The sequence below is a fragment of the Schistocerca cancellata genome, chromosome 4 (genome assembly GCF_023864275.1).
Source record: "Schistocerca cancellata isolate TAMUIC-IGC-003103 chromosome 4, iqSchCanc2.1, whole genome shotgun sequence".
Lineage (NCBI taxonomy): Eukaryota > Metazoa > Arthropoda > Insecta > Orthoptera > Acrididae > Schistocerca > Schistocerca cancellata.
The window spans coordinates 102,337,934-102,458,762 of NC_064629.1; the positions used below are offsets into that span (position 1 = coordinate 102,337,934).

Here is a 120,829-nt window from a genome sequence, read left to right on the forward strand (position 1 = left end):
ACAGGTTGAGGATTCTATAACTACTAATTGCTGCTGATATTAATTGCTGTAGCATATTAAAAAAATGGAACGCCTGAAAGAGAACAGAACAGCAGCCACAATGAATAAGTTTTCTGGAAAGTAGTCAGAGTACAAAGGAGACGCCACAGGAAGGGCGTCGGTTTGTGTGTTGGCCAGAAACATTACGCAGAGTCACGAGGTATCATGTGAGCTTACGTGGAGAGCCGTGAGGCGTGGCAGTGTGTTGGCGGTCGCCATATATGGTCACACGTGAGACCCCTCAAGGCAGTAGCCAGAAGCGCCGACGTGGAAGGGGCAAAGTGGCCTACAGAACAGTATAAAGGCAGAGGCGGATTCGTCTGTAGGAGAGGAAACACTAGAAATCATGAAAACGTCTGAACACGTTTTCGAAAGGTGTGATATTAGGTCCGTTAAACTAAATGGACAGAGGAAATAAATATATTATTACGTTTGAAGATGCGCTGACGAAGTTATGGCAGTTGAGCTCATTGACAGGCAAGATGCCGACACAGAAGCGCAAGTGGTAGTTCAGAAAATTATACTGAGGCATGGAATACTTTCAGTAATGTTAAGTGGTATGGGAACTAATTTCATGACTGAAATCATGAAAAGAGTGTGTAAACTGTTGCGTATTGAAAGAGATTCAGACTAACACGAGCTACCACCCTCAAACAAAGAGAGCTTTAGAAAGGGTGCCTCGAACAGAAATATTTGGACACTGTGTGAATAGAGCGTAAAGAAATTGGGACATTTGAGTCACATTCGCATTTTTTGTGTATAATACGACATCATATAGTACCACACGATGTACACCACATGAGTTGTTCTTCGGAAGAACATGTAACATTTCAGGGATACTGCAGAAAGGTCCAGTTGGTATGAGGTATAATTTTGGTGATTATGTGTCAGAGCAAAAGGAGTGCTTGCAAGTAATGTACCGGTGTGCGAGAGAGTATAATGCACAATGTAAAATAAAGAGTAAAGAATACTACGATGAAACACAGAATCCAAAGGAATTCCATTGTTGGGTTACGGTTCTGGGAGCGAACGTCGCGCCAGATCGTGTAAGTTAGATAACAGTGGTGAGGTGAATACACAGAAGTACGAACGAAGGGGCCTAATGTAGTAATCTGTCTGAAACGAAATAAGCATCTTACGGTTCATGCCTAGAGACTGAAGGAATTTTTCTAATCACATATATGGACGCCGAAATACATCGCCAGCTTTATCAAAAATGGTTCAAATGACTCTGAGCACTATGAGACTTAACTTCTGAGGTCATCAGTCCCCTAGAACTTAGAACTACTTAAACCTAACTAACCTAAGGACATCACACACATCCACGCCCGAGGCAGGATTCGAACCTGCGACCGTAGCGGTCGCGCGTTTCCAGACTGTAGCGCCTAGAACCGCTCGGCCACTTCGGCCGGCGCCAGCCTTATCCTTCTGCTCATTGAGACTGAGGACACAAGTCAAGAACCTTACACGCAAGTAACCAAGTTCTAGACATCATTTGGACTGTATTACGATAATATGGAACAAGTAAAAATTTACATGTAACATGGAAAATTGTGAGTTATTACAATTTGATGGAACTGAAATAGAAATTTGTGCACACTAAGCTTCTCTCAAGATAGATCGGCGTTACTGAATATGAGTGCAGAAGTGCGTAAAAGTGAGTAACTTGCGTTAAAATGGCGCATAGGAAAAAACGGAAAGGTCGAGGGTCTAATTGGCCAATTAGCAAGGCATGAATCCCTCATAAGGACATGAGGGATCTTAAACTTTGTGGGCGAGGTCAGAAAGGTTTTGTTCGGAACACTAGACAAAGACGACACCTTATACTTCAAGGTGAAGATAGACGTCATAGAAGAGGAACAGAAACCACTTTGCAAAGAGCAAGTATCATAGTTAAAGCGACCTTGACTAGTTTTTATCAACCTGTAAGCTCCATAGCGAAAAATGAAGTGATTATCGGGCATGGAACAAAACAATTAAGCTGGCACATAGGAGAATCTGAGAACAGTACTGACAAATGTTTGCATAGAGCAGTAATCTTGATCACTGTTAACGAACAGCCGATACAACCCAAGGCCATTTTCAGTGATCTGGATCGGGAATACGAAATGTTAATAGGAGTGATTTTCAACACTCAGAAAGGCATTCTGGAATCGCATCTGACCAATCCAGTTCAGGCCGTAAACTATCTAGAACTGATAAAAGACGACATCAAGGCTAGGCGGTTCCTTTCGTGTTAATAACCCCCTAGTAAAGCACAATGTGTACAACCTCTATAGAATATTGCCGTTACCATCAGAAGCGGACAGAATGGGGCATTTATTTATGTATATTGGCCCTGAGAAAGACCTATTGCTAACTGATGACGCGGAACGGCAATATACGAAGTTAAGTAACGAGTAGTTGCAGTGTAAAACAGTACGTCAGAGCCTCAGAATATGCGAGTAAGTGTTTACACTCTTGTTCTCGTATGACCATGAGAGACGTGTTCAAAGATGTTGCAACCAGTGCGACAACTTTCCAGGAATTGTGTGCAGAAGCTAATAGCACTGAAGAAAGTTGATAATAAATGACTGTTTGTTGCCCCTGTGGATAGGTACATTACCGTCATTTGTCGAAGGGAGACCCACAAATATTGTGCTTCGAGGCATAGGGAAGTTAAAATTTTTAGGCATATATCGTGGATATACGGCTCAAATGGTGATACAGTCCGAACATATAATACGAACAACTGTCCGTAGTAGTGACATAATACCAGGCTTGACCATGGGAATAGATTGCTGCATAGAAAATAATGAGAGGAAAAATTTAAGTGAATTGAAGCTAGAACTGCCAATACAGCGTGCAGTTAGGCAGCTAGATGAGATAACAGTTGCAGGACGTAAGCTGGGTGAGTTGCAAAGCGAAATTATCAGGAGAGAAGTACCTTCAGCAACTTCTAGTTAAGTCATTTCTCTTTTTAGAGTTTCATGGGCTTTGGTGTAGTGATACTAATAACTACATGCTGTCTATGTAAATACTGTAACTGTTTCCAGGACGGTTTTAAGTTTGTTTTCGTAACAATGAGTGATGTTTGTTGTAGGAAAATATGTGTGAAAACACTGTCGTAAATTTGTGCCCAGAAAGCGATGTAGTCAGGTACTGTCCTACCATAAGAACATCTCGAGACAGTGAAGAGGTCATTTTTGATAGATCTCTAGTGCCTGTTAGAAATACACAGAATAATGTTAGAGGTGGTGTTTATAAAAGAGATAAAGTAAATATGGACAAACGCTAAAGAACGATAACTCTGGAAGAAAGAGTGAAGACTAGTGTAAAGTGTTTACTCTTTCATGTATTAAAGTTGCAATTATATCATGAAGTGTACATCGATGTATGGAGCGCAGTTGATAGTAAGGTTGATTGTAAGACAAAAATGTACAACTCACCTACCAGAAGACAAAACTGCAATAATGATATGAAATGTTCCATGTTGTAAAGAGAAATGGAACTTTATTTCAGGTATCAAAATGTAACAATGATATAAAGTGACAAATATAAAAATTTAAATGTATTCTCTTACAGGAAAAGATTGATTTATATGCATTATTCTTGTGGAGGACTGTAAAACATTTATGTGTGTCTTTTGAGTATTATCGTAAAACAAATGTGACTGCTTCCCGTTAATTGAATAAAACATGTGAAAAACTTGTATAAAAGTTTGTAGTCGCTGGGGTAGCGCCTACAAATTTTAGCCTAAAGGAGTGAGGTGTCGCATATTTAAAGACGCAACGTCTGAAAGACAACAGAACAGTGGTAAAAGTGAACAAGTTTTCTAGAAAGTTCTCAGAGTACAAAGAAGAGGCCACAGGAAGGGCGCTGGTTTGGGCGTTGCCGGAAATGTTATGTAGACTCACGAGGTGTCACGTGAACTCACGTGGAGAGCCAGGAGACGCAGCAGTGTGCCGGTGGTGACCATATATGGTCACATACGAGAGGCCGCAGGGCAGGAACGGAAGCACCAACGTGGAAGGGGCTACGTGTCCTACCGCACAGTATAAAGGCGCCTGAAAGGAGACCAGACGGTACGGCCCAAACCTCCATCTTATTGCCAAAAGACTACAATAACACCGCCAAATGATACAGGATTGGGCAAACCTGTGGAAAACAATAATCCACAGTGCAAAGACACAAGCAATTACGTTCATTCGCCGGAGGATGAACCATAATGTCAAAACAACCTTCAACGACAAATCTTTGATGGGAAAGAGAACATCAAGTACGTAGGCATAGTATTCGACAAAAGACTCACATTCAGTGCCCGCATTACGCAGATTTGCAATAAAGGATCGCAGTTCATATATCAATTGTATCCATTTCTAAAAGGAAATGGCCTCACTACTAAATCAAAGAATAAAATGTACAGAAGTATAGAGCTATCAGCAATAATATGTGGGTCGGAACTCTGGTCACTACCTACTGATACTAATATTAAGAAAGTCCGATCAGTGCAAAGAAGATTTTGCACTCAGCAATAAATGCCCCCATTATCTGTCTAAGAGAGATACATGCATACCAATTTCCCCCAAATCACAGAACTCCTCAAAAGAAATGCCGAATCATCCTTTAGCAAAGCTTACAGTTTCCCTTACCCAATCATTCGCACAATAGGCGTTATACCAGAACGTGTCACCTCAAAATAACCAAAGATGACCATTACAAAACAATTCAGCTTCTAAAGTCACTCTAAAAAAATTATAATACAGTAACACAAGAAATAACGCTATTACATCATAAACTCATCAGATTCGTTCAAATGTTAAAATGTGTGTCAATTCCTAAGGGACCAAACTGCTTAGGTCATCGGTCCCTAGACTTGCACACTACTTATACTAACTTTACTAAGAACATGCACACACCCATGCCCGAGGGAGGACTCGAACCTCTGGCCGGAGGGACTGTGTAGTCCGTCACATGACGATTCAAACCGCGTGGCCACTCAGCGCGGTTCAGATTCGCTCCTCCCACTCCAGGCAGAAGGCACGAGCTACTGTCGTTGTATACTAACTTGGTCGATGGGCCATTATTAGAAATTATTCTGTTCAAGAGATGGTTAACTAAAAAATAGAGAATTTTTAAACATTTGTTAAAATAATAATTTGGGCCATTGCTATTTTCAGCCAGACCAAAACTGTTGCTTTCTTTCAATGAAAATTTGTGATTGTGTATTAATTTTAATTATTAGAATAACGTTTAAGATTTTTTTTTAATTTCCCCTTCTATTCTCTAGTCTTAAGGCTGTTCTGGTATGTTCTTTTTACGTTTAAGGGTCCTGCTTATTAATACATTTTTGGGGCTGTCTGCAATTAGTGAAGGTTTATAGCACTTAAACCACAGACTCTTTTGAAGTATACAAGCGACAGAAAATTAAGGCTATTCTGGCACCAACCTCTTATATACAGCTATTATAGTCATTCAGTGTAATTTTAAAAGAAATATACTTAATTGTGAATATTTATTAACCGAGTTTATTGAAGATATAAAGATCTTACATATCTCATTGAGTGAGGATTTAATTTATTAAAGGTTGTTTTTTGTTCTTTTTTAATTGTATGTTTGCTGGTTGTGTCTGAAAATTGTTAAAGAAATGTTATTTGATGAGATTTTATATAATTTTCATGAGGTTTCGCTCAAAACCTCTTCCCAATCCACTTGCTCCCGATTCAGTAGTAGCAGTGTGTGGTTGTATTAAGTTGGCCAAGTGTTCTGGTGCATTGTCGTAATACAGATGACTCGAAGGTTAGGAAGCCGTATAATGAGACAGAGGGATGTGCTTTGCATTTTGTGTTTAACGAAGCAACGATTACAATATGAGCTTTCGATACATGGGGTGGAAGGTGAACTATTTGCGACACTCATTGAACCGAGATATAACTATTATGACTGATAGCATGGGTGAAGCAAGCGATGCCGCGTGGGATTAGCCGAGCAGTCTAAGGCGCTGCAGTCATGGACTGTGAGGCTGCCCCCGGCGGAGGTTCCAGTCCTCCCTCAGGCATGGGTGTGTGTGTGTTTGTCCTTAGGATAATTTAGGTTAAGTAGTGTGTAAGCTTAGGGACTGATGACCTTAGCAGTCACGTCCCATAAGATTTCACACACATTTGAACATTTTTGAAGTAAGTTGTGCTTACTCAGTAGGGGCAGCCTCGTCATGAGTATATAAGCTAATCTAGAACCCCTGCAGGTTAGTGTTCCAATGCATATCCAGGTCTTTACAATTCAATCGTTATTAAACCATTTGCTTTATCATGCACAGGATGTAAGCTTAGTTTGCACCGATCATAAGTTGAAACGAGTAATTGAAGATTTGTCGTTGAACACGAACTGCTCCAGGTGTTATTACGTCTGGTGTTGCGGAATAGTGTCACATACATAACTTGAAGATATCACAGGAACTAAATGTATGACTGCACAAAGAAAGACATCCTTACAGTACACAAGAATATTTAAATAATTACACATTTTATTCTGAGGAATGCCACCACCGCCACACTTAAACATGGGCTCTAAAAAGATCGCAACACACTTGTGAAACTATCCATGAGACACTTGGTATGCTTTTGTGGGAAATGCCCTTGTCCTAAATCCAGTTGAAATGGTGTCTAAATGTTCTTTCAAAAAGATCACTGCACGGTAGCTTGCTTCAATTTTGCTATGCATACCACCCCACTTGAACACAGACTCTAAAAAAGGATCACGGCACACTTGTGAAATCATCCCTGAGACACTTCACATGCTTTTGTGGAAAGCAGGTCCCAAAACCGATATCAGCTGCAATATCTGATTTTACAGGCCGAAACGATGATATTTGAAAGTCGAAATAAATATCTCTGAGGCTCTAAACAGGACGCTCACCACTTTTCGAGTTTTATCTGCTTGTCTGAAGGCATTGCCAGAGATAGAAAAATTTCTGAGTCCTACAGCTGCTGTGTTGTTCATCACTTTTCTAAAACGATGAGTGTGCTTAGTTTTATAGTATTTGCTGCTGCTAGAGTGAGGGACTTTATTTTTTCCTCACTTCTCGAAGCACAGATGGGAAAATCAGAACAATTCGAAGCACTGTCCTACAGACGAGAAAAAAAAGGCTGGAATTTTCCATGCCCTACAGCTGCTGGTCTGGAGATGCTCTAAAGTCATAATGGCGGATGAGGGACAGCACCCCACCAGAAGTGGATGGTGTGCTTGGACGTGTTTCTGAACACTCAAACAAAGAAGACATCACATTACTCTCAGACATCACAGACCTTTCTGTAGATATCTTTCCCTGTCTTGTTTGAACCACTCTATGCCCCACACAAAAGATGTCTTGTGAATGGAGCAGTCTGATTGGCTCTTACCAAATTTAGCTGCCAAACTGTTGCTGCTGCTGGTGTGGGAGTACTGCCCTCCTTTTTCTGCAGACGAGAACTTCGGCGACAAAACTATTTTGTACATATCGAAAAAACATACAGCAATCACATTGCAGTGACAGTTAAACCCTGCAGAAGTGGTCTACAGATCAAGAAACAGGAAAACTATCGCCAAAGACACTTCCTCAATTACACTGCTCTGCTACTGTCGAGGAAAGATTGAGTTTTTCGGTGTGAAACCCGCCAAATTGCTGCTGCTGCCGGTGTGGGAGCACTACCTGCCTTTTTTTCTGCAGACGGACAAATAACGAGACTTTCAGTGGAAAAACTATTTTGTACAGATCGAAATAAAAACATACAGCACCCATATTGCACTGTCAGTTACGCCCTCCAAAAGTGGTCTACAGATCATGAAATACGAAAACTACCACCAAAGACACTTCCTCAATTACACTGCTCTGCTACTGTAGTGGAAAGCTTGAATTATTCAGAGTGAAACCGATCTCCAACTGGGTTGCATCACTGCATATAGGTACCATATCGATGTAGTAAACACAATTCATATCCTGCACCACACAAAATCGTCACTCTTGCTTTCTGTGTATAGCTATTGACCACCAGACACTTGTACATGTACCGGGAAGACAGACAGATCCCAAAACAAAACATAAGCACATGCACCGTGCATACAGTCACAGCACGAGGTCACTTGGTCATCCACTGTGGCCATCGTTCGTGAGTCAAGTGTTTCCGCACATGCACTGGCCCGACCCGCAATCTGGGCGCCCTTAGCGGATCGTGGTCAGTCTCCAGAGTGGTGTACAAAGACTGGGCTGGTTCCCATGGCGCAAATACTTTACTGTTTCTAGCTTTGACTTTCTTGCTTGCTTGCTTGCTGCCACGCTTTCGACATCCAACTCCAGCTCTGGGATTACTTGAAGATAAGTATTTTCATATGGTTTGCGAGAATATCATACCATTTAAGCGAGAGTTCTCGATATCAAGCACATAGCAGTATGCTACCAATCGCTTGCACAATATAATTCCGAAGATAAAGAGTGGAAACTACATCTCTAGAAACCCGAAACTTTAGCGAGATGCAGCGAGGTGGAACAGGCTGAAAACCACTGAGTAACTAGAAACTTATCTCATCTGCGAAGATCTTTACATGAAAATGTGAAAAAATAGAGGAAACTGGTAGTTCCACTCTTGAATACCGATGCCAGTGATATAACAGATTCCAAGTCATCCTTGTACTTTACATAGTCAACTAAGGTGTTTCTCGTGTCTAGCCAACCAGCAAATGTCTCTTCCACATGTCTTTTACCATCTAGATGCATACAACACACACCACAATAGATGTTCTCTAACCCAAATAAAGACGACAAATGTATAGAAGCAGTCAACCAGACAACTTACATGCAAGGGAATAACTGTCCAGTGCAAACACACGCCCATATTGAATCTTCTCAAATTTACATGGAGAACACATGCGATCACAAAGGCTGCCAACACATGATGAGTACTAGTTCCCTATTCACCTGCCTAGAGGGCGACAGGGTTATGTCAGTTACATTCCTGTACCCCAGCTGGCCTCTGCAGTCCAGGCAGCTCCAACCGTGCCGTTACGGCCACAGGCCACTCCCCCCATGCATCCTCCACTCCAGACTGAATCGTCCTGGGAAACAAGCCACAAGCCACATATATTTTATCACTGTACTTACAATCAAATATTACGATTGCTGCCTCAATCTGACAACATTCCAGAAAGAGTGAAGTATCAGAAATACCCTCTCCTGACGGCTGTGGCTCTGGAAATATTCTTATGACTGGACATAATTCTCCAAGTAAAAAAAATCTTTCATTACCCTTACGGTTATCACAGTTTTCCATGTCAGATCCATACCTTAATTACGACAGGACAAAGCCAATTTCTTTGCACATGTCGGAACACACACATACTTTACAAGCCCGCTGATAACAGTGAGTCTATCACGTATCGCCTACCACTAATAAGGGAACCTCCCCAACGCACCCCCCTCAGATTTAGTTATGAGTTGGCACAGTGGATAGGCCTTGAAAAACTGAACACAGATCAATCGAGAAAACAGGAAGAAGTTGTGTGGAACTATGAAAAAAAAAGCAAAATATACAAACTGAGTAGTTCATGTGCAACATAAGCAACATCAAGGAGAGTTCTAGCGCAGGAGCGCCGTGGTCCCGTGGTTAGTGTGAGCACCTGCGGAACGAGAGATTTGAAATCTTCCCTCGAGTGAAAATTTTAATTCTTTATTTTCGTAAAGTTATGATCTGTCCGTTCGTTCATTGACGTCTCTGTTCACTGTAATAAGTTTAGTGTCTGTTTTCGCGACTGCACCGCAAAACCGTGCGATTAGTTGACGAAAGGACGTGCCTCTCCAATGGGAACCGAAAACATTTGATCGCAAGGTCAGAGGTCAACCGATTCCTCCACAGAACAACACGTCTGATATATTCTATATGACACTGGTGACGGCATGTGCTTCACATGACAGGAATATGTTGTCGACCCACGTAACTTGTACACTTGGCGAATGGGTAAAAAGATTCTTCTACGTTGCCCGATTTAGGTTTTCTTGTGGATGTGATAATCACTCCCAGAAAGTGATGAAAACATAAGAGTTTGTCACATAAACTGCAACAAATGAATGCAACAGTTTCACAGTCGTAGTTTTCCCTGTGCTCTGTCAAAACATATGTTTTTAACGTTTTCAAATTTTTCCGTGTGTAGACTGTCAAATCCTGCATATGTGCAAGCAAATCTGAACATGTCCTGGAATTTTGGAGAGCGAAGTTGATTATGTGTGAGTGCCTGAACTTTGATAATTATCTGAAAACAAAAAATTAAACTTTTCACTCGAGGGTAGACTTGTACCAAGTACCTCTCGTTCCACAAGTGCTCACGCTAACCATGGGACCACGGCACTCCGAAGCTCACATTATCCTTTATGTTGCCTATCTTGCGCATGGACTACTCAGTTTGTATATTTTGCTTTTTTTTTTTTCAAAGTTCAACACAACTTCTTCCTGTTTTCTCGATTGATCTCTGTTCAGTTTTTCGAGGCCTATCCACTGTGCCAACTTATAACAAAATCTGAGGGGGGTGCGATGGGGAGGTTCCCTTGTAAGTACAGAATAATACTTCTCCAATACCTGAATGCTGGTGACCCAAAACAGTACTGAGCGAAAATCCGCAGTGGATGGATACGTCTCATTTGTTTTTCTTGCAAGTGGTACCAGTGTGTCTTAGGAACAGAGACGTAATCGTCTTACAAGCCCCCAGATGTTAAAAACACGATCGCAACGACTATGTTACTGTCACAAGCTGTCTTGGTTCCACCAGCACCCACAAATATCCAGATTAAAAACTATACAAGCTCTAGAACTCGGGATATGGTACTGCTTCTCAATGCAGTGGTTTCCTTCACAAATACCGAGGCATTGAATACAGATGGTGATCACTGGGGTGTGTATTAATAGGCCGAAAGCGTGGAAGTGCACGTCGCTAGCGGTGTAAGCTCGTAATAAAATCACCGAATTTAGAAAGTGATTCAGTTAAGGAACACGGTAAGAAGCCAGTTTTTGTAACTCCCTCATGCTACCGCTAGACAATTCTCCACTATTTGTAACACATTCTATACCAATGCCACGTCAGAGGTTCTGTGATATATCCACTGGGCTATAGGCGAGGAAGGATGATGGTTGATTGAGAATGATCACATACAGTACATGGTGTGCTATGCAATGACTCACTTTTTAAAAAAATTCAGTGCTATATTGAGGTCATAAGAAATGTACACTGGCTTTTCAGATCTATAATGTTACGCTTTCCAATAGAAATGCTGTCTACAACTTGGAATCGAGTCTTTCCGTTCAACTACTCACCTTAATTGGATCATATGGAGATGATTACACCCACTAGTGAATCATATGCCTGGCACTCTCATATCTCAAAGCGAGCCACCTTTGCTGAATCTATCTGCTATAGTAAAACTCCACTGTTGTTTTAGACAGTCCCTATGCATCTTGTGCACGTGATCATTCCAATTTAAATCGAAACTGAGCACAAGTCAGAGAGTGGTATACCTGTCACCTTCTGCAACCTGTGCAGAAACAGGGTGAGCTGAGTTAGTAAGATAGGGCAGTGTTTTGACCAAAAGCTGGAAAATGGGAGCATGTTGTCGTAGCTTCGCCAATCATGTACAACGTGTAAGACCAGCGCCAAAACGAAGAAACACGAGGTGGTAGAAAAGACAGTATGGGAACTGGAAGAAGGACAAGTATGGTGCATCTCCAAACTACGTACAGGTACTACAGTCCAAAGGAGATCTGCGTCACTCAGGGTGCATTCACGTCTGCCACCCAAACATTTTCTCAGTTAAGGAACACGGTAAGAAGCCAGTATTTGTAACTCCCTCATGCTACCGCTAGACAATTCTCCACTATTTGTAACACATTCTATACCGATGCCACGTCAGAGGTTCTGTGATATATCCACTGGGCTATAGGCGAGGAAGGAGAAAAAAACTACAGACTATGAAAACGCCACTAACGTAATCTGGTACAGAGCTCAATAAGATATTACCGTGACCCAATTTTCTGATATATAAATCAAAACAAATACTGTCTGTGTGCTGGAATCGAGCATATGCGCTGATCCCCATTATATATACAGGTATTGGTCCAGTCAGTGATTGAAGTTGCCAGCACAGGCCAATGTAATCATCGTCTGTACTGTAGGAGGAGGACCGTATCCCATAGACTATCAGTCACAAGAGAGGGTTCCTGTGTTGTTGTTTCATTCATTGCTTTTTTTCTGCTGTATACTTCCAAGCAGCGTATCACTACAGCTTTGTACACCACCGTTTTTTTTTTCCATCAGTCTTCTGACTGGTTTGATGCTGCCTACCACGAATTCCTCTCCTGTGCTAACCTCCTCATCTCAGAGTAGCACTTGCAATCTACATCCTCAATTATTTGCTGGATGTATTCCAATCTCTGTCTTCCTCTACAGTTTTTTCCCTCTACAGCTCCCTCTAGTATAATCGAAGTCATTCCCTCATGTCTTAACAGATGTCCTATCATCCTGTCCCTTTTCCTTATCAATGTTTCCCACATATTCCTTTCCTCTCTGATTCTGCACAGAACCTCATCATTCCCTACTTTATCAGTCCATTTAATTTTCAACATTCGCCTGTAGCACCACATCTCAGATGCTTCGATTCTCTTCTGTTCCAGTTTTCCCACAGTCCATGTTTCACTACCATACAATGCTGTACTCCAGACGTACATTCTCAGAAATTTCTTCTTCAAATTAAGGCCGACATTTGATATTAGTAGACTTCTCTTGGCCAGGAATGTCCTTTTTGCCATTGCTAGTCTGCTTTTGATGTCCTCCTTGCTTCATTCCTCATTGGTTATTTTACTGCCTAGGTAGCAGAATTCCTTAACTTCTTCTACTTCGTGACCATCAATCCTGATGTTAAAGGCTACATTCTTGTCTTACACCCTTTGGTCGTCCACTCTTATTATTCCCTCTTGGCTTTTGTACATATTGTATATGACCCATCTCTCCCTATAGCTTACCCCTACTTTTCTCAGAATTTCGAACATCTTGCACCATTTTACATTGTCGAACGCTTTTTCTAGGTCGACAAATCCTATGAACGTGTCTTGATTTTTCTTTGTTCGTGCTTCCATTACCAACCACAATGACGGAATTGCCTCTCTGGTGCCTTTACCTTTCCTAAAGCCAAACTGATCGTCATCTAATACACCCTCAATTTTCTTTTCCATTCTTCTGTATATAATTATGTGAACAACTCGAACGCATGAGCTGTTAAGCTGATTGTCTGATAATTCTCGCACTTGTCAGCTCTTGGCATCTTCAGAATTGTGTGGATGATGCTTTTCCAAAAGTCAGATGGTATGTCACCAGACTCATACATTCTATGCACCAACATGAATAGTCGTTTTGTTGCCACTTCCCCCAATGATTTTAGAAATTCCGATGGAATGTTATCTATTCCTTCTATCTTATTTGATCTTATGTCCTCCAAAGCTCTTTTAAATTCTGATTCTAAAACTGGATCCCCCATATCTTCTAAATCGACGCCTGTTTCTTCTTCTACCACATCAGACAAATCTTCCTCCTCATAGAGGCTTGCAATATATTCTTCCACCTATCCGCTCTCTCCTCTACATTTAACAGTGGAATTCCCGTTGCACTCTTAATGTTATGACCCTTGATTTTAATGACACCAAAGATTGTTTTGACTTTCCTGTATGCTGAGTGTGTCCTTCCGACAATCATTTCTTTTTCGATGTCTTCACATTTTTTCTGCAGCCATTTCGTCTTAGCTCCCCTGCACTTCCTATTTATTTCATTCCTCAGCAACTTTTATTTCTCTATTCCTGAATTTCCCAGAACATTTTTGTACTTCCTCCTTTCATCAATCAATTGAAGTATTTCTTCTGTTACCTATGGTTTCTTTGCAGTTACCTTCTTTGTACCTATGTTTTCCTTCCCAACTTCAGTGATGGCTCTTTTTAGAGAAGTCCATTCAACTGTACTGCCTACTGAGCTATTCCTTGTTGCTGTATCTATAGCTGTAGAGAACTTCAACCTATCTCGTCATTCCTTAGTACTTCCGTATCACACTTCTTTGCATATTGATTCTTCCTGACTAATGTCTTAAACTTCAGCCTACTATTCATCACAACTATATTGTGATCTGAATCTATGTCTGCTCCTGGGTACACCTTACAATCCAGAATCTGATTTTGGAGTCTCTGTCTCACTATGATATAATCTAACTGAAATCTTCCTGTGCCACCCATCCTTTTCCAAGTATACCTCCTCCTCTTGTGATTCTTGAACAGAGTATTCGCTATTACAAGCTGAAACTTGTTACAAAACTCAATTAGTCTTTCTCCTTTCTCATTCTTTGTTCCAAGCGCATATTCTCCTGTAACCTTTTCTTCTACTTTATCCCCTACAACTGCATTCCAGTCTCCCATGACTATTAGATTTTCATATCCCTTTACATACTATACTACCCTATCAACATCCTCATACACTTTCTCTATTTCTTCATTTTCAGCTTGCGACGTCGGCATATATACCATAACTATCGTTGTCGGTGTTGGTTTGCTGTCAATTATGATAAGAACAACCCTATCACTGAACTGTACACAGTAACATACTCTCTGCCCTACCGTCCTATTCATAATGAATCCTACTCCCGTTATACCATTTTGTACTGCTGTTGATGTTGCCCTATACTCATCTGACCAGAAATCACCGCCATAGATTTTGTTTTCTCCACCACGACTTTGAGGTCTGTGTCAAGTTCTAAACTGACATTAACACATTTCGATCCATTGGCTCTCACAGAAAACTGGACTATAACAGTATAAATTATGTTGCTGCCTGCTCCAACTACAACAACAGCAAAACACACACACACACACACACACACACACACACACACACACACACACACACACTGGATGACCTTAAATGAAGTGGGGGACTGATGACCTGCGATGTTAAGTTCCATAGTGCTCAGAGCCATTTTTAAATGAAATACAGTCTCAACACATGGAAACTGGAAGAGTTCTGCTGCAATGTCGAGCGTTTCCAAACAGCTGTCCGAAGGTGACTGCTGACCTCTGCATTTAAACTCATCTTTCACGGTGCCCAGGTAGCAAATGGCTTGATGTCCTATTGCGACTAATTCCTCATACTGCAGTCATGCACACGATCACTGTTTCGGTGCTAGCCATCCCTGGAAGATGTTCCCCGTCCACCAAGACTCTTTCTCCATCTCAAACAAGTGGTGTCAGTCAATCACTTTGTGGTAATCAACAGCATACCAGTGGACAGATGGTTTGGAAAAGACACCGTCGATGTGCTGTAACAAGCATCAAAGTTGATAGAACGATCAATTTTACCAATTTTACCTTAATATCAAGATCGACCAATGGCGCGGCAGCGTGCATACCATCACTAACACCTCCGCTCCTCTGCTTTGCGAGTACCATTGCGAATGTAGATAGATGATTGTGAAGTACGTTCATTCATTGTTAATTCTAGAACATATACACCAAAGTACACCAGACAGCGATCTGCATACTTCTAGCACTTCGATCATAGTGTATAATTTACTTTTGTTCCCTATGCGGATGGGAGTCACAGAGCATTCTCGAATTCTTAGGATAAAATCAGAACTTGAAAGTTCTCCTCGCATTGTCTTTGACGAACTCTCCCTGCAACACTGTCACTCATTTAATCTGCAGCTTACCAGAAGCAGACCACTACATTCCACGTCTCATGAAGGAACAGAGCGAGTCGAGTCCATAACTGCTGTTCCACACCAATCTTACTCACGGTACCCACCTAAGTGCACAAGGTTTCTCCAGATGTGCGCGTGTCGAGGAGGTTAGCACCCCTTATAGGTGTATAGTAGGTATGAAAGTGTTGTGATGATATAACAGATGGGTAAGAAGAATAAGCGGGCGGTTTTCAAACATGGTGGAGCTCTAGACGGACAGAGTTTGAAGCATTTTACTTAAATGAACTGCGCTATCAATTCTAAAGTATTGTTCTAGTGTCTGGGATCAGTACCAAGAAGGTATTGGTAAGAGAGAACATAAACACATGCACTCCTAAGGCTATACAGTTCTGCTCTTAAAACATGCTATAACGTTAAAGCCAGGTAGTTGTTGCTGATTCTCCACTCCAGTCCAGTACATTAATAAATACTAGTCCACCTCCAGGATTGTGAAATATAATTACAATAATATTTGTGCTATTGGTGAATTCACTCCGCTGAAAGGAATGTTACATAAAACATATAGCTACTCGTAATATACTGTATTTGGACATGAGCTTCTCGAGATAAGTATATAAACCTCCGCCACTTATAGGTCAAATTCAGCTCAAGAGTAATGAAGGATACCAGTATCTATGATGTTTGTGCATATATCAGCGATAAACAGGGGATTCAGGCCACTTTACCTGCGTTGTCCTCCACACTCAGAAATGTGTAGAATTAGTCAGTGAAGATAATGATAACTGGAACACTTTTCTCATGAAAAGTTAGTTGTTATTTGGGATAAATCTAGGCAACTACGTTTTTAGTTGTAGGGTATATTTTCGAAGACTTTTTTGTAAAGTAAATTGTAGGTTCTAAAATTGCATAACTGTTGCAGGTATTTCGACACAACATGAAAATTGTGGCAACTTACACGAGTTTAAAAATTTCAGTGACAAAGAATTTCAAATTTCGCGCGAAATGAATCAGTTTCTTGTCCTAAAGGCAAATTTAAGCTTTCGCTGTCTGCCACCAGGATGTGCTATGAACTTCAGGCCCGAGGACAGCCGAGTGCAACCGATCGGCTCACCCGATTGGCACGAAGATTTGCTGTCTATAGACGCAGCTGTGTTTGCACCATAGTGTGGGTTGGTGGTGCTGTATATGAATGTTTTGACTTCGGAAATGTTGTTTGTAACAAAATCTGTGGTGGAATTTGTTGTTACTTCCGCCCGAAAGAAGTTACTTATTTGCCGCACGACAAAGGTAATGTATTCACACGATTTTCCAGCTTAGTATCGGTAAATAATGTTATTGGTATTCGTACATAAATACCAGTGAACATACGTCAACTCAAGGAAACTATAAAGCCGGTTTAATTGAATATTGCTTAGTTTTACATTGCTGTGAAATTATTTGGGTCTATCGAAAACTGTCCCTTTATTTTGCAAGTAATACTAGGTACTGCTGAACAGGTTGTAGTGGTTATGTAACATTTGTTGTTGCTTACCACAGTGGTGGTGTGATTCTAGTTTTTTCTTTTTTTTTTTTAAATCCGTGTTTGTACATAAATAGCTGCATATATATGTAAAAGAAGAAAGCTAAAATTCATATAATGTTTTTTCACAACCATACTGAAGCTGAGACGCTTGGAAAATATGTGCGCGTAATTAATAATGTGTATGTGTTTTATCTTTATATTTAACTGCATTTTCAGTTTTGTTCGTGTATAAGCAGGCCTGTCTTGTTAGCGACAAATTACAGTAGATGATTATATGTATTTATCAGATGTAGAAATTGTTTTTCACACCACAGTCGGTCTGAGCGGAGTTTTACATTCTGGTCTTGTATTTCCGTTGGGAACTCATATGCATTAAATAGATAAATATAACCACAACAATAATGTAAACTGAAATCAGGCGTAAAGATCAACAACAGATAACTACAATACAATTTCAGGAACATAAGGTATCTACATAAATAAGTTTTCGATGTATACATATTTTTTATTCGTTACTTGGTACTTTAGGAATTATACTGCCCCACCTGGTAACAGCAGTTGTGCCACTTTAGACAGTAAACATGGAATCAAATAACAGAGCCTCTTGCTCTATTATTTTCGACCGCGCCAACCGGTTTTCACAACAAGCCAGCCTTTATCTGGACGATATTGAGAAATAAGGTACCGTGGAATAAGTCATACGAAAATGAACATAACAACGAACGTTATCACAACAACCATAGTAAAATGAATGGTGTTGTATAGTAACTCACCGCAGCTTAAGAAGTGATATATTTAGCATGAACTTTAGAGACCATCGTCGTGGTGTAGTCCCACGATCATAGCCTCGTCAGTTCATGTTACTTGCAGTGTCCAGACTGTAATAAAATCGTCAGTGAATTGGAAAAATTAGGTGCCATAAATTTAATCTTCAATATATTCTCTCTTCCTGACCATGTATATGATGGCTTTGTCATTAAGTCCATTCCTTACCTATAGCATTGTTTCAGTTGTTGGAAGTGTCTTCTGAGCATGATCATATTCTATATTTTATGACTCAGGATAGTGTTGCAGTTGTTACAGCAATGGACTTACAGTTGTGACAAGTGATGTTAGAATACCATGATTAGTAAACAGTATGATACTGTGGCCTCAGCCCAGTGTCATCAACACAGCGGAGAGACGAGCATCAACAAATGACCAGTGGACACAGTCACTAACAACCCCAAAGTGTAATCAAAACAAAGACTAACAAAGTAATTGTATCGGCATGGGAATAGATTTTTAATGATTTTTTTTCCGTTATCAGCACCTTGCATTATGTTAAAGACCTGAAAATATCAGACCATGCAGGAAGAAGAAGAGGTTACTTACGTGCGACATAATTATTGTCTTTCCTTCATTATTTTCCCTAACATTTATCCCACCTAGTTCAGGCAAATTTTATTATTTAACTTAATGGCTGGATGCCTTCCTGGTACCACAGTCGTCAAGGGAACCTAAGGGAGGGAAGTTATGTACACTGTCTGTCTGTATATAACACAATTGTTCTTTGAGTTATTGTGTTTTAACTGTTTTGAGGTGGAATTTGACGAATAGTCCAGGTATCAGTCCATTGTCTGTTCAAAACTAGACTATGGGTGTTTCCTTTATGCATCTGCACGTCCGCTCCTCTTATGGTGTCTCAATACTATCCACAATCATGGCATCCGTTTGGAAACTAGCGCATTTTACAGTATTCCGGTTGAGAGTCTGTATGCCAAAGCTGCCACTGTCATACCGCCATGTCTTTCTGCTTGGCATATACACATGCTGTTTGTCTGCCATGCTTGGCCACCCATCCTACACTTCCTCCTTTGATGACTCCTTTGACCACCAGTATGGGATGTGTCCCTCTTCTGTGTTACCTCCTGGAGCTCGTTTTCGCCTCTTTCTCCGGCGCTGTAACTTCACACTATGTGCCACTTTCCCGATTGGTGTTTACCCTTCACTACCTTGGCTTTGTGCAGCAGCCCATATTCACCTTGGCCTTCATTCACTTCCTAAATACACTACTCCAGCCTCGCTCCATAGCCGTAAATGTCACAGCCTCTGCACAGAACTTCACGATAGTACCTTTGTGTATACTGATGTCTCTCAAACTGACCATGGTGTCAGGTATGCCTTTGCCATTGACACCGCTGTTTTTCAGTATCGGCTTCTGGACTGCTGCTCACTATTTACAGCAGAGCTCTTCTTCCTGTATCAGGCCATGCAGTACATCCGGTGGCACAGGCTTTTCAGTTGCATCATCTACTCCGACACTCTGTGTCCTTAGGAGCCTCAGTGTGCTGTGCACGTCCAACCTTAGTGCAACGGGTCCAGGAGGGCTATCACTTGATCATTTTTGATGAAGCCACTGTGATGTTTATGTGGGTTCCTGGTCACGTCGATCTGATGGAAAACGAGGCTGCTGACTCTGCTCTCAAGGTTGCAGTTCTCGTACCTCAGCCCACTAGTTCTGATGTTCCCTCAAATGATCTCTGTGTTGACATGTCAGCAGCTGGTGTTACTTTGGCATCACTGCTGGTCCTCCCTTCATGGGTACAAGCTCCAGGTTATTAAGCCTCTTCCAGTGGCTTGAATGACCCTACCACTTTGTGCTCATTGCGCTGAACCTTTGACGGTCCACCATTTCCTGATGGAATGCCCTTTTTTAACCACTCACACTCTCATTTGTGTTTGCCATCTGCATTATCAGCTGTGTCAGCGAACGATGCATGTGCTGTTTACTGCTTTTTACTTTTTATCCATTTTGAGAATATGGCGAAGGCCATTTATTTTTTAGTCCAGGGCCTCCATTTCTCTATGGCATATTTTATAGACCTTTCTCCACATCTCTGTTTCTATCTGTCTTCTCATCTGTCAGTTGGGATTAATGTGTAGCCATTTTTAACTCCTCTCTTTGTCTTCATGTTCTACAGTTCTGACAGCGGCCATTATGATCCTAGTTGTTTTTGCGTCCTAAAACAAAACAAACAAACACTGTTTAGATTAACACAAGAAGAAAATTTGATATGTGTGTGAATTTACATGGAGTATATCAAAGGGCACGTTACTCTGTTAGCAATTAGTCCCCATCTGGTGATGCGGCATTTGTTGCAGTGGGCTATTCCACCTAATGTGCATCACTTCTCATACAGCTTTTGTTGTGCATAATTCATCCTGAACCTGCTAATTGTGTTTGTTTTCAATTTACACAGTTTCCCGAACAGTAATGGATGTGATGTTTCCACATTTCGATTGATGATGATAGTAATGCATGGAGATACTTACTAAACAGCATGCGCTTGTCAGACTCTATGTTGAAATCCATAATTAGTGGTTCCATGCTGATAACACATACAAATGATAACAGAGTTTGGAAATAGCTTGCAAAGCACATTGCTAGCCCTACTGGTGATGTAAGGCTCTAACAAAATTTAATGGACCTGAATGTGGCAAGAATATTAGTTGGTACTAATTAATTGGACCATGGGCCTCCCGGGGGGGTTCACAACTCCTTAGTAGATACATGTGTGGCGAGCACGGGACCCCTAGCTAGTGCAGCTCTTTCCTTTCTCGGCTGCATACCTTCCTTTTCAACATCCTTCCGCGTCCTACATCCTTCCTCCTCCCCCCACCTCTTCCCTTCCTCTTCTCCCTCTCTTTGGGAGTATGTTTCGTGCCTACATCTGGAGATGGACGCTTGGAACTGTAAGACATAGTTTCTCTTCTTTGCTCTCTATGCTGGAAAGCCTCTGTCCTCCCTTTGTCTTTCTCTTTTCCTTGGTTCTATGCTTTACCCTTTTCTCCACTGCTGCATTTGAGACCTCTCTTTTTTGTTCCTCCCTTTCTCTTTCTTTCCTCCCTGTGCATGCCTGAAGACCGACCCACGCGTTCCCGCGCGTAGCTGGTGATGGGGTAACGCGTAATTCCCTGCCCCGGGTAGACAGGGAGGACACATACGTAACCCCTGGTAAAGGCCAGGCCCAGGGAGGGGTGATTACCCGAGCTGGTACCTTCCGAACGTGCCCATTGGTCCCTCGGTCCGTTTCTCGGGAGGTGTGACCTGAGGTGTGGACAACCACTTCAGGCAGGAGTGCCCTCAGAGAGGGCCCCCACGAGGAAAGAGCGCGCCATCGGAGATGCCGGTAATCGTGGGGGATACTTTCGCAATGGTTTCCTCTAAGTCTACAACTTCTGCTCACAACCAAAAGCTAGGTGAGTCTCAGCCACGGACAATTCTTCCATCAGTGCCAAAGTTCCTAGTTGTTTCTCAGTCTGACGCAGGTAAAGACTTCTCCACAGTCAACCCTTTCATTATTCATAAAGGTGTCGATGCAGTTGCAGGTCCTGTAAAGTCTTGTTCCCGATTACGAAATGGCACCTTGTTGTTAGAAACAGTCAGTGCCCTCCAGGTGCAAAAATTGCTGTGAACTACACTGCTACACACATTCCCTGTCCATGTGGAAGCACACCGCACCTTAAATTCATCGCATGGAGTGGTTTATACATGCTCACTCGACGGATTGTCCGACGAGGAAATTCAAAACTACCTGTATGACCAGGGCGTAACGCCTGTACATCGAGCCATGAAAAGGGTTGACAAGGACTTGGTTCTAACCCGTACTGTCTTCTTGACATTTGACAGAGTTCATCTTCCATCAAACATTAAAGTGGGCTATGAGATAATTTCAGTTCGCCCTTTCATCCCCAACCCTACACGTTGCTATCAATGTCAGCGGTTTAATCATACCAGCCAGTCATGTTCCAATCCGCCCAAATGTGTTGTGTGTGGCAAGGATGCCCATGAGGGTGCTTGTCCACCTCCATCCCCTTGTTGCATCAACTGTATGGGTGACCACGCTGCTTTCTCTAGAGATTGCCCCATTTTCAAAGATGAACGGCTCATTCAGGAAATCAGAGTGAAGGAAAAGGTGTCTACATTTGCTGTTCGTAAGTTATTTGCCAGTCAAAAGCCCACTGTGCCTCCAGCAGGTAAATATAGCACTGTCCTTGCATCTCCTCGGCCTACTAAGGAGGCAGCCATGCAGACTTGTGATTTCACCTATAGTGCCACAGTTGTCAGATCGGCCAGCACAAAGATCGCCCGTTCAACCTCCCCACTATCACCTGCTCACTCTACAGCTCACCCTTCATCGGCTTCTGCTAAATCACGAGCCCCAAAATCAGACACTCAGACTTCCAAAAAAGAGCCTACTCGCAAAGATTTTTTATGTACCCCGACTTCACAACCATCGATTCCTCCCTCATCTCAACATCCTGTTTCCAAGAAGGCTCATAAGAAACCAAGTTCCTCCTCTTCTCTGTCACGGCATGTCTCATCTACAGCGCCACCTGGCGGTAACCACTGTCGGCCATCTTCCGTGTTGCCAAGGCGCACTGGTGGCAGCCGATCAACTGGCCAATCACTGGTGGCAGGAGCTGCTCCCAAACAACCTATGGATCAGGATCTTCTGCCATTGGCTGAATGCCGTTCCACGCTGTCGGCCGCTGGCTCTCAGCAGTCGTTGAGTTGAGAGCAACCGTGGTAAGATTCTCCCTTTTCTTTCCACCGTATTTCAATTATCCATTGGAATATCCGTGCTATTGGAGCCAGTCAGGATGAATTGTCGGTCCTCGTACTATCCTACTCTCCTGTCATTTTCTGTCTTCAGTAAACAAAGCTGCGTCCCCACAATCACTTTGTTTTCCCTCATTTTCAGTCAGTCCAGTTTGATCTCCCCTCTATTGATGGCACTCCAGCACATGGAGGACTTATGACTCTTCTCCATGATACTGTCCATTATCAGCCAATCCCCTTAAACAGTTCCTTCCAAGTTGTTGCTGTCCGTCTTTCCCTTTCTGGATACACCTTCTCTCTCTGTACTGTATACATTCCATCATCCACACCGATGGCAGGAGCTGATCTCCTTGGTCAGCTCCTGCCCCCCCTATTTGCGGGTTTGGGACTTCAGTGCCCACCACCCGCTTTGGGGATCTCTGCGTCCCTATCCGCGAGACTCCCTATTGATTAACATCTTCCACCAAGCGGACAAGCGGATATTGTTTGCCTCAACACTGGGGAACCTACATTTTTGTCTGCCTCCACGACAAATTTATCTCATTTGGACCTTTCGGTTGGTACTGTTCAGCTAGCTCGACACTCTGAATGGTTCGCTCTTGCTAATACACACTCGAGTGACCATTTTCCATGTGTCCTTCGATTGCAGCCACAACTGCCATCTATGTGCCTGAGATGCTGGAAGTTTGCCTAAGCCAATTAGACACTTTTTTCGTCTCTAGCAACATTCTATGACCGTCACTTTCCTAGCGTCGATGATCAGGTCACTCACGTTACAGAAGTTATTCTTACAGATGTAGAACATTCAATACCTCCTCGCCCCTCCGATTTCCCCCGGCGCCCCCCAGTTCCTTGGTGGAACGTGCCGTGACGCAATATGTGAGCGGCGACGTGCTCTTCGCATTTTCTGCCACCATCCTACTTTGACCGTCTGTATCCGCTATAAGCAGTTACTTGCGCGATGCTGTCGCGTCATCTGCGATAGCAAGAAGGCAAGCTGGGACTTCTTCACTAGCTCTTTTAACACCTTCACTCCCTCCTCAGAAGTTTGGAGTCGAATTCGACAGTTATCTGGCACTTCTAGTTTCTCCCCAATGTCTGGGCTCACTGTTGTGCATGATACCTTAGTGGACCCAGTCGCAATTCCCAACTCATTGGGTCAACACTTTGCTGAGATTTCGAGCTCTTCAAATTACCCGCCGGCCTTTCTCCCAAAGAAACATGCAGCAGAAGTGCAACCTCTTGCTTTCTCCTCTCAAAATAACAAAAGCTATAATACTGTTTTCTCCATGCGGGAACTCCAACACGCACCCTCTTCTTCTCACTCTGCTGCCCCAGGACTGGATGGTATCCACATCCATATGGTGCTGCATTTATCATACCATAGTCTGCGTTACCTCCTTCGCCTTTATAATCGAATTTGGACTGACAGTACTTTTCCAAGATGATGGCGGGAAGCTATTGTCGTTCCTGTTTCGAAACCTGGAAAGGACAAACATCTCCCCTCGAGCTATCGCCCCATTTCTCTCACGAGTAGTGTATGTAAGGTTTTGGAGCATATGGTGAATTGCCATTTAGCCTGGTGGCTTGAGTCCTGAAGCCTTTTTAACACCTGCCCAATGCAGTTTCCGAAAGCATCATTCTGCAGTTGACCATCTTGTTACTCTCTCCACTTTATATCATGAACAATTTTCTCAGGAAACGCCAAACGATAGCAATATTTTTTTGATCTAGAGAGAGCATACGATACCTGTTGGAGGACAGGCATCCTCTGCACAATGTTCTCTTGGGGCTTTCAATGACAGCTGCCCCTTTTTATTCGTGAATTTATGGCAGAGCTCATATTTAAAGTGCGGGTGAACACCACTCTCTCCCATACTCCCAAGAAAACTGGGTACCCCAGGGCTCCATGCTAAGTGTTGTACTGTTTGCCATCGCCATAAATCCAATTATGGATTGTCTCCTTCCCGATGTCTCGAGCTCAATCGTTGTGGACGATTATGCGATCTACTACAGCTCTCAACGGACCAGCCTCCTTGAACGAAGTCTTCTAGGATGTCTCGATCACCTCTACTCATGGAGCATCGAAACCGGCTTCTGCCTTTCTCCCAGTAAGACCGTCTGTGTAACTTTTTGGTGTCATGTGGAGTTCCCTCAGCCTTCCCTACATCTAGGCCCTGTCGACCTACCGATCGTGGACATCGCTAAATTCTTGGGACTTGGGTTTGACAGAAAACAGAGGTACAAACCATGTTCAGAAAGGATAAATTAAATAAAGTAGGTCGTGGTGTGTTTGTGTCTGTTGGTAGTAGTTCATCTTGTAGTGAAATTGAAACAGATAGTTCCTGCAAATTACTATGGATAGAAGTTATACTCAACAGCCGTACCAAAATAATAATTGGCTCCTTCTACTGACCCCCTGATTCAGATGATATAAGAGCTGAATGGTTCAAAGAAAACTTGTATCTCATTACAAGTAAGTATCCCACTCATACAGTTATAATTGGTGGAGACTTCAATCTACCCTTGATTTGTTGGTGAAAACACATGTTCAAAGCTGATGGTAGACAGAAAACATCGTTTGAAATTGTACTAAATGCTTTCTCTGAGAATTACTTTGAACAATTAGTACATGAGCCCACACGAATTGTAAATGGTTGTGAAAACACACTTGACCTCTTAGCCACAAATAATCATGATCTAATTGAGAGCGGCACGACGGATACAGGGATTAGTGAACACAAGGTCATTGTAGCGACGCTCAAAACCATATAAACCAAAACCACTAAAAATAAACGCAAAATATATATCTTTAAAACAGCAGATAAAAATTCGCCTGATGCCCTCCTAAGACAGAGACTCCATTCCTTCCAAGCTAATTATGTAAGTGTAGACCAGATATGGCTCAAATTCAGAGATACAGTATCGACAGCAATAGATAGGTTCATACTGCATAAGTTAATGAGAGACAGGACTGATCCACCATGGTACACAAAACACGTCAGAACACTGTTGCAGAAGCAATGAAGAAAGCATGCCAAATTCAGAAGAACACAAAATCCCCAAGACTGGCTAAGTTTCATGGAAGCTCGAAATGTAGTACGGACATCAATGAGAGATGGTTTTAATAGTTTCCACAATGAAACATTGTCTCAAAATATGGTAGAAAACCCAAAGAGATTGTGGTTGTATGTAAAGTACACCAGTGGTAAAAAACAGGCAATACCATCACTGCGCGATAGTGATGGAAATGTTACCGATGGTGGTGCCACTAAAGCGGAGTTACTAAGTACGGTTTTCCATAATTACGTCATGAAAGAAGATGAAGTAAATATTCCAGAATTTGAAACCAGAGCAGCTGTTAGCACGAGTGACATAAAAGTAGATATCTTAGGTGTTGCAGAACAACTCAAATCACTTATGAAAGGCAGGTCTTCCTGTCCAGATGGTATACCAGTCAGGTTCCTTTCAGAGTATGCAGACACAATAGCGCATTTCTTAGCAGTTGTATACAACCACTCACTTGACGAAAGATCTGTTCCCCCCCAAAGACTGGAAAGTAGCACAGGTCACACCAATATTGAAGAAAGGAAATAGGAGTAACCCATTGAATAACAGATCCATATCACTGATCTTAATTTGCAGTAGGATTTTGGAGCATATACTGTACTCGAACATTATGAATCACCTTAAAGAAAATTACTTATTGATACATAATCAACATGGATTCAGAAAATATTGTTCTTGTACAACACAGCTAGCTCTTTATTCTCACGAAGTAATGAGTGCTGTTGACAAGGGATCTCAGATCGATTCCATGTTCCTAGATTTCCAGAAGGCTTTTGATACCATTCCTCACAAGCAACTATTAATCAAATTGCGTGCATATGGAGTATCATCTCAGTTGTGTGACTGGATTCGTGATTTCCTCTCGGAGAGGTCACAGTTCGTAGTGATAGTAAATCATCAAATAGAACAGAAATGATATCTGGCGTTCTGCAAGGTAGGGTCATAGGCTCTCTGCTGTTCCTGATTTACATAAATGATCTAGGTGGTAATCTGAGCAGCCCCCCTTAGATTGTTTGCAGATGACACGAAACAAGCTGCTCTTCTTTGCACTTTTTCGATGTCCTCCGTCAGTCCTACCTGGTAAGGATCCCGCACTGCTCAGCAATATTCCAGCAGTGGACAGACAAGTGTAATGTAGGCTGTCTCTTTAGTGGGTTTGTCGCATCTTCTAAGTGTTCTGCCAACAAAGTGCAGTCTTTGCTTCACCTTCCCCGCAATATTATCTATGTGGTCTTTCCAATTTAAGTTGCTCGTAATTGTAATTCCTAGGTATTTAGTTGAATTGACAGCCCTTAGATTTGTGTGATTTATCGTATACCCGAACTTCATCAAATTTCTTTTAGTATCCATGTGGATGACCTCACACTTTTCTTTATTTAGTGCCAATTGCCACTTTTCACACCATACAGAAATTCTCTCCAGATCATTTTATAATTGGAATTGGTCATCTGATGATTTTACTACACAGTAGTTTACTCCTCTGCACAGCCATCTGTTCTTTGGTGTCTCGACTCTGTCCACCACAGTGGATTGCGTTTAGCATCTGGAGCTTTTTACACCAGCCCCGTGGGGAGCCTTTATGCTGAAACTGCTGAAATGATCATCATAATAAAATAAGAGAAACCAGAGACTGAATGGAAAGATTTAGGTGTTCCTTTTTCCCACACGCTATTAGAGAGTGGAAAGGTAGAGAAGTAGTATGAAAATGGTTCGATGAACCCTCTGCCAGGCACAGTGTGAATTGCAGATTAACCATGTAGATGTAGAAAACTGTGCTGGTCTTCCCACGCTCCATATCTTTCGGCTCGCTGTCTACGATCCCTCAACACCCTCTGTGTTCTGAGTGGTGTCTCCTGGGGAGCGGACAGAGTGGTCCTTCTCCACCTATATCGCGCTGTAGTGTGCTTGAATTTGGGCTATGGAAGCATAGTTTACTCCTCTGCACGCTCGCCTGTTCTTTGGTGTCTCGACTCTGTCCACCACCGTGGATTGCGTTTAGCATATGGAGCCTTTATGCTGAGACTGCTGAACCTCTGCTGTCCAATTGGTGAGCTGTCCTTCTGAGTCGTTAAGCTCGTCTTCTGTCTTCCATGCCTGCTCATCCAGACCATGCCCTTCTTTTTGACACCTCCTTGGATTTAGAGTATGCAGGCCGCCTTTCCTCTCTACCACCACTGGGGGTCCGCTTCCGTGAACTGCTACATTCTCTTTCCTTCCACTTTCCTAAAACTTTCTTGACAACTGGGGGTATGGTGCCACCTTGGCTTCACCCCCGGACCTGCCTGCTCCGTGACCTTGGTCAGCTTCCCAAGGATAGTATCCCCTCCCCCAGTTTATCGGCGATTTGCTGCTATATTCGCACAAATGGAGCATCCCACATTTATTTACACTGATGGCTCAGAAACATTTGGTGTTGGGAGTGCCTATACTGTTGATGACACCCCTAATAGATTCTGGCTTCCCGACCAGTGTTCTGTTTTCACTGCGGAGCTTTACGCTGTTCTCCAGGCTGTCCAATACAGGCGTCGCCATAAGCGGCTGCAGTATATTATATGCTCAGATTCTCTCAGCTCTCTCCTCAGCCTCCAAGCTCTTTATCCTGTCCACACTCTGGTCCACCAGATTCAGGACTGCCTCCACTTGCTCCACTTAGGGGACGTCTCGGTGGCATTCCTCTGGATCCCAGGCCATGTTGGTATCCGCAGAAATGAGTCAGCCAATATAGCGGCCAAGGCTGCAGTCTCTCTTCCTTGGCCTGCTGTTCGCATGGTTCCCTTAGCCGATCTACAGAGCATTTTATGTCATCATGTTGCTTTTATGGCACGCACATTGGTCTACATTTCCCAATAAAATAACGGGACGTAAAACCCCTTCCATTTGCTTGGACCTCTTCCTTCCGACCTCGTCGTCGGGAGGAGGTAATTTTAACTAGACGCCAGATAGGGCACTGTCTTTTTAGCCATTGTATCTTTTAAGTGGCAATCCTCCTCCACTTTGTCCCCACTGCTCTCAACCGTGGACGGTGAGACACCTTTTGCTTCGGTGCCCCTATTTTAATTCACTATGCACCCGTTTACAGCTGTCGCCTTATTTATCTTCCCTTTTAGCAGATGACACGTGCTCAGCTGATGATGTCCTAGAGTTTATAAGTGTCAGTGAGATGACATTGGTCATTTGACGCTCTTTTTTGGGGAAAACAACCCCCGCCTTCAATGGTAGTTTTTATAATTTCCTCCTATTTTTAGTTTACCTCATTTGTGAGTTTCGTTCCCATTGCTGCTGATTTCCCATTCGGTTTTTTACCCTTCGGTAAGCCACAGTATGGGCACTTATGACCATAGCAGTTTTGCGCCCAAAAACCATAACAAAAAAATATTGGACCATTGGGGGAGGGTATACAGAAAACAGTTTTGGAATCTAGTGGATGCAATGGTGTGAAACAATTTGCGTCCATGACACGCAAAAGGCTTCTTTAAAAGCTGACCAGTGAAAACGATTGTACTTCTATTTCTGCATTTGTAATGTACAAGTGCAGATGTTTTGTGGAAGACCTACTGCATTTGCTGTGAGAGAGTTAAAACGCCATGTACCATATGATGCAGACTACATTTGGCAAATAGAGAGACACACCTTGATCTAGAATCAAACCCTTGACCCAAAACGTGATCCACTGCACCAACTGCATGTTGCTATGCCCATATGCTGGCAGAGTTAGTTACCATACATGTGATCAGTGTTGCCAGATTGCCAGTGTTAAATGTCCATTTACTGCTGGAAGTATGTGTAGGACAAAACTTTATGAGAGACATTTTTGTATTGCTAGTACATGAGGAATCGAACTGCAAAGTCAAAGTGTGCAAATTTTTCTTCTCCCAGGGCAGATGATGTCTGCCTACACTACAATACTACATCAACGTATGCTGTTGAGCGCCATTTGCAGAGATCCATTCAGAATGCACAACACTGGGACCAGAAACATGGCTTCAAATTCTCTCAATTAAAAATACGAGTTATGCATTTCTGTAGGCTCACAATAGCCCATGCTCACACTGAGTGCTACCTACATAGTAAGTTACTAGAAACGCCTAAATAATACCACTTTGTGGGTCTTCTTCTAGATAGTAAACTAATGTGGTTTCCGCATGTATACCAAACTAAAATAAACTTTATGATGCTCAATGTAGTGCAGTTCCTGTGTAGCACCAAATGGAGAGCAGATTGCACTATTCTCGCATGATTTTACAAGTCGGTAGTTCTGTCGTGCTTGAACTACGGGTGTGTTGAATACAGATCTGCCACTCTGTTGGTATTACGCTTACTCGGCTGTGTCAACTGCAGTGGTGTGAGGCTAGAGACTGAGCTTATTGTATGAGCCCCCATCAACAATCTTCTAGCAGAGGCCGGACTCCCAGCACTAAGAGTCTGGTGACAACAATTACTTGCAAATTGTGCTGTATCAATTCTCTGTACACCCTATCATGCAGTTGTTTTCACCACTCTCAGTATAGGCTGTTTACAAATCAGCCCAGAGCAGGCAAACTGCCTTGGGCATGACTGTAAGCTCTGAGAAACGATCTCCAGATTCCTCTGCTGGTATTTGCAATATTATCTCTTCCTGCTGCACATTCATGGCAGTCTGTGGTGCATCTAGACCTGCCCCACAGGTCAAAGGAGAACACACATCCAACAATGTTCCGTGTGTTGTTGTTGTTCTGCAGCAAGGGGCCACATCTCTTTTGTGGGTATGTACTTGCACATCACTATTTCCCTTTCTATGCTCAAAGTCTGTCCTCCTGCTGTTCTCATTTTTCTTGTCTGGCTTTCCACTGTCTGGTCTTCTTGGAGCTAATCATGTTTGGATTTGCTTTGATTTTGGACATCCTTTTCTTTCCTCTCTTCAGACATTTTATACAACTTTTAACACTCACTATATGACCCCCAATGTTGGGTTTGACCTACCATTCTTGTTCCAGACTCCTCTTTGTTTCAACCCGCATCACACTGGATCCACCCCACCAGGAGGTCCACAGCTCTTTGTGGGTACTTGTGTGGTGGGCATGGGTCCCCAAGCTAGTGCAGCCTTTATTCTTTTCTGGACTGCTTTACCTTTCCCTTCCTTCTCGTTACCTGTCCTTCTTCCTTCTCCTTTGCCCCTTCTGTTTCCTTCTCTTGGTGTTCTTCTTTATGTCAACCCGTCTATCCTCGTGACTTTTCTTCATCTTCCATTTTTGATTGGTTGCTTTTCCTCCTCTTTTTTTCGTTTTTCTTTTTTGGTCCCCCTCAAGGGTTTGACCTCCACCTCTAAATTTGAAATCTGTAGTGTGATCCAGGTGGGAAAGAATTCCCTCCCTAGCGTCTTTGGCATAGGTTCCTTTCACCCCTCCTCCTCCTCCCCCTTTCGCCCGTCCCCTCCCTCTCACCTCCTTGCTATGTCACCAGGTTGGTAGCCCCAGTCTGTGTGGTGGGGCTGTTAGGTACCCATCTGACCGAGTGCACCCCCACCCCCGCCCTCACGACACCACAGGGATCACACTGCTGGTACCTGCACAGTGAACATCTTGTGCATGCCTAGGAGTGGGTGCCCATCCTTTTGGGGCATCTGAACTCCAGGCAGTGACCATCCTGCCAGGCGGCTGTTGCTGCGGCTGCGGCTGGGGCTGGGTGTCACCCACAAGGCAAGTCCGTTAGGAGTGGGTGGTACCAGGGCAGACATTTGGCACATGAAATGTGTTAAGCTCTCTGGCTACTCTTCTGTGGCCGCTTCTCTTCCTCGACATTGTTCTGTCTCAGTTTCTGTTTCTGCCTTCCTGGCCTTACCCTCCTTGGCTACCCCATGGGAGGAGAGCCAGACATTTCCTGGTCTGTACCAGGACCAATGGGGAAACTTTTGCTGCCACCAAACCCCTTTTCTTTGTGGAACATATTGAGGACAAGTTCGGTGAAGTTGAGCCGTTAAGCAAGATGAGACCTGGCTCTCTCCTTATAAAGACAACTTCAGCCAGCCAGCCAGCCAGCCAGCCAGCCTCCCTCTGTGCCTGCGACTGTTTAGGAGACATCCCCATGACTATTGCTCCTCACAAGTTACTCATTATGACACAAGGTGTAATTTTTCATAGGGACCTTCTTGTCCAGTCCGACAATTAACCTAGGTCTAATCTGGAACGACATGGCATTCATTTCATCCTGTGTGTCCAGATAGGCCCTAAGGACCATCGTGTAGACACTGGCACATTCATCCTGGCATTTGAGGGAGATACCCAACCTGAGAAGCTCAAGGTAATAATTTAAAGATGCGCTGTGAAACCATTGCGATGGGATGCCACCCCCATCTGTGGTGACTGTAGCCACCATCTTCATGTGGGAAGCCCCTGCACCCCATCACCCAACTATGTAAACTGCTCTGGTCTCCATTCTCTCCACTCACCAGTGTGTCCAGTATACATAAAGGAAAAAAAGAATTCACCGAGTAATGATCCTTGACCGTCTCAGCCACTTTGAGGCCTGGAAGAAGTTTGACAGACTTCACACTATAAATCTCTCCTCTACCTTTGCCTCAGTTAAGTCTTGCCCTCCTCACCCCTCCCACTTACCCCCTTCCTGGCCCCCTTCCCTTTCCTCACCCTCAGCAGCTCCTCCTCCTCCTCCTCCTCCTCCTCGACCAAGGAAGACATCCCCTTCCCTGGCTGTTGCTAAGGATAGGGTTCCCTCTTGGAACATCCCTCCCCAGTGTTCTTAGGACAGGAAGCTTGCACTCTCAGTTCAGACAAGATACCTGCGCTCAGACGGCCCCAAAGCCCCTCGCGCTCTGTCCAATCTCAACGTCATGGCCACCTATTCCCTTTCCGATAAAGCTTCCTCCCTCCCCCCAAGGGAGGAGGAGAAGAAGAAGAAGCAGCGCAAGTCAAAGGATGGCACTTCCCCGGGGGACTTCACCCCCTCCTTCTCATCCCGAATCGCCCCCTGTAGGTCTGGGGCATAGAATAGGACCGAGGTGTCCCTGCCTGTCGTAAGAGGTGACTAAAAGGAGTCTCTCACTTTTCGGCCCTGTAATTTCAAGTCCTATTTTATGGTTTGACCTGCCACTTTCCAAATTCTATGGAAGTGTGGGCCATATGGGGAAGGATGCCTTACATGGTGCACGAGTTATCCATAGTGCACTTAGATTCGACATCTTGAACCTCTTGTCATGGCTTTGCATCTCCACCTGCAATTCAATGATTTGGACGAGGACACTTTCTGGGGTATGTCATCTTCTGTTGCCTCCTGTCCCTTTTCTTCCCCATGACAATATTGGATTTCTCTGCACCTAATATCCAGCATGGTAGCTAGTCTGTTGTGGTGGGGCCATCATGTAACCATTTTGTGGTAGCCCCCCTGACAACACAGAGATAGCACTGCTGATGCCTGAGCTGTAAACTCCCCACGTATGCCAAGGAGTAGATGCCTGTCTTCCTGGGGCATCAGGACTCCCGGCAATGGCCATCATGCCTGGTGGTCTTTGCTGTGGCTGGGTGGCACCCACGGGGTGAGCCGCTGGGCGGACACCTTGTACATGAAACGACAAAGGCTTCAACATCCTGGCCATTCTGTGGCCATCTCTAAGAGTGATAGTAGTCATGACACTCTTTTCTGATCCTTCGGCCTTCCCCTCCCTGGCCACCCTCTTGGAAGAGGGTCAAGTTCTCCGGCTTGGGTTGAAACCTTTCCTTCTCCATCTACATATACATAAACATATATACTCCACTAGCCACCAAGCAGTGGCACAATTCATGCCAAAGTCATATTTCCCCCCCCCCCCCCCCCCCCCCCCCCCTGTTCCACTCTCACTCTCGGATCACGCAAGGGGAAAACGACTGCCTGAATGCCTCAGTACGAGCTCTTATTTCCCTTATCTTTGAATGGTGATCACTGCGTGATTTGAAAGTTGGTGGTAGTAATATATGCTCTACATCCTTGGTGAAGATTGTATTTTGGAATTTAGTGAGCAGCACCTTCTGTTTAGCCTGCCGTCTATCAGCAAGAGTGTCCCACTTCAAACTTTTTATGAGATTTGTAATGCTCTCGCAATGGCTAAATGTACCAGTCACGAATCTTTGATTGTTTGATGTTTTCTAATTCTGACTGGGGTATCCTGTTATTTTTTATTATTACACGGATCTGATCAGCTAGTCGTTCTGTTAAAAATTTTAATTCTGGGTATCTGGTAATAAATGTTGTGTATACTTGTGGTCTGTATCCAGTTGTGTTGGTTCCTAGGTTTGTTGCTTGGTAATAACAGAACATGAGGTGTCGATTAACTTCATCTGACCATCTCATCCTCTGTCTTTGTTTTCCTTCTAGGGTGGTTGCAGGAAGCATATCCTGCAAAACACCTCTATTTGGATTTAAATCATCACTAGCAGTGTCGTTACCATTGTGGGCGGGCATAGGGTTCAAGCGTCGTCCCCGACCATGACAGCGCTTGTCCGAGGCTTCATTAGTTCTGTCCTGAACAAACTAATCACACTAAAAGGGGGGTTAGCCCTATTAGTGGTTTGTTCTTCTCATCACCTTTTACGACTGGCAGAACATACCGAAGGCCTATTCTTTTCCCAGGCCTCCACGGGGTCTATTATTATTATTATTATTATTATTATTATTATTATTATTAATTCTTTCTTTCTTTCTTTCTTTCTTTTCTCAGACGTTATGTCTGGTCAAAAATGGAAAGTGACGCGGACCTTGATCAAGTGTGACTTCCTTTTAACTGTACGGTATATGTTATATTGCATTTAGGAACTTTTGGGTGATTGAACATGTATCAATAATTACGGATTTCTGTAGTTGTATATATAAGTTTGGATGTAGCTGTATTGCATTGATGTACTGGTGGATATCGTGTGGTATGACTCCTGTAGTTGATAGTATAATTGGTATAATGTCAACTTTATCCTGATGCCACATGTCCTTGACTTCCTCAGCCAGTTGGATGTATTTTTCAATTTTTTCTCCTGTTTTCTTTTGTATATTTGTTGTATTGGGTATGGATATTTCGATTAGTTGTGTTAATTTCTTCTTTTTATTGGTGAGTATGATGTCAGGTTTGTTATGTGGTGTTGTTTTATCTGTTATAATGATTCTGTTCCAGTATAATTTGTATTCATCATTCTCCAGTACATTTTGTGGTGCATACTTGTATGTGGGAACGTGTTGTTTTATAAGTTTATGTTGTATGGCAAGCTGTTGATGTATTATTTTTGCTACATTGTCATGTCTTCTGGGGTATTCTGTATTTGCTAGTATTGTACATCCACTTGTGATGTGATCTACTGTTTCTATTTGTTGTTTGCAAAGTCTGCATTTATCTGTTGTGGTATTGGGATCTTTAATAATATGCTTGCTGTAATATCTGGTGTTTATTGTTTGATCCTGTATTGCAATCATGAATCCTTCCGTCTCACTGTATATATTGCCTTTTCTTAGCCACGTGTTGGATGCGTCTTGATTGATGTGTGGCTGTGTTAGATGATACGGGTGCTTGCCGTGTAGTGTTTTCTTTTTCCAATTTACTTTCTTCGTATCTGTTGATGTTATGTGATCTAAAGGGTTGTAGAAGTGGTTATGAAATTGCAGTGGTGTAGCCGATGTATTTATATGAGTGATTGCTTTGTGTATTTTGCTAGTTTCTGCTCGTTCTAGAAAGAATTTTCTTAAATTGTCTACCTGTCCATAATGTAGGTTTTTTATGTCGATGAATCCCCTTCCTCCTTCCTTTCCGCTTAATGTGAATCTTTCTGTTGCTGAATGTATGTGATGTATTCTATATTTGTGGCATTGTGAACGTGTAAGTGTATTGAGTGCTTCTAGGTCTGTGTTACTCCATTTCACTACTCCAAATGAGTAGGTCAATATTGGTATAGCATAGGTATTTATAGCTTTTCTCTTGTTTCTTCCTGTCAATTCTGTTTTCAGTATTTTTGTTAGTCTTTGTCTATATTTTTCTTTAGGGTTCTTCTTTAATATTTGTATTATCTATTCCTATTTTTTGTCTGTATCCTAGATATTTATAGGCATCTGTTTTTTCCATCGCTTCTATGGAGTCACTGTGGTTATTCAATATGTAATCTTCTTGTTTAGTGTGTTTTCCCTTGACTATGCTATTTTTCTTACATTTGTCTGTTCCAAAAGCCATATTTATATCATTGCTGAATACTTCTGTTATCTTTAGTAATTGGTTGAGTTGTTGATTGGTTGCTGCCAGTAGTTTTAGATCATCCATGTATAGCAAATGTGTGATATTGTGTGGGTATGTTCCAGTAATATTATATCCATAATTTGTATTATTTAGCATGTTGGATAGTGGGTTCAGAGCAAGACAGAACCAGAATGGACTTAACGAGTCTCCTTGGTATATTCCACGCTTAATCTGTATTGGCTGTGATGTGATATTATTAGAGTTTGTTTGGATATTAAGTGTGGTTTTCCAGTTTTTCATAACTATGTTTAGGAAGTGTATCAATTTAGGATCTACTTTGTATATTTCCAATATCTGTAGTAACAATGAGTGGGGTACACTATCAAAAGCTTTTTGGTAATCAATGTATGCGTAGTGTAGTGACCTTTGTTTAGTTTTAGCTTGATATGTCACCTCTGTATCTATTATCAGTTGCTCTTTACATCCTCGTGCTCCTTTGCAGCAGCCTTTTTGTTCTTCATTTATAATTTTGTTCTGTGTTGTATGTGTCATTAATTTCTGTGTAATGACTGAAGTTAATATTTTGTAGATTGTTGGTAGGCATGTTATGGGGTAATATTTAGCTGGGTTTGCTGTGTCTGCTTGATCTTTAGGTTTCAGATAGGTTATTCCATGTGTAAGTGTATCAGGGAATGTGTATGGGTCTGCAATGTAACTGTTAAATAATTTAGTTAGATGTGAATGTGTTGAGGTGAACTTCTTTAGCCAGAAATTTGCTATTTTATCATTTCCAGGGGCTTTCCAGTTGTGTGTAGAATTAATTGCTCGGGTGACTTCATGTTGCAAAATTATCACTTCAGGCATTTGTGGTATCATCATCTTGTATGAGTCTGTTTCTGCTTGTATCCACCGTGCATGTCTGTTATGTTGTACTGGGTTTGACCATATGTTGCTCCAGAAGTGTTCCATGTCTGTTATGTTTGGTGGATTGTCTATTTTAATGTGTGTGTTATCTATTGTTTGGTAAAATCTCTTTTGGTTTGTGTTGAATGTTTGGTTTTGTTTCCTTCTATTTTCACTTTTTTTGTATCTTCTAAGTCGTTTGGCCAATGCTTGTAATTTCTGCTTCTTTTCATCTAATTGCTCTATCGCCTCTTGTTGTGAGATTTTACCTAACCTTTTTCGTTTTTTTTCTGACATTTCATTTCTTATAAATTGTGTTAGCTGTCTGATGTCTTTTCTCAGTTTTTCTATTCTGATCTTTAGCCTGTGTTGCCATGCTGGTTTTGTGGGTTTCTTCTGTGTGTTGGTTGGTTCTGATCTCTGCCTAGTGTGTATATTTAGTGTAGTGAGTGCTCCTACATAAACCAGTAGTTGTAACTCTTCCATAGTTGTATTTTCATTTATTTTGTTGTGTATGATTGTGTTGATAGTTGTTATTGTTGCTTCGACTTGTGGGTTATTTGGTGGTCTATGCAAGAATGGTCTAAAGTCTGTATTTGTGTCTTTGTATTCCATATATGTTAGCTGAAATTTTTCTTCTATATCTAACATGTGTGTCACTTCGTGTTCTATTTGTGCTTGTTCTGTTGGCTGTCTTAAGATGTCGTTTTCCTCTGATTGTTTAATTGATGCGTGTTGTTCTTTGTTTGTTTGCTCTGGGATGTTTGAGTCCATTACTGTATTTTCTTCTTCTTCTGATTGCACATTATTTTGTTCTAGTATTTGTTGTACTTGTTGTTTGATGTTTTCTAATTCTGACTGGGGTATCCTGTTATTTTTTATTATTACACGGATCTGATCAGCTAGTCGTTCTGTTAAAAATTTTAATTCCGGGTATCTGGTAATAAATGTTGTGTATACTTGTGATCTGTATCCAGTTGTGTTGGTTCCTAGGTTTGTTGCTTGGTAATAACAGATCATGAGGTGTCGATTAACTTCATCTGACCATCTCATTCTCTGTCTTTGTTTTCCTTCTAGGGTGGTTGCAGGAAGCATATCCTGCAAAACACCTCTATTTGGATTTAAATCATTTTCCAGTTGGCTAGCAGTGTCGTTACCATTGTGGGCGGGCATAGGGTTCAAGCTTCGTCCCCGACCATGACGGCGCTTGTCCGAGGCTTCTTTAGTTCTGTCCTGAACCAAGTAATCACACTAAAAGGGGGGTTAGCCCTATTAGTGGTTTGTTCTTTTCGTCGCCTTTTACGACTGGCAGAACTTACCGGAGGCCTATTCTTTTCCCGGGCCTCCACGGGATTTATTATTATTATTATTATTATTATTATTATTATTACTGTTGGTATTATTATTGGCAGTGGCTGTAGTTGTGTTGTTAAGCATGACTGTCATAGCAGAGGCTATTAATTTCACACTCTCAGATTTAACTGAATCTAAAAATTTGTGAACACCTGGAATGTATACTCAAGAGCTGCCGCTGCTTGTCAGTATTTCCTGACTGTTAGATATGTGGTTAATCCACTATCATTAGGCACTATGTGGGATATTGGTCATCACATGTCATCGTCATATTCAAGGGCCAACCAAGTTGTATGAAATGATGCAAATTTGCACATGAGAGGTCCTCTGCTCATCATAAGTGAATATTTCTTTTAGAATTGTGCTGCTTGTTATTGTAACTGCCCAATATTTTCTGAAGAGAAGAAAATCCAGGAAGTAGAGATAAAAAATTGACTAGCATATTCTGAAGTAAAAAAAAGGAAAAAAGGCTTAAAAACTACTTGTTTTTGTTTTCATGCTCGCATTTGTAATCAAAAGTCTGCTACAGAAAAGGGAATTCCTCATCATGAATTCATTCAGCTTACACTCTCTCTTCAGCCTACAAACAGAACCAGAGGAAAAAGCAGCGATAGAACCTCACAGTCCACAGAACCATTGCATCAGACAGAAAGAAAATAAGGAATAAGTACAAAGATACTGCCATTTGAAAGAAAGACAAACTATAAAAAAATGGTCAAAGCCACAAAATTAAGGATTATTTACAGAATTCTTCAGGAGTTTACTCACTCACAAAAGATATGAAGATTTGTGAACAGGCCGAGGGAACTGATAAGTACCTGAGTCAATCCTCAGCAGAAAGACAAAGTAAAAGAAAGAAAACTATCTTACTGTTAAGACACCCGTGTAGAACACAAGTGGGTTCAGGACCCACATAGTCTCAAGACTTTTTCACAGTAAATTCCTTGTGGCTCTGCCTTCAGGTGACACAGTTTGAAGACTCTTGAAAGCCCCTGTGTTAGACAACTTTGTCATCCACAGAAAGAGAGAAAAGAGAAAAAGATGGAATGCTTATTTTGTAAATGATATTACCCATTCCACACTTCTGCCCATAACTACAATCATGCAAGTGGTTGCAGTCAAAGACCATGTGCCAAGTAGAGTTGATTGGTGGGTTTGTTGTTTGGTTACCTAATTGCATGTTCCAAGGGTCACATAGAGTGATAAGGTGTAATGATGATGAACTAGTCAGTTTACATAGTCTAAAGTTAAATGGTATTCAAATACTGTCATTTTTGGCACATCAAGCATCAGATGAAAATTCGTCCTATTGATGTACATAACATGCAGATGAGGCTCTGCAACCTCCAGCTGCAGGGGTCAGGCTGGGAATAGAACAGAAAGCTGCTCAGAAGGGTACTGAGCAAAAAGTGAACTAGACACAGTACACTGAACTGGCAATATTTGTATATAGGAACAGATTCCAGGAATGAATGGATTAACCTGTTGATTGTCAGTGCTGCTCTTACAACTGTTAATGAAATAATGAAGGTATGACAAATTCATCTCGTGGTACAAACACGTCTGGTAACACTCTTATTCTTGTGCTGCCTTTACACTTGGGACTCTAAAGATGGAAATAATTCCAAAATGTGTCTGTAAAATCAATAAAGACATTGTTCACCTGCTGTATGACTCTTTATGTGACTTAACAAGCTTAATGACAGATCTACGCATAACTGTTAATGAAGCTGTGTTCTAAAGCATTCAGAGCAGCACACTTAAGTGAGGTGCTAAAGGTATTTAGAGATAGCCAAAGATTGCTTTCAGAATCTGCTCTGAAGACAATGTGCATTATGTGAAATACTCACTGACAGTTGTAATGTATTTACTTTATTGTTGCTGATTACTCACTGTATACAACTTTTAGATTTTCAGTTGTTTGAGTGTTAAATCTTGTTTTTGTGTGTGTGCTAACTTAATCGCACACTTTAGAGAGAATTGCTTGTGCAATGTGCACTAGAACATCATTTGTACTCTCCAATTTATGTATGAAAAATAGTGAAGTGTGGTTGAAAAATCTAAATATTTTGAAGAAATTGTCTATTTGTGATTCACAATCAGTGAATAGAATTTGTTAAGGAAATTAAATGACAAAACATTATGATGTTTTAATATATCAATTTCCAAGAGAGAACTAGAGGTAACTACATGAAGTGTATAATTTATTCTGTTGCAGCTATTATCTCGTTCACTGTCTGCTAAAGCATCTGGGTCAAATAAAATATATGCTAGTGCTGGAGAAGCTGTGAAGGACATTCCAGATGGAGCTAAAATTTTAGTTGGAGGTAATGTATTAATATGTATGTACTCTCTCTCTCTCTCTCTCTCTCTCTCTCTCTCTCTCTCTCTCTCTCTTTCTTTCTTTCTCTCTTTCTTTCTTTCAATCTGAGCACTGGCTCACCCAGCCAGTTTTAAGGGGACTTGCAGCATAGCAAAGTGAACCGTATTGCAGATTGACTTTTCATGTTTACAAAACACTGTCATATGTAACTTAATTGATGTGATAGTTAAAATCCTACCTATAGATTTTTAGTCTGACACTTATTTGCTGAGTCACGAAGTTACCGCGTAACATTGAAGATATTTATTGTGCAAGATTTGTTTTAATGTGTCAGTCGCGTTGACCATATTGGTATGCAAAGGTCGACTCCATGGCATTACTTAAAATAATTTGATTAAGTAGGATTACTCCTGGTCTCCTGGTGCATAAATGACTTGAGCATTGGGATTACTCCTATGGAATCAAATAACTGTAAGTAGTAATGCCACCAATTTGACTTTGTGATTTTATGATGTAAAAGAACTCTTAGATAGCTCGCCACATTCAGTGCTTACTTGTTTTGATAATTTTTTGTGTCTTGCCACAGCTACATGACAACTCCCACATTGCTATGAATGAATACTAAAAACTGTACCATGTGGTGGTGAGTTACCAGGTGCACTGAAGCAGATAATGGGAACATAAAAATTCTGTTGCCATGAAAGGTGAATTGCTGCAGTCATTACTGAAAACTTTTATTTATCACAATTACAGTGTTCCACATCTGTAACGGAGAGATGATTTAACTCACATTCAATGGTTCACTCGCTTCCCTCTTGACTGTGTAAAGTCACATATTCATTATTCATTCAGGAACTCTCACACTGTTGTGTGTGACTGAAGGTCTCAAATAGAATTTCCCTCAAGGCAGTGAAAATTCTATTCTTGCTTCTGTAATTCTGTAGCCAGCATGAAACACAGTGTGTGATTCACTTGGTTGAGTTATACCATCTGCAATATGAAACGTATTAATCAAAAAGTGGAAAATCTGGACTGGAGTAATGACAGTTTTATGAAAAGGATAGGTTACTACTCACCATGTAGCGGAGATCTTGGGTCACAGATAGGCAAATCGAAAAGACTGTTAAACAAGTAAGCTTTCAGTGAAAATGCCTCGTTCCAAATTAGACAACATGTACATACACACTCACAAAAACGCATCTCACACACACATGACCTCTGTGTCTGGCTGCCAAGGTCAGACTGGTCTATCCTTTACATGCATGCATTAATGTTTTTAGTGAAACTGGTAGCAGTGTGATATTGTGAAAAACTTCTAAACAAGAGGGTCAGAGAGCAAAAAAACCGTTTTTAGAGTTTAAAAAATCATTAAAAACTATGACAACATAAATAAGTGAAAAGCTATTATGTATATCGATAACGAACACATCAGTCTGTGAGATAGGTGGAAACTGAACTGAAGGAAGGTTGTCCACACACTGCGAATAATTTGTATTTTCCACCATACAGATATCTTCAGGTCAAGGTACTATCTTCGGTTACCCTATACTACTCTCTACTGTCTCAACCTTGGTACATTGCCAACATCTGATCTGTATAGCACATCATTACAGCATATGGACACCTTGCAGTGCAGTTTCACCTTAGTGTCTTGTTGTATTGAAAATATTGAGAGTTGAAACTGGTTTATAAAATGTTCCTCTTTTTGCCTCTGCACATGCAACAGTAAAAGATGTCATCCTTTAATGGTGTAAATTGTACAGTTTGCAGAACCAAAAATTATGGAAAGGATTTCATTGAGGACATTGTAAATATAGGAAACATAAGATATCTTACCGCTAATTGGACAAGTTTCCATGTGTCTTAAGCAGGAATGGCAAGGTGTGACAAACATTTAAGAATAGATGGAAAGGGTGTTTGCTCATGGTTTTGAGGTTCACTGGGCATAAGGATTCTCTTCTGTACACTGTATATTGCTGATAACAAATTTTGAGCCAGCAAATTGGTGCTTCCTTTTCCAGTGTATTGGGCCTCAACCATTTAAAGTGAATAACATTACGTTAACAGTCTATTGCTATTGTATTTGTTGACACCTCCAAGAATTTCATACAAGAGAAGAAATTAAAATATAGGGGTGCTATATAATATTTAAATATAATTATTCCAAAGAATGTAGGTAGTTTACATTATGTATTTAACCTGATCTGGTTGAGGCCATCAGGCCTCTTACATCAGATCAGGGTTTCACAGTAGATGTGTTGTTTTAGTGCAGACCGGCTTGGTGTATGGTCATGAAACCTGCACAGTTATTTTGAGAAATTGGTTTCTTGGAAACATTTTTGTTCACTGCTTCTGAGCAGCTCGTAGGATAAGTGTTTGGAACAATGGTGATAATGTACACACATGTGTATGGGAATAATGGCATCAGAGACGAGTGTGCATCTGGAATACAATTAGTCTGTAAAGCTTGCGCACTGATAAAGAGGCCACCAACCTGAAATAATTGCTAAAGTAATCAGAATAGCTAAGCAAAAAATGGATACAAATCTAAGTGCTTGTGTGAAACTGCAGAGAAAAAGTTTCTGCAGTTGGCATTCTTCTGGTGTGGACTTTCTAAGGGAAAAGTGTGCATTTCTCCAGTTTTAATGTCGGCAATACTTTGTTGGTTGCATATCAGAGAATTTAATGTAGTTCATGTGCCTCTAAGCACAATCAAAAGTAATTAGAGCAGAGATGCATGGACCACAGGCTGCATCCAGCCCACCATTGATCTGATTGTGGCCAGCACAACACATTCATTCTTGTATTATTATTATTATTATTATTATTATTATTATTATTATTATTATTATTATTATTTTCATTTTCTGCGCATCTTTCATTCCCTCCCAAAATGGAGAGAGCAATATCTTGTAGAACTTCGTTCTTATTTGCCCAGTTTACCTAGCATTGGGGCAGAGATGTCCTAATTGGAATAATAACTTGTCTTGTGGCTAGATATTTCTGATCTTGCAGTTCTTACGTAGTAACAATAAGGAGTTTGCAGCCTGTGATACTGGCAAGTCTTTACACCCCTGCATTATGATCTGTTTTGTTGCCATGAATTTGTGACAGATTTCATTGTGATTTTCAATATCACACAAAAATTATTTTCACATTTTTCACAAGTAAGTTAATGTGTCATAATCGTGAGGTAAACGTAATATACATGCAAACAAAATTGACACTCGGCATGGTGTCTGATGAGAGTGGCTGTATATGGGAAATGCCTTAGCGGTCGCTCCCAACAACCAGGTAGTTATCATGGGGCAAAACAAACCTTGCTCACCACCTACATGACTGAGGACAGTATGTGGGCGGGGGTGAGAGGGGGGGGGGGGGAGATAAGCAACAATGTAGAGTGGGATATTCATGAGGAAAGGAAAATAGCAAGAGGAAAAACTATGATGGAAAGGAATTGGGAATGAGGTGACCAAGGATGGGCAGAAGATGTGCTGAGGAGATGGTTACCATCTGTGCAAGTCAGTGAAACTGGTACTGTGGGATAGAGTCCAAATGGCAAGCATGTTTAAGCAGCCATTGAAGCCGGTGTTTTGATGTGTAACAGGTTCAGCAATTGGGCTGTAGAGCTTGCAATTAGCTACAGTAGGCAGTGGCCTGTCGTGCAGGTAGACAGCTGGTCAATTGTCATACCTATGTAAAATTGTAGATAGTAGTAACAACATAGCTGGCAGGTGATGTAACTGCTTTCACATTTTGTCATACCTTCAGATATTGCACATAGAAAGTGATATGCTTCTTGGAAATAGGAAGGGTTGCACTATAATGGAGTAACCAGCAGAGGTACCAGTGGAGCTATATTTGCAGAGTTCTTTAGACAAATAAGATGTGGCTGTTATAAAGTTGTCATTGTGAGTAGGAAAATGAATTTAGGGGACAGATTTTGGTTGAACCTAATTTTTTTATGAGTTGTTGTATACTGAACTATACTCTACTATACTTCTGAAATGGAATCATGATGACAAGGTTAGTAAATTAAATATGTCAGAAAGCTGCAGAAACTCTCAGCCATATAATTGCTATAGCTAAAGAACACATTTGTGAACTCCTTGCCAGCAGGAAGGTTATTAAGCCAGAAATTATTTTCAAGTTATTAATTACTGTTCACCCTCTGACTGTGATGTTGAAATCACTGGGAAGGAATTTGCTGAGACAAAATGAAGACAGTTTGGAGGGGCAAATTTCTGGAGAGTTAGACGGAGGCTGCAAGAAAAGAGGGTAGGAGGTAACAGTTAGAGGGATATTTATTGTGGATAAAACAAGGTTTTAAAGTTTCTTTTGGACAGTCTTTGGGCAATAAGATGAGTGGCAAAGAAAAGTTTCTGTTGAAGAGAGCAAATAAAGGAAATCAGTTCCTTGACCAGGTCCACATGGTTAAACCTGGATTTGGGGGCTAAAGGTGAGTCTTTTTTAGATTTACACAGGGCTCTGATTTTTAGGCAGTAAGTTGATGACAATCTGTCTGGAAAAGGTATTTGGAAGTTGTGCTTTTGTGAGAAGTATCTACAGCTAGAGCCATACACTACAAACCACCATGAAGTGCATTGCAGATTGCAGAGGGTATGTTCCATTGTGCCAGTAATTATGGTCTCTTTCTGTTCCATTTACTTATGGAGTGCAGGAAGAATGATATAAGGAAAGCTTCTGAGGCAGAGTGGATCAGCAAGGCAGGGTATGGTGTTACAATGGGTTGAAGGGAGGGGTGCATGGGAGAAACGAGTTCTTATGGTGGGTAGTGGTTTTACCTGATGGGAGCAGAATATAATGGTAGCACAGGAAATTAGTTGTTCTGCTGTCCAGAACATAAACACCCACTAGTAAATCTGCTACCTGTTTCATCTCAAGAAGTTCCTACACTATGGATACCACACTGTTGGGAAGCTGGAGCTATGTGCATATGCTGATAATCTCACATGAGGTTTTACAGACAATATCTAGTACAGGTAGTTCATAAAGATACCTACTACAAAGTTTCTTCTCATCCCCAGAATTAGATTATAGTTTTCGTTCCATAGACCCAAAAATGAGATTAGTTTCGTGGGTGTGGAACAAGTCGGGAAGTATAACATAAAAAACATAAAACATTTGAATATAATACTCACTTTCCTGATCACTTGTCAGGAGATTTTCAGAATATGTGAATACATTACAGTAAACTGGAACTGCTAATATTTACAGAATTAATACACTGTCAGAATGAAACACTGTTGTGCACTTTCAATAAATTTATCATCATCATCTCAGCCTTTTCTCACATCATGTGGGGTCAGCGTTGCTTTGCTGTATCCTTCTCTTCCATAAATACCTATCCATTGTCTCTTCTCTGAGCCATCCTTTCTCCTGTAGGTCCCCTGCTACCTTGTCTTTCCCGATAAACTATAACAAATTCTTAAATTGTTTCTTAGAGGTATTTAATGAATCGTTTCCTCATAGATATAAGTGAAAGAAAGTTAATGGTAAACTCAAGTGGATTACAACAGGAATAAAAATTTCTAGTGCCAGAGAGAGAGAGCTCCACAATGAGTTAAAATCAAACAGAAATCCGGATTTTGCTACTTATGTCAAACAGTATAAAGCTGTATTTAGGAAATTTGTAGTGGCAGCTAAAAAAAACGACAAATAATAAATTCATATGAGAACACAGAAATAAGACAAAAGCAGTGTGGTCAGTTGTTCAGTCTGAATTAGGAGCCAAAGTAAAAATTCATGAGATTTTGAAAATTAGATATGAAAATGAAATTATAGTAAACCCTGTTCAGATGTCAAGTTGTTTCAATGAATTCTTCCTAAATATAGTAATAATCGGATGTGGATATGACATTCTATCAGGGCATCACAAATTTGGAAAACAGCCAGAAGACATCTTTTAAACAATTTGAAAAAATCACCCAAGGGGATGTGGAAAAGGAAATATTGTCTCTAAAAAACAAAACCTCACATGGGTGGGATGAAATAACATCATCTGTAATCAAATATGTGTACGATATTATTTCTCAACCACTGTCAACTATTATAAATCAGTCTTTTGAACAGGGATGCTTTCCAGATGTATTGAAATGTGGTGAGATCAAACCTCTATTCAAGAAAGGATCGACAGAAGATATGGGGAATTACCGCCCTATCTCTCTCTTGCCGGTCTTCTCTAAACTGTTTGAAAAGATTGCAGCAAAACAAATTAATAACTTTCTTACTGTAAATGATATAATTTTTAAAAACCAGTTTGGATTCCAACAGGGTAAAAGTACTGTGAATGCTATAAATGAGTTTATCTAACGTGGGCATATTTTTTGGATAAAGGTAGAAAGGTCACAGGTATATTCTGTGATCTGACTAAAGCTTTCCATTCAGTGAACCATGCATTACTCCTCCACAAATTACAGATGTATGGAATCAGGGACACTGCTTCAAAATTGTTTAACTCTTACCTGTCAGGTAGGAAACAGAGTAATCTTAACTTCAAATAGAACCAATTATTCATTAGACTAGAAAAAAATTTCCCCAAGGAGTCCCCACAAGGTTCGATATTGGGTCCCTGTGTGTTTCTTTTTTACGTAAATGACCTACCACTTGCTATTGATGTTCATTCAGTCTTATTTGCTGATACAACATCAGTTCTAATTGAAAATGAGGTATCTGAAAATATCCAGAAAAAGCCAAAAATACTTTAGAAAAAATTGAATCTTGGTTCTATCAAAATGGACTAAAACTAAATGTAACTAAAACCAAAATGATGCAATTTGAAGCTAAATCAGTAGAAAGAAGTGAAATAAAGATAACTTGCAATGATCAGGATATCACAGAAGCAAACCACGTGAAGTTCTTAGGCCTAAATCTTGACAAAAATTTAAATTGGAAGGTATACATAGATTACTTAGCAAATAAACTGAACAACTTAGCATTTGCAATGTGTATTTTGTCAGGTGCCACAAACATGGATACCAGAAAGATAGTTTATCACTGCTACTTTGAGTCAGTTATTCGTTATGGCATAATCTTCGGGGGAAATTCAGCAAATGTCACTAGGCTCTTAGTATTACAAAAGAAAGTAATTAGAAATGTGTGTTGCAAAAAAACGGGAATCCTGTCGACCACTGTTAAAAAATTTAAAAATACTATCTATCCCCTCACTTTACATACATAAGATGGTGGTGTTCCTATATAAAAATCAACATACACTAGACACTTTCCGTTTTGACCACAACTACAGCACTCGCCACAGAGATAACTTCAAACTTCCAGCACATCATTTAAAACTTTATGCCCAAATGCCAGAGTATATGGGGTTAAAAATATTCAATAAAATAAAAGGCAGTAATATATTTAAAATGGAGATGGGTTCACTGAAAAGATTGCTCTTTACTCTTCTGGTGGAAAAGTGTTGGTATTCTGTCGATGAATTAATTGAAGACAGCTTCACAGTCTGAACACGGGGATTGTATTACATGTATTATTTTATGTACATGTGTAGCTGTAACTTAGAAATGTAAAATATAATGTAAACTTTTGTATTTCCCTTAAAAAAGTGAAAAAGTTTCTTTTGTAAACCTTGACATGTCTCCTGTACATCAAATCAAATGATTTGAAAATTGTTCGTAATGAGATGAATAAACCATATATCACATCTCTGTATTGGTCTTCCTCTTCTCCTTGATCCTTTGATTTCTAGGTCTTCAACTCTTCTCCTCACATAGTACTCCCGTCTTCTCTGCACAAGTCCATACCACCTTAGCCTACTTTCTTGGATCTCCTTCCCTGTGGGCCCTACTTTCACTGTTCCCCTGATGTACTCATTCCTTACTCCCTGTGGGTCCGGGGGTTTGAATAGGCCTGAGGTATTCCTGCCTGTCGTATGAGGCGACTAAAAGGAGTTTCACGCATTTCGGCGTTAATGTGATGGGCCCCTGTAGGGTTTGACCTCCATTCTTCAAAATTTTCCTGAAGAGCAAGCCAATTGGGGAAAGGCGCATTACAAGGTGCATTGTGTCCATCGTGCATTGAGATCTTTAGCCCACTTTCTCGTTGTCGCATTGCAGTACTGCCCATTCTCCATCTCTTGGGTGAGGACACCTTCCTGGGTGTGTTTCCCACCATGCACTATGCAGTGTCGATTTCCGCGTCAACGATGACCGTGGACTTCCTTGCACCTGATATCCAGCACGGCAGCCAGTACCTTTTCCAGCCTTTTGTCACTCATTTTCCATCCATTTACTCTCCTGATCTTGCACCTCATAGTTCATTCCCTTGCAAGATCTGTACCATACACCCACCCACACAGCCCACTTCAGTCCTGTCACAGGCATTTCCTATGCAGTAAAAGTGTAATTAAATATGGCAGCAGCCACATCTTCTGTAAAGTGCATTATAGTGAAAGTTCTCCTGGTTTTGAACTGTTGTGCACGTCAATATCAGTCACCACTGGTAGTGAATCAAATTTAGTCTCCTTCTGGGCATCTTGCCCTGAGTAACAAAAACCAGTGTTAAATGCTCTTCTCTGTAGATCACTGTGGCTTACTTCAGTGGTGATATAATTTCATTCATTGTTTACTACAGCAACACACAATTGACTCTTATGTAAACTGAAGGTGAGAAAGGAAAGGGAAGGAACTAATGATATCAGCTGCATGGAGACCTTGTGTGGCTGTATGAATGAACATTGCCAGATTATATCTAATCACAGACTAGACCACCTAGTTGGTGCACATTATAATTTCATTGACTTTTAACAGTTGCTTAAACATCCTTACTATTTGGATCCTGCCTTCCTCCCCATTCCTTCTCTGAACTGCACAGAGTGAAACTGTCCTTCCAACAAAAACTCCGTTCTCACAATCCCCCTTGCTTAAACCTATGTTAGTTCCCATCTGCTATATTCCAATCCCTGTCTGTTACTCTGTCAGTTCTTGCTATATCCCATGCCAATTCTCTCCTGCCCAAAATGTTTTACTCCTCTTTCTTCCTCTTCCCATCTCCTTCCTCACATCTCCCTTCCTCCTGAGCCTTTTTAAATTGCTACTCATATTAATCTGTGCTATCCTACTGTTCAGCATTGCCACTGGTGGTCCTGTCCCCTCTCCTGCCTTCCAGTGCTACTGTACCCGTTCCTTTACTTTGTGGCTTCTCCCCTACCCTGGTGGTTCTTACCTTTGTCCCCTCCACCTGCTACCAGCTGTCTGTGTTCCGAAACAACATACCAACCGTCATTGTTACTTAGACTTCAGACCAAATGCAAATAATACAAAATTATGCATAAACCTAATGTTTTGATAGTTTGCTAGTATTTGAATTTTCGTGCAAGTGTCTTATTGACCCATATGTAATATTGAGACATAGTGAACAGAACTACTTTTTAATTTAAGTAAAACATTTTTCCCATCATATGACACTGGGTTTTCCATTGTTCAAGGTTTTGGACTCTGTGGAATACCGGAAAATTTAATATCGGCATTACTGGAGACAGGTGTGAAAGATCTGACCGTTATAAGCAATAATGCTGGAGTAGATAATTTTGGCTTGGGACTGCTGTTAAAAGAACATAGAATTCGCCGTATTATAGCGTCCTATGTTGGTGAAAATGCAGAATTTGAAAGGCAGTATCTTGCTGGTGAATTGGAAGTTGAACTTACACCTCAGGTGAGCAAGAATGTTAAGAGTGTATGCTGCCTACTGATGAGTAACTATTCTATTACAATTACTAGTATATTTAAAGTCTTCGATTACATTTTGTACCATAATCATATTTTTTTCATGTATGATACACTGTATTAATATATACCAGCCAAGAATGTGTGTGTTTCTCAAAGTTACTCCTCACATTAAATAACTAAATCTATTATTTGAATGTTTTGTGAAATACACAAAAATGTCATTCGTATTTCTGTCAGCTCACCATGAAAATTGTGGACAATTCATTGGGTTCAATATGTAGGCTTGGCATTCTCTCTTGTTTTCAGCTGGTGAAAGAAAAAATATTTTCATCCACAAAATGTTGCATCTTTATAACTTGAATTATCATAAGAGAAAAAGTGCTACTGAACTGAACTACAATGCTTATTGTCGCTAATGGTAAAGTCTTCTATTAATATTAGCTGTTGATGCTACATCAAGGAATCCAGTTTTGCTGAAAGTCTGTCACACAGATGTGTGCTATTTTGTAAAAATTTGTTAAATTTCGATATTGAACTGCCTAGTCATCAAATTTCCTCTTCCTCCTCATCTTGAAAATGCTGGGATGCTTCCTTCAAAAGGGTGCAGCTGCTTTCGTTCTCCACGCTTCCCTGATCTGAGCTTGTACTCAGTCTTTAATGACCATGTTGTTGACCCATACCCGTTCATTGGCTTTTATTACAATGGGATCACCACTCTCAAAGGCATGTTAAAGCTACTGCCAGTTTCCCTCTAGGAAGGAATCTGTGTACCCCTTCTGTCTGTTTCTAGTGTAATCATTTTTTGAAGTGTTATCTTAGATGGATTGTGGGAAAAAGCCTGGCATTTACCAAGATGAATGTGGAAACCCGCATAAAACCCATATCTAGACTGGGTGGCACACCAGCCCCTGTCGTTAGTCAGCAGTGGGGATTCAGTCTTGGAGCAGTGTGCCTCCCTGTGTCCCAGAAGCTGGTGCTTTAATGCATGTGACTATCTGGATGGGTTAATTAAATTTGTATTACTGCTGAAAAAGTTGCAAGCACAAGATAAACTTCTTAATTTTAAAAAAATTTTGTCAAGTATTAAATATCCTCACTAGTAGATGGAAGTGATTTTTATATGGAAGTGATGTATTTCAAATATTGTGATGAATGAGAAGCGGTAAAAGAACTATTAACAGTTGTTTGTATAAATATATAGAGGGTTATAAGTAACTAAGTAATTCTGTCTTTGATATTCAGTGGCTGTAGATTACCTGTTCTTGAAAACATGTACATAAACATTAAAGCAAATTTCATTGAACTGGAAAAATATTTAAGAAGTTAGGAAAACTGTCTTTCTCATTTAAATATAAACAGCATATGTTTTAATGTATTTAGATATCAACTATGTTATTCAGATTTATTTTCATTAATTGATGGAATGGTTACACACATGGTTACACATATTTGGATTTTGCTGACTACATGTCTGATGTTTGGTGTAGTTTAGTCACTTAACATCAGTTGTGTATGTAGATAGACAATTCATATTCCATGGCAGGATCTATCCGTTCCTTGTTGTCCTGAAAACTGTTGACTCGAGACAAATGTACAAAGCAAGGAGACATCTTGATTGAAAAACTGGTCTCATTTGGGAGGCATTTGTTTCAAATTCATGTATGGTCACCCTAATTTATGTTTTCTGCGGTTTTCCCAAATCACTTCAAGTGAATACAGGAGCAATTCCTCAGAACAAGTTATGATGAATTTTGTATAAGGTAACTGCCCCAGCTGAGCTCATGCACCATCTCTGATGACTAGAGATCTTAAGAATTCACATTTGTGATAAATGAGAATTTGCTTCAAAATGTGAATTTACTTAAAAATGCTATTTCATAATTAATTGTATCCAGATGAACTATTTTATCAGAGACAGCTTGAAATAGCTTTATTTTCTGTGTAGACATATTAAAAACGTAACATACTTTCATTTACTGATATTGCACATTTGTTTAAACACAATTTGGAAAGATAATGTGCATAACAGTGCATTTGCAAAGTAAAAATGGCATGAACACAATGATGTATCAGTGTGCTCCGTGCTCTCATGACACATTGGTTGTTGGCAGTTGAATGGTCTGTGTAAGACACATGCCGCGTAATACAACATAGGGTTTCAGCTGTGGGACCTAGCTTTGTAGAACAAAGAAATGTATATGTTTGTCTGCTAGCTCAAATTCAAAAGTTGATGTAACAGTTTTAGGCAGCAGGTGCTTTGAACTGTAGATGCTTCGTATACCAGTAGATGTCAGGCCTGAACTACCTTGTTTATGACACTGCCAATATCAGTAAGCAATTGCACACCAGCCGTTACCAAACACTGTGTGTTGTGCATTGCTCATTGTTTTCCTTTCTTACTTCATTAATTATAGTTTGTTTATGCTTGTGTCTGACTGCCAGATTCTTGTGTTCATACTCTGCACTACAGTAACTGGAAAACAGAACCTGCCAACGTATTTCTACTGTGCCGAAAATGTTTCCCTAACATGCAAATAAAGTCATAATTGTTCTCTGTGTACTCTAAGTACCTTGTCAGTTCAATCTGTAGCATTGTCAAGTATGCATTGCATGACTGAATGCCCATGACATGTCGAAATCGATGTTGTGCAGATTTTTTTAATTAACAAATTGGATGGGAAAAGAAAAATAATGTTGAGAAACACTTTAAATCAGAAAAGCACTCTGTTCGCTGGTGGGAACATGCTGCTGCTTGACAACAGAAACAATCAGTTGTTGAAATCTCACATAGAGCCAACAGAAGAAAACAAGCAATGACCATTTTGGAAGAAAACTCTTGAAGTTTTTGCAAAAGCAAATGTTCCAGTAAAACAGCTCCTCAGTCACCACTTCTTCTTCGACAGTCGATTTCAAAGCACTAAGACTTCATCTTCCAGCATATAGTGTGACAACCTTTTAAGTTTGTATATCTCTTCAGTTACAAACAAACTAAAAATAAGAATAATAATAATTATTATTATTATTAGATAAGAAGGTCTCCAAAAATTGAAGCTACATTGTCTGGTCGCTACTGATCATACTGTCAGTTCTCCCCCCTGCGGGTCCGGTGATTAGAATAGGCCCGAGGTATTCCTGCCTGTCGTAAGAGGCGACTAAAAGGAGTCCATCCCCCTCACGGGGGTAGTTAGCGCCTGCGTCCGGAGACGGACGGTTCCACGACCTATAATTGTGGTCTTTTTGGTTTTTCACTTCTCGTTTCTTCCTTCCTTTGGTTGGTTCCTTTCTTTGTTCTTCTCCACCTGACTGTCTTTCTTACTCTTTCCCTTGACTTCTTCTCCTTGTCTTCTCATTGCCTTCTTCTCCTTGCCTTCTCTGGTCTCCGCCTTGGCGTTTGAGACAGTCTGTCCTCTTTCTCCCTCTCTCTCTTCTTTTTCCTCTTCTTCCTTCCTCCCTGTGCGTGCCTGAAGGCCGACCCACGCGTTCGCACGCGTAGCCGGTGACGGGGTAACGCGTAATTCCCCGCCCTGGGTAGACATGTAAGGCACGCGCGTACCCCCTGGTAAAGGCCAGGCCCGGGGAGGGGTAATTGCCTGAGCTGATACCTTCTGACCATGCCGATTGGTCCCTCCGTCTGTTTCTCGGGAGGTGTGACCTGAGGTGTAAACATTCACCTAAGGCGGGAGTGCCCTCTGAGAGGGTCCCCACAAGGAAGGAGCGCGTCATCGCAGACGCTGGCAATCATGGGGGATTCCTCCGCAATGGATTCTACTCCATCTCTCTCGACTTCGACCCAAAAACGGAAACGTGACCAGCCAACAGTGACAAAAGTACTACCGCCTGCCCCACAGTTCCTCGTCGTTTCTCGATCTGAGGACGGAAAGGATTTTTCCTCTGTCAACCCTTTCGTTATCCAGAAGGGCGTAGATGCCATAGCCGGATCTGTCAAATCTTGCACCAGGTTGCGTAACGGTACCTTATTACTAGAAACTGAGAGCGCCTTTCAGGCACAAAAACTGCTTCGGGCCACACTCCTGTACACGTTCCCTGTCCGGGTGGAGGCCCACCGAACTTTGAATTCATCTCATGGTGTCGTCTATACTAGCTCCCTCGACGGATTGACTGACGAGGAGATTCAATCTTTCCTCGCTGAGCAGGGCGTGACAGCTGTCCATAGGGTCATGAAGAAGGTCAACAATGACCTTGTACCGACCCGGACACTTTTCTTGACCTACGATAGTGTTAAGCTGCCATCGCGCATCAAGGCGGGCTACGAGGTTTTCTGTTCGCCCCTATGTCCCGACACCTACGCGCTGCTACCAGTGTCAGCGTTTCAATCACACTCGACAGTCTTGTTCCAATGCGGCTAAATGTGTCACTTGTGGCAGGGATGCCCATGAGGGTGACTGTCCACCTCCGTCTCCTCGTTGTGTGAACTGTCAGGGTGACCATGCCGCATCCTCCCGTGACTGTCCTGTCTATAAGGAAGAACGCTGTATCCAAGAAATTCGGGTCAGAGAGAAAGTGTCCACCTTGGCTGCTCACAAGCTATTGGCTAGTAGGAAGCCCACACTGCTCCCAGTGGGGAAATACAGTACTGTCCTCGCCTCTCCTCGGACTACCCGGGAGGTGGCAACCCAGACATGCGATCTGACCTTCAGCACCACGGTCGTCCGTTCGGCCAGTGCTAAGATCGCGCGGTCGACGTCTCCTCTTCCTCCCATCACCCCACAGACACCAGCCCCTTCATCAGCTTCTGCTAAGACTAAGACCCAAAAGTCCGATGTGCGGGCCTTCAAGAAGGAACCATCCCGTGCAGACTTTCTACGTACCTCGACCTCCCAGCCTTCGACCGGTACTTCCACCAAACGTCCTTCCAAGAAGGCTCATAGGAAGCACAGTTCTCCTTCTCCGCCACGGCGCATTTCTTCTCCTGCACCACCCAGCGGTTGCCGCCCCACGCCGTCATCCGTTTCGCCTGGCCGCACCGCTGGTAGCCGAACATCTGGCCATTCACCGGCGGAGGAAGCTCCCCCTCCCGGCCATCCTCCCAAGATGGCCGATGAACCTATAGACCCAATGGACGAGGACTGTCCGCCTACTGATAGCGGCGGCAGTGCTCGCTCGAAGCCAGGCCCTCAGCGGCCTTCGAGGTGACCCCCTTCTTTCTTCTTCCTTTTCTTACGATGGCACTTATTCACTGGAATATTCGCAGCATTCGCTCCAACCGAGAGGACTTGAAGTTGCTGCTCCGCTTGCACCGTCCGCTCGTCGTAGCCCTCCAGGAAACGAAGCTACGCCCATGCGATCAAATTGCCTTGGCACACTTCACCTGTGTGCGTTTTGACCTACCCCCTGTGGTAGGTATCCCAGCTCATGGAGGGGTTATGTTGCTGGTCCGGGATGATATTTACTACGATCCCATCACGTTGCACACCGGCCTGCAGGCAGTTGCCATCCGCATTACTCTCCCCACTTTTACGTTTTCCTTTTGTACCATTTACACTCCATCGTCATCTGCCGTTACCAGGGCAGACATGATGCAACTTATTGCTCAGCTACCTGCACCATTTTTGTTAACTGGAGACTTCAATGCCCACCATCCCCTTTGGGGCTCTCCAGCATCCTGCCCGAGGGGCTCCTTGTTAGCAGACCTTTTCAACCAGCTCAATCTTGTCAGCCTCAATACTGGCGCCCCTACTTTTCTTTCGGACAAATCTCACACCTATTCCCATTTAGACCTCTCTATGTGTACTCCCCAACTTGCACGCCGGTTTGAGTGGTATGCACTTGCTGATACATATTCGAGCGACCACTTCCCGTGTGTTATCCATCTCCTGCAGCATACCCCCTCTCCGTGCTCCTCTAGTTGGACCATCTCCAAGGCAGACTGGGGGCTCTTCTCTTCCAGGGTGACCTTTCAGGATCAAACCTTCACAAGCTGCGATCGTCAGGTCACACACCTCACGGAAGTCATTCTCGCTGCTGCTGAATATTCCATCCCTCACCCTACTTTTTCTCCACGTCGCGTACCAGTCCCCTGGTGGACAGCAGCATGTAGAGACGCTTTACGTGCTCGTCGACGTGCTTTACGCACCTTTAAACGCCACCCTACAGTGGCGAATTGTATCAATTATAAACGATTACGTGCTCAGTGTCGTCGTATTATTAAAGAAAGCAAGAAAGCCAGCTGGGCTGCTTTCACAAGCACCTTCAACAGTTTTACTCCTCCTTCTGTTGTCTGGGGTAGCCTGCGCCGGCTATCTGGCACTAAGGTCCACTCACCAGTTTATGGCTTGACGGTCGCGAATGACGTCCTTGTGGCCCCTGAGGATGTCTCCAATGCCTTCGGCCGCTTTTTCGCAGAGGTTTCGAGCTCCGCTCATTACCACCCTGCCTTCCTCCCCCGCAAACAGGCAGAGGAGGCTAGGCCACCTAACTTCCGCTCCTCGAATCGTGAAAGTTATAATGCCCCATTCACCATGCGGGAGCTCGAAAACGCACTTGGCCGATCACAGTCCTCCGCTCCAGGGCCTGATTCTATTCATATTCAGATGCTGAAGAACCTTTCTCCTGCGGGTAAAGGTTTTCTTCTTCGTACATACAATCGCATCTGGATTGAGGGACATGTTCCCGCATGCTGGCGCGAGTCTATTGTTGTCCCGATTCCTAAGCCGGGGAAGGACAAGCACTTGCCTTCCAGTTATCGACCTGTCTCGCTTACCAGCTGTGTCTGTAAAGTGATGGAGCGAATGGTTAACTCTCGATTGGTTTGGCTGCTCGAGTCTCGACACCTACTTACCACTGTACAATGTGGATTTCGTAGGCGCCGTTCTGCTCTTGACCATCTGGTTACCTTGTCAACCTTCATTATGAATAACTTCTTGCGGAAGCGCCCGACCGCGGCTGTGTTCTTTGATTTGGAAAAGGCTTACGACACCTGTTGGAGGGCGGGCTTTCTCCGCACCATGTATACATGGGGCCTTCGCGGTCGCCTCCCTCTTTTTATTCGTTCCTTTTTAATGGATCGACAGTTCAGGGTACGTGTGGGTTCTGTCCTGTCAGACACCTTTCGCCAGGAGAATGGGGTGCCACAGGGCTCAGTTTTGAGTGTCGCTCTCTTCGCCATCGCGATCAATCAAATAATGGATTGCCTCCCAGCTGATGTATCAGGCTCCCTTTTCGTGGACGATTTTACCATCTATTGCAGCGCGCAGCGTACGTGTTTCCTGGAGCGCTGTCTTCAGCGTTCTCTTGACCGTCTTTACTCCTGGAGTGTCGCCAATGGCTTCCGTTTTTCTGCTGAGAAGACGGTCTGTATTAACTTCTGGCACTACAAAGAGTTTCTCCCACCGTCCTTACGACTCGGTCCCGTTGCTCTCCCAATCGTGGAGACAACCAAATTTTTAGGCCTTACATTTGACAGGAAACTTAGCTGGTCTCCACATGTCATATTTTGCCGCCCGTTGTACCCGTTCTTTAAATGTCCTCCGTGTTCTCAGTGGTATGTCGTGGGGAGCGGATCGAACCGTCCTACTTCGTCTATATCGATCGATCGTCCGCTCCAAGCTGGATTATGGGAGCTTCGTATACTCCTCTGCACGGCCATCCATCTTACGCCGCCTCAACTCCATACAACATCGGGGTTTACGACTTGCGATCGGAGCATTTTATACTAGTCCCGTAGAGAGTCTTCATGCTGACGCTGGCGAATTGCCACTCACCTACCGGCGCGATATACTGCTTTGTCGGTATGCCTGTCGGCTACTGTCAATGCCCGACCATCCGTCTTATCGTTCCTTTTTTGACGACTCTCTCGACCGTCAATACGGGTTGTATGTCTCTGCCCTGCTACCCCCTGGAGTTCGCTTTCGTCGCCTCCTTCAACACCTTAATTTTTCACTCCCTGCAACCTTTCGAGTGGGCGAGAGCCACACGCCACCTTGGCTCCAGGCTCAGGTCCGCGTTCACCTTGACCTCAGCTCGCTCCCAAAAGAGGTTACCCCCGGTTCGGTCTACCACTCCCGTTTTGTGGAACTTCGTTCGAAGTTCATCAATATGACCTTCATTTATACAGATGGCTCTGAGACCAATGACGGGGTCGGGTGTTCTTTTATTGTCGGGGCACAAAGTTTCAAATACCGGCTCCATGGCCATTGTTCGGTCTTCACAGCTGAGCTCTTTGCCCTCTACCAGGCTGTTCTTTACATCTGCCGCCACCGACATTCTGCTTATGTCATCTGCTCCGATTCCCTGAGCGCCATCCAGAGCCTCAGTGATCCGTATCCGGTTCACCCTTTCGTGCACCGGATCCAACGCTCTCTTCGGCAGCTGGTGGACGTTGGTTCTCCGGTTAGCTTTATGTGGGTCCCTGGCCATGTCGGTATCCCTGGGAACGAAGCTGCAGATGCCGCGGCCAAGGCTGCGGTCCTCCAGCCTCGGACAGCTTCTTGTTGTGTCCCTTCATCAGATTTTAGCAGGGTTATTTGTCGGCGCATTTTATCGCTGTGGCATGCCGATTGGGCTGCCCTTACAGCCAACAAGCTTCGGGCCTTGAAACCTCTTCCCGTGGCTTGGACGTCCTCCTCACGCCCTTCTCGGCGGGAGGAGGTAGTTTTGGCCCGGTTAAGAATTGGACACTGCCGGTTCAGCCATCGCCATCTGCTGACGGCTGCGCCGGCGCCGTTCTGCCCATGTGGGCAATTGCTGACGGTCCACCACATTTTACTGTCCTGTCCGGATTTTAACGCACTGCGTCTCGATCTTAACCTGGCATGTACTTTAGATGCCGTTTTAGCGGATGACCCACGAGCAGCTGCTCGTGTTCTTCGTTTTATCAATTTGACAAACCTCACTAAGGACATTTGATGATGCTGTTTTTTAATCCTATGCCTGTCAGTCTGTCTTTTATCGTGTTTTCCCTTTTAGTTGTTGTTTTAAACATGTGCCTCGCGGTGCATTCTTAATGTCGTCAGGGCGCTAATGACCATTGAAGTTGTGCGCCCTAAAACCACAAAAAAAAAAAAAAAACTGTCAATTCTGAAAAATATGCACACACACACACACACACACACACACACACACACACACACACACACACACACACACACACACACACACTTGCTGATTAGAGAGCATGTAAATTATATGTTTTTCTTTAAAACAGTGTTCATTAATGATATTAATGATATTGATATCGTAAACACAAAGTACTACGAGTACTTCTACCACTTAAGTGAAAACAGTGAGAATATATCGTTGCTGATGATGTAACTAAGAGTACCAACAAAAGAATAGCATCCATAAGACTTGAGAAAATACATCATGTGTACTGAATAGCATGTATGAGGGTAAGTCAATAATTATCTGCAAAGTAGTTATAAAATCTTATTGTAATCAAATAGGAAACTCACAAGAACATCATTTTTCAGCATAATCTCCTTGCGTTCAATTCACTTATCCATCATTGTACAAGCTTTCTGATGCCCTCATACAAGAAGGTTCTCAGTGGAGCTGTGAGCCAGGAATGCACCACTTCTCTCACTGCTTCATCTGAGGCAAATCAACGGCCCCTTAATACCTGTTTGAGTGGACTAAACAAGTGATAGAAGGGGCAAGATCAGAACTATATGGAGAATGATCCAGTACTTCAAATTTGAGTTTCTGGAGCATTTCAGCAGTATGCAGACGGGCGTTGTCATGCAACAACACAACACCTTTTGACAGCAATGCTCGGCATTTGCTTAGAATTGCAGGCTTTAGCCTGGCAGTAAGCATCTCAGTGTAATGTACACTGTTTATTTTTGTGCCCCTTTCCCCATAATGTTCCAGTATTGGACCTTGTGCATCCCAAAAAACTGTAAGCATCAGTTTTCGTGCAGACTGTAGGGTCTTGAACTTTTTCTTGCACGGCGAATTTGGATGTTTCCATTCCATACTCTGCCGTTTACTCTCCAGCTCCTAATGATGGATCCATGTTTCATCACCAGCAATGACCCTAAGAAGTTGTTCCCTTCATTACCATAGCAATACAAATGTTTTTTGCAGATGTCCAAGTGCATTTGTTTGTGCAACTGTGTGAGTTGTTTTGGGACCCATCTTGCGCAAACTTAATGAAACCCAAGTCTGTTGTGGATGATTTCGTAGGCAGAACTGTGACTAATTTGCAGACAATATGCCACTTCGTCAATAGTTAATAGTCTTTCTAAGAGAATCATTTCATACGAACACTCAATGGTTTCTTCATTTGTCGTGGTAAACGGTTGTCCGGCTCCTTCATCGTGCATAACACTTGTGCAATCATTTCAGAATTTTTCAACCCATTTGTAGACACTCCGTTGTGGCAAAACTCTGTTCCCATACTGCACCGAAAGTCTTCAGTGAATTTGGGCCCCTGATACACCTTCTGGTCACAAAAAGCAGATCACTGAATGTTGCTCTTCTTTGGTGCAAATAGACAACGGAGCAGCCGTGGTTAACAGTGTGGCAGTGATAATGGAACTAACCTGGCAGCTTGAAACTTGCAAAGATATAAAAACAAATAAATAAAGCATGCATTATCAATGTAAAACAACAGTACTACCAAAATAAACAAAAATGTAACTAAATTGCGGATAGTAATTGACTTACCCTCGTAACTGAAAGAAGTGTTGTGGATGTTGTTCAGCTAAGAAATGAAAAGCACAGCACACAGTTATTTGGGCTTTGTGTATTTCATTGTTGTTCTCTGTTTAGGCAGCTTATTTAAGACTTATCTGCAGTATTCAGAAATATATACTCCTAGAAGGAACAAACAAATTTCAGCTCTTTATCCTTTGCTCCTACTAATGTCATCATAGTGGAACTGCCAGGTGTAAACATAAAATAATGTTATCTGTTGTATTTTCAGGGAACTCTCGCAGAACGTATCAGAGCTGGAGGAGCTGGCATACCAGCCTTTTACACACCCACTGCTTATGGGACATTAGTCCATGAAGGAGGTGCTCCTATTAAATACTCATCTTCTGGGAAAGTGGAAATAGCAAGCAAAAAGAGAGCATCTGCATCTTTTGATGGGAAAAATTATATTTTGGAAGAGGCAATAACTGGTGACTATGCAATTGTAAAGGCCTGGAAAGCTGACCCTGTTGGAAATCTAATATTTAGGTATACTTATGTTTTATAACCATTACACATTCGTAATACATGTTCATTTTTGCATCTTGATCATCATGGGGCCCCTTAAAAATGACAGGACATGCATTATTTAAAAGTTCAATTCAGTTAATATGATTGCACATCTATCATTTGTTTAACAAAGAGTTTAGCAACAGATGGAAAATGTTTCCATGCATTTAGATAAGTTAACTGAGATTTTGCAACCAGATGTTTCCAGACAGTTTTGAGAGACGCCAAAATATCCTACTCGTATGATTGATGACAGCTGATATATATGTTTAAAAGTTTAATGATTCTAAGGTGTCAAACTCTGTGATCCCATCTTAGATGTGAAATAGTAAACATGGGAAATCCAATAAAAGTGCATTTTATTAACAGATTGCAATATGAATTTTTGTGTAATAAGACTTAAGGTTTCATAAAATCTCAGAGGTAATACTTACATAAAAAAAACAGATGGTCTATTTTAGCTGCAATTATTTAGTGCTAGATAGAATAGTGTTAAAGTTTAGATTTTGCATAAAAATACCATTGAAACAATTAATCTATGGTATACTTGTACAGGAAGTCAATAGTAATGTTCTTGCATTTTAAGTTTTCCTGGTTTTTACATTCATTTTTGTCGGTCCCAACAGAAGTCCTATTCACTGAATAGAATGCTTTTCCATCATTAACAATTCCATATTTAAAAAATTTATGCATTTTAAGCTATCCTTTACATTATCACAACCTTTAACATTGATTTTCATACAAATTTCTGCCAAAAGTACGTCATATTCCTGCTCAGAGTCAGCCTTGGAACAAAGCATAAAATGCTGACTATGCAAAAGGTTATTGATCATGTAACATATCGTTCATGCAGTAAGCAAGATTTACATTATCTGTGTGTTGGGTCACAGCGGCCTTTATTATAGGGTCTGTGTCTAGAAGTTTGGGCAAGTATGCTGAGTTGCTTTGTAATGATCACGAAGGCAGCGGCCGAGAGCTAACACAGACAAATGTGCATTTCCTTCATTGTTCTGATCGTGTCCAATGGTGTAAAAAAAACACAGAAGCTAAAGTCTTTAATGAAACCACATTAAAAAGATATTCATGTTCTAATGTGAGACTTATTATTGATAATCTTTATAAAATTACAGTAAATAAAACTTATAACACAATATTGATTAAAACACTAAAATTGGCGGTCTCCATAAACACAGAAGAATAGGCACAAAATCCGCAGCTTGTTGCCGACAAGGAGGTCATTAATCTCGGGGATGTCCTGGGTGAGAAAGAGGGCGGAAATTTTCGTCATGTTAAAGAGCATCATGAGTAGGAACGTTTATGTCTGACATCGGGTTGAACCAACCTAAGACTGCGTGCCTAGTACGGATTAGCGTATTTCACATGGAAGCAACAACAATTTGTGAAAGCCCATTGTAGAGACAGCCATCTTCAAAAGTGGTGTTTATTTTTGTAGATGACTGTGAAGTTAAATTAAAGCTGTTGTAACAAAACACAGTGACCAGAATGAAGGTTGCTGCTAGAGTCATTACCATCAGATCATTTAAGTTGTCACAGCTGAAAACAGAATACAGTAGACAGGAGATGTTCCGAATTGTGCCAGCCTGTCACGAAAAGAACTAGGCAAAAAAGTTTTCTTGCATTAAAAGATAAAAATGGTTATTGCATATTTATTTAAGAAATCTAAAACAAAATCCTCCGTTAGATTGAACTTCATTAACAGTAGTCAGTAAAATTTGTATTCTGCCTTTTTCATATAGTGAGTACCTCTCTGAATGCAACAAGAGCTGCAATTCTAACAGTGATCCCCCCCCCCCCAAAAAAAAAATATTAACCATACTGGTAATAATAAGCGCACACGCACTTGTGTAAAAGTCACGTTCTGTATTAACTTGAATCAGTGTCTGCGAGTAAACTGGTTAGAAAAGATGAACAGTATTTCTTTGGAAGAAAAAATGATGCTTCTACAATGTGTAGATTTGTATGTTGGGTCACTAGTTCAATTAGCGGAGAACCTAAGACTTTTCACTTCCGGCCTGAACATGATTTTAAAAAATCGGCCCAGCAGTCTGGTTCCATGGCAAAAAAGCATACATACATTCAGCCATCAGTTTATGATTATTTGGATAAACTCATAGCACAGTGGTGTATTAGCATGAGAGCATTCCGACTTCCACTTGACGCCAACATACTGAGGGAAAAGGCACTTCTGTTTTCTGAAAAAATGGGGATCACCAACTTTACAGCCTCAAATGGTTGGGTCAGTTGATTTAAAACTTGTCATAACATTGTTTACAACCAGCTTTGTGGTGAAAGTGTAAATATTGATTGTGGATCTGTGGACCAATGGAAAAAAGAACTGAAAAATATCTTTAAAGGTTGTGATCCAAAATATATTTTTAATGTTGACAAAACTAGTCTTTCTTATAATGCATCACCAAGTAAGACCTTATGTTTTAGAGGTGAGAAATACCATGGTGGGAAACTGAGTAAGCACAGGATAACGGTTTTACTTATGGTCAGTGCTGATGGATCTGAAAAATTACCCCCCTTGGTAATTGGTAAATTCAAAAAGCCAAGGTTTTTCAAAAATGTGAAAACTCTGCCCACTAATTTCAATTCCAACAGCACTGCATGGATGATAGTTCCATCTTCACACCCATCATGTGTTCACTGGTTGCTAAAAAGGGGGCAAAAATAGGAAACTAATGATGTCCAGCATACCCTGACAATGTACAGCTCAGAAATATAAAGAGCAATTTATTCGATTTTGCTTATTGTATTTCCTATGCTTTCCTGTATTTTATACTTTCCTGCATTTTACACTTTTTTGGGTCAGTCTGCTGAAAAGTGTAAAAAATGGGGTTTTACTGTATTTGTTAATACATAAGCTATCTAGATTCTTATATATGCTCACTGACTCTCAGCATTCTAATTTTAGCATCTTTTGCACACGAATACTGTTTTTATCTGTTCATGAAGTTTGGTTGAAATGTTTTAAGACAGTCAGGTATTTCTTTACCATCCTCTAAGAGTATAAATTTGGCTTATAAAATACTAGCTTGTGAAACTGAAGGATTTTATAATCAAAATATCCTACATATTTGTTGGCCAAATACCTGACGGGAATATTAAGTCCTTATGTGGGTAAATGCCCTCATCACATCCATAATTCTGTGGATTTTGTTAAACACCTTGATAGCTTCAGGTTGGATGAGTCAGATATCATGGTGAGTTTTGACGTCGTTCCCTTGTTTATGAGGGTACCCCTGTGAGAGTCACTAGAATTGATTAGTCAGAAGTTTGACGAGAAGACCACTGAACTTTTTAGGCATGTCTTGACTTCCACGTATTTTCTTTTTAATGGAGAACACTACGAACAAATGGAGGGAGTCGCCATGGGTAGCCCACTCTCACCAGTGGTAGCGAATTTGTACATGGAGAACTTCGAGGAGGAAGCCCTGTCGTCATCCAAATGGAAACCTACTTGCTTTTTCCGTTACGTGGACGACACGTTCGTCATCTGGCCACATGGTATGGATAAACTCCTTGACTTCCTTACACATCTAAACTCCATACACCCCAACATCAAATTCGCTGTGGAGACAGAAACAGAGGGTAAATTACCTTTCCTTGACATCTTGGTCAAGATAAGGGCTGACGGCACCCTAGGTCATGGGGTGTATTGTAAGACAATGCACACTGATCTGTATTTGCACGCAGACAGCTGCCACCACCCTTCACAGAGGAATGGGGTACTTAAAACTCTAGTACATAGGGCACACACTATCTCTGATGCATAGAGTCTACCCCATGAATTGGAACATCTGAGAACTGTATTTCGAAAAAATGGGTACTCAGAGTGGCAGATTCAACGTGCTCTCCGCCCAACCACTACAGCACAACGTGTGGAGATGGATGAAATCACGAGGGAGGAGGTAGGCACTGTGTTTATTCCATATACAGGCGCACTCTCGGGGAAAATTGCCCGCATTTTGAAGCAACACCAGGTCGGAACTGTGTTTTGTCCTCCGAATAAAACTAGTGTACTGGTGGGGAGCGCCAAAGATGACCTCGGTTTGAGGAAGGCCGGCGTGTACCAGATTCCATGTCAATGTGGCAAGTCGTATATTGGTCAGACGATGCGTACCGTCGAGGATCGATGCCTTGAACACCAGAGGCACACTCGACTGATGTATCCGAGCAAGTCGGCTGTCGCTGAACATTGTTTGTCGGAAAATCACGCTATGGAGTATGAATGCATGAGGATTCTGGTACTGACGTCGAGATACTGGGACAGCGTTGTTAGAGAGGCCATCGAAATTCGCAACAATGACGACCTCATAAACCGTGACTGTGGCTATAATCTTAGCAAATCTTGGGAACCAGTGATTGGGTTAATCAAGAGTAAATCGAGCAAACGTATAGTTGTGACGACCATGGCGGACAGAGCCATCACATCGACGTCATCTCAGACGCCACCGCAATCTGTTCCACCACGCGACCGTGTCGCGGACGGAGGAGGGAGTGCGCCGTGGGCAGAGGGTATTTAAATCAGTCGCCGCCGTGACCGAACCCAGTTCCCCCTGAGCAGCCATAGCGTAGGGATCTCCGTACCGGCACATTCACAAGAGCTCAGTCCGTCAGTTCACCTGATGATGGCGACATGTATGATCGCTGAAATATTGTGCCCGTTGGACACTGTAGACCGGCAGTACACCCGTGGATATTTTGATTATCAAATACGCCGGGAGAAACTCAAGAATCACATGAAGGATTTTAGTTTCCCTGTACACATATGTGTGAATAATGATCTGCTTCCCCATTTATGCCTCAGAAATCAAGCATATAGATGGTTAAAACACAAAAATATGTAGAACAAAGCTTGATGAATAATATAATTAATTTCACTATATGACCACTAGTGAAATTATGTAAGTAAAATTCCTGACATGCTTGCACAAGTTTGGAAACACATTGGTATGAAAGCTAAATATCTACTAACTTATTCATATTATTGAGGAAAAAGACCTTGTTTCACAGAGCGCCTAGCATCCAGCACACGTTGATCTATCAATTATTCATATGATTTTGAAATGCATCACTGTTTCGTTTTTGAACAAATTCTAAGTTGATTTCTGAATTGATCATAAGTTGATTTTTGAATGCGTGCATAGTGTATGTGATGTCTCTGACAGGGGAATCCCCGTCACATCTAGAAATAAACTTTCCTGCAGACAAAAGGGATGGGGCTATACGAGCTGAGCGGTATAAAGCTGAATGCGTGAATGCCAATCACTGTTTATGTAGTTGACTGCATTTGCAAATGATCAGCATTGTTATAATTACTAGCGAAAACCATAGATTGACTACCATAGTGAAAATAAATGACTAACAGTAATAATAGGTAACAAAGATTACATATTATCTTCCCTGTGTATCCAAGAAAATGAAATTGACAGAAATTTTCTGGCCAGTCTGCTACACTGTTATATGGCAGTCAATGATGCAGTCACAGAATTTCTGAATGAGTGTAACTCCACATGGGAGCATATGTAGCTGTGTATTTATTATTGTTCTTGTTGGAAGAGGTATCACACCATAGCTGATGAGAGTAGATCTTTTGGCAGAAATCAGTATAAGTAGGATGTTGGATTGATATTCATTTGCCCCAGTCACTAGCAACCTTTGCTTTCAATACTGTGCACAAAGAGTATCATTATTGTAGATATCAACAAATCGAAACTATTTCAGCTTCAAATACATACAACATTTTTGTGATCTTCGTGTGTTATGTCACCTTTTGTTTAAGTGTGTGTAGAAGCACTGTTGTCTACTAACTGTGGTTGACTGTATTGGCTGTTCTTAAAAAAAATTGTCAGCAGTGGCCACAGCTATTTGCCTTTTAATGAAACAGCTACTTCCCTCAGCCACCAAGATGCAAGTCTTCTTGGAGTAAACAACTAATATTTTATCAAAGGTATATCACCCTTAACAACCACAACTGCACCTAACTACTTCTCAATTTCAGTGGTTTTGGGTGGGTGAAATGTATTTTTGGTTTCCTCAAGGGAGTTGCTTACTGAGAATCATTATGTGAAGGATATACATCTCTGAACATAAGTTACTATCCCCTTAGTAGGTTTTGCCCAAAGGGGCAGCCCTCCACACTCTCCCAAATGTTCTCAACCTGCTGATTTGTGAAGACTATTTCATACTACATAGATCTGAATCATTTGTCTCTAACATTATTTGACCTTCAGTGAGAGCTACCCAGTGATAACAGGGAAGACTGTGGATTTGCCCAACCTGAGGTAGGTATTATTGAGTTGTACAGTGTTGGCATTGATGTGGATTGTGGGAGTTAGCTCTCCCCACAGGTTTGGCTTGGAGGGGCAGTTCGTCATGCCCTCCTAAATGTTAACATTGTTACACATTCCCAGCAAAGATTCTCATAAATTTCAGTAGAACATAACATTGTTTTAAAGAAAAATAAATCAGCAACATGACTTGGGGGCAATTATACTGCCACAATGCTCCACTGGACCTACATCCAGGAAGTGAAGGCTGCAAATCCCTGTCAAACTACCCATGTTTTTTTTGCGGTTTTCACAAATCATTTAAGGTGAAAGTTACACTGTTTTATTTGAAAAGTTCATTGCTGATTTACCTCTCCATCTTTGTCCAATCTGAACTAGCACTTGGTGTATAATAGCATGATTGTGAGTAGGATGTTACTCTCTCCTTCTCCTTCTCCTTCTCCTTCTCCTCCTCCTCCTCCTTCTTCTTCTTATTCATCATCATCATCATCTTCATCTTAGTTTTCTCCTTTTCCCCTTTACCCTCTCATTCTCTTTCATGTGCTTCTTCCATTAAATACTTGGATGGATGGATGGATGGATGGATGGATGTATGTAGTTGGTGAACAGTTATAAAAGTTGCCTTTTACCACAATCTGCCAGGTGTTGTTAAGAGTTTCTTTAACAGGTTACACCTGATAAAAGGACAACCTGTTTTATTACTTTGCATTGTTGGCGTGATTGCTAGAACTGTTAATAACCAAAAATTATTCTGTTAAAAATCTGTAAAGAATGTGTATCACGTTTAAAGGTCAGACCTCTGAATATGCTTGATGATCATTTGAAATGAAACACATGAAGAGATGAGTTGACCTTCCTTCCTGTAAAAAAGAAAAATCAGTACAGACTTCTTCAGTTTGCATATTGTAAAATTTCAGTTAGTTGTAAAACTATTTTCATTGTATTTTGAAGAAATCACCTCAAACTGTGTGTTGCATAAAAATTAATCTTTCTTTTTCTTTTAGGAAGAGTGCTCGAAACTTTAATCCAGCGATGTGTAAAGCTGCTCGCTTGGCCATTGCTGAAGTTGAAGAGCTAGTACCACTTGGTGCGATTCCCCCAGATGAAGTTCATCTTCCTGGTATTTACGTGGATCGAGTAATTGCTGGACAGAATTATGAAAAGAGGATAGAGGTAAAAAAATGCAAAATCATTGGCAGAAGTAACACAATAAAAATATATTGTTTGCTTTTTATTGTTTGAAAACTCTTTAAATCATTAGTCTAATACCATAGACACCAGTTTACTTAAAATAATGCTTTGTATTTATGATTTCAAAGAATCTGTTGAATATATTGGGGAACAGTGGTAGAGCTTTAGTATCTTATATGATATGCTCTCTTTAACTTTAAACATATCTATATTAATTTTCTTGCTGGTACTCACTGTTCTCTGTTGCTTGTCCAGTAGTTTAAAAGTGTTGATGTGTTATTTTATTTTCTTGTTCAGTATAGTTTTGTTATACTGTGGTGGTCAATATATTACTGGACAATGGTGTGCTTATTAACATACCTGGAAGACAGTTGTTTGAAATTACGCCAGTTGTTAGGAACGTCTGTATCTGTACTCGACTGTTGTTATGTACATTTTTGACCACACATTCCACTGAGCTTATAATTTTCTTATCTCTTGAACTGAATTGAAATGATTTGTATTCTACGCATATACTCAATGTTTAGCTGCAGTCTTTTAGAGACCAGTTAGGGCATTTCATGGAAATTGACAGACAACATGTGTAGCACAGTTATTTATTTGTCTATGATTGGCAGCATTTTTTTTAGCAGTGTCTGAGATTTTCAGTTATTTACTGCATAATTACCATGCTAAAATATTGTTGTCCATATGTAGAGCTTCTATTAAATGATCATTTGACAAAAATGAGTTCAGAAATAAGGTAGTCCTAACACAGCCTGTAGCCATTTCTGCAGGAAGGTGCCACCCGGTAATCTATTTATTTCCCTCCTCTGACTGCTCAAATGAACAGAAATGGTATAGAACTCAGTTTCTTCATCCACTTAGATTCATAAGAAACTTCTGGAGCATGTAAAGAATAAATTCAGACAATTATATTTAGATGCCTTGGATTTTGCATGGTTGATTCCATAAAACAGTGCACAGTGTCTTCACAAGATCTTCTTCCCAAGTGTCAATAGCTACATCTAAAATTATTTTGCTGTAGGTAAAGGAGAATTTGGAAAACATAACAGATAATTTTGACACTTATTTGCTTCATTAATAAAATAAAGATAGCACATCTGTTATGCTGCTGACTCATACACTAAGAAATACATTATATGGTGCAGCCATAAAGCTAACAACTTCAAATCAATAACCCTTGTAGATTTTGGGATAGTTGGATTAATGATGTTAGAAATTAAATAAAGTAATGCTATAATTGTGGGTGTCGTACAGAAGTGAAGTTGACCTTTAAAATTATTGTAAGAATATTTGCAATGTAGAAAAAAGACAGAGTGCTACTTATTGTAAAGAAGACGTGTCAAGTTGCAGATAGGCATAATTAAGACACTCACATATAGCTTTCGGCCACAGCCTTTGTCATTAAGAGACACACATGTACGTCCCCCTCACCCCTCCGCTCCCCCCCCCCCCCCCCCCCCCCCCACACACACACACAACTGCCAAATCCGGTGTCTTAGGCTGGAATGCAAGATCATGTGGGATGCAAGCAGCAATCTGGAGGGGTGGGGAAGTGGAAGGGGAAGGGATAGTAGTGTACGGGTGGGGGGAGAGATGAGTGCTGTCTGTTGGAGTGTGCAGGGACTAGGGGACTAGACTGCCGACAGGTGCAGCGTCAGGAGTTTGTGAGACAGGGAGGTGGGGAGAAAAGGAGCATAAAGGAGAGTAGTGGGGAAAGATGGGCCGATGGGTTGGCAGTAATTCACAGCAAATTGAGTGTAATAGAAACAAAGTTTCTCATTGTTGACAGTAAGTAATAATTTTGATTCTTACTGTGGTTTTGTGTTCTACAGCAATTAACCTTACTGAAAAAATCAAAGAGCTCTTCTGCAGCAAGTTCAAGCCCAGCAGCCGCGATGCGTGAAAGAATTATTAGGCGTGCTGCCCTTGAATTCAAGGATGGCATGTATGGTATCCTTTTGAAAGTGGTCTGCTAACTATTCCCTTTTTCTAGGTCAGAATAGAAAGCAATTTGTAATCTTTGTATGCCAGTCTTCCTTGTTTAATAATTAATTTCTGTATAGCTGTATTTAACATTACTTGGGAGTGTGTCCTTAATAATATTTGCAGTTAATCTTGGTATTGGTATACCAATGCTTGCCAGCAACTACATTCCTGAAGGTATGTCTGTTTGTATGCAGAGTGAGAATGGTATATTAGGGCTAGGACCATTCCCAGCTTCTCAGGAAGAGGTTGATCCAGATCTGATTAATGCTGGCAAACAAACTGTGACAGTTCAACCTGGAGCATCATTTTTTAGCAGTGATGAGAGCTTTGCAATGATAAGAGGGTTTGTATTTTTTTCAATGTACAATAATAATGGAGAGATGCCGTCTTATATGAATAATGGCCTTGCAATTAAAGCCCACATTTTCTTTTTATTTTATTTTTTCTTGTCATGATAGCAGTCTCATTATTATTATTATTATTATTATCATCATCATCATCATCATCATTATCGTGTTCTCTCTTTTTATGTTAATTTAGTGGACACGTTGACCTGACTATCCTTGGAGCCATGCAGGTCTCACAGTATGGTGATCTTGCTAATTGGATGATACCAGTAAGTATTCAGCAACTAACTGATGTTACATACTGGAGTAAATTGTATGTGTTTCGATGTGGTGGTGGTGGTGGTGGTGGTGGTGGTGGTGGTGGTTATGGTTATGGTTATGGTAATCATTTAAATTTTCTAAATTATTTTGTCTTTGGTCGTCTAGCTTGGTTGTGGTTATCACCACTGGGTGTTCAAGACTGTGTTCTGTAATTTCATTACTAGTCAATGTTACCACTATTTCCCTTATTAGTAAATTATGTTGTGTCCAAAATTTAAGAATTTATCAAACTATCGTTTTCCCCCTTGTAATTGCTTGATTAAAGATAATCTGTATTACTAAAATGCTTACCTGGAACCCGGTACCAGCTTCAGCATAGGGGCAATTTAGATTAGATTATTTTGCATAATTATAGGCTGAATTTAAAAAAATTAAAATGCTGTCATAATCTACTCATTGAGAGATGTAATCTGATGTTAAAATTTTAACACAGTAAGACAAATATTACAGTTACAAATTGTGTGTTTGTCTTGAGGCAGCGTAACTAATGGTGCATAAATACTCATACTTCATCTGGTATTTAAAATTCAGAGCACTTAGTAGCTTCAAACAAAGGTTACACACCATTTCAAACCTTTTCTAAACTTTTTCTCACTGTTTTATACATTGGAGTTTGATTCTTTAAAGAGCCAGGGGTTTTGCTGGAATGTAACTAAACCAATAAACTACATGGTAAATACCATCAATTATCAGTGTGACAGTGTTATTGTGTGTGATCACTGAAGGATAAATTATGATAAAAATTCAGAATATATATCTGTCTGTGGCATAGTGTATGCCATAAACCTTATTAAAATGAGTTAGACCAGGTCTCAATCCTGGTCCTCAAGTTTCACATGAAGTGCACTACCAAACTGAGCTCTTGAATCGTACTTCTCATACCAGTTTGAAGCTTCAATCGGCCAGTATCTTTATGCTTTCTTATATACTTTGCAGGAATGTAAGCATAGTTATGGTGTAGAATAGTTTAGCTTCGGCTGTATCTTATTACAAAAATTCACATAAAAGTTCTGGAAATGTACAAGCTTTCAGAGCCAGTGGCTCCTCCTGGCAGAAGGTTTGAAAGGGATGGAAGAGGAGTGAAGGAAAAGGACTGGTGACTTTCCTTCTCATCCTTTCTGGTAAGTCTCCTCCAACTCCGGTTTCTGGGTGACTTTTCCCTAACTGTCCCTTCTTCTTAAACCTCACCAGTCCTTTTCCTTTATTCTTCTTTTCCCCTTCAACCATTATGCCAGAAGGCACCACCCCTGGCTCCAAAAGCTTAATATTTCCTGAACTTGTGTGTGTGTGTGTGTGTGTGTTTCTCCTACCACCACTTGGTGAGTAGATTCTTCGTCTATTATATTTTTAAAGAGTGAGTATTTTTGTTGATATACCATTTATTTGGATGTCTATATAGCTTGAAGATAAGTTGTCCTCAAGCAGAAATGGAATGGATCATTTGAAGTAGCAGGAAAAAATACACAGTTTGGTCATCAAAATTTGATAATGACATAATACAGATAAATCAAATTTGCATTATGTCTTGTTTCAGGGGAAGCTGGTGAAAGGAATGGGGGGTGCAATGGACTTGGTAGCTGCCCCTGGAACAAAAGTGGTTGTGACTATGGAGCATACTGCAAAAGGAGGTGCACACAAGATTCTGTCACAGTGTACATTACCACTGACAGGGAAAAACTGTGTAGACATGATAATAACGGAAAAGGTAAGGTGTAATAATGACCATGTTTTTCATTTTTCATTTTTTTTAGTAGAACGTTAAATACAAAATACAAAAAATAGTTGTACTACTCCATATGCACACCTTACATTGTCTTAAGGGAAGTTTATTTTAATGGTAAGTGTAAGGGAGACAATTATTCTGTACAGATTTTTGCATTGTTTTGTTTTATATTTTATTATTATTTCTTTCTTTTCTCAGACGTTATGTCTGGTCAAAAATGGAAAGTGACGCGGACCTTGATCAAGCGTGACTTCCTTTTAACTGTACGGTATATGTTATATTGCATTTAGGGACTTTCGGGTGATTGAACATGTATCAATAATTACGGATTTCTGTAGTTGTATATATAAGTTTGGATGTAGCTGTATTGCATTGATGTACTGGTGGATATTGTGTGGTATGACTCCTGTTTATTATTATTATTATTTATTTATTTATTTATTTATTTATTTTATGGCCTTCATTGGACCACTCTAGTCAAAAATACAAAGTTGTAAACAAGTTGTTACACAGGGATACAATTTGGTTCAACAAAAACTTAATATGATATTTAGGTAATTTGAAGTTCTTTTATATCTTCCTTAATTTCTGTGATCCATTTAATGTCGCTCAAGCTATTCCACAATTTTTGTATTATTTTTTTACTAATTCTGTTCTCTGAAGTTCTCATCAGATGTCCAAAGAATGAGAGGCGTTTCTTCCTGATTGTGCTCATAACTGGTTCTATTTTCTTATATACTGTTTCATTTGATGCTATTCTCCAATGGCCATGTATTTTATACTGTTTATTTATACATGTCCTAATTATTCTACTTTCTATTTTTAGTATTCTGTCAATTTCTGCTGTATTAGTTGTTTTGAAGATAAGTTTCAGCTGCATATGTTATTTCTGGTTGTGTAACTGTTTTATAGTGTTTCAATTTTGCATCTATAGATAGGCTTTTTTTGTTGTATGTAGTTTTGGTAATGTAATATGCGTAGTTCAGTTTTTTTATTCTATTCTGCCATGGTGGCTTCCCATTTAGATTGTATGTTATTATTTCGCCTAAATATTTGAATTTATCAACAATTTTGATTTCCTGTTCTCCATTTTGTAATTTTGTTTGCAAGTGGTAGATCAGTTAGCATAATCTCCGTTTTTTCAAATGATATTCTAAGGCCTACTTTCTCTGCTATTTCTTGTAGTGATTTCACTTGTTGCTTGGCTTCTTGATGAACGGTGTTGGCTAGGAGAGCAAGATCATCAATGAATCCCAAGCAGTTTAAGCTAATATCATCTTTTGCACTTCCAATTCTTATCATCTTTGGATTGTCCTTGTACCATTCTCTCATTATGTATTCCAGTGCACAGTTGAACAGTAATGATGATAGGCAGTCACCTTGTCTTAAGCCTGTTTTTATGAGGAATGGTTCCGAAATTTCTCCTCTAAACTTCACTTTTGATTTGGTGTTGGTTAGAGTGAGTTGTATTATTTTAATTAGTTTTGGATGGAGTCCTAGATTTCTTAAAATTTTTAATACTGAAGGTCTGTGGAGACAGTCATATGCCTTCTTAAAATCTACAAATGTTATTGCCAGAGGTTTGTTCCGTTTCTTGTAGTATGCCATAATCCATTTTAAACTAGTTATCTGCTCTGCACAGCTTCTCCATGGTCTAAAACCTCCCTGATATTCCCCTAACTCCTGTTCTAATTGCTCCTTGATTCTATGTTTTATATAATGGCACTTAGTTACTCTTTCCAGTTGCTGCCTTTTGACAGTCATTATTACACTCATTGTCAAGACTAAACTTTACAGTTTACATTAGTTCCTCACTAAAGGGTAAATTCTTCATTTGGAATACACCACTATGCATGTAATTCATGTTTTATCACCAGAAAGTGATGTAGGCACCAATTGTGCTGTCAGACATCTCTGAAATATTTATCCATTGTTTCCCATTTAATGTTCAGATAAATGCAGTGACTCTACGTTTCTAACACGTGTAGCAGATTTTCTGTCTGTATGTTCACCTAACACGTACCGTAGAAGCTAAAGTTCAATAATTTCCAACTTACTTGAAATTGATAAGAAAAAATTATTTAGATTTTCTTCTGGAACAGTTACATTCAGAATTCTTGCTCTGTGCTGACAGAAGGAACACGTTGTTGATCATAATTTTCTAGCTGTTGACCTTTATCAATAATAGCATAATGTCTAGATTATATTAGTGACATTGAGTGAGTGTTCACCAAAATATATCAATTTTTTTTTTAATTGCTGAAGTTGTTGATGTTTATATGTGCTACGGAACGAATAAAATAACTTTTCGATTGACAGAGTAGAATGCTGGGGTGCAGTAATGTCAGGATCCAGCCAGACATGCTTGACAGGTCTATGCATTAAGTACATTACAGGCAACACAGTGAGCACATGGTGCTCAATGAGGGGCTTCAATTGGCAGGCTACTGCACCCTACCACTTGACTCACTGAAATGTCAGTCACACTTATTTTAATCCAAGCATAGGCAGACAGAAGCTTAGAAAAGAGAGAACCTACAGTAAAACTTTCCCAGAATCTTGGAATAGGCATACAAACAGTGAGAGACTTAAAGGAAAATAAAGAAACACAAAATTTTGCAACAATAGCTGACAAAAGGCTGTCAAAGAATAAGTACCTGAAAACAGCAACTTGTTGAAAACTAGATGCATCAAAAACTATATGAAGCACTGCATTTGTAGTTTCAGAATAGAAGCAGCACAAGTTAGCATATCGGATCCAACGTTGATATAGAAAGCAGCAGATTCCATGAAAAATTTGAGGAATGGATAAAAATGTAATGCTTTATCAGAATATCTAGCCTGATAAGCCCTGCTATGAAATTTGAGAAATTGCTGTTCAGAGTGAGAAACATAATGCTAACAAAAACACAATTTATGCTTTTTGCAGCAAATTCTCCAGTTGCAAAGAACAGAATTCTTTTCTCCTAGAACAGATTTAAAATACTGATGAAACTGGACTGTAGTGGAAGGGCATGCCTATAGAACTTTACACAAGCTGCTGAACATAAGACTGCAAATTTAGTGAATGAACACAAATTGAAGAAATTCGCTATAAGCAAATATTTAAAACAAAATGTGTGCATTCACAGGAATAATGAACTTACCACTACATGTAAGTCACCCAGATATAGTGAATTAAATGATCGAAGAACCAGTATCACACTCAATGAGGCACTAAAATGCTTTTATCTGTTATTAGTGTATGCAGAATAAAATATGTTTGATTATACCAATGTTATGACTCTCCAGAAAATGTGAACCATGATCAGAAAACAATTTCACGAAGAACAGAAAGAGAAAAAGATGATGGACAATAGTTTGTCAAAAGTGGCTGAAAGCAAGAGATTAAAAATACTGTGTGTCTTAAGTGATATTGTAAATAATTTGTTAATTCCTGGCAAGTAATACAGTGGGCTTTCAAATTTGGCATGTAGCATGTTTTGTATATACAGTAAGCAGCAGTTTCTGGTAAAAATGTGTATTTTGGATTATTCATGGATTCGCTTATCCATGCAGGCTTGTGAATGCCTTAACCTGAACAACTGGGAGCTTGCTGTGTTACAGAAGTTACCGGTTGCCTCTAGTAAACAAAACACACTTGAGCTTGGATGTGTACAGACAGAGGGAGAGTGTATTGAACGGTAAATGTGTGCGTCACTTTGTTCCTGTCGTGTTTTTTGAGGAAAATAGTTTTGCTTCCTCTGACAGCCAGAGTCCTGTTGTAAACCGTCTGATACTGACATCCTGGAAAAAAGGAAAAACCAAAATTGAAGTATTTTGTCAGAGAAATGTAAAAATAGAGAAAAATGAATTCTTAAATACCCCACAATAAATACATGTATGGTCAGTGTTGATGATAAAATCTATGTTGAAATTTGGTATCAGTTTTTACATCTGGGTTTGAAAAGTGTCTGCAGCTGGCAACATTTTTTTCAGTTGTCGCTGTTTCTTTTCTTGAAACAAATCTCATCACTTTTCACTGACGAATCCCATACTTATTTTTGAAACTATGAACCCATCTGTCAGAAGCTTTAAATTCAAAATCTGTAAACTGTTGTGCTGCTGCTAAAGCCCATGCTTGTAAATTCCATGTAGTCACTTGCTGATAATTCTCTCTGGCTTCAACAAAATTATCATACATCCAGGAACTGATTGCTGCATACTTATCAGATTGAGTTCTCCATTTTTTTTATATTTCTTCTTCCCATTGGGATAAACATTCCTTCTTTCTTAACCGGCTGCATTCTTTATTTTGTCATGTTTGTATTTTCCTTGGGGGATGAGGCTTTGTGATATTAACAGTTTTAATTTTGTAATCCTAAAAAAAGTATGCTTCTCTTGCCTTCTTTTCTTCTGGTTCATATTCATCTGATGAGCTGTGGTCTTCATACTTCTCGAAAGGTTCACCTTCAGTTTTCATTAACATGAGCAAGTTCATCATCAGTCACAAGTATTTTTTCAGCCAACATGTCCATAGTACTTCGGTAAATTTCTTCACCCATCAGCACTGCTTCATGAGAAATTGTCGTTGAAGATTCCAATGCAATCACGTTATTTGTGGCAAGCAAGCTTTCATAACAAACCACCACATCTTTTAACATCACCTTCAATACTTCATTGTATAATAAATCTGCAACTTATGATACTTTCGTAATTTTTTCCTTGATAGATTTCTTAAAATTCAGAACATTGTAAAAACTCCGATAATATTTCACAGTACAGAAAGCTCCAGTCTCTGCAAAAGTCGGGAAAGGACTGGCACTGTAGCAGGTAAGGCCCATTGCTCGATTAGTTCCATGCAGGCGACGCTTCCTGACTGACTGCCTGTTTGTATATACAATAGGGCAGTAGTGATACTCTGATTTTCTATGAAGTCTCCAGTTCCTCAAAATTTACAACAATATTTATAACTTTTCCACAGCTTAAAATATTGCCCATTTTTGTAATAACATAGGAATGACAGTAATTACTGCTGTAATTTACTTCCATTGACAAGGCATTTGAAATTATTCAACTTTTAAAAAAAGATAGTATTGATGAGTGTAATTCAAATTTTAAGTACCCTGGGACAGCCATTTCATAAACAAAATAAAATTGTTTATGATTTAATTGATAATACATTAGTTCATTAATTTTACTTAAAAGTTGTTATAATTTTTCAAACAATTAACAAAACAAAATAAAATTGAGCCAGCAGGTAGGATCAAACCCAGATCGGTCATACAACATTCTAGAATGCTACTGATTAAGCTGTTTCACCTGTATGATGTACTGCTATTTCTGATGGTATATGAGGTGCATATGAGCTACACTTAAAACTTTAGAGCCTTTTTTCTCGGAATTTTCTAGATAGTGTACTTTAAGACTTCTATGAGTATTTGATGTCTACTACTGACCTGTGAAGTCTCATCCTGAACTGAATTTCAGAGACTGGAAGGTCCACTTGTTAGTTATTCCTTTGTTTTTGAAACTTCCTACAGTAAAATTATTGTTATAGTTTGTGATTCAATCAAAATACCTGTCTACATTTTTTTATGTTGCTAATGCTTTATATGTCACTTTTTTTCTTTTGGAGTGCTTCTTCATGCAGATATTTTGTCAGGAATTCATCTATTTTTGTCAAGCCACAGTGAGGTAATGGTGGTGCACTGCATTGATTTCTTACATTAAATGTATGTGATAGATTCTGCGAATACTTTTCAGTGCATAATCTATAGCAGCGCACACACACTGCACATTTTGAGGACCACATATGGACTCATGGAGAACTTAACTTTAATCTAAAGTAATATTCAAGATATTCAATTAGATTTTAACCAAAAAGTCTGGCCATCTTCAAAGCCACCTAGAATGGAAAGAAGTTGCCAACTCCAGTGTCAGCATACGTTTAAAGGGGGTGCCTAACTGCTACTACAGAAACTTGGCACAGATGAACTACACTCCTGGAAATGGAAAAAAGAAAACATTGACACCGGTGTGTCAGACCCACCATACTTGCTCCGGACACTGCGAGAGGGCTGTACAAGCAATGATCACATGCACGGCACAGCGGACACACCAGGAACCGCGGTGTTGGCCGTCGAATGGCGCTAGCTGCGCAGCATTTGTGCACCGCCGCCGTCAGTGTCAGCCAGTTTGCCGTGGCATACGGAGCTCCATCGCAGTCTTTAACACTGGTAGCATGCCGCGACAGCGTGGACGTGAACCGTATGTGCAGTTGACGGACTTTGAGCGAGGGCGTATAGTGGGCATGCGGGAGGCCGGGTGGACGTACCGCCGAATTGCTCAACACGTGGGGCGTGAGGTCTCCACAGTACATCGATGTTGTCGCCAGTGGTCGGCGGAAGGTGCACGTGCCCGTCGACCTGGGACCGGACCGCAGCGACGCACGGATGCACGCCAAGACCGTAGGATCCTACGCAGTGCCGTAGGGGACCGCACCGCCACTTCCCAGCAAATTAGGGACACTGTTGCTCCTGGGGTATCGGCGAGGACCATTCGCAACCGTCTTCATGAAGCTGGGCTACGGTCCCGCACACCGTTAGGCCGTCTTCCGCTCACGCCCCAACATCGTGCAGCCCGCCTCCAGTGGTGTCGCGACAGGCGTGAATGGAGGGACGAATGGAGACGTGTCGTCTTCAGCGATGAGAGTCGCTTCTGCCTTGGTGCCAATGATGGTCGTATGCGTGTTTGGCGCCGTGCAGGTGAGCGCCACAATCAGGACTGCATACGACCGAGGCACACAGGGCCAACACCCGGCATCATGGTGTGGGGAGTGATCTCCTACACTGGCCGTACACCACTGGTGATCGTCGAGGGGACACTGAATAGTGCACGGTACATCCAAACCGTCATCGAACCCATCGTTCTACCATTCCTAGACCGGCAAGGGAACTTGCTGTTCCAACAGGACAATGCATGTCCGCATGTATCCCGTGCCACCCAACGTGCTCTAGAAGGTGTAAGTCAACTACCCTGGCCAGCAAGATCTCCGGATCTGTCCCCCATTGAGCATGTTTGGGACTGGATGAAGCGTCGTCTCACGTGGTCTGCACATCCAGCACGAACGCTGGTCCAACTGAGGCGCCAGGTGGAAATGGCATGGCAAGCCGTTCCACAGGACTACATCCAGCATCTCTACGATCGTCTCCATGGGAGAATAGCAGCCTGCATTGCTGTGAAAGGTGGATATACACTGTACTAGTGCCGACATTGTGCATGCTCTGTTGCCTGTGTCTATGTGCCTGTGGTTCTGTCAGTGTGATCATGTGATGTATCTGACCCCAGGAATGTGTCAATAAAGTTTCCTCTTCCTGGGACAATGAATTCACGGTGTTCTTATTTCAATTTCCAGGAGTGTATATTAATCAGTATGTTCACTTTATAACTATTCCCCTTGAAATGTGGGGTCTATGTGACGAACAAAACTCAAATTAGTATCATTGAGAGTTGATTCACGTCTATTCAGAGACGTTTGTATATTGATGGAGCTCGATATTCGCAAATTGGACACCTAGAGCCATTAAAACAGCTCACAGAGTCGAGAGTGCAAGGAGGCTGAAAGTATAAAGGTTTTCTTCTCATTTCGTTAAAGAATTTCCTCTAGGAATTTTCAGCTCCATGGGAAACGAAAACTTTGAGTGGCCTTGTACCCACCATGATTTGAAGTTGCAATCCCCACCACTGTCACATCGTAACGTGTGCAGAACCACTGAGCTAATGAGGCATTGTTGGCAGCAGCGCTCTCATATCGCAAGATCAGTCAGTGAGCCTCATAATGCACCATCAAACATAAGAACAGTTGACTTACATAAAGAACAGAATACGTGGAGTTCAGAAATGAAACCTTACTTCTTAGTGTCTCACGTTACATGAAGATTATATAGTATAAATCATTGAGGAGGGAAATGAATGTCAAATGAAGTTAGCAGGTCTATTCAGGGCCATGCACTCTCACAGTATTGCCAAATATTTGTGGTGATGTTGCCGCTTCCTAGCTGGTCTAGGAGAAGCCATGTAGCGAAATGCTAGACAGACTCGTCATATTGTTATCTCCTGACACGTTCTAACGTCGCCTTTTAGACTATCTGTATGTAAAACAGTCTATTGCATTTAATCCAGAATTTCTCAGTTTTTAAGTTTTCCAGTGTGGAAGTGGGCTGTTAATCCCAATGTTATATAATATCAACATAGTGATATCTAAGCTAGTGGCAGGTTAGCTCGTGGAAGATATGGCATGTGAAATATGGAGGTGTATAACTTTCCATCATGATTACAATTTTAATGAAACAGAAACAAATAAAACATATTGATAGTTAGAATGAAAGCTTATTTCAGTGGAATAAAAATAACTGGAAATCAACCTTATCCCATATCGTGAAACAGTAAGGTATCAAACACGTTGCACCATGAAATTGGCTATGTATATTGGTGGGGACAGAAGCAAGGAGAACCGCAGTTAACGAATTATTCGGAGGCATGCAGTAATCAGTTCATTTCAGGATTCAGAAAATAACAAACAGAGAAATATGTTAATTTACATGGAAACAAAACTGGAGATGTGGGCAATGTGCGTTTCAGCACCTTCATACATTTTTTATGTTGAAATCTATATGTATGTAATGCACACTAAATAGCCTTTTAATTGCTTTCTTAATGTTTCCTCCTTGTTCGGCCACTTATGGTTCCTTCAAATTGTTGTAGTGACAGATGTTTCTGTGTTCCTGTAAATACTCCTTATCACTACTACTTTCGGGCACTGCCCAGTCTCAAATGCATCTACAGGGAGAAACATGGAGACATCATTTTCGTTGTTTAAAAAATCATGCACCATGCATATTTGTGCAGAAATATGCATGGTACCTGATTTTTGAGACGATAACAACGATGTGTCCACATCTGTCACTCTTGATGCACATGAGAAGGGGCAGTGCCCGAAATGAGTAGTGTATATAAAAATACAGGATACATAGCCTGGTGGAACAATGTTGTTTTTTCAATTTATATGTGTTGCTTGATATTTGGAAAGCACAACACTATGCCTGCACCCAGTGTGGTATAGGTATTGGATCAAGATCGTCAGAAGACTTACAAACTGCATTCAAAATCTAATGTCACAAGTGAAACACACACTTGATTACCTTGAATTTAAATGCTACTTTACATAGCTGTGTAGATAGAAGCAATATGAAACTTTAAGTTATCCACTGGTATAATCCATTTGAATAGTAACACAAATACAGTCTTCCAATTACAATTGTTACACTATAACCAGAAGCTTTGCCTAGAGTAAACTGTGGTTATTGTCACAAATTCGCAGGTATCTGCAGCAGGTGCGGAGACCATACTGCACATTCAATTGTTGAGTAATATACTGCTTCAGTTACAAAGTTCTGCTTGCCTCACGGTCCTTCCATTAACATCTTTGCTTATTGGGCTACTCCTATTATCCTGAATACAAGACAGTGAGGTAAATAATAAATCAAATTGTGGATTCACATGAAAAGTTTGAATGTATGGCTCATGAAGTAGAAAAAATAGAAGACTTATGGAAATGTGCTGTTGTGCGCTGTCAAACATTTTTCATCGCTAGCTCTACCATCGGTAATGGATTCTAACAAGCTTTTTCAGTGCTTCTGTAATTTTTCCAGTCTTGTTTGATACCGAGATGCTGAACAAAATACAGATTCTTGTCACTGACAATTACCTCAAATCTTTTCAGAGACTCAAACATTTTGTTGGTGACGTAATTTTGCTCTCACAAAGCAGATATGACCGATATCTCCTGCAGGGTGCTAGGACCCAGCTGAAATGGGGTTTCTTAAGATTCATCTCTGACCTTCGATGTGACAATTGGTGGCTCAATTAAAGAAATAGTGAAAAGGATTAAACCTGCATCATCAGGTGGATTTTCATGTATTAATATGAAATGTGTGTTTTTTGTTACACTTCAGAGTAACCTGTAGCACTCTCTCTAGTGATCAGGCCCCTTTCTTTGTCATAACACAACACTTCATAAACAGTGACTGGTAATAGCAAAATGGAATTAATAAGATACAGTTGCAGAAAATTTGGAACCTGTTTAAAAAGAAACTACCATTTAGAAAGTGATGGTCAGAACTAAATACAGGCATGCTGAAAGCTGTTCATTTTTGTAGAGCAATAAGTCATTTTAGCTGCTAGTTGCTGTGTATGGCGATTCAAAAATAAAGGACCATTTCTGATGAAGGGCCTGATGACAAGAAGTCCTAGAATAAAACTCTGTAGGTGGTAAAAATGCATGCATGGAAATGGACTATTCGGTGGAAGCATATGCACCTGCTGCCTGTGATAATGTTTAAAATGCATCCTAGCATTGGGCTCAACATGATGCAGCAGAATCATAAAAATGTTTATTTGCCCACTTCACGGTAATACAGGTTTTATGTCATAGGAATTAGAAATGATTATGTGCTTTTCGAAAAACTCATTTACGTATGTAGACATTAAAGTCTGGTAGCATCTGGGAAGGTTTATTTTTTTCTGAGTAGGCACTATAAGATTTGGAGTAATGCAAATTTGTTTGTTTTGTTGGATTTGAATATCAGGAATCAGTTTCTGGGCAGTCAGATGATGTGATTAAAGCCAAACCCAACTATCATCTTCCACATCGCAATGACTGCCCCAGCATTCATGTTCCCGCCAACGTAACTACAGTAGGTGGCTCTGTCCGAAATTTCTGTAACAGCAATTAGATACCCCCTGCAGATATTTGCTAACACCAGCAATAGCAACTTTCTTCCCCACTTGGTAGCTTTGGATATGAACAGTTTTATCGGTTTAAATATAATTGAATATGTCAAAACCACTTTCTTAGTGTTAAGCTCTCCATGAGTCCATATGTGGTCCTCAAAATGTGCAGTGTGCCTCCTCGTTGCAGATCTTGTGCTGCAAACTAATCACACAGTTTGTCACAAGCATTTGCTGTGTAGAACCAGATGATGACAGTGAAACGTATTGCACCACTGTTACTTACTGAGGCTTGGGAGAAACACATGAATTCATGACAAAATAATTGTATGAAGAACCGCCTCTAAAAGGAAAATGAATGAGATCTAATGCATTAATAATAACACTAAACAACATAGTGAGGTATTTTAATTGGATCACAAACTATAGAAATAATTTTGTGCAATAGATGTGTGATAGAAAAGTCATGATTTTGAAAGCAGTCGTATGCCTCCATTGCTTTTGTATGTGAAACGCAAATCATGGACATTTCTGTTGGAGCATCACTCGACAACATTAAAGCATTTTATACCACCCAAAGTGATTAGCAGTAGCAGGCGCCTTTGGTAAGGGGAAAGGGAGCACAGCATTGCCGCAGCAGCTGCTGCCGGGAACTGGTAAATGCATTCTGGATATTGTGGCATGTGTGGCATTAAGAGGCAGAGACTTCCTCCAGGAAGTGCCACAGTATTTAGTGTTGCCAGATTGTGCATATGGCTGGACTTGGAATATTTATCGGTGTGCCCAGGTTATATGCCCTGGCTCACGATTAGAGCAGAATTAGGCTCTGCGGCAGCTGTCCACTGGCCATGTTTTATGTCAAAAAATGTACCTCTTGCTATCCAATTATGCACTCTGTGAGGGGCCCTGCATCGTTCCCCCTCCACCTTCTTGACTTCTTCCTTTCCTGCTCCTCTTCCAATACTGTCACCAAAAACAAAGTTAGATAGTTAATATACTGCAGTAAGTCCTTAAAGGAGCCAAGGCTGATTTTGTTCCCTATCCTTGTCAAATCTGTGTTTGTTCATATCTAGTGTATCTCATCATTGATAGGACCTTTTTATAGGTTAGTGTGACAAAATTAATGTATTATTCCCATGTCATCCAGGTACATAAATATTCTTTCTACTTGCAACTGTATCAAAACTGAATAAATTTTTTGAAAGTGCTTGGAACAGCGTTTATTTCCATGGGCCTCCTTTTAGCTTGACCAAATGAGTTGTCCAGTTGAATTCAAAAGTAAAATTCGTGAAAAGCTCATAAATTTTTATTAGAATACTGGAGAAAGGGTCAAAGTATAAATGCCATAAATAAAACAGGGTCACAGTATAAATGCCATAAACAAAACACCGGAAACTCTGGAAGGAATATCAACAATGTAGGAAAAAACAGATTGCTACTTACTGTAAAGAAAACTCGTTTAAGTTGCAGACACACATACAATTAAGACACTTACATTAAGCTTTTGGCCACAGTCTTCATCAGTAAAAGAGACACACACACACACACACACACACACACACACACACACACACCATTCATACACACAAACAAGCACACCTCATGCACACATGACCTCCAACTCCAGCATCTCGGGCCACAATGTAACTATCACATCGGATGCAAGCAGCAATCTGAAGGGGGCGGGGAAGGGGAAGGTATAGTAGTCTACAAGTCGGGAGAAAGATGTATGCTGTCCATTGGAGTGTACAGAGACTAGAATGCCAACAGGCGCAGTGTCAGGAGGTTGTGGGATAGGGAGGTGGGGGAAAAAGGAGAGGAGTGGGGAAAGACGGGCAGATGCATTGGCAGAGGGCAGCAAATAAACAGGATGGGAGATGAGAATGGGAGGAGATGATAGAACAGAGGGGGTGGAAGCCGTTGGGTGGAGGGTGTGGGGACAGTAAGTTAAGATGGTTTGAGGCTGGGATAATTACGGGATTGGAGAATGTGTTGTAAAGATAATGCCCATCTGTGCAGTTCAGAATAGTTGGTGGTGGAGGGAAGGATCCAGATGGCTCAGGTAGTGAAGCAGCCAGTGAAATAAAGTGTATTATGTTCAGCTGCATGTTACGCCACAGGGTGGTCTACTTTGTTCTTGGTCACAGTTTGGTGGTAGTTGTTCATCCTGGTGGGCAGCTGATTGGTAGTAATCCCAATATGAAAAGCTGTGCAATGTTTGCGGCAGAGCTGGTAAATGACATGGCTGCTTTCACAGGTGGCCTGGCCCCTGATGGGGTGGGATAAACCTGTGACAGGACTGGAGTACGAAGTGCTGGGTGGGTAGATTGGGCAAGGAATATGATCCTTGTGGCAAGGGGTTAGGATTGGGAGTGGCATAGGGATTGACTAAGATGTTGTGGAGGTCGGGTGGGTGATGAACACAACTGTAACAGGGATGGAAAGTATCCCGGGTAGGATGTCACTCATTTCAGTGCATGATGATAGGTGATCAAAGCCCTGGCAAAAGATGTGGTTGTTGTTAGTCTGGTACTGAGTGCCGCGGGTTTTGAATCCACGCCAGATGGTATGGACCTCGATTACCACTAGAGGTCTCTGCAGCTGTCGTGCTGTAAGCCGTGGCTGCGCACGCTCCTGGCCCACATATATTGCAAGGGCGCCACTGTGGAGCCCTTGGTCCCAGCAGCCAATAGCAGCGTACCCTATCATGTATTTAAGCGCCTGCCTCTCTCAGTGAGGCAGTCTGATACTTGCGTGAGTCTCTAGAGATGCCACTTACAGACATCGTGTTTACTTTGCTTATTTCCATGTACTAATGGACATTGTTGACTTCGTGAGGTTTTCGCTTGTGACCCCATTGCTTCTTGCGTGTTGTTGTTGTTCTTTGTGTCTTGCTCGGTTGTCTGTCGTTATGCGTGTCCATCCTTTCCCGTTCGTCCATCTTTGTTGTTCTCGGGCAGCTCATGTTCAGTCCCGCCAAGCTTTCATTCATGGCCACCCTGCGATCAGAACAGTCAAGATTACGACAGTTGGAGTCCAGGGTGGTACTGTGTGATGAAGGATACACTCCTTTGTGGCTTGTTCTTGAAGGTGGTGGGAGGATTGGGGATGTGAGGGGATATGGCACAGGAGATATCACTGCAGATACACCATTTCCATGTGGCCAGACTGTATGGGGGAGATTTTTTGGTGTAAAATGAATGACAGCTGTTAAAATGTAGGTACTGTTTGTGGTTAGTGGGTTTAATGTGGACAGAAGTGCAAATGGAGCCATGTGATAGTTTATGCAAGTGTCTTTTAATGTACATGTCTGCAACTTTAACATGTCTTCTTTACAGTAATTTGCAATATGTCTTATCCTACATTGTTGAAATGTCATAAATGATACATCTCAGACTTGGTACATTTAACACTTTCACCACCATATGCATCACATATGATGCACATCAGTTTTCTGTTTTCACCATGTGCATCATATTAGATTACGTGAGGGGTCATGAGTGTTTGCATGTGGTGAATATACAATCACAGCTGTGCTGAAAGAAAATGGGTGCTACATTCTACTGACCAGTGAAAAAAGTTCTGTGATGTTGGTTTTGTAATGGCAGCATTGGATGACAGGCAATTTTCACGTGATTACAGTGTAGCATCGATGTGTGTTCCTTACCAGTACTGGCATTTTGTTTACATATGCAATGTTGTGTAGTTCTTGTTTCCAACAAGACATTGTGGTTGTTTGATGAATAATGAATTCACAAGAGGATTGAATCTGAAAATGGTTGGAGGAATAGAGTTTATCTGTTGAATCACTGTTCGGAAGTGGCAGTTATTCTGACCCAGACTATCATGCCCCTTACTTGAGCGAGAGTAATAGTGAAGATGAAGTAATTCCATTGAAGAAACAAAAGAAACACATGTTGGTTACGAATGATACATCCACAAATGAGTCAAATGAAGGTTCATCTTTCATTGACGAGTACAGTGAAAGTGAGCTGTCATCTGAAGATGTCTTGTACTGATGGGCTCTCTACTTCACGAATGAAGTGGTCTGATGTGCAGGCAAATATAAACAATTTTGTTATTTTGGGTAACTGTGGCATAGCCAATCCTCTTTTGGGCAGTCTACCTGCAACAAATATTCATCCAGTTGATCAGCTCCCCCCCCCCCCCCCCCTCCCCCCTGTGCTGAAGAATGTGCAGTTACTTAGTGAAGGAAACACTGTTATGGTGAACAAAAGATTGTTAGTGGACATTAATACCCATCATTAAGACTGACTTTATGGAGTGATATCAGCATTGATTATTTCAGGAAACTTACGGGACTTACGTTGTGGCTAGGGCTTGATAAGCCAACAATGGAGGGTTATTGAAGCGAAAATCTGCTTTACAAAAACCAGGTGTCTTCTACTATGTCCTGAAATATGTTTGATTTGTTGCTTTGTTGCATACATTTTTGTGACAGTGAAAACATAGATGAACATGAAAAAGTGTTTAAAATTAGGAAGATTGTGAACTGTCTGAACACAAAATTCCAGGAAGCTTTCATTCCAGGTTAAACTGTTCAAACAAATGAAACAATGGTTCCATTTGGTGAAAGGTTACACATTCATCAGTACATTTCTGGAAAACATTTTAAATACAGGATGAAATGATATGAAGTGTGTGCTGTAAGTGGATATACTTGGAATGTTAAAGTGTATTGTGGAAAAGACATTAATGCTATAGACATAACAATTGTCATGGAGTTATTGGAATCACTTTTGAATTCTGGAAGGACACTCTTTGTAGATAATTTCTAAACTTCTATTAACTTGTTGCACATTCTGCTAGAAAAACAAGCTCACCTGGTAGGGACCATCCATGAAAAAAGAAGGGGAAATCCAAAAACTATTATCATAAAAATATTGAAGACGGGGGAATGGTGGTTGTAGAAAGCAACACAAAGGTGATTGTTAGAAAGTGGCATGACAAGAGGGACATCATTTTTTGACAACCAAACACAAACCTTAGCTTGTGACAGTGAAAACAAGGAGAGATGAAGTGAAAAAACCAAATACAATTGTGGATTACAATACACCCAGATCCTTCAATGATTTTCAGATCAAAAGAAAATCTATTGAAGTCAATGAAGTGGTTCTTCAAAGTGGCCTTTGAATTACTTTTCAATACTACTCTTATAAATGCTTATACTTTGTATGTTCAAATTACAACGCAAAAATGGATATCATTGCTTTCCATGAGGCTCTTGCAAATTAGTTGCATGGGATTGACAATGTTAAGGAGACACCAGTGAATGGTACTCACAAACTGGTTGAAACTGTAGTGAGACGACGACGTAACAACTGTTACCAGAAGCAGATTGGTGAAAGCATGCTATCAAACATAGCAAGCAGTGTCACTGAAATGTCAAATTTGCCCCCTCAGAGTTTGATGTGCATAGACTGTTTTTTTGCAATGTACAAATGTCTAAAAATGTAAGTTTTTTATTTTGTTAATTGAAGCAATTATATAACAGGTAATGGAGTTTTTATTTGCAATAATATCTTTATCAGATACGAGTGTGTGTCACGAGTGATGCATAGGGCCATATAAAGCTTCTAGCTGTATCTTAAGTTTAAAATAAGCCATGTGCATCATATTTTATCACACCATATTTATCAGGTTAAAATCAATTTTTTACAATTTCATGAATGATCAGATATACTAGCTTTCAATTTTCTAAAATAATATTAAGGAAGAAAGTCATGGCCAAAATAAAAAAATTACCAAAATTCAGCACTCGCATTCGGGAGGACGACTGTTCAATCCCGAGTCCGGCCATCCTGATTTAGGTTTTCCGTGATTTCCCTAAATCGCTCCAGGCAAATGCCGGGATGGTCCCTTTGAAAGGGCATGGCCGACTTCCTTCTCTGTCGTTCCCTAATCTGATGAGACCGATGACTTCGCTGTCTGGTCTCCTTCCCCAAAGAACCCAACCAAAATTCTGCCACCAGTCAAAGTGTTAATAGAAACGGGTTATGTAATTATATGGATTTTTTAGCATGCATGTAGCAATGGAAGCAGTTTTGTTTTCAGTCATTAGATATTTTTCACCATCTGGTGAATTTGCAATTTGACTAAATGATTTTTGTCCATAAGTATGTAAAATTTGGAAGATAACCCACATTCAAAAGCTGGAAGGTGCTACTGGATAGGCCACTTAGGTTTTTTTAGTATTATTTGTCCACTTACTGAAATTTAAGTATCCATTATAAGTAAAATTTATCTGTTGGATTTTGTTAATAACAAAGATTTTTTTCCCTAGGTGTATATATTTCACGTGTTTTATGAAATGTTGTAGTTCATCAAAAATCTGTTATAGGGTGTTTTTGAGGTTGATGCAGAAGATGGTTTGACACTAGTTGAAATTGCAGAAGATACAACTGTGCCAGACATAATACAGGCCACAGGATGCAATTTTGAAGTCTCATCAGATCTGAAACCAATGGGCAGAGTGAAAGTAAATGTTGAAGATGAATGACACCTCTTATCACATGCCTCGCGTAAAGACAACAGGTATAATGACTGCTGTAATTTGTTTTTCCTAGTAGATGATTGTTATCCCTTTGTTTTTACATCACTAGAATGTGTTTATTTATTGCTGGAGCTGTTGTCTGAAGTTATGTTTCATCAGTTGGAATATCAATGAGAAATTATCCATATGTCTACATTTTTTATTTTTTGCTGTTATGAAATATTTATAAGTGCATTGCAGAACAGGGACACAAAATATGTGAAAAGGTTGAAAGTCCTAAACATTAAAAATTTCATTCACAGATGAACGTAAGTACAATGGGTAAAACATTCGCAACACTGAAGGTATATCTGGGAGAGAATGGAACCTATCCAACAAATGACTAATAGTGGTATAGGTAAACATTTATTGTCAGAGCTCGTAAAGAATAAATTCTGAAGCTACCATGTGTCAGAGTAGAAAAATGAAGACATTTTATGTAGGTGCTCTTTGTGAAGGCTGCTTTGTGCTAAATCTGTAGCCGACCACCATTTACAGCCCGGGCGAGCTGGCAAACCACATACAAGACACACTCCCCATTGCACCCCCCTCAGATTTAGTGATGAGATGTCCCTGCAGATAGTCCATCAAAAACTGACCACACATCAAGCATGAAAACAGGAAGAAGGTGTACTGAACTACGAAAAAATAATTAAATTAGAAATAGTGAAACGTTCAAGTTAAAGATTAGCAGCATTGATCTTAGTTAAATGGGCGCTGTCTTGGTTATGGTATTGGGCTGTGAAAGGGAAGATCCGTGTTCAAACCTGTGTCCTGTCCTGTTGTATTCTTTTTTCACAAAATTGGGAACTATCTGTCCAGACATTGATGTGTGTGTTCTTTGTATTCAGATTTGTGTCTGTGTCATGGTGTAACGTCCGTTAACAACTACGAAGTGTAACAAAGGGAACTCCAGGCATATGTACCTCCTATTTGTTCTACACAAGTACCAGATGTTAGGACTCCTGCGTTCAATTTAGGAAGTTTTGACTCTTGAATTCCTTTATTGTAAAACAGTTCACACCCGTCTATTTGTTGTTTTTAATTTCTGTGAGAGGTCTGTGTGACTGCTCTCACTTTATCATGTTTACTTGTGACTGTAATATATTCTTACCACATGACTGGTGTTATGTAACCAGTGTATGGTATGACAATTCGCAAGACTAAAGAAGAACAGAAACGTCAATGACTGGACAGACAGTTCATAAACTATGGATTGGGGAGGGGGGGGGGGGGGGGGGGGGAGCAGGAGGAGGAGGAGGAGGAGGAGGAGGAGGGGGAGGAGGGGGAGGAGCTAAACACAGCTCACTCTGTTCATTCACAAAATCCAGAGTGCTGTATATAAGGGTTCATATATCGATGCGAGTGGTTAGACACTGGACTCGCATTCGGGAGGACGACGGTTCAATCCCGTGTCCGGCCATCCTGATTTAGGTTTTCCGTGATTTCCCTAAATCGCTCCATGCAAATGCCGGGATGGTTCCTTTCAAAGATCAAAGGGCACGGCCGACTTCCTTTCCTGTCCTTCCCTAATCCGATGAGACCGATGACCTAGCTGTCTGGTCTCCTTCCCCAAATAACACAACACATGTATCGATGCTGTGTTTCTTGACTTTTGGAAGGCAATTGATACAGTTCCACAGTAACATCTACAGAAAAAATAAAAGCTTTCTGTTTATTAGATCAGATTTTAAGGTGCCAGTGGAAGAAAGAACAAACCCACAATTTAGCAAGGATTAGTTTGAACACACAGTCGATTGTCACATTTTCGAATGCATTGTCTGCTGTATAAATTGTGAAGTCATATTGTATTAATTTTCTTGTCACTAAATTTAACCAAATGTGTAACATGCAATGACACACGATAGGCTCTTGTGCATTAGCATTTTCTCCCACCACCCCCATCATTTGTGACCGGACTCTGGACTTACTAGCAGACAGAATTAAACATGTTCTTAATGGAACATAATCAAAAGACCTGTGGGGAATCAATGATTGGTGCAGGGGCCAGCAGTTGACTCTCAAAATAATAAATAAATTTAATATATTGCACACAAATAGGGTCCCCCTGCAAGTCTGGGGTTAGATTAAGCCCAAGGTATTCCTACTTCTTGTAAGAGGTGACTAAAAGGAGTTGCACACGTTTTGACCTTTATGTGATGGTCCCCTGTCGGGTTACACCTCCATCTTTCTAAATTTTCCCGAAGAGTGAGCCAGTTGGGGAAGGGCGCCTTCCAGCATAGAGATCTTCAGCTCACTTTCTTGTCATCGCATTGCGGTCATGCTCATTCTCCATCTCTTGCATGAGGACATCTTCCTGGGTGCATTATCCACCATGCACTACGCAGTATCTCTTTCTGCACCAACAACGACCCATGGACTTCTTAGCACCTCATATTCAGCACAGTGGCCAGTCCGTTGTGGTGAGGCCGCCATGTACCCTGTTGATTGTAGCCCCTGACAACACAGGGATTGCTCTGCTGATGCCTGTGCTATTAACTCCCCACATATGCTATGGAGTAGATGCCCATCTCCTTGGGGCATCGGGACTCCTGGCAATGGTCATCCTACCGGGTGGCCCTTGCTGAGGCTGGGTGGCACCCGTGCAGAGGGCCCCTGGTCGGTGTGGGTGGCATCATGGCAGATGACACGCCATGAAGCATAGTATGTCATCTCTTGCTGGTGGTCCACCACCAGCAGTCTCTAAGTTGGCAAAATCCAACTTCAATGCTAAGAAATATGACCCCAAATCATTCCCCTCCCTGGCCACACCATGGGAGGAACGCCAGGCTAAGGAAGACAGTGAAGCCTATCCACCCCAGTACCTCGTATGTACGAGAGTTGATGGGGAATCTTTCATGTCCATGAAGCCTCAGTTTTTGTGGAGCATTTGGAGGACAAGTTTGGGGAGGTGGAGGGCTTGTCCAAAATGTGCTCTGGGTCAGTCTTGATAAAAGCAGCATCCTCTGCCCAGTCACGGGCATTACTCACTTGTGACAAGTTTGGGGATATTTCTGTTGCCATCACACCCCATAAGAGCTTAAGCATAGTCCAGGGTATTATATTCCACAGGGACCTTCTTTTGCAGTCTGACAATGAGCTGTGTGCCAATTTAGAGCTTCAAGGTGTTCATTTCGTCTCTTGCATCCTTCAGGGTCCGAGGGCTAATCAGGTTGCCACCGGTGCCTTCATCTTGGCCTTCAGGGGTGACATATTGCCCGAGAAGGTCAAGGTGATGGTCTAACACACGGTGTGATGTCAAGCCATGTATCCCTCCCCCAGTGCTGGAACTTCGGCCATATGTCTTCTTGCTGTACTTCCAGTGTCACATATCGAGATTGTGGACGTCCATCACATCTCAATACTCCATGTGCCCCACCTCCCATCTGTGTCAACTGCAGAAAGCATCTTTCACCTTGCTCGCCAGACTGCAGGATCTTACAGATAGAGAGGAAAATCATGGAATATAAGACCCTGGAGTGACTGATCTACACTGAGGCTAAGAGGAAATTTGAGGGTGTACATCCTGTGGCTATAACCATCTCTTACACCGCCACTACGAGAACAGTTGGCGCCCCATCAGTTCCTCGCATTCCTGTTGCCTCTCAGAACTGGGAGACTACACCTACCCCCATGACGGTGGGGGGGCACTTCCCTCCCTGTTGCTCCTGCACCACCTACTTTGGGACGGGAGCAACATCCCCCCAACCATTGAGGATTTCAGTCCCCACTTCTGTGCCAGAGAAGCATAAAGCTTCTTTGACTCCTCTCACTAGAAAGGAGTCCTTTGGGTCACTCCCTTCCCAGGTTTCTGCTAGTGGGAAAGATGACACTTGTCAGGGCTGAAGATCCCAAAAGTAGCTGGTCATAGGGCTTCATGCTCGTACTCAGTCCTGGAGACTGAATCAGTGAAGTCCTCCCACGCAGGGAAAAATAAGGAGTAACAGGAGACATCAAAAAGAAGGTCCCCAAGACCAAGGGAATGGCAGTTGCACCCACACCACCACTATCTACAAGCTGTGCGTCTGTTGATGAGGTGGAGATTCTGGCAGTTTTTTTCACTGCCTGGCTGAGCTACAGCAACTGTTAAGCTTTACACCTGCTTTCTGCACTGGCCTCCATGGCAATGCATACCCCTGCCCTCTGCGGCTATAAGAGATACTACAGGAACCGTAGTGACTATAATAGAGTGTCGGGTGGAGTTCGCGTTTATGTGCTAAACTCAGTCTGTAGTGAAACTGTGCCCCTTCAAACCCGTCTTGAAGCTGTGGCTGTCAGAATAAGGACGACACAGGAAATTATGTCTGCAATGTATATCTTCCTCCAGATGGTGCAGTATCCCTGAATGTTTTAACTGCACTGATTGATCAACTCCCTAAGCCTTTCCTACTTTTGGGAGATTTAACGCCCATAACCCCTTGTGGGGTAGCACCGTGCTTACTGGCCAAGGCAGAGACGCCGAAACTTTACTGTCTCAGTTTGACCTCTGCCTCTTATCTTAAATACTGGGGCCGCCACACATTTCAGTGTGGCTCATGGTAGTTACTCGGCCATTGATTTATCAATTTGCATCCCAGGACTTCTCCCATCTATCCACTGGAGAGCACGTGACGACCTGTTTGGTAGTGACCACTGCTCCATCTTCTTGTCGGTGACCCGATATCAGGCCCATGGATGCCTGCCCAGATGGGCTTTAAACAAGGCAGACTGAGAAACTTTCACCTCTGATGTAACATCATTGAAACTCCCTCACACTTTAACATCGATGTGATGGTTAAGCAGGTGATTACAACAATAGTTTATGTGGCAGAAAATGCGATCCCTCGCTCTTTAGGGTGCCCCAGCGAAAGGCAGTCCCATGGTGGTCGCTGGAAGTTGTTGAAGCAATTAAGGAGTGTCGGCAAGCTTTACAGCGGCATAAGCAGCACCCTTCCCTGGAGCACCTCATAGCCTTTAAATGGCACCGTGCCCGTATTCACCAACTTATAAAACGATGGAAGCAGGAGTGTTGGGAGAGGGATGCCTCAACCATTGGGTGCCATACGTCATCTTCGCAAGTCTCTGCAAAGATCAAATCTCTTTTCGGGTACCAGACCCCACCAGGTGTTCCCAATGTTAACATAAATGGCATGTTATCTACTGACACAAATGCGATTGCCGAGCACTTTGCTGAGCACTATGCTCGAGCCTGTGTGTTAGAGAATTACCCCCCAGCCTTTCTCACTCTCAAATGGCGGCTGGAAGGGAAAGTCCTCTCGTTCACTACATGCCACAGTGAATCCTATAACGCCCCATTTACAGAGTGGGAGCCCCTCAGTGCACTTGCACATTGCCCTGACACAGCTCCTGGGCCAGATCGGATCCACAGTCAGATTATTAAACATCTCTCATCTGACTACAAGCGACATCTCCTCATCATCTTCAACCAGATCTGGTGCGATGGCATCTTTCCATCACTATGTCAGGAGAGCACCATCATTCCGGTGCTCAAACCCAGTAAAAACCCTCTTGATGTGGATAGCTATCGGACCATCAGCCTCACCAATGTTGTTTGTAAGCCGCTGGAGTCGCATGGCCTACTGGCTCCATGTAAGGGCAGGTCCGCAGGGTCGCTCTACCACTGATAATCTTGGGTCTCTCAAGTCTGCCATCCAAACAGCCTTTTCCAGATGCCAACACCTGGTTGCCATTTTTTTGATTTACAAAAAGTGTATGACACCACCTGGCAACATCATATCCTTGCCACATTATATGGGTGGGGTCTCCGATGGCCACTCCCGATTTTTATTCAAAATACTCCGTACTTTCTATGTCCAAGTTGGTGCCTCCCATAGTTGCCCGCACATCCAGGAGAATGGGGTCCCGCAGGGCTCTGTATTGAGTGTATCACTATTTTTAGTGGCCATTAACGGTCTAGCAGCAGCTGTAGGGCCGTCTGTCTTACCCTCTCTGTATGCAGACAACTTCTGGATTTCGTACTACTCCACCAGTACTGGTGTTGCTGAGCAGCACCTGTCATTTGTTATGCACTTCTGTCGGCGCCATACAGTTCATCCAGAACCAGAAGTTTATCTTAACGATGATCCACTCGCCGTAGTGGAGACATATCGATTCTTAGGTCTCTTCATCTTCGTCAGCTTAAGCGGAAGTGCTGGCAGCGTCTCAATGCCCTCTGCTGTCTGAGCAACACCAACTGGGGTGCAGATCACTCTACGCTGCTGCAGCTCTACAGAGCCTTTGTTCAATCCCGCTTTGACTATGGGAGTCTGGTTTATGGTTCAGTGGCGCCCTCATCGTTGCATGTACTTGACACAGTGCTTCACTGTGGCGTTCGCCAAGTGACAGGAGCTTTTAGGATGAGTCTGGTGACCAGTGTCCTTGTGGAGGCTGGAGTCCCTCCATTGCGGGTTAGGCGTGCACAACTGCTGGCCAGTTATGTTGCGTAAGTTCGTAGTTGTCCTGCACATCCAAATCAGTCTCCTTTTCCCACCCACAGCGGTTCATCTCCTGCATCAGCAGCCTAGCTCAGGGCTTCCAATTGCAGTTCGTGTGCGATCCCTTCTTTCAGAACTGGAGTCCCTGCCTTTACCACCTACACTTGAGGTCCATTCACGTACACCTCCATGATGTACACCTAGGCCATGGCTTCATCTGGACCTTTTACATGGTCCTAAGGACTCAGTTAAGCCTGTGGCTCTCTGCTGCCATTTCCTCTTGATTCTTGACATGCACCGAGCCACAAAGTGGTTTTCATGGACTGCTCAATGGCTGATGGTCACGTTGGCTTCATGTATGTCCATGGAGGACATTTTGAACAGCATTCCTTGCCCGATGGCTGCAGTGTTTTCACTGCTGAGCTCGTGGCTATATCTTGTGCTCTTGAGCACATCCGTTCATCCCCTGAGGAGTTGTTTCTTCTGTGTACTGACTCCTTGAGCAGTCTAAAAGCTATCGACCAGTGCTACCCTTGTCATCCTTTGGTAGCAACCATCCAGGAGTCCATATATGCCCTGCAATGGTCTGGTCGTTCAGTGTTGTTTGTCTGGACCCCAGGTCAAGTCAGAATCCCAGGCAACAAACTTGCTGACAGGCTGGCCAAACAGGCTTTGCCGAAACCACTTGTGGAGATCGGCTTCTCTGCTACTGACCTGCATTCAGTACTACGCCGTAAGGTGTTGCGGATTTGGGAGACGAAGTGGCATAACCTCAGCATGCACAACAAACTGCGTGCCATTAAGGAGATTACGAATGTGTGGCAGTCCCCCATGTGGGCCTCTCGCAGGGACCCTGTGGTTCTCTGCCAGCTTCGCATTGGTCATGCCTGGGTGACACATGGCTACCTCCTGCGCCGTGATGACCCACCTTAGTATCAGTTCTGCGCCCGGCTGACAGTGGCCCTTGTCTTGGTGAGATGTCGTTCTTTGTCTGCCCTGCGACTCGCTCTTCAGTTACCAGACTCATTGCCTGACAAGGCCTCACTGGCTAATTTAGTTTTACGTTTTATACGTGATGGTGGATTTTATCATTCTAGATAAGTTTTAGCGCATGTCCTTTGTCCCTTTGTGTTGTCGATTCTGATGCTTTTAGGGTGGATGTTTTAATGTGTCGCAGAGTGGCTGGTTCTCCTGTTATTGTGCTGTACATTTCCTTTCTTTTCTTCTTTCCCTTGTGTAATTATTTTACCGGGAACAAGGGATCGATGACCTCGCATTTTGGTCCCCCCCCCCCCCCCCCCCCCTTTTTTTAAATCAACCAACCAATACAACAAGTAGGGGAAGAAATCCCTTACTGTCCAATTACGCTGTTGGCGATAAATCACTGGAAACAGTAGCAACTTTAAAATATTTAGAAGTAATCATGCAGAGTAACCTGAAGTGGAAATGAACACACAAAACTCATTGCAGGAAAAGAAGATACCGAGCTGAGATTCATTGAAAGAAACTTCAGGAAATGTAAGTCATGAGCGAAAGAAGTGGCTTACAGAACAGTTCTATGATGGATGTTAGAGTAAGAAGATCAAACTAAAGGGCAAATTTTATCATGGGATCATTTAGTAAGCACAGAAACATAACAGAGATGCTCGTTAAACTGTAGGTGACATGTTACAAGAGAGACATTGTATATCATGGAGAGGTTTACGGTTGAAATTCCAAGAACTTAGGTTCAGAGGAGAGCTGGGAAACATATTACAGACCCTGGTCATTTTTGCACAGAAAATCAAAATTACCTGTGCTGCAAAATTACAGGTAATCGTGGACTCTTAGATTGTAAGTATTTTATTTGTAGAAATAGTAAACAACCAATCAGTTGCAGAATGGAAGGTTTATTAAAATGCCTTTACCATGGTTTCAGTGTTTCGAAAACCATAGTCTTCAGGAGGAAATACTGACAACTGAATTGCATGTTGTGGTAAACATATGTAAAATATAGCTGAAAGATGCCTGTCAACGCAACCTCTATCACAATGTGTAAGCCAGTTGTCAGTATTTCCTTCTGAAGAAGAAATTTTTATAAACACTGAAACCATGGTAAAGGGGTTTTAATAAACCTTCCATTTTGCAACTAGTTGGCTGTTTACGATTTCAACAGAAAGATTTCATTCTACATTTGCTGCTCCAACCATGTTGAAAATTTTAAAAAGACAGCAAAAGAACTGTTTATTTTATAGCCAGTTTCAATGTTTTTTTCCGGTAGAGTAGTTGTTATTTACTGATTTTGGTGTCTCTCTTGCCAATTCTTGTATTCGTTTTTTACTTCTTATTTTTGAAGTACTGTATGTTCTTTGTTTTTCTCTCATTTGGCTGTTTTTGTGTTATGCTGAAATGAAAATGAGTTTATCAGTTTTATTGACAACACAGATCACATTTATTGAAATTTCTGGAAAAAAGAAACCATTTACGTTAAACCCTTCAAATCCAATAAATTGAAGGAAAAGTGTCTATGCAACCACACACTGTGGAAAAGTTTTTCAAAAGAAAGCATTGTCATAACTTGAAAGTTCTCTTCTGAAACACAATCATGTTAATAAGTCAGCACTTTCCTATTATGTGGAACCAGACATCTGTATTCTCTATTTTTCCTTCAAAGTATGAGACAGCTCATTACTTCCACATTTCCTGCTGGCGGGGAAAGATGCTTTTCCACTAAATTACTTAATTACAAAGGAATAGATATCTGTTTATAACATCTAAATGACTGAGATCCACCATTCTAGGTACACTTAATGGCATGTTTGCCATATTGGCATAAGTAGAGTTCATCACTATCATCCCACGGTTGCTAGGGCTGTGAAAACAGACTTGCGTGGATCTTGGGCCATAAGAGTTGCTAGCTTAGTATGAAGGTGCAATTCAGTGTTTCAGGTTTTTCCTTCATGTCCACCTGAAGTATCTGTCACATTATATTTTTCAGCAATTTGCTGGTTTCATCACAAAACATTCCTTTTTGTGGTAATGAAGGAAGTTTTTAATTTAGAATAGAGATAATAGTTTTATTCGGTGACTTTTTAAAAATCAAATCATACTGAAAACTATGGAGTTTGGAAAGATCATTAATGTGATGCATCAATTAAACTGCACATTTTTGTATTAAACAAGTATAAACACAAAAAGCACCAAACATGGCACTCTACGAATTTGTAAATCAATATGGTGCCTGTTCAGTTTGCTTTTATCTTTTATCAGCGAACCACAACACAGGACACACAAGTCATGCAAACATATTTCCATTGGTATAACAGATCGCAGATAAATGCTGCAACACATGTGGCATGGACTTGAGTAATGTCTGAAGTAGTGCTCGGGGGAATTGACACCATGAATCCTGCTGGGCTGTCCATAAATCCGTAAGAGTACAACGGGGTGGAGATCTTTTCTAAACAGCACGTTGCAAGACATCCCAGATATTCTCAGTAATGCTCATGTCTGGGGAGTTTGGGTGGCCAGCGGAAGTGTTTAAACTCAGAAGAGTGTTCCTGGAGCCACTCTAGCAATTCTGGACATTTGGGGTGTTGCATTGCCCTGCTGGAATTGCCCAAGTCTGTCGGAATGCACAATGGACATGAATGGATGCAGGTGATCAGACAGGATGCTTATGTCTGTCAGTCGTATCTAGACGTATCACTCCAATTGCACTTGCCCCATACCATTAGAGAGCCTCCACAAGCTTGAACAGTCCCCTGCTGACATGCAGGGTCCATGGACTCATGAGGTTGTCTCCACACCTGTACACGTCCATCCACTCGATACAATTTGAAACGAGACTTGTCCAACCAGGCAATGAGTTTCCAGTCATCAATAGTCCAATGTCAGTGTTGACAGGCCTAGGTGAGGGGTGAAGCTCCATGTCGTGCAGTCATCCAGGTTACACGAGTGGGCCTTCGACTCTGAAAGCCCGTATCAATGATGTTTTGTTGAATGGTTCGCACAATGACACTTGCTGATGGCCCGGAATTAAAATCTGCAGAAATTTGCAGAAGGGTTGCATGTATGTCACGTTGAACAATTCTCTTCAGTTGTCATTGGTCCCGTTCTTGCAGGATCTTTTTCCAGCCACAGTGATGTCGGAGATTTGATGTTTTACTGGATTCCTGATACTCACAGTACACCCGTGAAATGGTCATATGGGAAAATCCCCACTTCATCGCAACCTCGGAGATGATGTGTCCCATCGCTCGTGCGACAACTGTAACACCATGTTCAAACTCATTTAAATCTTGATAACCTGCCATTGTCACAGCAACAACCTATCTAACAACTGCCCTTGTTGTCTTATATAGGCATTGCTGATCGCAGCACCATATTCTGCCTTTTGATGTATCCCTGTATTTGAATACACATGCCTATACCAGTTTCTTTGGCACTTCAGTGTAAGATGAATATCAACAAAAGTAAAACAAGGATAGTGGAGTGGAGTTGAATTAAATCAGGTGCTGCTGAGGGAATGAGATTAGGAAATGACATTTAAAATAGTGGATAAATTTTTCTATTTGGGCAGCAAAATAACTGAAGATGGCGGGGGAAGAAGAAAAAGTCACTTGGAGCCATGTCGGGGCTGTAGGGTGGCTGCGGCGTCACATTGAACTTCGCCATAACTTCGGCAGCAGTGCACGATGTGTGAGCGGGCGCATTGTCGTGGTGGAGAATCAAATTGCCCTAGATTGCCGGGCGGACATGGTGAACTCGATCCCTCAAGTGATGGAGCACTCCAGCATAAAAGTCACCTTTGACATTCTGTCCACGAGCAACAAACTCCTCGTGAATCATTCCTCCCCGCCCCCCCCCCCCCCCCCCCCCCAAAAAAAAAAAAAAAAAAAAAAAAAAAAAGTGTGCCATTCCGTGCTTTGACTCAGGATCATACTTGTAGACCCAGGTCTCATCACCAGTAACCACTTTTCCAGAAGGTTCGGATCAACATTCAACTGTTGGAGCATTTCCTGGCAAACAGTCGTGCCGTTTCTTCTGATCCACCAACAAAACTTTGGGCACCAGTTTGGCACACACTTTTCGCATCATCAAATTCTCCGTCACAATCCTCCACACTGTACTCTGAGTCCCAGTTCATCAGCAATTAATCTAGTACTAAGACGATGGTCATTGTTTAAAAGTTCCCGCGTTCTATTCAAGTTTTGATCCATTTGGCTTAATGATGGCCTCTCAGAGTGGTCATTGTCTTCAACATTCCCACGCCCATCTTTGAAACGTTTGTGCCACATGAAAACCATTGCACAGGACATGGCTTCTTCCTTAAAAGGCCTCTTGAATCATACCGAGAGTCTCCGTGACGATTTTGTTCATTTGCACGCAAATCTTTATTGCATAACACCGCTCCATTTTTGCCTCTCCAACTTTTCGACTGAGGTCAATGACGCGCACTCACACTGCAAGCGGTGTGCACTCTCCAGGGTTCTGGAGGCAACTGCCGCAATGTTTGTTCGTTCCCTGAGACCCCCCACCCGACAGAATCAGTCTGCGCGCGCTCCTCTACTCAGAAATGAATCAGTCGTGAAACTTCTGAATCACAACTTGTATGTTTCTTCACATCTTTTGATAGTCTCTACTTTTGCTTAAACACATGAAATGGTCTATAATACTTGCCACACATAAGATTAGTGCAATATTATTCTATAGACAGTTCTTGTTGTTGTTGTTGTTGTTGTTGTTGTGGTCTTGAGTCCTGAGACTGGTTTGATGCAGCTCTCCATGCTACTCTATCCTGTGCAAGCTTCTTCATCTCCCAGTACCTACTGCAACCTAAATCCTTCTGAATCTGCTTAGTGTATTCATCTCTTGGGCTCCCCCTACGATTTTTACCCTCCACGCTGCCCTCCAATACTAAATTGGTGATCCCTTGATGCCTCAGAACATGTCCTACCAACCGATCCCTTCTTCTGGTCAAGTTGTGCCACAAACTTCTCTTCTCCCCAATCCTATTCAATACTTCCTCATTAGTTATGTGATCTACCCATCTAATCTTCAGCATTCTTCTGTAGCACCACATTTCGAAAGCTTCTATTCTCTTCTTGTCCAAACTATTTACCATCCATGTTTCACTTCCATACATGGCTACACTCCATACAAATACTTTCAGAAATGACTTCCTGATACTTAAATCCATACTCGATGTTAACAAATTCCTCTTCTTGAGAAACACTTTCCTTGCCATTGCCAGTCTACATTTTATATCCTCTCTACTTCGACCATCATCGGTTATTTTACTCCCTAAATAGCAAAACTCCTTTACTACTTTAAGTGTCTCATTTCCTAATCTAATTCCCTCAGCATCACCCGACTTAATTAGACTACATTCCATTATCCTCGTTTTACTTTTGTTGATGTTCATCTTATATCCTCCCTTCAAGATACCATCCTTTCCGTTCAACTGCTCTTCTAAGTCCTTTGCTGTCTCTGACAGAATTACAATGTCATCGGCGAACCTCAACGTTTTTATTTCTTCTCCATGGATTTTAATACCCACTCCAAATTTTTCTTTTGTTTCCTTTACTGCTTGCTCAATATACAGATTGAATAACATCGGGGAGAGGCTACATCCCTGTCTTACTCCCTTCCCAACCGCTGCTTCCCTTTCATGTCCCTCGACTCTTATAACTGCCATCTGGTTTCTGTACAAATTGTAAATAGCCTTTCGCTCCCTGTATTTTACCCCTGCCACCTTTATAATTTGAAAGAGAGTATTCCAGTCAACATTGTCAAAAGCTTTCTCTAAGTCTACAAATGCTAGAAACGTAGGTTTGCCTTTCCTTAATCTTTCTTCTAAGATAAGTCGTAAGGTCAGTATTGCCTCACGTGTTCCAGTATTTCTACGGAATCCAAACTGATCTTCCCCGAGGTCGGCTTCTACCAGTTTTTCCATTCGTCTGTAAAGAATTCGTGTTAGTATTTTGCAGCTGTGGCTTATTAAACTGATTGTTCGGTAATTTTCTCGTCTGTCAACACCTGCTTTCTTCGGGATTGGAATTATTATATTCTTCTTGAAGTCTGAGGGTATTTCATCTGTCTCGTACATCTTGTTCACCAGATGGTTGAGTTTCGTCATGACTGGCTCTCCCGAGGCCATCAGTAGTTCAAATGGAATGTTGTCTACTCGCGGGGCCTTGTTTCAACTCAGGTCTTTCAGTGCTCTGTCAAACTCTTCACGCAGTATCGTATCTCCCATTTCATCTTCATCTACATCCTCATCCATTTCCATAATATTGTCCTCAAGTACATCGCCCTTGTATAGACCCTCTATATACTCCTTCCACCTTTCTGCTTTCCCTTCTTTGCTTAGTACTGGGTTTCCATCTGACCTCTTGATGTTCATACAAGTGGTTCTCTTATCTCCAAAGGTCTCTTTAATTTTCCTGTAGGCAGTATCTATCTTACCCCTAGTGAGATAAGCCTCTACATCCTTGCATTTGTCCTCTAGCCATGCCTGCTTAGCCATTTTGCACTTCCTGTCGATCTCATTTTTGAGACGTTTGTATTCCTTTTTGCCTGCTTCATTTACTGCATTTTTATATTTTCTCCTTTCATCAATTAAATTCAATATTTCTTCTGTTACCCAAGGATTTCTACTAGCCCTCGTCTTTTTACCTACTTGATCCTCTGCTGCCTTCACTACTTCATCCCTCAAAGCTACCCATTCCTCTTCTACTGTATTTCTTTCCCCCATTCCTGTCAATTGTTCCCTTATGCTCTCCCTGAAACTCTGTACAACCTCTGGTTCTTTCAGTTTATCCAGGTCCCATCTCCTTAAATTCCCACCTTTTTGCAGTTTCTTCAGTTTTAATCTACAGTTCTTATATAAATTAAATTGAGGAATTCGAAACCCATAAGTATTCACTGAATAAAAGTGTCAATGAAGATAAGAGTTCCAGAAAACTAAAACTGTAGCAAATGGACGTTGGACAACAATTTTTTTTTTACATTCTGAAGATACTGCTTCTCCCAGTAGTGACAAAATTCTGGCTTTCACTGTAGCAGTACACTAATTTTACTCCTACAATTAGTGAGTGAAAAGTCCCATTCTGAAATACATTTCTTGTTGTTTAGGGTACTGAATATTAAATTTTTCAGACATTTTATGAGAAAAAAACTCTATTCTTCATGAGAGGATGAAATTTCAACTTGTGTAAGATGGGCGTGATTCTTGTTTCAGATTCTGCTAAATCATTACTGAACAAATGGCAGATTCCTGTCTTACGTGGTCATGATGAAGAGAATAAGATGGTGATGATGATGATGAGAATAGAATGGTGATTATAATTATAATGATGATGAAGAAAATAGGATGGTGATAATGACTGTAAAATTGTGTTTGTATGCAACACAAAACATCTTGGTAATTGAGTGAATGTTGAGAAAAATTTCAGTTTTGGAAATGGCTTAACATTTATAAAACCAGGACTGAGTGAGTGGGTGTTGTTACTTTTGTTATTTCATTGGAGAATTGAACTAGTTCTTTGTCTTAAGACTAAGCAATTTGTAATAAATGTTCCAAGTTGAAACTTGGTTTTATTGTTATATAAAAGATGCAACTACCACAGCAATTTGTGGATTAAATTGTTCTGCATTGTGCCGTTGGTCACTGCAGTCAGTCATGCTCCCATTAACACATGTGTTACAGTTTTCCTTTTTGTAACATTATCACACTGTTTAGACCATTTTGACATTTTAATACTGTCAGTTGTCATTTAAATCTCATTATGGGACATGGTATTTTGTTTTAGCCTGATAAATTTCATTTTTGACACTACAGTATGTATATTAATAAAACAATGACATTTTACGAATAAAATAATCTACTTTACCATAACTGTGAATTGCTGCTTAATTTCCATTTTGTAAGATTTTTAAGAAATGAACTATATTGTAAGACTGAGAGAAACTATAAAGAAATTTAACTTTTGTTATGCCTCGTTTGTATATAAAAGCAAGGTGTTGCTTCAGATTATGAAAAAATATTGTAACAAAAATCTGTATTTTTTATAATAAAGTTGACTGAAGAATTTTAGATACTGCAACTGCTTATATAGTTTCATAGTTACTTTTAAGTATTTCCACTTTGCACACTTCAAAATAATGTACATGTCTTACATTGGTGAGAGCTGTTGTTTAGAATTTTTGGTAGCTATCCTCATTATTCCTGTACATTCTTTTTTTTTTAAGCAGTGGTAAATATCAGTGGAGGAAAAATCTGTATGATCACAAAAACTGAATATATTAAACCAAGTGAGGTGGTTAACATTCTGGTTTCATATATTGCAGAAGTACTAACAAGTGCTCTGTTATCATGCTGTCTGGCCTTCTTTCAATGTGTGAACATTTTGTCTTAAGAGAGAAGAAAAAAACGGAATGGAATGCTAGACTAATTGGGGTGGGGGCAGGGGGGTTAGATTTGTCAGAAAGTCAACCTAGATCAGACCTCAGCGGGCTAAAAATTTCACTTCTGTGAGAATGGAAAGATAATGAGGAGCTACTGCCTAGAAACAGGTTTACCCTGGTATTGCCTAAGCAGCCCGATAGGTGAATATGTCTCAAACATAGATTTGCTACGTGTGTGGGGGTGAATTGTTTACATATAATACATTTTGCACTCCTCAGTAAGGAGAGAGAGAAAAAAAAAAGATTTTGGGAGAGTAAGTTGTAATACCTCTGATTGTGATACTTGTAAACCAAGAAAGGAATGTTGTAGCAGATAATTTCTTTATGAAATCAGTTTAAATAAAGGCTGCCAGCATTGCTTTGACCCACAAGAAGCAACAAAAATTGTCACTACCTCTATACCAAAAATGAAATCCCTATAGCAGTCTGACTACTTTTAGAAATGATTCAGAGATCCAACAACTGGACAGGAAAACATAAATCAGTCACAGTTCATATACCACCACCACCACCACCACCACCACATACCTCTCGGCAACTTTGCTGATAATCTCGACAAAGATAAGACCAGAGTTTAAAGTCAAAAGGAAAAACATCACACACATAAACGCCACAGTCAAATTTCCTTCAAAACAAATGTAATTTATTTGCTTCAATGAAACTTGAGTGAAGTTGATTTTGTGTGTGTGTGTGTGTGTGTGTGTGTGTGTGTGTGTGTGTGTGTGTGTCCCTCTCATCATGGGGTGTGGGTGATGGGGTCTTCTCCAGCGTATACCTCTCCTCCCCAAGGATGCTACTGGCCATTAAAATGACACCACCAGGAAGGATATTAGCAATGAAACTTTTCTTACGGTGCCTATGCAGTATAAGGAAGGGTATGTAATTAAATTTGTAGGTTGTTTGGGGTATTCAGCACAAAGGTGTTACCTTTGGTGACAGCCACACCTACTCTGACCCAGCTGGGCATCAAGTGAAAGTGAACTCGGATGACAGATACAGTCATATCATTCCATGCTGCTTTAACTCTGTGCTAGAATTCATGAGTTGTAGTGGCTGGTGTGTAGTGGCAAGCCGGTCTCGGCAGCCCGTAGCTGGACGTTTTCTGTTGTGAAGAGAAGGGGGCACGTGCTGATGGGAGCAAAAGGCACATACTGTATTTATCTATTATAAGTCAGGACACTTGAGTCTAGGGACTGCAAATCTGGTGATTTGGTGCCAGTTGTGTGCACTCGCTGGCCTCAGATCTGCAGCTCTTAGTGTTTTCTGTTGGCAGAGAGCAAAAGCTTGCGTTAGTCTATATACGGTTTGCAGTTTTTGGTTATTGTGTGTTTATGTTAATACATCTTTCATTTGGGAAATTTGTTCACTGCAACATACAGCAATAATAAAAACTTACATTGACACATCTGTTGTGAGCATCCAGTTGGCGATGATGAAAAATTTATATGGATGTAACATAGGTATTCCCCTCCCAGAGTAGACTCTCTAAAGCAACACAATGATGCTGCCTACTGAATGGAACGTGGGAGTAAAGTGCTTTATATGTACTTACCTGTCCCAACGCGTATTGAATGCTTCAGCTTTGTTCTTTGATCCGTGATATAAATATCTGTGAAGAAAATTGTGAATTTTGTAATGTAAATCAGTTTTATGAGTGGAAGCACAAAGTAGGAAAAGATATTCTTGAATAAGTTCATACGTGCACAAGGACAGTTGGTTAAAAGTGCAGATGAAAGCATAAAGGTATATTTTATGTGCCACAGCTTAAAATATTAAGCAATAATAAAACTGGTGGTCACTGCCCATCTAAAATGGACAAGACACTTCATTCACCTGGGGAAGTTAGTTATCCTCTGTAGCACATATGGGGGTAATCTGTTGAGATAGGCTGTTTCAAAATTTGAAAGGAAGGAAATAGCTAGGAAAACAGCAATGAAGATTCCACTTGACCACATTCTTGACTGTTTTGGATATCTGGTTCAAGATAGTGGCTTGCAGCATCATAACTTCTTGTCAAGAAAAGATGCACACAACATAGCTCAAAGTTACAACCTAAAGTCTGAGGCTACAAGACACACAAATGACGGTACTAGAGCAGAATCTTGGTCGAAGGAGATGGAGGAAACCGCTTCTGTTCTCCAATTCTACAAAGTGGAAGGTGGTGTATCAGAAGAATAGGATTTGTGAAAGGATTTAATTTTAATAATAGTGAATGATGTCCCAAAAGGTATGTTATACAAATTTGGAAGTAACTGTTTGCATGGAGAGCACTTCTGGTTTAAATGAATACAGTTTTGAACTAACAACTTTACTGGTGTTAGGTGAATTACGGCAGGGACTCACATGTTCATTCATGTTTCCCAAAATAGATCTTAAAGTTATGGAAGTGTTTAAGTGTCATAAAAATTCTTATAAGTGTTCTCCAGACAAAAGTATTGGTCTGATATGGCAGATGTGTTTTTCAGAGCATGGTGCAAAGTAATGACTCCAACCAAACATAGATTGTTCTGTCTGAGGCACACTGACAGAGTATGGAGAAAAAAATCTTAGTGTGGTAAAGGGATATAGAAATCAAGTACAGGCATGTAAGAATATTAGGACATTAGTGGTAATTTTAGAAAAGGCTATACTTCACATGAAAACAGACTCGTACATTTCAAAATTTGGGACATATTTTGGAAAAAAAGAAAAAAAAACCTAAAAGACCATATGTGCAAATTGGGCATATTGTTACTGACAGCACACTGGCCTTGACACAAACATGCACTTGGAAAGAATGCGTGGCATGATAAAACGTATATATTTGAAGGGAAAGAAGCCCAAGTGACAAAATGTGGCCATTCATGCGCTTATGCATTACTTGCCAGACAAATTATATGACAGGTTGCTACATTTGAATAAGGGAAAAGTGACATCTGAAGTGTCAGCCATAAGACAATGGCACAAATCTTCACTTGGGGCTTACATGTAAACATATGATTTGTGCAGATGGAAAGTAGCAACGACCAATAAGAAGACATAATCAAACAGTTTGAAGACAATCTGTGCAAATGTGAGCTACATTGTTCCTAGAATGAAATTTTCAATCTGCAGCGGAGTGTGCTCTGGTATGAAACTTCATGGCAGATTAAAACTATGTACCAGACCAAGACTCGAACTTGGGACCTTTACCTTTCGTGGGCTAGTGCTCTACCGATGTTGTTCCATCTGCAAAGCCTGAATTCATAAATTCATATGCAGCTGTGTTGTCTCAGCCATTAAATTGAACATGTGTAAACACATTCATTTAATTTCCTATTTACAGCTGAAAAAGTTGTTGTGAATCTGACAAGCAAGATGTTTCTGTTGTACGAGTTGTATTTAGGTGAAAGTCTTATATATTGGGCTCATTTCGAGTCCATGGACACACTGGTGAAGATCCAGTCTTAAGGAAATGCACAGTTTTTGCACAATAAGGCCATGTATTCATGAGCCATATGTCCATTTTGCAGGCAAACAGCAGTGTTATTTCGTGACAAAAATAAACTGTGCAACATACTGTACAGTATGTAATAGAAAAGATGGTTTACACACTAATGGACACATTTATTTACATCCTTGAACATATATGCAAGCATGCATAATTATATGTACAAAGGCTATACTAAGTGTAAGGTATGTTTCTACAAATGCAGACTTGTACTTTTTTTTTTTTTTTTTTTTAAAAAAATCTTATGGGACTTATCTGCTATGGTCATCAGTCCCTAATCTTACACACTACTTAACCTAAATTATCCTAAGAACAAACACACACACCCATGCCCGAGGGAGGACTCGAACCTCCGCCGGGATTAGCCGCACAGTCCACGACTGCAGCGCCTTAGACCACTCAGCTAATCCTGCACGGCACTTGTACTTTTCTATTGTAAAATGGCACTTCTGTATTCGTGCATTTTGCTGCATGGTATGATAGTGTCAATTTGTGATAATTAGGTCTTATTACCAAATGTTCTGGGCAGAACATTTGAGAACAGTATAAATAGCTAATAACAGCACTGTCTTCACAGTGTTAGATACTACAATCCCTATTTCCTACTAGTAACATTGATTCTAGTATGAAACTGAAATTCGTTATAGATTCCTCTGTCACAGGCATAAATGACTGAGTCATTGAAAACAGATGAAGACATCTGGTGATAAACTACTGAATGAAGTTCCATTATTAACACTTGACCATGTAATGTATTTTGCTTTGATTGTTGTTTTGTTTCTGGGTTACAGTAGTGCACACAAGTTTCATCTGCAGTCATAAACCGGTGGAAAAACTCTTGTTCATTTCTCCTAAAATGGGCCAAACATGATACCGATATATCCATTCTCATGCATTTTTGATCCAGCATCAAGAGTCACTGCACCCATCTTGCACATAATTTTTGCATTTCTAATTCTTCAGTTTAAATGTGATCTACCCTTTCAGATGACATCTGGCTAGCATGAGCAATTGCACGCACTTTCAATTGGCGATCCTCAATGGCCATTTTGTGCACTTTTGCAATTATTTCTGGAGTAGTGACAAATCTTGGCCGACAACTGCGCGGATCTACATCTACATCTACATTTATACTCCGCAAGCCAACCAACGGTGTGTGGCGGAGGGCACTTTACGTGCCACTGTCATTACCTCCCTTTCCTGTTCCAGTCGCGTATGGTTCGCGGGAAGAACGACTGTCTGAAAGCCTCTGTGCGCGCTCTAATCTCTCTAATTTTACATTCGTGATCTCCTCGGGAGGTATAAGTAGGGGGAAGCAATATATTCGATACCTCATCCAGAAACGCACCCTCTCGAAACCTGGCGAGCAAGCTACACCGCGAAGCAGAGCGCCTCTCTTGCAGAGTCCGCCACTTGAGTTTGTTAAACATCTCCGTAACGCTATCACGGTTACCAAATAACCCTGTGACGAAACGCGCCGCTCTTCTTTGAATCTTCTCTATCTCCTCCGTCAACCCGATCTGGTACGGATCCCACACTGATGAGCAATACTCAAGTATAGGTCGAACGAGTGTTTTGTAAGCCACCTCCTTTGTTGATGGACTACATTTTCTAAGGACTCTCCCAATGAATCTCAACCTGGTACCCGCCTTACCAACAATTAATTTTATATGATCATTCCACTTCAAATCGTTCCGCACGCATACTCCCAGATATTTTACAGAAGTAACTGCTACCAGTGTTTGTTCCGCTATCATATAATCATACAATAAAGGATCCTTCTTTCTATGTATTCGCAATACATTACATTTGTCTATGTTAAGGGTCAGTTGCCACTCCCTGCACCAAGTGCCTATCCGCTGCAGATCTTCCTGCATTTCGCTACAATTTTCTAATGCTGCAACTTCTCTGTATACTACAGCATCATCCGCGAAAAGCCGCATGGAACTTCCGACACTATCTACTAGGTCATTTATATATATTGTGAAAAGCAATGGTCCCATAACACTCCCCTGTGGCACACCAGAGGTTACTTTAACGTCTGTAGACGTCTCTCCGTTGATAACAACATGCTGCGTTCTGTTTGCTAAAAACTCTTCAATCCAGCCACACAGCTGGTCTGATATTCCGTAGGCTCTTACTTTGTTTATCAGGCGACAGTGCGGAACTGTATCGAACGCCTTCCGGAAGTCAAGAAAAATAGCATCTACCTGGGAGCCTGTATCTAATATTTTCTGGGTCTCATGAACAAATAAAGCGAGTTGGGTCTCACACGATCGCTGTTTCCGGAATCCATGTTGATTCCTACATAGTAGATTCTGAGTTTCCAAAAACGACATGATATTCGAGCAAAAAACATGTTCTAAAATTCTACAACAGATCGACGTCAGAGATATAGGTCTATAGTTTTGCGCATCTGCTCGACGACCCTTCTTGAAGACTGGGACTACCTGTGCTCTTTTCCAATCATTTGGAACCTTCCGTTCCTCTAGAGACTTGCGGTACACGGCTGTTAGAAGGGGGGCAAGTTCTTTCGCGTACTCTGTGTAGAATCGAATTGGTATCCCGTCAGGTCCAGTGGACTTTCCTCTGTTGAGTGATTCCAGTTGCTTTTCTATTCCTTGGACATTTATTTCGATGTCAGCCATTTTTTCGTTTGTGCGAGGATTTAGAGAAGGAACTGCAGTGCGGTCTTCCTCTGTGAAACAGCTTTGGAAAAAGGTGTTTAGTATTTCAGCTTTACGCTTGTCATCCTCTGTTTCAATGCCATCATCATCCCGGAGTGTCTGGATATGCTGTTTCGAGCCACTTACTGATTTAACGTAAGACCAGAACTTCCTAGGATTTTCTGTCAAGTCGGTACATAGAATTTTACTTTCGAATTCACCGAACGCTTCACGCATAGCCCTCCTTACGCTAACTTTGACATCGTTTAGCTTCTGTTTGTCTGAGAGGTTTTGGCTGTGTTTAAACTTGCAGTGAAGCTCTCTTTGCTTTCGCAGTAGTTTCCTAACTTTGTTGTTGTACCACGGTGGGTTTTTCCCGTCCCTCACAATTTTACTCGGCACGTACCTGTCTAAAACGCATTTTACGATTGCCTTGAACTTCTTCCATAAACACTCAACATTGTCAGTGTCGGAACAGAAATTTTCGTTCTGATCTGTTAGGTAGTCTGAAATCTGCCTTCTATTACTCTTGCTAAACAGATAAACCTTCCGCCCTTTTTTTATATTCCTATTAACTTCCAAATTCAGGGATGCTGCAACGGCCTTATGATCACTGATTCCCTGTTCTGCACTTACAGAGTCGAAAAGTTCGGGTCTGTTTGTTACCAGTAGGTCCAAGATGTTATCTCCACGAGTCGGTTCTCTGTTTAATTGCTCGAGGTAATTATCGGATAGTGCACTCAGTATAATGTCACTCGATGCTCTGTCCCTACCACCCGTCCTAAACATCTGAGTGTCCCAGTCTATATCTGGTAAATTGAAATCTCCACCTAAGACTATAACATGCTGAGAAAATTTATGTGAAATGTATTCCAAATTTTCTCTCAGTTGTTCTGCCACTAATGCTGCTGAGTCGGGGGGTCGGTAAAAGGAGCCAATTATTAACCTAGCTCGGTTGTTGAGTGTAACCTCCACCCATAATAATTCACAGGAACTATCCACTTCTACTTCACTACAGGATAAACTACTACTAACAGCGACGAACACTCCACCACCGGTTGCATGCAATCTATCCTTTCTAAACACTTTCTGTACCTTTGTAAAAATTTCGGCAGAATTTATCTCTGGCTTCAGCCAGCTTTCTGTACCTATAACGATTTCAGCTTCAGTGCTTTCTATCAGCGCTTGAAGTTCCGGTACTTTACCAACGCAGCTTCGACAGTTTACAACTACAATACCGATTGCTGCTTGGTCCCCGCATGTTCTGACTTTGCCCCGCACCCGTTGAGGCTGTTGCCCTTTCTGTACTTGCCCGAGGCCATCTAACCTAAAAAACCGCCCAGCCCACGCCACACAACCCCTGCTACCCGTGTAGCCGCTTGTTGCGTGTAGTGGACTCCTGACCTATCCAGCGGAACCCGAAACCCCACCACCCTATGGCGCAAGTCGAGGAATCTGCAGCCCACAAGGTCGCAGAACCGTCTCAGCCTCTGATTCAGACCCTCCACTCGGCTCTGTACCAAAGGTCCGCAGTCAGTCCTGTCGACGATGCTGCAGATGGTGAGCTCTGCTTTCATCCCGCTAGCGAGACTGGCAGTCTTCACCAAATCAGATAGCCGCCGGAAGCCAGAGAGGATTTCCTCCGATCCATAGCGACACACATCATTGGTGCCGACATGAGCGACCACCTGCAGATGGGTGCACCCTGTACCCTTCATGGCATCCGGAAGGACCCTTTCCACATCTGGAATGACTCCCCCCGGTATGCACACGGAGTGCACTTTGGTCTTCTTCCCCTCCCTTGCTGCCATATCCCTAAGGGGCCCCATTACGCGCCTGACGTTGGAGCTCCCAACTACCAGTAAGCCCACCCTCTGCGACCGCCCGGATCTTGCAGATTGAGGGGCAACCTCTGGAACAGGACAGGCAGCCATGTCAGGCCGAAGATCAGTATCAGCCTGAGTATCAGCCAGAGACAGAGCCTGAAACCGGTTCGTCAGACAAACTGGAGAGGCCTTCCGTTCAGCCCTCCGGAATGTCTTTCGCCCCCTGCCACACCTTGAGACGACCTCCCACTCTACCACAGGTGAGGGATCAGCCTCAATGCGGGCAGTATCCCGGGCAACCACAGTCGTAGCCCGATCGGGGGATGCGTGGGACGAGCTGGCCGTCCCCGACAAACTCCCATCCGGACCCCCCAACCAAATTTAAATTCATTTTTCCACTTGGCAACAGTTGAATATGAAGGAGCAGAGTCCCCCAGTGTATTCTGGAAATCAGCACATATGTCGTTTGCTTTCATACCTTTCTTTGCTAAGTACTTAATTACTGCTCGAATCTCGATTTTGTTAAATTTTTTTTTATTTTTAAAAATTTTTTTCCTTCTTTGCAAATCACTACACTGGAACAACAATAGGGCCATGTCACTGGGGCCATATCACTGCCACAGCTCTCTTCCAAGAGCAGACATGGCACATGTTTACAGGCAACAGTCCAATGAATATCACATGAACAACTTGTTGTGCTAGTGATGACCTCTCATAGTGATTCCGAGAACTTTTCAAACCACCCTCGTATTTCTGCTCAAAAGTCAGCCTTGCAAAGCAGAAAATACAGACTATAAACAAAATTATTGATCATGTAATGTAATGTAGTGTAATGTAATGTTAGTGTGGTAAGCAAGATTTTCATTGTCGGAAAGTTGGGTCACAGCTGCCTGAACTATAGGTTCCCAATGTGTGGAAGAGCGGGATAATATACTAATTTACTGCCTTGTGGATAATCACTATCTGACAATAGTGACTCCAGCAGCATCCATACTAGGTGTATGGTCGTAGGTTGGTACAACCTGATGCCAGACATACAAGTCCCTCCTCGAGATGCTGTGTAACGTGACAATTCCCATCCTCTTTCTCACTCAGGACATCACTGAACTCAGTGACCTCCTTGTTGGCAACAAGCTGTAGATTTTGTGCCTAATGTTTTCTGTTTACGAAGACTGCCAACTTCAGTGTTTTAACCAATATTGTGTTACAAATTCTGTATACTGTAATTTTATGTTTTTCAATAATAAGTCTCTGTGTTTTATTTACACCAATGGATATGATTGGAATGAAGAGAAAAACTCATGTGTTGTATACAGTGGAGAAACAAATAGATATAGAAAGAAACAAAAACAATTAATTATTTCAGACTTTTTTGAACAGGCAAAAGTTTTATTGTTTTCATTTCATATTTTGAACGAGTTAAAGAGAATGACAGTGAGAGTAATTTATTCATTTGAACTTGGGTTACCTGTGATAATCTGTATTTTACACTTTCCAGCATTTTACACTTTTTTGTGTCAGTCTGCTGAAAAGTGTAAAAAGGGGTTTTACTGTATATGTTTTAGGATGCTGTGCAATAATCTCAAGTGTATATCTATATTGGGGCCCTTGTACTGGCAGTGGAAAGAAACTTATATTGCACTAGTGACCTTGTAGATTTCTTTGAAAATTCCAGTACATATAAAATTCAGGAATGTACAGGTCTTCTTAGTGCAGAGCGACTTCTAAAATTCCATGGAACGTTTCTTGATTGTTGTGTGCCACTAATGCTCTTATAGCCTTATATCTCTGCTTGTTTCTATCATTCCTTTACCTTTCACAGGACTTATTCCATACCATAAACAGAACAACCTGTGTTTTGATGGATTCATATGTGCACCTTAAGTCACATTTGCAGTGTCTTATGACAATCAAAACACTTCCATAACCTGAAGATTTCCTCAGTTTAAATACACATGCCAAACCCCTGGTATACTTCAAATACTATGAGTAAAGTTGTCAGTTCAAAACTATATTGCACTGACCACAAAATTCTCCATTGGTAAAATTCTTTCAAGACTTTTTTTATCTGGTACTATTTTTGTGCTTTGTGCTCCCTGCTGTATGATCAGCATCTAGCACAGTAAGCTCTTTATCAGCATGTACAGTAGCGACAATAAGTATTTTGACAAACAAATTTTCATAAGAAAAACAACTTATTCAAAGGAAACACTTTATAATTATGGCACTTGATTTTGTGTTTCTTGATATTGTGTTACTTGTGCTAATGTCACATCACAAGGAACACTGTTTTCCATAACTGGCAATATCACAATTAGTTTTACAGCTTTAGACTTGGGGAACTTGAATCGGTGTACATAGCCATTAGAATTTTGTTGCATGACTTTCCTTGCCTTAATTACAGCCGCACAGCATGGAGTAACAAGGGCAGCCAAATGATGCATGGCGATCTTCTGCCATTCTTTAACAAAAGATTGCAATGATTGGTTGTGGCTGGAGAATTTTTGTTGTCTTAGCCTTCGATCAAATTCTGCCACAGGTATTGGATCGGATTGAGATCTGGGCTTTGGCTAGGCCACTTAAGCATTCTTCCTTGCACCCATCTCAAAAATTCTGTGATGAGCAGAGGGGTGCTCAGGTTCGGTGTCATGATGAAACTACCAGTTTTGTCCCATTTTTATCATTGTGTAATCTCCTCTCTCCTTCCTTCTCCCATCTAATGTCCACATTAAACAATGCCCAGTCCAAGTAATTAATAAGCAAAGTCTTTTATGAAGATTTGGGAGGAGTGAAGATTACAATAAACTTTCAAGTTTACTTAGCTTGTCATGTTGAGATGACTCCAGTTCTTCTTGTCTAGGGGCTGATTCTTGAAGCTGAAAATCTAACATCAGATCATCACAGTTGATTTGAACTAAATAAATTGGAAGATTGTTGTTGCAGAATTTTTTACGTAAATATATTTTCCACTGATTTTCTCACATTGTGGTATGTCATACAGTATTTTGGTTTTTCTCATTAACAAAACCGAAGTCACAATGTTCGCACCTATTGTACAAAAATATGTCCTATCACATCAGAGGCAAGCTTACAACTCCCACACTCTGTGGAAATAACCATGTTCAAAAGGGTTTACAATTTTTCTTAACAAATGAATTCCTACTAGTTTTCATTACATTATTAATTTCAGTATAGGATTTCATAATTAATAATAGAAATTTTAAGTGTGCAAATAATTCATAATTTCAAATGCTTCAAAAATTAAAAATAAAAAAGGTTTTAAATGTACATTTGGAACTAATACTTATCAATTAGAACATCGAAACTAAAATATTTTTATAAAGTAATTCCTTTTCATAAATTTTAGCTTGAAATATAGCATACTGTGTATAAAATTATATGAAAGTTTTCAGAAAAGTAATTGAGATAATATTAACCTGTCCAAAATTCGAAAAATATCACTGGTATTGACAATTACTGTTGAGGAAAAGTAATGCTAGAGGATGATGTCCTGTTACAATTGGCATGGGCCAACTTGTGTTTTCAAGATTTCACAGTATTTGAAATGATCCACAATGACTTAATGGGTACAGGGGACCAACACCTGAATGGAAGAAGTACCCCACACCACAAAATTCACACAGCCATGTGTAACAGTGGATACTTGGTACTGTCCATCGTTTCTTGCATTGATTAGTCTTCATACGTATCGAATCCCACTGAAAGAAAAGAATTTAAACTTACTTTGATAGCTACGGAGAGCACACGACCACTGTTGACGTGACCCGTCCTTATGTGCTCTGGCAAAATCAAGTCGGGCTTTCCAATTCTTTGTTGATGTTAATGGCTTTTTGCTAGCACACCAGCCATGAAGATTAGACTCACTGAGAATCAGTTTTACAGTACTGTTTGATATTTCCACATTGACATCAATCTTACAAGATTCTTTGTTCGTGGTGCGACTTTGCTGCACCTTCCCATTCTTTGTTTATTATCTGTGGTCCCTGTTAATCATTTCTTCTTATTCCAAACACTCACAATTTTTTTCAACAAATCGAAATCCTGAGCAACATCTGCCTGAGACTGACATTGCTGTGGGGCATTAAGTACCACATTTTTGAGGTCTACTGAATACTCTTTGACCTTCAGCATTTTGTGAACTGTGTAGAAACAAAACAGAAACTAATGTAAGTCAAAGGTGTTCAGCGTAATACTTGTGTAGGCATTTGTTTTCTGAACGTAAACCACAGAGCCAAAATAGTTTTGGACTGACCACAACATTGTCAATGTTGTACTTACCACCACTGTGCTGAATCCTGATGCATGTATTTATATGGATGCATGCCACTGCACAGTGAACCGAGATGGGCCGGATAGGCAGAGGGGCCCATGACGCACACCCTAGTGGCGGAAACGTGTTTATCAAGATACTTATTGTCGCTTCTGTATATAAATGTACAAAAAGTATATCTGCATTAGCTGTGTTGAAAATTATTTGTAATTTCAGTTGTAATTAGTATTTTTGTTGGGTTTTTTAATGATTGTGATATCAATTGATGTTGGTGAAGTATACCAAATTGTGTAGTAAAGAATGAAATAATGCATAAAATGAAAAGTATTATGTGCTTTTTTGGAATTTAAGAATGCCATACTACTGAAACTATTAGTGGTAGAAACAGATTGCCCAATTTTAAAAATACACTCCTGGAAATGGAAAAAAGAACACATTGACACCGGTGTGTCAAACCCACCATACTTGCTCCTGACACTGCGAGAGGGCTGTACAAGCAATGATCACACGCACGGCACAGCGGACACACCAGGAACCGTGGTGTTGGCCGTCGGATGGCGCTAGCTGCGCAGCATTTGTGCACCGCCGCCGTCAGTGTCAGCCAGTTTGCCGTGGCATACGGAGCTCCATCGCAGTCTTTAACACTGGTAGCATGCCGCGACAGCGTGGACGTGAACCGTATGTGCAGTTGACGGACTTTGAGCGAGGGCGTATAGTGGGCATGCGGGAGGCCAGGTGGACGTACCGCCGAATTGCTCAACACGTGGGGCGTGAGGTCTCCACAGTACATCGATGTTGTCGCCAGTGGTCGGCGGAAGGTGCACGTGCCCATCGACCTGGGACCGGACCGCAGCGACGCACGGATGCACGCCAAGACCGTAGGATCCTACGCAGTGCCGTAGGGGACCGCACCGCCACTTCCCAGCAAATTAGGGACACTGTTGCTCCTGGGGTATCGGCGAGGACCATTCGCAACCGTCTCCATGAAGCTGGGCTACGGTCCCGCACACCGTTAGGCCGTCTTCCGCTCACGCCCCAACATCGTGCAGCCCGCCTCCAGTGGTGTCGCGACAGGCGTGAATGGAGGGACGAATGGAGACGTGTCGTCTTCAGCGATGAGAGTAGCTTCTGCCTTGGTGCCAATGATGGTCGTATGCGTGTTTGGCGCCGTGCAGGTGAGCGCCACAATCAGGACTGCATACGACCGAGGCACACAGGGCCAACACCCGGCATCATGGTGTGGGGAGCGATCTCCTACACTGGCCGTACACCACTGGTGATCGTCGAGGGGTCACTGAATAGTGCACGGTACATCCAAACCGTCATCGAACCCATCGTTCTACCATTCCTAGACCGGCAAGGGAACTTGCTGTTCCAACAGGACAATGCACGTCCGCATGTATCCCGTGCCACCCAACGTGCTCTAGAAGGTGTAAGTCAACTACCCTGGCCAGCAAGATCTCCGGATCTGTCCCCCATTGAGCATGTTTGGGACTGGATGAAGCGCCGTTTCACGCGGTCTGCACGTCCAGCATGAACGCTGGTCCAACTGAGGCACTAGGTGGAAATGGCATGGCAAGCCGTTCCACAGGACTACATCCAGCATCTCTACGATCGTCTCCATGGGAGAATAGCAGCCTGCATTGCTGCGAAAGGTGGATATACACTGTACTAGTGCTGACATTGTGCATGCTCTGTTGCCTGTGTCTATGTGCCTGTGGTTCTGTCAGTGTGATCATGTGATGTATCTGACCCCAGGAATGTGTCAATAAAGTTTCCCCTTCCTGGGACAATGAATTCACGGTGTTCTTATTTCAATTTCCAGGAGTGTATTTGAAACTGTATGTAGTTTTTGTCAAACAATAGTATTGTATCGGTCTTGCTCTAATAAGAGTGTCTT

At 41.4% G+C, this 120,829-nt stretch overlaps 1 protein-coding gene across 1 annotated transcript; it reads left to right on the forward strand.

Annotated features, from left to right (window-relative positions):
• Positions 1 to 16,866: 16,866 nt before the first annotated feature.
• Positions 16,867 to 105,800, forward strand: LOC126183666 (succinyl-CoA:3-ketoacid coenzyme A transferase 1, mitochondrial). The gene is made up of 11 exons (XM_049925819.1): positions 16,867 to 17,050; positions 40,608 to 40,716; positions 50,176 to 50,402; positions 61,302 to 61,558; positions 68,901 to 69,069; positions 70,926 to 71,043; positions 71,203 to 71,422; positions 71,620 to 71,695; positions 73,282 to 73,452; positions 90,602 to 90,795; positions 105,452 to 105,800. The coding sequence occupies exons 1-10, from the start codon at positions 16,949 to 16,951 to the stop codon at positions 90,758 to 90,760; spliced, it is 1,608 nt and encodes a 535-aa protein (XP_049781776.1). The 5' UTR covers positions 16,867 to 16,948; the 3' UTR covers positions 90,761 to 90,795; positions 105,452 to 105,800.
• Positions 105,801 to 120,829: the final 15,029 nt, after the last annotated feature.

Bases quoted from the DNA above. Each gene is read 5' to 3' on its own strand.
- LOC126183666 (XM_049925819.1), top strand. From the start codon at position 16,949: ATGAATGTTTTGACTTCGGAAATGTTGTTTGTAACAAAATCTGTGGTG. The intron at 71,423-71,619 runs GTTTGTATTTTT...ATGTTAATTTAG, and splicing joins AGCTTTGCAATGATAAGAGG to TGGACACGTTGACCTGACTA. The intron at 73,453-90,601 runs GTAAGGTGTAAT...AATCTGTTATAG, and splicing joins ACATGATAATAACGGAAAAG to GGTGTTTTTGAGGTTGATGC.